Source organism: Phymastichus coffea, unplaced genomic scaffold, assembly GCF_024137745.1.
Source record: "Phymastichus coffea isolate CEN01 unplaced genomic scaffold, Cenicafe_Pcof_1.1 PCOF00055, whole genome shotgun sequence".
NCBI classification, from domain to species: domain Eukaryota; kingdom Metazoa; phylum Arthropoda; class Insecta; order Hymenoptera; family Eulophidae; genus Phymastichus; species Phymastichus coffea.
In genome coordinates, this window is record NW_026706866.1 from 1,233,212 (window position 1) to 1,336,478 (window position 103,267).

Genomic DNA, 103,267 nt, shown 5'->3' on the forward strand with positions numbered 1-103,267 from the left:
TAGTTGTGACTTGTTATGGTAATAGTATTCGACCTTAGACATTAAGTAGCGACGAGAAATCAAATGTCAAGTATTCCTAAACGAGTTGTCGCATTCTCAAAGCCATGGGTACAAATTTGAATGATAATGGGGGCTGTTAATTAGTTTAGTTCGTTGCTGTACGTGATGACGTAAACGAATAAAAATTGAATAGAACCGCTAGTTGACAATAAAAAAAGGAAGAAGAAAAACGAAAGAAAAGAAAAACCGAATGTTGAAAAAAGGCTGACTAGATGGCTATGGGAATTAGTTGAAAGTAATGTATTTTGTCATTGGGCAGTAAGCGATGAAAGGAGAAGCCTGGCTGAAGAAATTGTCGAGCTTTTCAAATTTGAATAAAAGCTGGAAGATCTCGAGGGGCAGCAGAAGAGGAGAAAGTGAGGGATAGAGAAGGGGGCAGACAGGGAGGGGGGATCGGTAGAGCTGGTTACTGGTAGATGTGCAAATGCAGGCGCTTGCGCCCCTTCGCCCTTGTCTCGCGCGCAGAGCAGCAGCGCTATATAAAAGCCGCCACTTGTTGAGCAATATCCATACCTTCACCACATCGCGGCTATCAGCTCGCAAAAAAAAAAAAAAAAAAAAATTTATCCCTGCAAGTCTCGCTGTAGTTGTCGCTTAGCGCTCCTGTCGCGCCATTCCGCGTTTGTCCAGTAGCTGATCTTCGAACAGCGGCGCCAGCTAGAAGTCAAGAGAGAAGGACGGACCAGAGAGGAGCACGGCGAGCGACTTGGTGCTGTGGCCGGTATATCGCGCAGGTAACTTTTTATACTTCGTTTGTGGTCTGCGAGGATAGCGTCGAAAAATAGCAGCTCGGCCGAAGGGTCGACTGGTTTCTTCTCGCTTTCTCGGGATGTCAGTCGGCGTTAATTTGATCGAAGTGACGGTTATCTTTGAATTTTCCGCGAGAAAGAAGCAGCCGAGTTGTCTATTAAGCACGGAATAAAACGAGTAGCTCGTAAAGCCACGGGAAATTACAAAAGTCGGAAGCGGAAGAGAGGCAGAAGGCTGCGCTTTTAATAATATCGACTATGCTTCTGATTTTAGCGCGAAGCTCGCTCGGTCTTTCGCTTTTGATTTTCCTTTCCTTTTTGCGATCTGCGGTCAAGCGCCGTTGCGACATGCCCGATTAAACAACAAAATAACAATTACGCTGCGCGATCGATCGGCCGATAATTGCTCCGAAATAATAATCGCGCGCTTGATCGTGCAATGACGCATGGAGTGGCTCTTCGCGTAATAATCGAGCGCTCGTGCCATTCGCTGTCGCGCCTTCGCGGGTGTTGTCTCGGATCGCTCGATACGGATTTCGGCACGCGCGGGCACGGGCGCCGGGTGAGGACTGGCCCGTCTCGCGCGATCTCGCTCGCGATCCGAGGCGCGATACCGCCGAGCTCGCTCGCCGCCACGTACGACACGCGGGGGGGCCGATCGCATCGGTGCTGCGCGCTCGCGAAGGAAAATCAAGGCCGTGGTGCAATAGGGCGGGGTTCAATCAGTCGCGGCGCGGTGACGAGCGAGGATTCGCGGCATCTGCGAGTATCGAATTTCGATTCGGCATCCGGCGAGAGGCGCTCGCCCGCGAGGCCTGGTGCGTTTGGGCGACAGCGAGCCGAGCGAAGCCGCGAGGGGCAAGTCGACTGCAGGCGGCGAGATGACGCTCGAGCGGCGGCTAGCTTAGCCGGCAAGCTTACGTAAGGATGTGCTCGCTGATAATTAATCTGGGATGACCTATAAATCGCCCGCGCTCGGGAAGTGAAAGTCGAAGTGTTGGCGCGCGCGGCTGCAATGTAGGTGTAGGCCATGACGAGCCTGCGACACTAGCCTAATAAGCTCGGACTCAATGACACGCGATCGATGTGCGGCGGCGACGGCGGCAGCGGCGGCGGCGGCGAATCCCTACAAATCATCGGGGAGGGGGCTAAATTAAATAGCTCGCGACATCCGCAATGAGACTTAAGCTTCGCGCGATCGCAGGTGCAGCAGCCAGCCAGCCAGCCAGCCGTCGCGACGCACGCTCGCACGACGCCGCACGACGCCGCACGACTCCCGCCGATCGATTGGCCGATCGACTTGGCTTAACCCGCTCGCTCCGTTTTGCTAATCAGCGCCAGCTGGGGGACTCATGCGCGTCAAACGCTGCGATCGGAACTTCGAAATTTGGGTCCTGTAAGAGGACGCCGAGGATCCGCAGCGAGTCGAGCAGCGCCGAGTAGTGCCCGGTCCAAGCAGAACTCATCCGGCCCTTGGCTTATTCATTGGATCGTCTCCCGAGGCAGCACTCGCAGCTATGAACATCGATGAGTATCGGAAACACGGTGAGTTGCGAATTCGCCTCGGGGCGCCGCTGCTCCCAAGATTTACTCCCCTCCGGAGGAGTCGAGGCATCCGACGCTTACCCAGTCTCCCTACTAAATTTGCCATTTTCGGCAATGGGTACTGAGCCGCTCGGCAACGTTAGTTTCCAGCCGAGATCAATCGACAGCTCTCTCGGTAGTAAACAGCCATGTATATATATACATACATATAGGTGGAGATAGAGACGTGGAAATGAGCGCCTCCGAATAAACTGCAATCCGAGGGGCCAAGCTGATTTTTACGAGCCTGATATTGGCTTTGCCGCGCGTTCTCTATCGCGCGAACCCTTTAAGCCGACAGTAAACGCCTTTATATCAATTCCAGGCCCGTGTCGAGGCGAGGCTTTACGGCGCTTTATTTGATTGCTAAACTGCAGGCCAGACATCGCTCTCGATGCGTTATTTATCGTGGAATAATTTAGCGAATACAGTTAGTGCGCGCGCAGGCCGCTCGCGATCTCAATTAACTTTCGTGCGATGTGTTTCCCGCCGAGTGTTTGTCGCAGATCGGTCGATTCAGCAGCCGTTATCTGCTTTTAATTAAAAAACTGATAGTTTTGCCGAGTGAGAGAGAGAGATGAAAGTGTGCTGTCGTCCTCGTTTGTTCTTCCATTCATTCTCTTTAAAACGATTTCCGGCGCGGACTTTATCGCTTTCTTCTCGGCGCTGCCTCGCTTCTTTTTCTTTGATTCGAGTCGATCGATAGCACGCCATTTCCCCTGAAAATGAAGAGAGAGAGAGAGAGAGAGAGAGAGTGGCTAAGACGAGTGCGAGCGCAGGCAAGGAGATGGTGGACTACATCGCGGACTATCTGGAAACGATCCGCACTCGGCGTGTCTACCCGGCCGTGTCGCCAGGCTACCTACGGAACATTCTGCCGCAATCGGCGCCCTCCGAGGGCGAGGCCTGGCAGGACATCTTCGAGGACATCGAGAAGTGCATCATGCCCGGGGTCACCCACTGGCAGAGCCCGCACATGCACGCCTACTTCCCGGCGCTCAACTCGCCCGCCAGCCTGCTCGGCGACATGCTGGCCGACGCGATCAACTGCATAGGCTTCACCTGGGTAACTAATCTCGCGCGCGCGCAGCCTCGTCTTACCAGCGCGCTCACGCCCGCGTCGCGCCGCAGGCCTCTAGTCCGGTCTGCACGGAGCTGGAGACCATTGTGATGAACTGGCTGGGCAAGATGATCGGCCTGCCCGACCAGTTTCTGCATCGGGCGACTGGCTCCGGGGGCGGCGTCATCCAGACTACGGCCAGCGAGGCGACCCTCGTGAGTCTCCTGGCCGCCAGGACCAGAGCCATCCGGGACATACAGGAGAACCATCCGGACCTGTTGCCCGCCGAGATCAACGCCAGACTCGTGGCCTACTGCTCCGATCAGGTTCGACTAGCGCGTCCTCCGCTCCACGATAACTCTGCCCGTGTAACTGTGCGCGTGCTCCCTGATTGCAGGCCCACTCCAGCGTCGAGAAGGCTGGCCTCATCGGACTGGTGCGCATGAGATACATCGAATCCGACGAGAATCTCAGCATGAGAGGCGACGTGCTCGCCGAGGCCCTCGATCGCGACCGTGAACTCGGACTCGTGCCCTTTTTCGTAAGTTGACTGTTCGCCTATCATCGTCACGCACCGCTCGTTCGATCGGCTCTCGCGCGTCATGGCGCAGCCAACCGACCGACGTTCATCGAGCATCTCTGATTAGGAATGATGTACACCTATCCAATTCGGCTGATTGCCTCTCGTGGATTCTTTCTTCCGCGCTATGCTTCGAGGACTCGAGTCTCGGGCAAACAATGAGGATCCTGTTGATCCTCTTACGAGACCTCGTTTACTTTAATTATCTTTGGATCGCATTGTTGTTTGCCTCGCTGAAATAAGCCAATCCTTGTGCTTTTAGTTAGCCCCCACGGGAATGTGCTTGGCATAGCCGCATGATCGGCACATCGTGCTACATATAAACGTTTCCCTGCTGCAAGCAAATCAAATTGCTGCAGTGCACAGTAATGATAACAAAAGTGGACCACTGTTTTCATCATTATTGTTTCTTACTGTTCGTACTGACTTGATTGACTTACAGGTCTGCGCCACTCTGGGCACTACGGGCGCTTGCTCGTTTGATAATCTCCGAGAAATTGGTCCGATATGTGAGTAGACTCGACATTACTCTGTTTAACAATCAATCGATCACGCTAATTCCGATGTGATGGATCGCGCCTTGCCCCCGCCCCCTACCTCTCACGATTCTTGGGCATGAAGGCGAAAAGAATGCTCTCTGGTTGCACATCGACGCGGCGTACGCTGGCAGTGCGTTCATATGCCCGGAGTTTCGTCACTGGATGCAAGGAATAGAACACGCTGATTCCTTTGCTTTCAATCCCAGCAAGTGGCTGATGGTTCATTTCGACTGCACCGCGCTATGGTACGATCATCCGGACATTTAATTGTATCGTGCATTCTTAGAGGTGGATGGGTATGTCTGATTAATCGTTGCCGTGCACGCTGCAGGGTGAAGAACAGCCAGACGCTTCACAGAACGTTCAACGTCGATCCCATCTATCTGAAGCACGAGAATTCAGGTAACGGCGATAAGCACGCCAGATCTTATCCATACGAACTTATCGCGCTGAAATGACCAACCGATCGTTTTCTCGTGATGTTGCAGGTCTCGCGATAGACTACATGGTAGGCATGCGCACGGTCTCGCGCGCTAAAGTTAACGGCGACGAGCGCATCTTCGTTACATCCGAACGATTGTTTTTTCTAGCACTGGCAGATCCCGTTGTCCAAGCGATTTCGAGCATTGAAGCTATGGTTCGTCATCAGAAATTACGGCGTGTCCGGCTTGCAGAAGCACATCCGCGAGGTAAGTGCACCGGGCGTCGTCGACTCGTCGTCGCGGTTTCGAGCAACTGCTATCGGCGCTTCTCTCTCCTTTTGCGCAGGGAGTCAGGCTCGCTCAGAAATTCGAAGCCCTGGCGTTGGCCGACCCGCGATTCGAGATCCCAGCAGCTAGGCACCTGGGAATGGTGGTCTTCCGATTGCGCGGCGAAAACTCGCTGACGGAGCGGCTGCTGAAAAAAATGAATTCTCGAGGCCGCGTGCATTGCGTACCCGCGGCGCTCCATGGCAATTACGTCATTCGGTTTACCGTCACGTCCACCAAGTTAGTTCGCCTACCGTGAGAACGTATCGTATCTGGACGTTCGTCGTAGGCTTCCAAACATTATGATTACTCACCGTTTGCGCGATCGTACTAATTCATCTCTCTTCCGATGCTTCTCATTGTTTAGTACCACCAACGAAGACATAATACGTGACTGGGCGGAAATCAAAAGTACCGCCACCGAAATTCTGGGCCCTGGACACACTGCCCCCTCGAGGGCGAAGGTTCCATTGGCAGGTAATTCACGCCAGTTATGTTTCTGTCACGAACCACGTGATCAAATGACTCTCCGCAAATTGCCAAGCAACGAAAGTACTGCCTGACGTGTCTTACTTTTCATCAACACTGACAATTGGATCAATCTTTTATACATATGTACTCGACACTTTCATGCGTCGGTGTGCGACTCGCGCTAAACATACATTGCCTAGCTATCAAGCGTTTTGTGACGTAATAAGCAGCCCATCGGTGAAACGGTAAAGGCCTTCTACAATTTTCAGAAACTCGCGAGAAAAATGAAAATTTCGGCTCGAGCCTCCTGCTGGCCAATTCTCCCATGTCACCGAAAATTGTGAACGGCAGTTTTGCCGCCATATACGACGCGACCGACGTTTTCAACGAGTGCATGAAGACTTTTGGCCAGCTACGCCTGGAGGCTCGGGACAGTCCAGGTACACGTTGCAGCATGCGAGTACCTTTGCGTTCATTCCCGCACATTTATTGTCGATGTTCTTATTGTTTACTTTTCATTCACATATATGTATATAAGTCATTGTGTTGCTATCTGTGAGTGGCGTTGCATGCGAGGCTTCGCGCCTGTGGTCCTTTTGTTTCGATGCTAATTGATTACCTGTTGTGTTCTGACAACTGCAACCTTATGAGCTTCGTAGAAATATGGTCAGATAGAAACAAAACCAAAATTTAAAAAATACGAAAAATATTTGCTTCTCATGACTAGCAATGCGTCGACGAATTAGAGGAATTTTGATGTCCGGAAAACAGTTTTCCTTGGACTCCCGCATGGATTTAGTTCAGGTTAGTTGTTATGAACATATGATAGTTTACGATTTGCAAACTCCATTATGTCAATTCCATCAACATGACCTACTGACAAATTTTATCAGGGGTATGCGTCCTGTGCTCGTCCATTGTCTGAGCCTTGCCCAAATCTATTGCAACTCAAAGAAGACGATGATTCGCTCGGTAAGAGCGAATCCACTCTGAGCATCGATAATTTGGAAGCTACTATGGGTAAGGAATAGTTAAATTCACGACAGGAGCATAATCTAGTTTTCTTCCTTTTTCACTTTTACTCTTCACTGAAAGAGAATCGCGTGCCGATCAAGCTTATACTCATCCAAAATTGAATTTAGGAGATTTTAGCGCAACTCTCGCAGACCACTTAGGTTGCCCTGACAAAGATGAATTAATAATCAACGACAATCTCAAAGGAGCCAATGAAGGCGAAGATTTTATCGAGGATTCGCTGCCCAAAAAGATACCTAGAAGTGAGACCATTGGAGCAATTAGCTGTCTTAACACTATTTATTCAGACAACAATATAACGCTTCTGGATGACGAAGCATTTTCAGATGATACACTTTGTCAAAAGTGCGGTCATTACGTTACACAGCATTAGAAAGTTCGAAAAAAATAAAAAAAATTACATTATTGATTTTAAATGGTATTGCAGCGCAATAACGAAAAAATGAAATATGTTGTTAATCATTGTGTTCGTTACCAGTAAACAGGTTTCCGATTAATTAAAAAAACCAGTTATTTATTTCGGTTGCTAGTTCCGTTAAAACTTGCACAAGTGCAAGAAAACAGTGAGCTAAATTTAGTTAAATAGATGTTGTCGTGCGATTGATAGTACTTGTTAATTGTTTTCTTAGCTACAGTATATCGAGGGATATTTCTTGCTGTAACATTCCAAAATTAATCAAAACATAGATTTACGATGTGCAAGTTTCAGGTAGAAATTGCAAAATTCGATTGTTATATTCTGATAATTTTACATTATCATTTGAATATCAATCTATATTTTAAATTTGACTTGAAATATTTGGATATTAAGCTATTCGTACAAAAAGATATATTGTAATCAATTGAGCAGCTGTTTATTTCGTTTCATTCACGAACATGATCTTATATTTATTGTTCACTAAATGTACTACTGACATTTAAACCGTGTTTTTCTTGACGTAACAATTTTGTGGTGAATCTACATAAAATAAATTAAAAAACAAATGCGAAAAATTATTTACGGCTGTTTTTATTTTTTTCAAACTTTTTATACCATAATGTTCTATAAAACCCATTAAAACTAAAAGAAAATGTTGTCCAATCTTGATTAACAAAAAAAGAAAAAAATTATAAAATATTTACGCACAACCAACGCTAGTTCAAGACGTGATTCCTGCTATGAATACGTAAAGGTATACGTTAACGTATATAATAGTTGAAAATAATTCGCTTGAAATTATTCCCTGGTTGACCAGAAACGGAAAAGTGATTTAAACAAATATAGCTATACCCAGTTCCATAAATTAATTTAGATGCGTTTATATGGGATACGTGCAATTGTTTTTCCCTAATAAGATGCCCGAAAAATGCGGAAAATGAGATTTGGCTTAGGTGGTTTCTTTCTCACGTAATTCGTCAGCCTTGATTCACTCGGGCATTAAAAACCACAGAAAGATAAAACCATTGCGGAATGTACGATTTAACCGCACGCTTGGCGCAAAGCGCGCTCTCGAATTCGCATTTTTCACACGTTGTGTTGACCTTACACGACACAATAATCTACTTTTCCTCACTATTTAGGTAAGGTACTATTTTTTATTTAGTTTCTAATACCTATGAAATAAATTCACAAATTGCAAGGATGTTCAATCGTAATGATTATTTATTGGACTCCAGTTACATAATCTGAACGATAATAATTATCAAGAGCCACTGTTAAACATTTTTATTACAAAACTTGTAGAATATATTTAATAATGCAATTTCATTAATCTGAAACTCATGAAATTTAGATTTTTATCATGCGCAATAAAATGTTTATTTTGCGTTTAAAACAGACGTAATATAAATTCTTTTGATTTCGTAAACTTTTGACTTAAGGTGCGATTATTAACATTTTTACTTTCTTCATTAGTCGACAATTTTATTGGCTTTCTTAAACATGTAAGATTCAAGGCATATTATACGCATTCATCAGTACAGTCAACTTATTTCAGCGCAGCTGAAAATTTATAATTTCAATACTATTCTTCAAACAAATATATTTATTCTATAACATATATCATACGCAACAAATATAAATTTGTGTTAGAAACAATGACTGATTATTATTAAAGAAGTCTGATACTTATTGTAATTGAGCAATCTATAATTATTACGCACTTAAAACTTAAACCATGGCATTGTTGATTATTCTTATGCTTTCAATGTTCATAATACATTCACTTATTTGTAAGATGATAAGAAGCTTCTTGCTGTTAGCTGTCACAGAGATTCAGTCTGGCGACATAACGTGTAGAAAACTTTTTACGATAGTAGTACTTCACATGGCACGTGGATTTTACAGCTGTGAGGCCACACATCTCACTTATAATGCTATTATTATCGAAATATATAAAAAACTTAGATTGTGAAAAGTTTTTTCAATCGATGATTACGACAGCATTGAAAAAATCGTCGAAATTCAAAAAATATTCAGCACAGGCAGAAAAAACTTAAAAGAACTTCTGAATTTAAGACCAAAGTTATTTTTAGTTTGAAGGCATATATGATTTCTTACTCTACTTATAGTAAACTCAAACTAATATATTTTTGCAAAGAATTTTTCAACAAAATTAAATTGTACAAAGAAACAATATGTTTTCAAAAATTATTTCTTGATTTTCTTTCCATGTTTCAAAGTTAAATATATGAACATTTACTGATGAGAGTCATCCCTCAAATGAAAACAAATATAGTACATTCTTCAGAAAAAATTCATAAGAATGGAAATTCTGGTATAATTGTTTTTATTTGAGAGTGCCATATCGTCATTGTGCGTTCCTATTCGATGTTTCCTTAGTCTTTTGGTCTAACTATATTCCTAGATAAGAATACTGGCATCATTCAATGATTTGAACAACGGCGAACAGGTTTGAGTGGTGAGGTGTGGTCTCACAGCCGCGCGTGCTACAATGAACAAATGACACGACACTAGCCGCACGGTCTGCCAAGGAAATATCGCCTTGCCGCAACATTTACTTGGCAGAAGACCTTTCTACAAAAGCCTTTCTGTGAGGACAGGAGCGTTCAGATTGATCTTGAGCAATTGTTGTAGCAGAGCTCAACCTGAAGGCTCACGGAGTGCCGCATTTTCTTTGAACTAACGGAGTGGAAGGTGGGTAAAATATATTTGCACATACTGTTCACAACAATTAATCTGTCAAAATACAATCAATAGACAAAATTTTGTAAAACTGCTCGATTCTATATGTTTTGCATTTAATTCAGATATATTTTGATTGCAAACAGTTTGCTACTTATAAACCACACTATTGATCAAAGGAATACACTAATCTACAATTTCATGCCAACATGCTATTTTATCTACGTTAATGCCACGCGAGACATTCAGCTTGATTTTCTATTATGAATCGGATAGATATAATATTATGATAAATTGCACAATATGTATAATATTGCTATATTTTTACTGTAATTTCTATTCTTTTTTAAAGAAAAGTAATCAAATTAAACAAATATATATTAAATAAAAAAAGAACAACGTTGTTCGATGTAAAAGAGAATCCACGTAATTAATACATGTTATTATATTAATGATCAGTAAAAAGAAAGATGGGATGTTAAACGATTATCGCCAATTATCAAATGTCAGATCTTTTTCACTTATAATTAAACAGTTTCACCAAAGTGTTTTCTATCAATTGTACCGCGCAACAGTACTCCACTGTATTTATGTATTTTTCGAGTTAAAAATTGACAACCCGAGTCGAAAACGAATAAATAATTTGTGCTAATTGTTCGATTATTGTCCTCAAGTATTATATTTGTCTATTTACGAGTGTGCAACGAAAATCACGCGAATGTTTTTGCGATAACATAAATGGCAATGACTCGGCTGTAATTACTATTTTTTTGATTCTACATCATAATCCTTTTGTCTACTTGCATTGGATCTTAAGCTAGGTCGTCTTTGTACGCAAAATGTTGAAGCAGGTCACTTATCGAGATTTATTAAACATAATCGAAATTAGTCTAATGGAATCCCGTCGAGACTCGAAGGTAATAATACTCTGAAGTAAAGCGCGAAATCTACTCTAACAGCAATGAGAGCATTCGAGAATAATTGAAAGCACAATAGGTTGCGAGATAGTAGAGAAGTAACGCGTCGATTGGCTGGATTTCTGGAAAACAAATGACCGGACGAACGAAAGGAGTCCGCGTTGTGAGTATTATCGAGATAGACAAAAGGTTCCGTCAGTTTCATGCGCGGAAGACACTAAAATCATTACAATCTATTTATCACAGTGTTCCGGACGAAAGTTCAGCAAACTTAACGACAACGAGCAGAATGAAAACTTATCTCGACGATTCTCACGTTGGACGGGCCAGCTGTAGCAATTAGACGAGACGGGCGGAGGGGCACGGCATTGCTAGAGAAGGGGGCAAATAAAAGAAGCGGATCAGAGCGAGGTGCAAAGCAAGCCAGGCCATCTGAGGGCGGACTGGGCGAGAAGGCATGCGAACAGGAGGTAGGGAAGAAGGGGACTGGCTGACAGGTGGGAGGATACGCGGTTGCACATATCTTCCTCACAGAAGCACATGTGACCAGTGCCGGTACTTTCCATCATGCACACGTGGTCCACCATGAATAAGTTTATCTGCAGTTGCGACGTGCACGTTCTCCGGACGCTCTCGTAGGCTGTGAAAATATCAATAGTTTGCCGTTACAACGTGACGTCGTCGTGGCCGACTGTGGTCGAATGTCGCACGGTCTTTTGTGTTGTATTGACTGTCGTGTATGCGAGTGACGGTCGATGTCGGTGTCAATTTTGCGACGCCGACTTGTCGATGAAAGACCATTCGCAAAGCTCTCTCTCTCTCTGTCTCTCTCTCTCTCTTCCTTCGACTCCTTCGTCCCGCTTCTGCCGTCTGCGTCGATGCACTCGCGACGACCCAGGGGAATGGCGTTTCATCGACAAATAACCGAATGGCAGTGTCCGATGGCCTTTCGTTTTGGATAATGCTGTTCTCGAGTTCCGACCGAGGACGCTAGTGGAGTGCGTCGCGCGGTCTGCTCACTTACGTGATTTGGCGTTCCGAACCATTTTGACGCAGCACCCGTTGCAGGTCATGAGCGGCGGCTGGTCCCTCGGCAGTGCGGTGTAGTTGAACGGGTCTTTGCATCGCAAATCCGTCCAGGAGTCGCATTCGTAGCAATAGACAGACCTCGCTGTCGAACACAAGGCAAACGCTCGCTGTAGTTATTAAATTGATCAATCCCGTGTAATCTGCCTGGACAAGCTCGACCAGTCTAAGCTATTGCTATCGTACGTTCAACAAAACTTTCCGATTCCGAAGCAGGCCACGCGGCAAGTCCTCGTTTCGGAGGAACCTTAAGCAGACGGTTACTTGGACATGACGGTACAAACATGCACGCTTCACGTCGAGCAAAGTCTGGTTATGGGATTCGCGGCTTATCGAGCGTTTCTACACAAAGCACTAATTACTCACTCTGGCATTCGGCATAGCAGACACCGATTACTGCGGTAAGCACCGTTGCCACTGGAAAAAAGCATCGTTACATTCGACGACCTTCAATTTCGAAAAATCTACTGAGCATATCACTGAAGCAAAGTGGATAAGCAAGCATTTGATACACTAATAGATCATCATGATTATTATTATATGTATGTCAAATTTACTATGAACAATATAAAATTGGCAACTAATTAATCCTAAATGCCTCCTGTCGGGCTACGAACAATTAAGAAAATATCGACCAAGTTAAAATTAGAAAAGAAAATCAATTACTCGTTCTTACTTTTATAACCATTCAGCTATAATAATTGAGATAATATTGTCGAACTTACCGTTGCAATAAAGTACTCGATTCAATTATAATAAACGCAACTCAATATTTATTTAGCATTAACAGAAATGAATTGACTATTATTATGACTGAAGTTGCACGATATATTGCATCATTGATCAGATAAATTTGCACGTACGTCAGATGTGTTACGTTCCAGGCGCGAAATTCGTACAAGCGACTTCATGCCACGTCCGCTCCGTTCAGACCATTTTTCAGCCGCAGTTGAATTTGGTACGATGCTCTTTTGCGCAGTGCAGTGCATCTTTGGAAATGTATGCACGTCTTTTGAATTTGAAGTTGCATTATAGACACATTTAGTGGTCGTGTTTTCCAGTTTTCTCATTTTTCGTGAAAAATTAATTCATCAAAACCGTCTTTGTGCGTATAGCTCACCGATTTAACTGTGTGTAAAAATGATTTGTATCATGCGGACGAGCTACGAAATCGCTCATATAAAGCCTGGCGCTAATGTAATAAGTATCCATCATAAGGTAGATGTCTACGAAATGGCTCTGTCGTGTCAATTAAAGGAATCAATCCTCCTATATTTTGCTTTTAAAGGATAATTATGGCTATGAAAGAATTGTAAAAACGGAAGGATCAAACGAGCACAGGCGGAAAGCACAAAAATCCTTTAGACAAAGTGTGGCTAGCACATGTACATGTCAGTTGTATTATCGAGAATTGACATTGAAAAAGCAAATGGAAGCAAGCTATCGTTACTCACCCACAGCGATACGATAAGGCGCCATTGTTTTTAATATTTATGACTCAGGTGAACTTTCACCTTCTCAGTTTAATCATATTGGTAAACTTTCTCCGGTGTTTGTACAGCTCTTGTGATCTACTTGAACAAAGTTTGTAGATTAACAATAAGTTTGCCGTATAACAAATCAGAATGTACGTTAATATTATACATCATTTAAGTACTCTAAATCAATTTCTTAGAAGACAAAATCATTTGGGAAGTTCCCAATTAATTCCCAAAGAGTGCCAAACTAGAAACAAGACCTTGTCATATTTAATTCATACAAGGAGTAAACCTGCATCATTCGTATAACAATATTATATCGATCAGAATAATTCCAAGCACGCGATAAAGCTTGTCCACGTGCCAGGCTGCCGGTACATGGAAGTGAGTTTAATTATTTGCTTGATTGCGAACAAGAGCAATGAAAAATATGGTCCAATTGAAAAGTTATGAGGACGGTGTACACGGAAAACGCGTAGAGTGTGAATTCTCTCAACGATACCCATACTTACCTTGTAGTAGCTGTCGTTAGTAATCAAGATTAACATTTTTGTAGTGGGCTTGGCGAGGTCCTTTTGCCAGCGAGATTACCAACATTGTAAAATTCTAGATTCTCTTGACTTTCCCTGATGAAAAAAACGATCGTTTGGTCATTGATTGTATATATACGAAAAAATTTAACTATGATAAATAAGCTAAATAAATAAGCTAAACGGAGTAGCAGATTACGTACATAGGCCGGGACGATATTGACAAGCCCACAGCACGTGTTTTACAACCGAGGCAAAGCCGAGGTGATATGGGCTTGTCTCTTTCCCGGCCGTCGTGCGTATACTATTCTTTTGCCCAGCGAGGCCGAAATTAGCATGATACCGGCTGAGCCACGGCCGAGAACACGCTACTTTCGGGCCGCTGGGCAAAAAGGATAATCGAAATCAAGAATATTATGTAAGGTTGGTGGGCCCGGCATATAGGACTGTGACTACGCTTGGATTTCGCAGTGGCGAGCGCAAAAGTAGCACGGCGCGTGGCATCGTGTCTTTACTGTTAAGCAATCAAAGTTTCGTACTCTCGCGTTGTCGCAGAAACAGTAATTTTGTTTTACAGCAACCGTTTTTTTTTTTTGCTCTTTTAAGAGCACGCGTCAGAAGTTCCTTGGGGCGTAAATAAGCCAAAGGCCCTCGCAATTACCTTTTTTATTCGCGTGAACTTAATGTGAAAGTATATCGAAAATTAACAATGGATCACGAGTAACATTGCAATAACTTTTTTACGGGTTTGAATTTGCCTCTAAGTGGGCTCTAAGAGAGATAATTTGACGCTTGTCCACAACGAATTTTGTTACTCCAATTATTGAAATAATTTCAAAATTAATGTTTATTCATGATTGTAAGATCGTTATGAAACACGAAATATCTGATGGTATTGAAAATATAAGAAATTATGAGTGGTTTAAAAACGAGAGAAAACGCTTTTCTCCAGAATAGCTCGACATCAGTTCGTATACAACCGAAAAAAAGAAAGTTGCTGTCAAGCGAATGCAAGCCAAACGGCAGTTCACTTGTCGCGCATAGCAATGTCACATGGGTCCATCTAGCTGATCGTGCAACGGTCAAAGACTACAATCGAATTCTAAAAGTGATTCGGAAAGCTGCAGTTAGACATGCGTGCGAAAAGAGAAGGTTCACCTGCAGTGGGCGATTCGAACGGTGTAGTGCGGATGCGGAATGTGCGCGCAGATGAATCCGGACCAGAGCGTAAACAGCTGGCTGCAGCGAGCACGTGCGGTGAAGCTGAGGGTCAGAAGAGAAAACAATGAGAGCTCGATGACGGAGGGCGGTCGGACAAAGAGCGCAGCGCCGAGCGAGGGCAGGAGAGCCGACCGATCGACGCACATCGAGCGGAGAATGGAGAGACGCGAGAGTGTGTCTTGGCTCGGCCAAGAAGAAGGGAAGGCGAGTCCACGCAGGCGAGGTGGGCGACCAGTTCCGACTGCAACCAGCACACACCTGCACACACTGCGCTCCGCTGATGCGCGCGCCCGCAGCGGAGCCGCCGCCGCGCTTCCACCCGGGATCAATAGATGCTGCTGCAGCGACCCAGCGCCACGGTGCAGTCGACCTCCTTCTCGCCCGCCTGCCCGTGCACCAAGGCTCGCGCGCTTCTTCCCTCGACCCTCGCGTGATGGCCTGCACCGTCGGCCCGTCGCGATCCCGCGGACGAACGATCGTCCCAATAGTCCAGCTAACGGTATTGGTTCGGAAGACGAGCAGCGGCCAGAGTTCATTCGTTCGAGGCGGCTGGCCTCCTCTACGTCGCGCACCCTCGCAGCTGCGCGCATTTAGTGGCCAGTTGGCAAACCTCTGGCGCTTTCTCGAATCGATAATCATCGACAATAAACTGGCCGGATATTCGCGCGCAGCGTTATTCGATGTTGGTATGTGTACAATTTGGTTTAAGTGCCGCTTCTCAAGTTTCCGCACATACCAACCGACAACGTACTTATCGACGCCCAATACACCTAATATACTTCATTCGCACCTGGAGATTTTCAAATTACTATTAAATATGCTTAACCTGGAATTTCGCTATTTCCGTTTAGGCAGCCATTTCGAAATGAGTGACGATTAATGGGCATAGGATTTTTCTATAAATGCAGAGTTCGTCGGCAATCGTGCGCGCGCGAGAAGGAGAAGCGAAGCTTGACTGCTTGACACGAAAGTGCCGATTCACTGAGTAGCGCGTGACATATTTAGTGATTTCTCGACTCCGAAATTGAACCAATTAACAAATGGCATGCCCGCTTTTATCTTGTTTATTGATTTCTGTGAAGCTATTTGTAGTTTCCGACACTTTCCTATATCAACTAAACGATGAATGGACCTTATTTCTCGTAAGACTCAATTCTTTCAGTGCAATTGATAGATATCTTAATTTAGAGATACGCGAATAATACAATGTCCTGACAGCTCTTGTTCCGTGCAAGTAACATATAACGCAAAATTTAGCGCACGAACAACCATGCAACTTACCATTGCGCGAGTAGAATAGTATGTTATTCCGATGAGTGCACGCTCATCGGAGTCATGACGGAGCAAAATCTAATTCAGCGTGTTATATTGATATTTTGGTAGAGGGGAGGGAGGGGAGGGGGGGATCGGATCTCGAGACGCACTGTAATAACTGACTGGCAGCTGTTGTCATTGACAGTGTCGTTCCTGTCGCCGAGCGATATCCCGTTGAACGTTTTTCCGCGGGCTTGTCCCCGACAGATCATCAGCTCGGCTGAGACATCTACCGCGATTTTTTTTTAATATTTGGATTTTAATTATCCTTGTGTGCTCTTTTTAAAGACTATATTTCGTTTTTTTTTGCTCTTTTTTTTAATTTTCGTTAGCTTTATATTGCGCTACATTAATGTTTGTTGTGGCTGCAGAGTTTTTCGACAGTGTGACAGCATATATACACATTTATACGTAGTTATAGATGTACGTAAGCACACTGTTATTAGCAATTGTCTGGCGGTAGTAACTTAGCCAGTTTATTCGATCAAGCTTTTTCGTTGAACACTCTCCTGTAGGCGGCCGTCCAATAATCTACGTTTTAAGGTTAGGCTTATCATTATTATGTTTTGTGGTATGTGCACTCATATGCAGATTTGCAATATATGTAAGCATCAGAGCGTACTTACCTTCACGTTATCTGTAAGTTTGTAAACACGTGCTTATTAATTTTCTACAACATAGTTAGTTTTACAATTAACAATAATCTGTGATAAGAAATGCAAGCATCCATGACTTATATACATATATTTGTTCTGTATATAGGAGCCAGTGCGCACTGCAATTATCTTGAAGTGCGCAGTTATTTAAAATTAAACTCATTTTGCAATGTCTTTTCATTTATAACTTTAGTTTTGCCAACAACACACGAGAAAGTAGATATATCTTCTTATGTAAACAGTTAGTAGCAGATGAAACAAAACAAATCGACTTAAAAATTTGAATTGGTTCTTGCAAAAATTACACACACACACACACACACATATATATATATATATATATATATATATATACATTTGCAAAAAATTTATTATGTAATATTTGTCGCTATCAGTCATTCTATTGAATAATTGTTGAAATAAAAATGACGACGTCAGTACACAGACACACACACACGCGCGCGCGCGCACGCACACTCATACGTATGTGTATCGTATAATTTAAATGAATATGGTAGCGATAATAATTGTATAATACACTTTTGCTAATGAAACAGAAAATTTACATTGAATATTTTTTTTCCTTTCACTTAATTATTCAAACATGAATGTACTGTTTTGCATTCATATTTTGAGCATTTATGCATTTAGTTTTGTGAAAATTGGAACAAAGAGTGGATAAAGTAACGTGCTGTAATCACCGTCTGATAACCTGTTTCTGTACGATACAAATTTTTATACATGCATACTTTAAAAAAGAAAATTTTTTTTTCATTACAGTTGAGAAGCTACCCACGAGCTATTTAAAACGAGAATTTATTCCGACAAAAAGCCCATAGGAATTTAATTTTGTGTCCATAAAAAAATTACATAATGGCAATATTTATACGCCGAGTATTGCAGGCAGGAATGAAAATTGAAAACACGAGCATGAAAAATCCAAAATTGCATTCCCGATTTTCAAGTGCAGTTCAAAGGAAAGTTATTGAAGGAACAAACGGAGAAAAAATATTACGATCTCCTTATGGCGCAATAATTACATATCCAGAAATGTCGATATCAGAGTATGTCTGGGCGACGTTAGATAATTACTCGAATATGGATGCTGCGGTACGTAAAATTTGAAGTGCAAAGTTTATCCTTTGGTATCAGACGTTATTTTAATTTTTGCAAATACTTTATTTTCAAAACGCGGACGCTCTAAATCATATTGTCTCTCTTCCAGCGAACAAAACAGTTTACATCAAAATTTTTATGAAATCGATCGCGCGAGTGTTCATTCGAAAAAGTCGATACGCAGCTTTCAAATGGGTCCACGTATGTCGAAATAAATCGGTAATTATCAACAATAGTGTCCGTTTGCACTTTGGCCGACGTTACAGGATACACCTGTTACGTCGTTAACGCTTGCTCCCAATTTGGGAATGACTTGCAAAACAAAGCCTGACGAGCCTATTTTTTCATATGCGCGTTTCATTTTATCGGCATTCGCTCGTGACGATTTATCAGAGAATTTCAAGATTTGATACTGTTATCAATGTATATTAAGATTGTTCAATGAAAACGTAAAGAAAGGCTTACATTGCGATTATAAATTTAATATTATTCAGACTTTTTTATTGACGAAAACAAAAGTAAAAAAAAATAGAAACAAACTAAATAATTTTCCATTACTGCGCTAAGTAGTGCGCCGATGAACATTTAATTTGTGCTTTGATTACAAATAAAAAGAATAAAATTGAATGAAAATTGTACCAGGTGTGCGGAGTGACCGGTAGAAAATATACTTATGGACAGGTAAGAGATGGCGCAAATAATGTTGCGAGAAGTTTGCTCAACATGGGCGTACAAGCAGGCGAGGTGGTTGCCGTGGCGCTGCCTAATTTACCGGAAAGTCCAATCGCTTTTTTGGGCTGCATTGAGGCAGGCATTATAGTGACAACGGTCAATCACATGTATACGGCAGGTGAGAGTGCACATCGCGATCGGCTTTTCTTGTTCGCGCGTCTTGAATTAAAAACAATCTCATGCTCATTCGTCCCGCGGACTATTATTACGATGTCGCGAATTTATTCGAGATCCGCACCAGCCGAAAATAGTCGAGCAGTAAGCATTGACCAGGGCAGAGACACAATTCAGGATAACAATCCTTCGTAAAAGTTTAATGCTTCGCCAATCGATCGTTCGGGATGAGGCAACGAAGCGAGTGATAAATCACGTTTCACTTGATCGAGATGCATGTTTAATTATAGACGAGATTCTGAGACAACTCGTGTCGTCTGGAGCGAAGGCTATAATCACCGCGGCCGAGATAGCATCGACTGTGATGTCAGCAGCAAGCAAACATAAGCCAGACATGAAAGTAATTGTTGTCGACGACTCCACAAAACCGTTGCCGGAAGGTGTCATTCCTTTCGCGGTAAGACTGTTTCGTTAGGATTGTTTTCTTATTTGCCGCGTTATACCCGCCGTCGCATTGGCGATCTTACGATAGATCGGTTGGTTTAGGATCTAATAGCTAAAGGGGAAAGCCTTCCTCCGGTACCTGAGCGCCAATGGAGTCCAGACGATGTCGCAGTTTTGCCTTACTCCAGCGGTACTACTGGACTTCCCAAGGGTGTTATGCTGACGCACCGTAACCTGGTTTCCAATGTGGAAATGATTAAGCAAACGGGAAACGAACTGTTTACCCCTGCTCACGGTATGACTGTTTTTTTTCGGCTATCTTTACCAAGTGTTTCCTGAAGAAACAGTAGCGAAAATACCACGCACGGGATCAAAGTACAAATATTGTCTGTTGCATTATCTCGGCGATAGCGAATTTGTTTAGTCGCCGATGGTTGCGCGAGCGTGGAATTGATTGATCTTGAGCAGTATTTATCTGCGCTAACTTGGCTGCTTGACAAGTATGCTGATAGAATTCATGAATCAACAGGTTCTTACCAGGAAAACATTCCGGTTGTATTGCCTTTGTACCACATATATGGCATGTCTACTATCATGCTGGCGAGAATGTCGATTGGTAGCAAACTTATTACATTGCCAAAGTTCACTCCAGAATCTTGCGTTAAGGTTTTGGACGAGCACAAGGTAACTTGGCCGATTTCTAGCTGCGCGAAATGATGCCCATCGCAAACTCAATGACGGCCTTATTGCAGGTGACATCGCTGGTATTAGTACCGCCGATGGTCATGTTTTTATCAATAACAAAGTTAACACAATCGAAATATTTGGACAACGTCAGTAACATCATCAGCGGAGCAGCTCCTCTTTCTGAAACTGACGTTGAAAAATTCTACAACAAGTACAAAGTCGATCGCAATAAAGTGAAATTCTGCCAAGGTGAGCGTTGTATTAGGTCGAATGTTAAGCCGAGCAGGAAGTGACGCTTGGAAAGCCGCTGCAAACGTCACTGGTAGAAGCACTTGCAGAAAAGTTTGAAGCAGCAACGCCGATGTCGAAATTCCAGGCTACGGGCTGACCGAGTGCTCGCCAGTTGCTCTGTTCGAAACGACCGGTACCAAATACTCGAGCATTGGGAAACCCGTGAAAGGCTGCGACGTGAGGCTGGTCGATCCAGTGACGCGCAAGGACGTTGATGGACCCGGCTGTACTGGCGAAATATGGATCCGAGGGCCGCATGTCATGAAAGGATATTTAAATAATCAAAAAGCCACCGACGAAACGATAATCAACGGCTGGCTTCTTACCGGCGACATTGCTTACTACGACGACAACTTGGATTTCTACGTTACCGACAGACTCAAAGAACTGATTAAAGTTAAAGGTTTTCAAGTGAGTATTTCACGCAACTGATGCTGCTTTACCTCGTATGTCGACGCATGTCGAGCAATGATAATTTCACAAACAGGTGTCTGCGATTATATTCTGAAATCATTTAAGGTAGCACCTGCGGAGCTCGAAGCTCTACTGAGGACTCATCCAGATGTAGAAGAGGCCGGCGTTATCGGAATCCCGGACGAAAGGTACGGAGAGGTTCCCAGGGCGTTTGTCGTATTGAAGAATGCGGCCAAGCTCCAACCCGAAGATTTGCAAAACTTTGTGAAAGGGAAAGTCACCGAGTTCAAAGAATTGCGAGGCACGTATTACCGCATAGTCAGTGATGATATTGCAGCCAAATACAAATATTTATTATCATTTTAGGTGGAGTCAAATTCATCGACAGTCTCCCGAAAAATCCATCTGGCAAAATTTTGCGTGCCCAGCTAAAGAAGAACTACTGCTAATACTCATTGTCCAGATCTTCTGTGTGACAGTATTTTACGTTGAAGATCCGTTTTGTTTATGTATGATTAGGAAAAATTCGATGTGATCCTAGCGATTGAATTGTCTATTGGCCAAACTAGATCATACCATAGTATTATTTAGCCGCCAGTTACTTACACATTTTTGATAAGCTATATATTTCTCTCTCTCTCTCTCTCTCTGTTTATGCAAATAATATTTAATATCTACGTTCACGTACGTCACTTTTAAAATCGGTCGCTTGGAAAATGAACTATTTTTAATATAATTATTGTCGCAATTTGAATAAAAAACTATTGGTTACAACGTTACCGTTAGCATTAACGTTTCTCAGTAGATTTTCAGAGTTGTATTTTGGTATTGTTATAATATTCAAGAGTTTGATTATTCCAAATTATTATGTGATCCTGAAGCGTAGTGATCGCGTTATAGACGCTAATATCTCAAGCTCAACAGTGAATCTTTATGTATCATTGACTTTATTCTTCAGGCAATTGTGAAAGTGGTACCGTGGTATACTTATATTGATATTTTCTGGATATATCATGTGTTTGGCGAATGAGTGCAAAGAACATTATGATGTGTTATGATTATTTTATATTAGAACTGAAAACACTTGAGAGATACGTTTGAATATTTTATTGTCTTTGGCCCACAAACGTTATGACCGTCGTTGCGCATGCTTCAATAAGTGTTCTACTGAAATGGGCGCGAATCGCAAAAACGAAAAAATTATGTGGCTAATGTGATGAATAATAATTTGATGGACGAGTTGTTTTTGTCGACGCGGGTAGTCGTAGACGCCTAGCTGACGCGACACTCGGACGCCGCCGGGCAACCTCGAGTTCTGCTGTTTGTGCGCGTAGCCAAAGTCAATATCACAGGGAAATTAATAGAAAATGCAAAAAAATAATAATAAAACAAAAAAAATCGTAGCATTTGGATGAACCGATGAGAGTTGATCGGCTGATTGACGACGAGAGCTGAATAATTGCGAGCGCTGTCTATCGTGGACAAAGAAACAGGAAGGAGACCATAAGAAAGAGTTGGCTGAGTGGTGGCTCGATATCCGAGTGCGTGATACGCGATCGCCAGAGTCGAATCTCGGCTGCGTGGTGCAGCTACAAGGGGCCCCTTTTCGCGCGCTCGAGCCGACGGCTAGCGCCACCCCCGCCCGCCCGCAAGCGACGCCAGCTACAGCGGCAGCCCCCTACACACCCACGCGCACTGGCTGCCGCCAGTCTCAGTCGTCCGCGCACCCTCTGACGGAGAGGGTGGCTTGCTCTCGTCGTTGGACCTGCTGCTGCCGCGCCGCTGATGCTGCCACTGGCACTGCAACTGCAATAGGCCAAGCGCTCTATCGCTGCCGCGGCCGGGATATCAGCTGCTGCCACTGCGATCTTTCAGTTGCAGCTCTGCTCAGGTTAGTCACCTTTGTTGATCGATGCACACGAATCCTCCCAGCAATGACTGCCTACTCAGTCGTTGGTTCGTTCGTACGTTCGTTTTTCCGAATCGGCAATGGCCAGCCCGAAAGAAAACAAGCCCATCTCGTTTTTCGCGGTCCGCTGACTGCTGCAAGTTTGCACGCGGGAATGTTTTGCAATCCCAATTAACCTCTTGCCCTACTCCGCTTCCCCCGTCAGCTTCTGCACTTTCTTTCCACCTATTGTTTTTCGTATGGAACAATCGACGACGTGCTTAAATGGCTTGGAGTTCCATCCGTGCTGCTAACAGTTATAATCGTGCAAATTGAAATTCATGGCGTACGTGACGTATGGGGTACAATGCACATCCAAGGAAAGGCAGTTCTGGCGGAAAGAAAAGCGAACGAGTGCGTGACGATGAGCTCTGATTGATGTGTAGGCAAAGGTATCTCGCGCGTAAATAACGGGAAACGGGCAAGGGTGGCCGAGCGAGCGGATCGGCAGTACTGAGGCGAGGCGAAAAAAAGAGACAAAAATGGTCGAGCCTTTGAAATCGATCAAAGCGCACGAATCGGCTTTGTGGCGAAAATCGGATAATCGCGCGCGATCTCGCCGCCACTAGCAGCGAGCGGATGCGTCGAAAGGGCGCAGCGAGCGGATAATTTGCATACGTTTCTCGCGGCTGCGAATCGAATTGGACGCGAGCTCGCAACTCGCCTGGGCCGCGGTCGGAGTGGTAGTCTGCTACGAGACCTTTGAGCTCCGTCTGCAGCCACGGCCGGAGCGAGAGCCGAGGCGAGCGTTGCCGCGTATCGAGCGCCGGGGAGCAGCGCGCTCGATGTCGATTTGCCTCGGTTGGCAATCGGCCTCGCGAGCCCGTCCTGGCGCTGGGGGTCCGTTCAACGACGTTGCTCGCTCGAGCGGTGGCTGTGCGGCCGCGCTGGTGGCGCTGACACGCAGCTACGTAGCGGGAGACCGCTCGCCGCTCGGTCTCTGGAAGGCGCGCGGGAAAGCGCGGCCAAATTGATTGCTTCCGTAGTGGACGATGAAAGTGCGATATCGATCGGGCAGGGCAGACGACCACCAGCAGGCTGCACATGGAGAAGTATATTATTAATAGCTGGCTTAGTCTCAGTCGGCTTGATTGTTTACGTAGGGGGGCGTCAGGTAAAAATAAAAGCCGCGCTGGGGGCGACAGACGAGAGCCGCTCGATACTCGCTCTGAATAATCGCTCGCTGTACGTGGCAAGCTCGCGAGGAAACCGAGACGCTGCATGCCTCGCCGAGCTCGCAGCGCGCAGAGTCGTTTGCCGGGGACTTGCGGCACAGACGGATCAGTCGTGGAGGCGAAGCAGCTAATTAGGATGCCCGCGCGTCAGTCGGAAAGCGAGCAGCTGCCGCAGCTAAGTCAAAGTGAGCACATTCGCGCGGCACATACGAGCGCACCGTGCTGTGGTTGCCCCCGACCATCGCAAGCTCGTCTCCCCGTGCTTTCGATCTTGCTCTCCTTCTTGCGGCCGCACATATGCAGCTGCCTGCATAATGCCGACGAGCATTCCTTATTACAGTTTAAGAGAGAGAGAGAAAGAGAGAGAAATAGGGAGGATCGCGCATCGGCCGCATCGGTGCTATATCGTCGGCACCGACTGTGTTTGCTATGGTTTTATCGTCGGACTTTCGAGCTCGTTGCTGTCTTTTTTCCGCCTGCTCCTTGTCCTCCTCGTCGACGCGCCGCCCGTAATTCATGCCAATTTATTTGGGATTCGTTTGGCTTTGCTGGCTCTTCGCTGCCGGTCTGCTTTGAAAGGCTGATGGGCTGCGATTGCAATTCATTCTGACGCTCGCGAATAGTATTACTTTTCACGACGATATGCAAATTCTGCTCGCAGTCGCATACTCCATGAATTCACGTTGCGACTCTTGTCTATACCGTCACTAAGCTGCAGTGCTTTCGACTGTTGTTCCGTTCATGCGAGAAGTGAAGCAATCATTTTTATTCTCGGAGCGCAGCGATTCGCTGCCCGGCAACTCCGAAATTCAACTAAAGTCTTAACTTGATTTGTTCGCTCGTGCACAGGTCGGCAATTCTCTCTCTCTCTGCTTGCCTTTTCCCGTCCACGAAAAACTCGTACTTTAGCTTTCCCATTGGCGACATCAGCAGCAGCGGCAGGTAAAATTGGCGAAGCAGTCCGAAAAAAAGGCAGTCGAGTGGAGCAGTGCCGACTGGCAACTGCGGGTCCTGCTTGCGTTTAATTGGCTTCCGAGAGGCCAGCGATAAAAAGCTCCAGCAGTGAAATCGCCAACGATTTTCCATCGGAGCGGTCGCACGCGTGCACGCGAGCAGGCCGGAGCTGGTCGTAGCGAGTCGCGCGGGTGTGGTCTTTTGAATTTGCGTCCGGCGGCTCGCGAGGTCTGCCTTGCCGACAAATCGCCGCGTGTAGAGCTTCCGCCGACGGCGGCAATGAGTTCGATCCGTCGAATTCGAACGAGCAAGGTCGAGAGCGAGCTGCAGTCGCGCGTCGTTGGCCCGCCAAAAGCGAGGGGCCGAGGCTGAAACCGGCAAGGCCCCCGAACGGACGCACGGCAGCGCACTCGACTTTCTTCTGCCGTGGCTCGATGCGCGGCCCTATGAATGTTTATTCGCGTGGCGAGCCATATAGCCACGTAACAGCAGATGGCCATGCTCGACTGCTCTAGACCCACTGCCACGTTGCTGCTCAAAGGGATTAAAAGCTCTTCGGTCTGGCTGTTCGGCCATCAAATGGTAATTTGCGGCTTATACGGCTGCAACGTAGCCCTTCGCCATCCGCCCGCGGCTATAGCTGTGCGCGTTTATGTGCATGCTCCGTATAAGCCAGCCGCACGGCGGAGCACCGAGCCAAGGCTTTGTCAATGCGCACGATCGCGGCCTTCGTTTCCTCTTCTCTCTCGCCTTACTTCTTCCTCCTCGACGTCGCGGTCGCGACAGCGCGACGTTGTTGTAACGCTCTCGTCGCCTTTTCCTTTTTCTCGCAGCAGCTTTACGTAACGTACGTTCTGCGTGCCGCGCCGCTCGAGATTCGTAGGCTGCTCGATCAAGCTCTCGTCAAGTGCTCGAAGCGGGAATATACTTATGATCGTGCAGCCTTCACATTCGTATCTTCGAGCTTCATCCACGCGGGTAATGCTCATTGCCCTAACTCTTCGATTCTCGTGATCTGTTTTCAGGAGAAATCCCAGGAAAATCTTGACATTTTGCAAATTACTGTAACGAACGCAAATTGTTTTCCAGTGCAAAACCTACTTTGGAAAAATTTCATTACAACTTATAATGGATAACGGAAGTCATGAAAGTGAAAGTTTGCTTCGTTGCTAGTCGAAACGGTGGATTTTCCGTTCAAGCAGTTTTCTCATTGTGCCTACATTGTCAATATTCAAAGCTATCGAGCCAAATAAATAATGCAGAGAAATGCAGAATAAACGAAGAGAGTGTTGAATGTTCCTCGGCGATTGCGAATTTGGATCGAGGGGTCGTCGGCTAGAGCATTAAAAAAGGAAAGAAGCTTGCGCTGGCAGCCGCAAAAGTACCTAAGCATTCGAGGTGCATTCATTAAAACTTGTGATCGCAAATTTTCTTGATAATGCCGCGAGGTATAAACCAGCAGAGGAGATAAAGACAGCTTACAGGTTTAAGCCTCGAAGGGCCGGGATATAGAAGTTTTTTATCTTCCATCTTCCTCCGCAAATAATTCAAATGTCGGCTTACATTCCCGAACAAATTACTTTGCAGGTGTCATTTAATCGTCTTTGTGAATATTCAAGCGTTGGCAGGCAGTGCAGACGCCGACGTTTTTCTAATTTTCTCGGGGGAAAGCTATAAATTCGTCCGAGGATCAAGTGGACGACGCGTTCGACGTAGGAAAAACCTGGTCGCGGCGGCGCAGCGCGCTCGGGACCGCTGTGGCCGCGCGGTTGGCGCGGGAATCGATTACAGCGACTACGTTGAAATTAGCATCCCGACTCGACTGAAGACTCGCGGGCAGCTGGCGAGGTGGCAATCGCAACAGCTTTGCCGTGAATCGACAGCGAGACAGGCGTAACGCGCGGGCACCCGAGACAACTCGAGCGCCGGCGTATCGAGTCGTCGAGGTACGAGCGGTCCGCTCGGCGTAATCAGCCAGCGAAAGCCCACGTCCAGCGAGCTCGCGGGAGGCAGCGAGTTTTCAGAGTCGCAATTAATTAGCCGCTCGCTCGTTGCTCGACAGATCGAGCACGGGACTTTCCTCGGGGCCGAGGCTTAGCAGCTGCTCGATCGGGCGGCGCTCGGTTGGCTTTTCCGTCGGCGCAATCAGCTAATGGATCGCAGCGGCGCGCGCGCCAATTGTGCCGGTGCAAATGGCCATATTCACGATCGCTGCATAATGCGCGCCCGTTTATTCGTCGACAGGAAAGGAGAAGCAAACAAGAGCGGAGCGCGGGCGTCGCTGCGCCAAGAGAGGGGCGCGCATTGTACGCGTGCACAGCCGGCTCCTCTAGTTTTTCGCCGAAGAGCGGACGATTGTGTGCTGCCTCATTGAGAGCTCCGAGAGAGAGAGAGAGAGAGAAAGAGAGCGAGAGGCAAAAGGAAAAGGAAAAAAACAGTCATTTGTCGATGCCAGGCCGGGCGGCTGCAGTCAGCGCGCGCCGACAATCGAGCAGCGACGAGTGCGCATTAGTACAAGCGCGCTCGCTGAAAGCGCCGCGCCTTAACAAAGCGCTAACGAGCAAGCGGCCGCCGAGTTTCGCGTACATCGGACGGGCTCGACGCCCCCGAGGCGATCGGCGCCGCTGCGACGAGGCGGTCCGCGCCCTGGTGCGCGTCAGCCAGTTGGCTCGGGCGGCCAGGCGGCCAACTTTCTCTTCGGGGCGCGCAGTCGACTCGGTCACGCGCGCCAATTTTTTTCTTCCCAGTTCCGGTGATCGCTCCGACCGTACGTGGCACTCCCAAGCGTCAACCGGTCTTCCGCATTATTGTAAGTCCGCCTCGCTCGCAGCTGTTTACCGGGCCCCCCTCGGGGCTGGGTAGTTGCGCGCGTTGGGTTCCTCGCGCTATGGCCGCGATGTCGGCTGCCACTGTTCGGCCAACTAGTAAACTCGTCCGCGGAACGGCTCTTCTCGAGCGGCGGCGCATCTGCGCGTAACAGTTCGCAACTGCACTCGCAGGCCGCGGCGCAATTTTCGGGGCGAAATGCACACGTACGCGTGATTGTCCGGGCACCGGTCGGAAACACGGGCGCGCACCGTGGGTCCAGCTCGCTCCTACCATCGATCAACCGAGCTACGAGCTCAAGTTTTTGTTCCTGCCGTGGAATCTGGATTGGGGATTATCGGCTGTTTGTAAACATGCTGGGCAAATGGCTCTAGTCTGAAACTTCCATGACGGGGTTAGGCTCGCGAGGCTAATAGCAGTTCACTGTTTACGTGATCGACAGAGCAGGCGCCTCTCCTGAAAAAGAAGACTCGGAAAAGGGCAAACAAAAATGATTGGTATTTGCATTTCGCCGTGCGCGCGACTCTGGTTAGCAAACCCGATTCCAGCCGCGCCACTATAGCTGCTGGGCGAGAATCGTTTTGCAGATTCCCGCGTGCACCCGACCAATCGGGCGTGAAATATTTGGGAGCGCCGGCCGCAATGAAACGCGAATGGCGCCAAGTTCGCACGAGACGAGCGAAAGAAGACGGAGGAAGGTGGCTGGTTGGCCGGCGCAAGTTTGGCCTGCTGCCCTCGCTCTCGGGAAAGTAGGCGTAGCGCAGTCGGCGAAGACGGACGACGGAGAGTCGCGCGGCGCAGCGGATCTTCTGCCGGCGACTCGAAAGCAATCCATCAAGCCGGCCAACTTTGCTCAAAGGCCGCGGCCGACATCCTCGCGCCGGCTACGCAGCCGGGACGGCGCACGTGCACGCGCGGCAATGTCGAGGAGCCCGCGAACGCCGCCGGCAGCTTGCGAGGGGCGAGGAGGAGGCCGAGGGGGACGAGAACATTGGCGCGGTCGTGGTCGAGCCCCGGGGACGTGCGATGCCGTGTGGGGCCATTGTGCGAGTCTACGTTCGCGCACTACTGCCGACACACTGTACACACGAGCATCGGTGACTGCAACGTTACTCGTATCTCGTACCGCGCGTTATTGCCTCACGAGCAATCTGCGTGCTGTACGTCGTGCAGCTCGCCGAGACAGTTCGAGCGCGCAGCCGCTCTGCCGTGAAAATTCTCCGCTTTTTTATGCCACGGGCAATAATCGAGTCGCGACGCGGCATTTTCCAGACAAACGGCGCGATGATAAGTGTCGCGAGCGTTTTTTGCGCGTCGTTGACGGATTTTCGGAGGTCTACGGCCGCAGTCGGCGCAGTGGTGCGCGACCAAACAAAGCCTCGAAGGACGATGAGGCAGAGCTTGGTCGTCGAGCTGCTCGGCATCTCTTATCGCCAGCCCCGGATCCAATGAATTTTTCAACTCGCAACCCTGCCCCCGGTAACGTCGATTCACGCTGCTCGCCCGTTACTCAATGATTTACATGATTTGGTCTAAATGATTTAGCACGGCCGCCGGCAGCTTTATTGGGAGCTCGCTGCTTCCGGGCTTTCGTTCGGGCTCACGGCTGCGATTGATCGCCGATCGCACACGGCCGCGCAGCCGACAGTTCCAGTAGCTGCAGCTCGCCGCGACGCAGCAGAGCGTTCGAGGATGAAGAAGGTCAACGCGCAAAGTTAGCGGTCGGTGATTCGCGGAGACCTCTTCGGCGAGCCGGCTATTCGAGTGCCGCTGCGTCTCGCGGGGCGTGATCTCCAAAAACCGCGGTGTCGCTACTGCGAGTGCGAAATCGCTCGCAGCCGGCCGCGCTCCCTACATCAGAGTGGTATGCGCGCACTGCTCGTACCGCGAAAGTTTCGGCCTGCCCCGCTAGTTTATGGCCTTCCAATTAAATCTAATTAGCTATCAGAGTCGCAATTTATCCATCGGATCGATCGATGCCCCGCGTAGCCGGGTACGCGGGCGGCTATTGTCGAGTGGCAGTTTTCCGCTTGCAGCTCTGCCACCTGCACGAGTCGACTTTGCAAAGTAGCAAATATAATCAATCTTGGAGATTAATCGTGGCAGCTGGCGTGCGCTCGGCACTGCCGCGCGTCGCATTAAAAGCGGGCGAAAAATTGCGGCTATCCGTCGGCCGGCGATCATCGTAAATTGGCGGCGACACCAGCGCGGCAACAGGCGAAAGTCGCGCGTCCGCAAATCAGGCGGATTTGCGGCGCCGCGGCCAGGACGAGGTGTGTGCGTTCGCGGGCTCGAAGCGGGCTTCGTTGTGGAGCGCACAGGTGCGGCGGTGCTCGCCGCTCGCGGCGACGAGCAGCGTAAGACGCTCGCGGTCGCGCGACTGGCGCCAACTGTCGCCGCGAGAACGCGGCGCGGCGGCGACGGTCGATCGCAAGCGGACGCAAAGATCCGTGCTGCGTTGCGGGCGAATCGGCGGCCGCTGCGTTCGTTGCGTCGCGGTGAGTTTGGCGCGGCCCGTAGGCGCTTACCACGAGGACAATACAGCCGCCTGGCGAGCGCAGTCGGCGCCGGGGCTTCGCCGTCATGGCGAATGTCGCGCTGCGGCTGTCAGTCGTTCCATCATTTCCGTGCGCGCCTCGCCATGTCCACTCGCGCGAGAATCCCTGCCTCCATTGTTTATTCCCTTCGCTCTCTCTCTCTCTCGAACGACGCGCTCGCGGAGTCCGTTTTTTCCGCCTTGCCGCGGCTGACTTTGATCCCGTCGAAATACGGGATTCCGGCAGGCTTCCCGCGGGATTCCCGCGAGCCCGAGCGGCGAGGCGACGGATGCGCAAGCTCGCGCGTGCGTCGCGCGAGCCGTTTCGTGCTCGATCGAGCGCGCGCCGCGATTATGACGGCTAACGAGCTAATTAACTGGCCGCTGCTCGCGCGGACTCGTCGAACGAACGCAAGCTGCAGCCAATTATTAGTGTCGCGGGTCGACGGAGAGCCACGGCCGAGCGATCGCGCGTTACCGCGGCTGCACGACGGCCGTATCTCCGGCGCAGAGTCGCGCGCCCGCGGCAGCTCGTAAAGGCCTTTACGAGCCCCGTCGGAGCCGGGCGCTGATATTGCGCTCCGGTTTTTTAATCGTAGGCCCGGCCGCAGGCCTCGCGACGCGCGCGGCGGAGAGCCAGCCACGGAGCGATAATCCTCACGGCCGGTCGTCGCCGGCGCTGATCGAGCCACGCCTCGCGCCATTGTCTGCTCGGCGCCTCGCTCTTCACCCCCTCGCACTCGTCGCTTCCGGCCCCGACGATGCTCGATCGCCTCTGCGGTCAGCGACAATTAGCGCCCGCGACCCGATGACCTCTACGCGCGACACTCGCGGCTGGCTCCGTTCGATCTCTCAGTTCCGACGACTCGATCAAATGGACCCATCCGTACGGGATCGGCCTCTCCGCGCTTTGCCGCGTCGAGGCAGCCTCGCAGTCGATCGATCAGCGCGATGAGAAACGAAGGAGGCGGCTCCCGAGGCGCATAAAAACCGTTCGATCCGATCGGCTCGGAAAACACGCGAAGCTCCTCTCGACGACGGGCCAGCGCAGCCGCGCGATTGCCAACCACACGGCTCTCGATCCCGAACGGAATCTCGTTGAAAGAGCGAAGTCAAGGAATAAGCAGATGCTGCGCAAGCTCCGACTTTTCTCACGGGCAGCTCAAGGCGTTGCTCCCTCTCGTCTCCGTGTAATCTTCTCGCAGCCGAAGCAGTCTGTTTCTTTGGCGCTACTTTGGCGGAGAGCCGGCGTGGAAAAAGTCGACGAGCGACGTTTGCCGAGCTAATGAGAAATTCTCTTTGTTGCAGAAAAGAGAATAATAAGGCCTTTCAGCCGGGAATAGCCGGGCTTTCAAACCGGCGGGACTTTAAGAAGGATCGAGCGCTAGTGCTTTTCCATAATTTTTCTGCAATCAGTATTACCGGGCACCTTATCGGCTTTCAGCCCGGAGGAGAGGCTCAGGGGTTGGACAAGGCGCGCTCCCTCCGATTGTCGCGTTTCGTGGGCGTTCGCTCGTGGGACGCGTCCGGACACTTGGAGCTCTCGCCGAACGGGTCCCGGTCGCACCGCGGCACTTGACGCTGGGACGTCCAGTTCGACGGTGGGTCGGCTCTCGTCCTCGTGACGAACGCCCGAAGGAAGACAAGTCCGGTGTGCTTTCCGGGACAAAGGAGTCGCCGTGAGGCACGCGAGATATTTCAATGGTCGCAGCGTGCATATTTCAATGGTCTTCCGGCAAACTCTCTTGGCGGCCCGTCTTTAGCCCCCTTTTGACGGGCGGAGAAGAGCCGGCACCTCGATTCATCACTGTTTTTGCCTTGCCGGAGTCGATTTTCTTCGGGACTGTGGCTCTCGACGCGCGGAATATCTCGGCTACGCGGCAATAGCTCTGTGCGGAACTTGTTCGCTCGCGGAGGGACGAGATTTTGTAGCGCACCTCTAACTGCATTTACCACCGAAGCTGCGCGCTCCTCCTCTTTTACATAACACGAACGCTCCGCGACGCGAACGGCTTCCTTCCTGATGACCCTTGCAAGACACGCTGTAAAGCCACGATCGCCCATCGAGCTGACATTCCTTATTTCAAATAGCAAGTTACCTCGAGCCGAACGATACCATCGTCAATCGAAATATCACGCGTAAAAAAGTTGGCGCACCTGTTCGTTTGGCCTTCAAGCACTTCCGCATACCATTTCTCAAACTCGTCAAAGTACCCGAGTGCATAATCGATCAGCACGCGCAGGCGTTTGTTTCGATACTTTTTAGTGGCATACTAGGCTCCAACGGCCGTAAAACGTCGCTGTAAGCTCATGCGAAGGCACGGCACTCCCCGCTTTCGCTTCCCTCGAGTTGGTTAGACTCGCGGATTTTCCAGTGGATTAGACGAGCGAAAGCGTTCGAGCCGTCGGATGTTGAGAAACGAAGCTTCATCCAACTGCAGCTTCCAAATCCGCTTTTACGGAGTGCGGCGCGGCCTTCAATTACAATTGGTTTCTCAGTTTGCCGCTCGGCGGCCATTGAAGGATACGAATGAGAGGCGACCGCGCCGATCGCCGCGCCGAAGCGATCGCCACTCGGCTGACTGGATTTTTCGACTCGCTGCAAGAGTCGCAGGCGCTCGAGTTCAATGGGGCGAATCAGCGACGGAGCCCAAACAAACGCAATTAGTTTGGGGGAGAGCGCGGACACAAAGCCGCGCGCCGAGACGAACGTGCCGAGCACGCGTAATTCGTTTGGCGAAGTTGTTGTCTGGCTGGTCGCTCGTCAAGCCCAGCGCATAGCGGCGCGCGCGCGCGCGCGCGCACGGCTGATATCGCGTCTGGCGCCGTGCTCTCTGCTCGTAAGCAGCGAGCGCTCGATCGAATTGTCGCGCGCTCGCCGAGCGGACGAGCGGGATGGGGAGGACTGGCGGCGCTTAATTGCAGCAATCGAGGCGAGCGCTAAAAACTCGAGTATTCGGCTTGACGTCGCGTTAGCCGTATAAAGTCGATTAAGAAAAAGTTGGGGCGCGACGCGGCCGAGCTCGCTCGAGCCAACTCCGCGGGCGAAATAGCGGCCAAAGTTTAATAAAATCATGAAAGTCGGGCGCTTCGCGCGGGCCGCGCGCGCACAGCAAAGAGGAGCGCCGACGAGGCCGGGGCCGAGTCGGAACTGGCGCAGCGCGCGTTTTAGCGCGAATCAACAGACGATCTAAGCTGGCCGTCCAAAGCCCTTTGGCCTGGGTTATTACTCGGGGGATAGAGCTGACCCCGTTGCCGGGAGCCTTCGCTGCAAAACTACAAATCGACTGGGGGACTGGCGCGGCCACGTTCGCAGATAAGGCTCGCCGACTTTGAATCTCCGTTCGGCAGCGTGCCGCGCGCGGGAAATTGCTTTTCCTGGCGTAACACCTCCACGGCAGTCTGCGCGCGTCGGCTATTTATTTCCATCCATCGACTCGGCTTGGCTGGAGCGCCAGGCCAGCGCTCGTGCTCTCGCTGCTCTCGGGCTTCAACATTGCCGACGTCGATGACTCTCGCCGCGTAAGTTCATTATGCCGCGTGTTTCAGTTAGTCGTCCGGTGCGGCCGGAAGTATATATTGTAGTAGCTGCGCGTTTGCTCTTGTCGCGTACGCTAATGATCATTAAAGAACTGCCAGAGAGCACTCGAGTTGATGAGAGAACTGCCGCCGCGCCGAGCATTGCGAAGCCGCCCGTCGAAAAAAATGTCACTTGTTTCTCGTCAAGTGCGCGCTCGCGATGCACCTCTGTCAATTCTCGGATTTCCGTTGTTTCTCTCTCCCTCTCTCTCTCCCCCTCTCTCTCTCTCTCTCTTTTACGCTATATCCGCTTCTACCTTTTTTTCGCCTTCGAATTTCGAAAATTGCAGCTGCGAGCCAAGCTTTAAAGCACACTTCAACTAACGAAGCTTGTGGTTTGAAAATTTCCACTTGGAGTAGATCTGAGCTGTAATTAACTAGACCCCTGGAATAATTTAACGTTCTCGGCTCAGCTGTCTAATAAGGAAAGGAGAACGAAAAGAACCTGGGTAAACATATTCTCATTACTCATTTCTATTTCGATCGTTCCAACGATCGAGTTGCTCTAAAAAGAAGCGTGGCTCTCGCCACGTCACTCCAAGGTGGCTGCTGATTTAAATAAAAAAGAAATTACCAGTCAAGCACTAATCTGGTCGAGCTTTGAGTGGGAAAAGCGAGGCTCGCTGAAAAGTCAAGTGTGTACCAATTAGTTGAAGCAGAAAAAAAGAGGGTGCTAGCGGGCTTCGAAAAGGCAGCTCGAATAATAAACGAGTCATCGCCGGTAGTAGTGCGTTACAATGCAATGGCATCGATTGGCCAGCCTTGAAAGAATATTATCGTTTTAGGAAGAGGGAAGAAAGAGTGCTTTCAAGGTGCACTATTATGGGAAGATTTCGTTTTGCTTGAGGCAAGCATAGATACAGCGGAACATACTGATAAAGAAGATTACAGCTTACAATTTATATTATACGATCAATAGAAAGGACAATCAATAGGAATGTCAGAAAATATCGAAATGCGGCAAATGCACAGTTACAGCTACTCTCCGACATCTCGAGTGCTTACGGACATTTTCTCTTGAAAGGTCTAACGGTAAGAGCACGGATACCATTCTAGAGCCTAATGGTTTTAGAAACTAGCGAGTAGAAATTTAAACCCAGTTCGGCGACGTCGCCAACAATTTGAGGTGATGCTACTACGAGCAAAGGTTCGACCGCTGCACGGTTTGTGACGCCATACGTTAGCTTACGAGTGACGGGAGCGTCACAGTGTTTGCGAATACAATGGCTAAGAAAGCTTGCAGAATGCCCGACTCGAACATCGGATAACGCAGCAGTCACTGCTGGATGCCTTCCAATCCGTTGATTAGATATCGGCTGCGAGGGCGAGACGAGGGAAGTTAGTGGGTTTGTCGGGCGAAGGGAAGGAGCGGCGAGGGGAGGACGCGGTGACACGTTTTTCCGCAGGCGACGCTATGTAAACAGCGTACGGAGCGACGAGAGCCGAGAAACGGGAGCTGGAAAGAGCGAGGGGAGTGGGGCAAGTAGGCGAGGAGTTTGCCCCTGACGACAAGTGGCAAATGCGTCTGACGCACGTATTCGCGCCATCGACACTGGCATGTGGCGCAGATGGTGCGCGGCTCGAAGCGGCTAGTGCTCGCCCTCCTGCCCCCAAGCAAGAGTTGGCGGTCCAACTCTTGCTTGGGGGAAACTTGATTGATCGACCTGGCGCTAGCTGCTTCCGCACTGCTATCCCCTGCCGCAGGCTGGGACGCGGCTTCCGTACGTACGTATTGTTCTGGCTGACACTGGCGCCCACTGTCGCTTCGCGCGCGCGCGCGCGCGCCGCGGGCTTTCTCTCTGCAACTCGGCGGCGAACGTGCTGCTCCGATCGCCGGACGAGGCTCGGCTGTTTTCCGTGGTACGCGACGGTGCGAGCCTCTCCAAGCGAGACACGCGTGCTAAATTAGGCGCGAGCATCCCCGTGAAAATAGCGCGTTCGGGGCTGTAATCCAGCTCGAGCGCGTTGCTGCGGGCGCGGGCGGCGCATTGGCGTTTGTCACCATTTGGAGGCTAGCGACGCTTTCAATTATTAGCCGTGCCTGTCCACGGGCGCCAACGGGCTTCGTACTTTAATTCCATTTGCAAGGCCGAAAGCTGATTGAATGGCCCCGCTGCGTGGGCTAACTGCTACTGTCCGCGGCTGCGTCCATAGTCCGCCGTAACGATGCCTCGCTGGTTTGATTTAGTCGCGCCTTCGGCTCCCAGTATAACCGGCGTTCTGGCAAAGCGCAACGATGCGGCGATCACCTAGCCGAGCCTGGTTCACTCGGGAATCTCGTCTTTGTCGGCCTCGCTGGCGACTCGAGCTAATTATCAGCGCCGGCGCCTCGCCGCACTCGCGCACCTCTCGGCTCGACGCTACTGCCTCGCCCTGCCAACTACTTCTGCTATCAGCTCGCGCAGCCGACATCTCCAAAGCCAAATCCCTTGCATTCGTTTGGTTCTCTTGGCAGCGCCTTTCAGCCTCGGCGCTCGAGCGCCTCCCCTTCAAAGCCAAACTCTTCGCAGGTGTATTCGTCGTTACCGGTGAAAAAGCCCGCGAAGAAAGATCAGCGTAGCCGCGCGTTCGTTACGCGCTCGCTTGCGCGTGTCAGCCAGCGCGGAGATTATCGCGGAGAGAGGCAGCAGCTCGGGGACTTGAAGAACCGCGGCTTGTGAATAAAAGGCAAAAGTCGCGAGTGCAGCTGGATGGAAATTTCGCTCGACGGGACGCCTCCCGCGAAACGAGTTCGAGCATACGAATAATTAAATTCGTACGGGCGCTTGGGCGCGCCGTTCGCGCGGCCGCACTCGGACACTCCTTGGAGGCGGCCGGGCCGATCCCCGCGTCCCTGCGAGACGCGTGCACGCCAAAGTTTTGCGCGCGCGCTGCGGCGTCACGGCAATTTCGCAGCGGTCCGTTCGAGTCGTCGCGATTGCTCCGGCACTGGAGAGCCGGCTCTTGTAAAATTTCGCCCCGAAGAAGCGAGGAAGAGCCGGTGCGCAGGCAAGCGTTAATTCGAGCCTCCGAGCTGTGATTTTGCCTGGGCTGCTGGCTGCGCGACGCGCAGAGAGAAAGCCAGCGTAAATTCCATTTCCTGCGGGACGACACAGTTTCTGCTCTTCGCCGCTCCTCTTTCGCTCGTGTAATATGACGTAATTTTCTCGAGTCGCCCTGGCCTCCAGATTTACTGCTGGCTTCGGCCTGCCCTTTACTCGAGCACGCACACGCGCGCGCACTTACGACTGTTCAGTCCAGACTCAAGGCTGCTTTGCCGGCCGTCCTTTTCATTTGTACCCGGTTGTTTGCTCCAATTGATTGTTAAAGCTGCAGTGCGCTTCGCTTTATAAGTGAGAGGGAGAAAAAGCAGAAGAGAAATTGCCGGCGTACTGGCCAGGCGCCGCTGATAAGACAGAGAGGAAGGAGAGAAAGGAGAGCGAATAATGGGAGCAAAGAAACTTGCAACGAGGATTTTTCGAGATCGTCGCCCCGAGAAAAATGAAGGCATTTTCGCGAGTAGCGAACCTTTCTGCATTTCTCTGATCTACTTTTACGATATTTATTTCTCCAGAGAGTGAGAGAGAGAGGAAGATAGCGAGAGAGAGAGAGAGAGAGAGAGAGAGAGACAGGCAGACAGAAAGAGAGTCGGTGGTTTTTCCCACGCTTTTGCGCTATGCGGCGTGCCGTCGCAGCGAGTTCGCTCGCACAGTTCCTTTTTCTTGCTTTTCCAATTCCAATAAGCTGGAGCCCTCGGCCCGCCGCCCGTGGAACTCATTTTTCTTTAATCCGATTTTACGAGTACTACTTTGGCTCGCGAAAAATATGGTAGCGAGTCCGCAGAGTTACGATGCCCCCCCCCCCCCCCCCCCAGCTGATTCGATTGGCGGGCCGTTGGCGTTTTGCGCGCGGACAAACTACGCGAAGGAGGCTACCACGCGCGACAAATGGCTGCATTACTCGGGTCGTGACTCGTCGAAAAAGCAGCTCGCGGCAAGGTGATCGCGTTCGAGCGACTCGTCAAAGCAATTTCCTGGCAGAAAGTCAATTGGCCGAGGCGTACGTGCGCCGGCAGTGCTGTGCGCATGATAATAGAGGCTCGAGCCGTGCGCGCGCGCGCGCGCGCACGCGGCCAATTTGCGGGCGCCCGTGTGCTTATACAAGAAGCGTCGCTCAAGTTTAAGCCGCCAGAAAGTTGGCCCGCGCACGGCAATTTTGCTAATAGTTGCGGCTGCCAAAGCCACATCGCCCCATCCCTCGTCGCGCGCTCCGGCGCGCTGTCCCATCCGTGCAGTTTCGAGTGTGCGCGCAATCGTTTGCTTCGCGACCACCGTTCGATCGGATCTCAGGCACATCGAGGCGAGGCGAGTATAGGCACGCGCGCAGCCTGCGTTGCGAGCGAAGCGGATGCGGACGAAACCGCGGAATTCGATCGAGGTCATAGCCAAGTGAAGCCGTCCGAATGAACGTTTTTCTTGCTCCGCACGATGACGCGTGCCAATAGCCAGACAGCACCGGCTGATCCGAGCAGACACGTCCGACTCGTTGGCTTTTTTTCTGGCCGTTACAGCAGCTCACAATCACGGACGAGGCCGTGCCTCGTTGGCTTTTCTAGTCAAATAATTAAGCCTCTCTGCCTTACCGCCGTTTACCTCGCGCCGCGCTCCGGCGACTTCGATCAAGGTCGCTTCGTCCTTTTCCATCGCGTTGTATTGTCTCTCTTTCGCTCTTTTTAAAGCCAAGTCAAAGTGCGCTTTCCCAATCTCTCGCTTCTCCCCGATGCTAATGAGAAGCCTGCTGCTGATCGATTTGCTGCTCGGTTGGCTATTCGACGCCTCTAATCTTATCTTCTCTGCCTTGCTCATTCTTGACAAGTCCATCGTGCGTCGCTTATTCGGTACATTTTAACCGAAACGACGACACCGGCGTAGTCGAACACACGATCACACGTAAATTTCGGGCTCGCATAATGCTTTTCCCAGCGGCTCTCTGCAACACTGCTCGCGCGATCGCGGCGACAGATTTCCATCCGCGCGTAGACACGAAACTGGCGTCATGGTAAACTCGCAGCGCTGTATCTGGTTTGTCGAGCGACACTTTTTGGGGCGTAAAAATGAATGGCCAGAGAGCGTTAGTATCGACTGACAAATTGCGCGCATTCGTCGCAGCTGGCCGTATACAGGCAGCAGCCGCGCGGCCGTAAAGTTTCTTTAGCTCTCGGAGGGCAGCGTCGATATCGGTTTAGCCGTTGATGCAAAAGAGAGCGGAAAATCCATACGCATATAATCCGGGGGTGCGGCGCGCGAAAGTACGGCCTCAAGTTCATCTGGACTTCATTTGTTGGGCGAGGAACGGAATGAACGGGACGCGAGCCTGGGCAGCGAGCGAAAATGAGCGGCCGGGCAAAGTTGTCAGCGGCCGCGGCCCCCTGCGCTCCGATCCAATAAGGCGCTCTTGACCGGCCGGGAAAAAAGCAATAAGCCGCCCGGCCGCGTAATCGTCCGATAATGGCTGCGCCAAGGCGCGGTGGGAATGCCGATCCTCGTGTTTGCCTCACTGTGTCCGTGAACAAGTGAAAAATTGCCAATAAGCCATTAGTCTCCCTAATGATCTATTCCAAGTGGCGCTGCTCCATATTTTTGCTCCCCTTTCGGACGAGGCCTGACCGCGTGCCTCCCTCTCGGCGCGACTGACCGGCGGCGAATCGGGGCGACGGCGTGTAGGCGGTCCGGGATCCGGCTAAAAAGTTGAGCGCGACAGCGCGCGGCCTCATCCCTGACAGCCGTCCCGTGAACGGTCAGAGGGGCGCAGAGCTTCCCGAAGACTGGCGCGAAGCTGCGCCAAGCACGCGGAAGGAGAGAGCGAACTGGCGCCCGGGCGTCAATCGCCGGCCTGCGTATCGCCAGCAGGCAACGGCGGGGAGCGAGCTCGCACAGTCGCGCCGGCGCTTCGGTAATGAGAAAAGAGAAATGAAGGGAGAGATAAAGAGTAATGGAAGCGAGCGCGCTATATATAGGCACATAAGCAATATCGCTCCTTAGCCGGCCGACTTTTTGTTTCGCAGAGACTGCCCTCTGGCGCCGCCTGCCATCTCTCTCTATCTTCGCTTCTCGCCTGCCCTTCTCTCGGCATTCGCGCCAGCCACATTTCCTTTTTCAGACCATAAACTTGGCAGTATTAGGTCAGTTTCCCGCGCCCGGAGAGCAAGTGGCTGCGAATTTATCGCGCGAGCCGGATGAAAAAAGTTTCAGCTCCGCGGGCGCGCGGCTCGCTGCCGGCACTGGCGCGCGCGCTCGATACAAGCGACGTGCGGGCAGCTCGCGACCCTGTCGATGGACGCCGGTGCGTTTTGCGCGCCGAGAGCGCCGCGGCCCCGAATTCAGGTCGAGGCACTTTTCCGTGTACAGCGCGGCAACGCGGCCAGCCGACGGGACGATCGCGTGAGTGTCGTTGCTCGTCTACGGCAGTCGAATGCCAATTAGCGAGGCGATCGATGTACAGCGATCGGTCGAAATGCAAAAGGCCCATTGTTTTTCGCCGTTGGCATTCGAGCACTTATCGCGAGGCCTTTTCATTATTCGCGCGCCCAAGATCAATTTGCGTCAGCTTTATTATTGGAATTTATCGAGCTTGTACTGTTAGAGGCGCGAAGCCGCGGGGATTGTTAAAAATGAATTTTCCGCAGATGAAAAATTCAGATCCAATCTGGCTGAGCGAAAAGGGCATTGATACGTTCGGCGCGTGAGACTAATCCTTTGATTAATATTTTCAAAGCCGCTGGATCGTGAGCTCGCGTGGAGATACATGTTCTCCTTTTTATACAACGAAGGGGGAGGGGGCCGAGAGAAAAGTTTCAATTGGCATTTCATTGTTGTTAAAAGCCAATGAAGGCGGTCGCGGTACGACGTAGCGTCTGATTGACGACTGCCAGTGCGACACCGGATGCGGGCGGCGCGTTCCCGAGCCGGGACGCTGCTTTCCTCTGGAAGACAGATGTCGTCGTAATGGTGCACTCAAGCTTGAGCTCTCGCGGGCCAAAAATGTCAAAGCTTCTGTCTGGAGCCGTCGGTGCGGTTGGCTTTGCAGAATCACGCAATACACGTTAGCGCCCGATCAAGTTTATGTTCGAGCACGTTTCCATTTCCAGCGGCTCGGCTCGGTAATCAAAGTGAGTTTCATCGCGGCACTAATGAGAAGATGAAAAGCACGGGAATTCCGCGGATTTCGTTTGAAGTAATCGTAAGAAGGAGCAGGGGGACTAGCTGGGGAGGAGAGCGCTGGTCGGCTCAAGCTCTACATTAGAGATTAAAAACTAATTGAAAGTAGAGGCTTTTTACTGCAAATATTATTAGGCGGAGAGTGGGAACGGGGCTTTTCCGAAATTAGCTCGGCAGCTCGCGCTCGCAATTATCTCTGCACTCGAGCTCGCGGAACGGAGCTTTTAGCCGAGCTTTTAACAATGCGGAGAAAAAAAAAACCAAAAATGAAATGATTAAAATTGAGGCGCCACCCGGCCAGCTGGCAGTATTGAGCCGCGCGCCGCGCGCCGCGCAGCCGTCAGTCGCGCGCGTCATTCCGACGCTCGCTCTTGATTTTCGCGAACAACAGGACGCTCTCTATTATCTGCACGCCCGCTCGTTGATCGCTGCCGCGCGCATAATCTCGCGAGAGCTCGCCCGCGTTTATCCATTCGAGCCTCGTAAAAGCAGCGAAGCCGTAAGTCTTATTCCGCGACGTGCCAATCCCAGTGGATACGGCCCGGCGCGCCTTGTTCGATCTTCCGTTTCGTCGATATATCGCAGCAGCCGCTCTTGCCAACGGATTGAAAAAGGCGCTTTGCCAGAGCGCTGCTCGTAAACAAAATCCGGCTCGCGCATGCACGCGCACGGGCGCGGGTAAAGCAGCCGTTACGTTATCGATCAGAGGGCTCGGACTCTTTGTTACTGGGCTCCAAGTCAGCCCTCGAACGAATCGCTTTACTATCAAACGATCGGACCCAATGGCTAATATTTCATTGCGCCACTGCAAAATCAATGCGGCAGAGCGAGCTGGCCGATCGCTAGGTTTGTTTCGCGCCCGCTCGAGTGAGCAACACGGTAACTCCAATTATCGGTGAAAATGTAGAATCGAAATCATCGCGAGTGGCCCAAGAGTGCCGGTAGAGCCTGCCTCAAAGCCAAACGGACAAAAGGATTATTCCATTGCAATTGATTAGTGGAGTCGTGACGAACAAATAATATGAGAGGAAATAGGAATCCGGAGAGAGAGCGAGAGAGAGAGAGAGAGAGAGGGAGTAGAGCTCGCAAAAGTGGAAATTAGGTCTTAGCGGAGCGAGCTAGAGTGAAATCGAGGGAGAGCTTTGGGTGGATCTCTCGGCGCGCATTGGTCGGCAGCGTTGCATAAGCGATGCTCGAAACCGCGGGGGACTGATAAGAGATACATACGCGCCGATCCACGTGCGCTCTTCCATGTAATTAGCTATCGCTCCTGCGGGACAGCCGATAGTCGAACTTCCTCACTCTCTCTCTCTCTCTCTCTCTCTCTCTCTCTCTCTCTCTCTCTCTCTCTCTGCCCACTGATAAATAAATCATGGAGCGCGGCTATTGCCCAATTCTTTTTTAATGAGCGTCAAGCCTATCGCGATCGCTCAGCTGCATCCTATCCCACCGCTCGACATTCCATTTCGAATCCCCCATTATTCCCTCGTTATTCCGTGGCCATCTCTTGAAAAAGCTACGGCTCAACTTGCAATAACGTTTCTGTTCTCTTTTCCGAATTATCTCACCGCAAGCGCCTGGCTCGAACGTATCTTCAAAATTACCTCGAAAGCCATCTCTCGCTTCTCTCGCCCGAGAGCGCTGCGGAGCCGCGACGCAACGGCTGTTAACGAACTCATTTTCCAACCAGGCGAAGAGTCGCTTTCGTGGTCGCGGCGAACGCGCGTCAATTCTACCATGCAAAGCCGCTGCGACGTCGCGAGCGTGTAGCCGTGTGGCTTAGGCGCAATCAGCTACCGCGCGATCCGCGCGAGCTGCGACATTTTATTCAGCGCACGAGTCGAGTAGAGCGACCGAGGAGGCGCGCCAGCTCCGTCGGTTCCTCGCTCGCGCCGGCCGACGATCCGCCGGGGAGGCTCGGACGCCGCGCGAAAGAGGGAAACTCGATCGCGGCTTTGCGCTGGCATTATCGACGAATATTCGGCCACGGCTTGCGTCTCTTTCGCGATGCGGAGGCTGCTAATTGGTAGCGCTGCGGCCTGGCGCGCGAGGCGAACGAACCAGCAAGTTGCCGCGTCGATCGACAATGTCACATTGCGAGCCAGCACTGGAATGATCAATAATATCGCCGAGCTGCCTGTCGCGGCGGGGCGACTGTCCGATTCGAGTGGAGCTGCGAGGGGCAAGGAAGAAAAAGAGCGGCAAACGCACCAACGGATAAACAACCGCTGGAGTTTACGGGCAGTTTCGTTGGCTCGGTACGGGCCGAGTGCGATGAATCCGTAACTCCGCTCTCGCCGGCGCGAGCAGCCTCCGATCGATAGAGCAAATAATCAAAGAGCAGAGGCGTCTGATAACACGCCCGAAGACGCCCGGGCGATTCGGCGGCAGTAATAGGCGTCGCGTGCAGCCGCCTGCCGAGGTTCGGCCACTGCGAGCCGAATCGTCCCGAAGCGGCGCGCATCCGATTGATCAGTGTGTATTCTGCTTCAGGTCGCTCGCGCGAGCCGCCAGGCCGGGGAGGCAGGACGAAGCGGCGACGGAGGAGCAGGAGGCCGAGCTACAGCGGGAGGAAGCAGCGTGCCATGTGAACGATCAAGGGGCCGGCAGGGGAGGCACCGAGGGGCCTGCCGCCCGAGCAGATCCGTCGAAATCACGAACACGTGGCGAGACGTGAAGCGGGGTGAGTTCCGCGTCGCCGAAAATTGGTGCCGCGCGCGCGCCCACGACTGGCTCGGCGACTGGCGACTCTCCGGCGCGACCCGGACGCGTCCGGCATTCCGCTGCGCTGTGCAGTCGCCGCGCTCCGTACGTGGCTCGAAATTCAAGCGCATCCCGGAATTTGTTTGAAGCCCGAGTTGCCGCTGCCGCGACTGGCAATTCTTGAGGTCGCGCCAGCGCGACCCCCGAGTAATCCCAGCGCGGGCCGAGCCGCAGCTGCGGTGCTACATCGACTGCGCAACTCGCTTGTCTTTTTCGCTCGCGTGCGCCGCCAAATCCCGACGGCTATAAGAACCAAGCGAGCGGCGCGCGCCAGCCCCAGACCGGCACCAAGTAGAAACACTCGATTTCGGTCAGACGCGTTCGAGTCGCATTTTCAGTGGGCATTAATCTAAAGCGGTCGCGCAAAACCGGCGAGGCCGCTGCAATAAAATTCAAAGACTTTCGCGAGAAACGCGGTATTTTGCGGCGGCGCCGGCTCCCTTGCGCCAAGTCGAGACCGTCAATTGAAAATAGCGCCGAGGCAGAGCGGAGCACCGCGCGTATAAAGGTAAAAGTGTGAACGGCGCGCTTCCAAGTGGTCCTATAGACTCGGTCGCTCGGGGGAAAAAGGAGCGAGAGAGCAAGCGGCAGGATCTTTCGGTTGGCGAGCCCGCGGGATGACAAATGGCGAATGCAGCTTTTATGCAGAACAGCAAAATTAATATTTGCGGCTAGATTTCGACGGGCTCGAGCTGCACTTCGCTGAGCTCTTTCATCCACGTCGGCCGCAGTAATCTGTCAGCGCGCGCGACTTATAAAACCCGAACGGAGAATCGCACTACAAAGCGCAGTAGTATATAGCCGATCGAGTTCAAACGAAGCGGATCGAGCGACCGACGGAGAGCGCTCAAAGCGAACGAGAGGCCGCCAGAGCTGCAAGACTTGGGGAAAGTTTTTGGACTCGGCGAAAAGCCAGTCAATCCAATATAGCCGGGCCTGAGCAAGGCGGCTTTTCCACTTGCCACATCAAATCGACCTCGAAGCCCATCGCGGAACGTGAATTTCTTCAATGGCTTAATAGTCGCCACGCTCTGGCCCCTCCGTGCCCGACAGCTCGCGAGTCTCGTCCGCCACTGCGCGAGACGCGTAATTTTTAGCTCGTCGCTCGAGCTCAGCTGTCGTCGTCAAATATGTAGCGGCGCAGCGTGACAAATAAAAGAATCGGCCAGACGACGGCGCGCCGCTTCAGCGACGTCTCGCAGCCGTCCGCCACCCCGAAAATCGCACATCCCGAAATAATAGCAGCAGGTGAATTGCCGCCACGGCCCAGGCTGCGCCGCTGAATCACGACCGCTCTGCAAAAATAAGGCGCGTACGTGCGAGCGCGCGGCCAGCGGGCACGCGGGCGCCGGGCTTTGCATTATTTCGCGCTGCAGCCTCTTTGAAAATTTAATTAAAACATACCCGTTGCGCGTGACACGCCAACTAGTCCTCCGCTTCGCCTGCAGTAGTCGAACGATCGCCCCCCCCCCCCCCCCCACTCCCGCGCGCGTGCTTTCGGCAAACATTTGGCAAAAAAGAGGCCACCGGCGCGCGACGCTCCCCCCGCCCCCTCCGTCCCTCGGCCCCTTTTGTCTAACACGTTTTTCCAGATCTGCAGCGGGGATAAAGTCTCGTCTAATCGTTTTGCACTCTTTTTTTCTTTTTTAATTTGTGAAAAATTAAGCTGCTCGGCGCGCGGCTCTTGCTTCCGTTTTTCGCGCGCGCACTAGTGCGCCAAATGACACTTGAGCGTCGGAGAACCGGGATCGGTTGGGAATAAGCTGCGTTATTTCCAGGCAAACAAATGTACGTTTTCCTCTTTTCGGACGAAATGAACAATGCCATTTCTATCGGAGTCGAAATGATTGCACGTGGATGCGTTTACAAAAGCGCGATCGCCGGGAGGGACAATGTACAAAGAGGAGCGTTCACGAGCGATATGCGCGTATTATTTCGGCTGATAAGTCGCTGCGACAAATGCAGCCCGGAACGGGGACGAGCGAGCGAGCGCGCGGGCATCAAAAAATCATGACCACGCAAAGCTGCAGAGCGCGCCGCGAATGAACAACGGAAGAGCTAGCCGGGAGACAAAGACAGACGCACACCCCGACTGAAAGAAGTAAAAGTAGCGCGCACAATTCAATCGACTGCAGCGCGCCGCCCGAGCGGACTTGCGCGCGCGCGCGCGCGCGTCAGTCAACGAACAGAGGAAACGAGCACCGTGCGATATCGCTTGAAAGCGACGTAGTCGCCGCAGCTGAAAGGAACGAAGAGAGCAGACTCGTCAGAATGAAATTTGCCGGTAGCGAATGTTAACATCAACAGCGGGGAGAGAGCAAGAGATAGAGAGAGAGAGAGAGACAGAGCGAAAGGGTAAAAGGTCGTCTGCGACCATACGCGAGCATAAATATGTATGCGGGCACTGCCCGCGGCGCAAAAACCATCGGCAAATCTCCAAACGGCAAAAAAAAAAAAAATGCTTCGCAACGTCTCCGGCGCGGACGTACACGTAGATCGTTACGGGCAGCTTTCCATCATTATTCCGGGCAGTTCGTGCCATTGAACGCGCGGCCCATTTTACTCCGCGACTCGAGTGCCCTCCTCGCTGCCCTTGGCGCGCCGTGGCCCGGCGAAATTGTTCGCGAGGCCGCATTAAAAACAAGCGCTCGTCGCTAAGTAGCGTCGCGTCGCTCATTGTCATCCGAACATTGTCGTGGGATACAATAAAAGCCTGCTACAAAGGATAACTTTGTAGCGCGACACAATAAGGCTGCGCGCGTGTCGACAGAGGCTGAGTCGAGTGGGATGACGGCGATAACGCGAGGAATTAATAAACGTCGGTGTTTATTCATTGCAACCAAGATTGCATATCGGCCGATACAGTAGAATAAAACTTGCTTGATAGCTGGTAGAGATTAGCTGATAGCGATAGCGAGAGAGAGAGAGAGAGGCGATGAGCGCACGACGTCGCGTGCTGCGGCGACGCGCGACAATAGCTGCATAAATCAGATTCGACTCGATTGAGCTGATTGATCAAGGCTGCATGTTAATCGTAATTACACTCTTACTTTTGAGGCGAATAGTGCTGCGGAGTCTATCTACGTCGTCATCTCCGCTGATTACCGATTGTTTCGAGCGCGCGTAAGACTCGCAAATGGTAATTGCGCCGGCAGCCTATGTTTTTGCAATAATCGCGTCGCGCCAGTTCGGGGGTATCGTTGGCGAGCCGACGACCAGTAATTGCAACTATAGAATGCGCATCCGGAGGATCCGCCGCGCGTAATAAGAGATAACCGACTGTTGCAGCGCTGAGCCTGCTGTGCGTTAAGACATCGACGAGCAGCGCCGCAGCCATGCTAGAAGCGCCTCCAGGCAGCCGCGAGGACCTCGTCGAGGCCGCCAGGACGCCCTGCACACCTTCCGGTGCGTATCTCACAATGTCTGCCGTAATCCTCGCTGTGCAGTCGCTGAGCGCGCAGCTCGCCTCGAACGCCGGCTGTCTATTCTCCGGCGACGTGGCTCCAGTTAGGACTAACGCCCGCGATCTCTTCGCTTGGCCCAAAGCAGCTTTCCTTTAGTTTATCGCGAAAGCGTGGAACGGAGCCGGCTTGCTGCTTTAGTCCACCTCGACTCAAGTCTCTTTTTTCTCAACTTTCGCCGCTCGCAAAGTCAGCTCAAAGTCTACTGAAAGTCCCCTCCCCGTCTCGCCCGCGTCCTCTCCCTCTCCCCCACCCCCCCTCTCTCTCACGAACCTTTTCTACTTCATTCTGCTTCCGACCAGAGTAAATAAACAAAGTGCCGCTGCTGCTCCTGAAGCCGAGTACACACTCCCGGGAGAGCTTGCAGCGATCTGAGCGACGAAACCGTCGCTCGGTTATTTTTGCAATGATACAAGTGAGCTGAGCAGATGGCCGGAGCTAGTAAGACTTTGAAAGAAAGCGAACTCACGCCGGATCTTTTCTCGCGGCCGCGGCGCGATTGTCCTCGGCAGATGAGCCTCGCAGCTAAAGGAAATCCCACCGCTTGATCTGCGCACGTGCAGCTGTCTCTCGGGTCCGCGCGAGGAATAATTTACAGCGCGTATCGCTTCGCTCGCTATCTGTGCAGGGTCGGCGATTCAGCTGCTGAGCCCAGCCCAGCCGGCAAGGTGGTATATGGCTATTTTTTACGTCTTGTAATTAAATTATGGCCTCGGCTTTATCTAAGCCGCGGCCTTTTCTTCTCGACAACGAGGACGACGGTGGCGGTGGCGGCGGCGTCGGCGGCGGCGGCGGTGACGACGACGACGACGGTAGAAGGCTAATGAAATTTTCTCGTAAGGGAAAGACTTATTCGCAGTCCTCTCGCTGGAGGCTAAATTTAACGCAGCCATCGCCGCCTGAAGCGAAGGCTCGGTTCTGTGTTGTCTCTTCCGGCCTTTCCGTGGAAGCGATGCATGTATTTCAGACGCTTTAAAAATAGTCGTACTCTTTGTTTTCGCTCGCTTTACCCTCTGTATTTTTATGTGCTCGTCTTTCCCCATCGATACGACCTGCCGTGCGTCGAAACAGTATAGTGAGGCTACCGACGTTGCGGTTATCATTGCTCATTGGACAATCGATGATGCGTAGCACGTCCACTCAGACCCTTGCATTTTCTTGCTTCACCATTAGAAATCGCTTTTGTTCCAAGAGCCCTAAGCAGCGTTAATTGATCAATCTGACGTTATTCATTCCGCGGATGTTCTCGCTGAGAGTAGAAATCAACAGGTAATCGGCGTCCGCGTTGAGTACTACTTGAACGTTGACGGACAGCTGCCACAGACATCGGAAGCTTTTCTTCGCTCGCATAGGTATATTGTATTGGGGAAAGAGCTGCAGTCGAGAAATATTCGAGAGCGGCAGACGGCGAGAGAAACGGCGTGCGAATATGCAAGCGACCTTTATTTACGGATGCCGCGCGCGGGCGCATACGCATTAATGAGTTGGCTAATGAAAATCGGAATGAAAATTGAAACGCGAGCGGGCTGTTAATCAGAGCCTCGTTAAACAAAGCAATGTTTGCGCGGGGGCCGCTCGGCATGCGCAATTGAAGCCGAGCTGCAGGATTTCAAAGAAAAATATCGTAGCTCCTAAGGCGCAGCGCCGGCGACGCTCGCCTCACCCTCGCGCTTCTCGCGGAGCTCGTTCGCGCGATAAAATCGCCGCGAAACAATATAAAATCAATCGGTTACGCGAGCGAGAAACGCGTGCGCGGCGACGATGGATTCTCGCTCCGGCGAGGCGCAAATTTGGCGAGAAATTGAATATCACGGGCCCTCGCAGTACATTATGTCTAAGCGCTCGGCGTCGGAATTGTGCGCTGACGTCATGCGCAGTTATGTGGGGCAAAGCACGGCCGGGAGGAGCAGAGGCGCGCGAGCAGAGGGCAGGGAACGAGCGTAGCGTCGACGAAAGGCGTCGCATCGACGCTCGACGACGCGCCTCTCGCAAAGAAATAATAATCGGCTGGGCTGGGGCGGAGGCGCGGAGATGGGCGAGCGTCGCGCGAGAGAGAAAGGGACCAAAAGGCGGAAGCGTCGCCGCGGCATCGATCCGCGCGTCGGCCACGCTCGACGAACGAGGCAGAGAGAGAGAGAGAGAGAGAGAGAAAGAAGGAGATAGAGAGAGCACAACGCCGCAGCCACGTGGCACGCGCGGATCGCCGATGAGCGATGCAGCTTTTTGCCTCTTTGCCCCGCGCGCTGGACCCTCTCCGGAACATCAATTAATCCGACGCGCGGACTGCAGCGCAACGAGGTTTATCCGCTCTCGTTTCCTATAAGTAACGGAAGCGACGGACTCCCCTTGTCTTGCCAACGTAGCGCGGTCGGCAGCTATCTCTCTCTCTCTCTCTCTCTCCCGCTCTCGTCGCCAAACTGTGTGACTGGTGGCTCGTAGCCTGCGGGCCTTTCTCTCTTTCTTTTTTGTCCACGCCTCTAAATAATAGTCGGACCTCCGACATCGTGATTTTTGCTTCGTCACTGCTGTCCTCCTTTCCTCTTGGCTTCGCTCGCGCAATTGTGATCCAGTGTGGACGAAAATCCCGAGACAGTAAACAAAAAATCTCATATCGGCAAAGAGTCTTCATTGTCTGGATAAGCAGCAGCTGTTAATTGGCCGATCAATTAGCAGTTGCTCAACGATTGCCGACCGTGAGAAATCCGTCATTAGATGCAAATAATCCATGCACTGGTAGTTGGGATCGAGAGGTGTGTCACAGAAAATGAAGAGTCAAGTTGAAAATCTTAAATATTAATTTATTCGAATCATACATCAGCGGCAGCAGCGACAGCAGCGGCAGCAGCAGCGATTTCATCCTGTAATTGCAATTGCACAAGCCATTTTTCATTCGAAACCTCGAACTCAAACGTACCGTCGACTATCTCACTTGGAAAGTATAATAAAAGATCATCGGCGGGCTGGATTTCCGAATAAAGGACTTGCGATATTAGGCAGCCGCGCGCAACGATAGTGATCTTGACGGTGCGCGATAATAGGCTGTTAACTGAATGACTATTATGCAAATGGAAGCTATCTTACAATTACGGAGTAGCCGTACGATATTTCGCTTCTTCAAAGCTCCCCTCCGAGTCAGCGGGTGACAGCTGTTGTCCACGGCGGTTGGCGGACACAAGGATTTGAGATGCGAGTGCGGCGTCATTAGGCCGACGAGAAAGCAGCGCGGACGCGAGCCGCGCGTAACGAGGCGCGCTTTGTCACGGGAAGCACGGCCGGGCAGCGCGCACTCAGCGACAAAGTCGAAGGCTGTTTGCGCGGCAGCGCGGAGAGAGGTGGGGGGGAGGGGGAGGCGTCCGCCGAGGGATGCGCGGCCGGCAGTCCGCCGAGGGATCAGAGCCGCCTGCCGGCGAGCACGGCCGTCTGGTGCAGAGGGCCTATCCGCTCGGACATGAGCTTGCCGTCGTAGCAGCGCTGCTGGTCGTAGCGCAGGCTGTGCAGCCACTCGAAGCCGAACTGCTCGGCGAGCGCCTGGCTGTAGTTGGAGGTGAACACCGCGTAGGCGATCTCCGGCGGCGGTAGCCGCCTCTCGACGGCCAGCTTGCGCGCGAGCTCCAGGCTCGAGCGCATCAGCGAGCGGCCGACCCCGTAGCGCCGGTACCTCGAGTCCACGCCTATGTAGAACACCTCCAGGGCCGTGGTCACGCCGTAGTGCTCGAACACGTCCACGCTCGACTCCAGCTGCCATCGCAATCGCACAAATCACAATCGTCCCTCGGCCGCTTTGCCTTTCTCGTTTACCAGATAGATCGCTTACCGGAGCAAATATTAGGACTGCGCGTCGACGCGGCGCGAGCAGTTGCTTGAGCGCGGGCAAATAAACCGATAGCCCCGGAAAAAGGAAGAAAGAGGTGGCTCTATCGTTGACAAAACGTAGCGTAATAGGCGACCGGTAAACGCAATTCCGTCGGGTAAACACGTCGCGCGCGTACCGGCCGAACAGTCCGAGCTGCAGCCGCGACGATTGGCGGCCGAAAATCCGGCGGGAGAATAATCGCCCGAGGATCGCGCGCGCGAGGCAAACAGAAAAATTAGCCGACGATAGTTGTATCCGGCAGCGGCGCGGGGGCGCGCGCGCGAGCCAATTAGCCGCGCGTCGGGACGTCGTCGCTCTTGGGGGAGGGACGGCTCGTGGCGCAGAGAGCATGGACGGAATACACGGCACCGGAGAAAACGCAAGAGCGTTACGTGTCGCGCGACGTTCGGCGCCGCGCGGAAACCTTAGATCGCGCTGCGCTTTTCCGAGGCTTGATCCCGCGCGATAGCCGCCGCCGCCGCCGAGCCAGTTCATTGTAATTGGCCGCGCGCGCGCGTGTTCGTGTGTCTGCGAAAGAGAGCGGCAGCGCATGCATCGAGGTCTTGCATCAGAGCCAGCCGCTATCCGATTAGCGTATCGAATGTTTTGCATTTTTTTCGTCAGTCGACTCGACAGCCTTTGCAACTCCGACGTCGCGACGTCGTGAGAAGGTGCGCGACTATGCCTCCGCGAGGGAACGGCCGTTGCAGCTGAAAATAAGCTCGCGGCGCTCGATCGGATCCGAAGGCAGCTGCGCCGGAACGCGCGCGCTCTATCTCGCATTGTCATGTAGATAGATCGTGCGCGCGCCGGAGAGTGCGAGTGTGAGCGAGCCGCTGACGGCATCGATAACCAATCGGCAGATCTCGCGCGTAAAAAGTGTCAAGGATACGGATATGGAGCCGCGTGCCGATTAATCATATTACGGCTCTCGGACGTATTCATGGGCTGCTACCTTCTTCGGTTCCATTCGAAGACTGCCAAGTTCGCTTGATCTGAGGCTGCGCGCGCGGGGACAAAACGGAGACAGCCACAGCGAAATAGCGACGCCACGCGACTCGGTGATATTGACCTCGTGTCCCAGTTTGCACCTGCTCTAATCAAGGATCATCGCGGCGCCATTGTAATGAGTGATTAGCGCGAACGTGCGCGCGTTTATCGCGAAACCTCTGACTTAATTAGCGGCTTTATAGCGCCGTCGAGATTGTTTCCGCCTTCCAACTTTCAATGCAGATTGACTTTGATCTCGGCGGCCGACAGCTATAATGCCAGCTATCGCGATATCGTCGCCTTCTTTCACCGCTGTACTTCAATGCTTGGAATCGTGACGGCCATCCGAAAGCCCTGATTTTGCGTCTGAGTCGACGATGGCAGCGAGCCTTCTCCACACAATGCCCGCTCGAGACAATGAAACGAACCCACTCGGCAGAATCGAATAAGGTGATTATTACGGCGCGAACCGTGACGAGCTAATCCAGTCGGATGTATGTACGAGCCGCACCGTACGCTTTGACATTGCGAAGACATTAGCCCCATTCTTTCTTTCAAGTGTCAAAGTACACGGACGCACGCTATTTCCACTTTTGCGTGCGAATCCCGACGGCGAGTCGGCGCGGCCGAACAGACACGCGGGCGGTGCCTCGCTAGCTTTACGCGCGGGCTTCGCTGTCGATTCAAGCGCGAGTTGATAACCGCATCGGCGACGCTTGGCGACGCGCTCTCGAAAGGCCCGCCTCCGTTCGCAAAGACGCGTTACCTTGAAGATGAACCGCATGAGGTCAAGGGTGGCCGGGTGCTTCATGTTCTCCTCGACGTTTTCCTCCAGTGGCGCTGCACTGTCGCGCTCGGCTTTGGTCTGCAACAGTTGATAAAGGGAGCTTACGCAATCGTCGGGCTAGCGCTAATCTTTCGGCCGACGAGTCGGTGCGGCGGGCCGCTGCAGTCCGAGCGGAGGAGTGCGACAGCGAGCTCGGGGCCGGCGCCAAAGTGATTTTAGCGGTAGCGCGCGGCTCGGGCTGGGGCGGAGCGCGGCAGGCAAGAGCAGAGAAGAGCAGAGAAGAGCAGGGAAACCGCGAAAATAGCAGCGCGCTTGTTTAAGGCCGGCTCTGTTTGCCGAAGCGAGTGGAGCGGCAGGCGCCCCGCCGAGAATGGCAAACAGTCGGCCGAGAGCGCCGAGCGCGACTCACGTGCAGCTTGTTGAAGCAGACGCCGACGAGCTGGCCGGAGCTGGTGTCGAAGGCGCCGAGGCTGAGGCCGTCGTCGAGGATGCTGCCGAGGAGGCTGGCGAAGCCGTCGTGATCGGTGCCGCCGGGGATGTCGGCGATGCCGAAGCCGATGGTCAGGCACTCCTGGAAGGACGACTCGATCTGCAGGTTGGTCGCCTCCTCGACGTGCTCCCGCCCGAGGATCTCGTAGGCGATCAGCCCGGCCTCCTCGCGCTTGGACATGCTGCTGCTGATTTCGGGGTTGGCGGCCAACTGACCGGCCAACGGAGCGCTCGCTCGTCTCCCGACTGCCGCCCGAGCTTTTCAATCTGCGTAAAAGGCCGAGAGAGCGAGCCCCACTTCGCTATTATCAGTTCTATTAGCCGGCTCTCTCTCTCTCTCTCTCGCTCTCTCTCTCCCCCGGGTCCGCACGCGCCCCGCTCTTCGTCGTGCTGGCGCGCGCGCGCGCCGCCGCCGCGGCTTCGCGCCGCTGGCTCCCGCCGATAGCCGCACGTGCTGCCGCTTCTTATCATTTGCCGCTCACCACTGATCTCATCGCAGCCACTGCTAATATAATCCTCGTTCTCGTCTCTCGCTTCTAGCCGGTAGATCCGCTCGGCAGCCAACACTCTCATCCGATCGATCGATTCAATCGCCCGATACGGCTCTCCCAGTATATTCCAAGCTACATTTTCTAGGCTGCGTCGAAGGCGAACTACATTTTTTCATTTCTTCGGCTTTTTTGCTCTCGTTCGCTATTGTTGTGGCGGTAATAAGCGCCACATTAATAAATCATCCTTCTGCTCGCCGCTTGAAAAGTCGTTAAATAACGCAGGACTTTTCGCGACGGCGTTCGATCTGTATCAAGATAGCGATGATCTATTCGAGTAGCAATGTCACGCGACCCGTTGCTCGCTAGATGCTTGTGCGAAGGCAACGGAACGGTCTGATCCGACCGATAAGCCTGGGACGGAGAAACAGTCGAATGCGGAGGAAACACTCGGCGGCGTCGTGTCGCGCCCTCTGCCCCGATGTCGCTGCAGCTGGCCGCGAGTGTACTCCTCGGGTGTCTCTCGTCGGCCGAGAGCTCGCAAGCACTCGGACGCATTGACCCGACGCCACGGCGAACGAGTATTCGCAGTGCGCCGGGCAGTCGCGCTGTGCTCGAGTAACGCCCAGCCCGCGTCCTCCCCCGCGGCCGTGCCAGTTCCATTAAAGCCGTGCCGCAGTTATACGAGCGCGCGCATAGGGCTTGGGTTTTTATGCCGCGGCCGAGCGGAGTCGGGCCGCGCGTTCCGCCGCCTGCGGGGTGTTCGGGCTCGTTGCTAAATTCGATTACTGGCTTCGATACACCGGCGAGCTCTTTGCAGCTGTCAGAGCGGCGCCGCGAGACTTGCGTTTCCACGCTAATTTATCGACGCAATTATCCGCGCGGATAATGCCTGCGACGGCGCGCCCGATACACAGCCGGCGCGTAGTTTTTCATGCGCAATCGCGCAGGCTGCGCCCGCTCGCTCGCCCTCCCACCTTCGCCGGCCGTTTAGCCGCGGCTATTTTATTGCCACGCGATCGCAGCCTTGTCGCGCCGGCGTTTACGGCGTTCGGGGCTTGTCGCGAGCGACGCCGGCAGGCCGTGCGCTCGAGCGACCGACAAATTAACTGGCCGTTCGCCGCGGCGACGCCTCGCAGCCGTGGCGCGCGACTCTCACGGCTCGGGCCGCCCGCGTGCCTCGCGTAACCCTGCAAATCAGCCGCGCCGGGCGAAATTGCCAGCCGCCCCCCGTCTCGCCCCGCGGCTGTCTATACCCATCGGCACGTCCATTATACCAGGGTAAACTACGCGAAAGGCGCGTCCCGATCGTCAAACTGTGCTCGGCTGCTCGCGCTCGTCGTGGCTTCCCGCGCTCGGGGCGCCGAGCTATTTCATTAGAGCGCGCGCGCGTGCGCGACGCCGGAGAAAGAAGACAATTGAAAAAGGAAAAGAAGCGGATAGGCGCTCGGCTTTAATTCCCGCTTAATTCCTCGGAAGAGCGGAACAGCGGATTTTTCTATTCCATTAGAATTTCATGAAGGGAAAAGAGCTGCGGGCTAACGTGGCTTGTAAGCCTAATAGCTGGAATTCGGAAGGGGACATTTATAGATTGCGCGGCTGCCGTTTGGCGCAGTGTTTTGTTTGCCGCGCGTTGGCGGCGAAGACTAATGCGGCGTAACTAATGTCCTCTTGCTCTTCCGCGAGAGAGCAAACTTTTTGCCACCCCCTCGCCCCCTTCCGTCGCTCTCTCTCTCTCTCTCTCTCTCTTTTCTTTATTTTTGTTGGCCTTGTTTCAATAAAACAGGCGAGCTTGGGCGTCGAATGCGGCTAATAAATTGTGCAGAGCCTCCGGAATTGCGCGCGATCACGCCAAGCTTAAAGAACAGAGGCGACAGGGAGGCCTCCAGCTTGCAAAAAAGTTCTTAAGCTTCTGGCGCTTTGAATAATGTAACTGGAAAAGTTCATTATTTACCGAAAGGCAAACAAGCGCAGCTGCGATAAAGGCGAGCAAGCTCGAATGGCCAAGCTGTACTTTTCATAATTAACTTTTAATAAGACCCGGGGCTCTCCCTCGCTTTTGCTTTCGGGCTCTCTCTTTTTCCGTTTCCTCAATCTTCATTTCATTAGTAGGCCATGAAACGGTCATAGGGCTTAAGCATCGCTGGAAAGTTTTGCACTCAGGCGAGTGTACTCCTCGACGAGTCCCGGCTTGAAAAGCCCCGCATCTGTAATTAGCGCGCGAAAAGTATTGTCCGGCGCGCGCGCGCGCGCGCGCAGAGGCAGACGCTGCGTTGACCTGACCGTTCTCAACGGCCGGTATTGTCCGTGCGCGCCGCGTTAATACCTGTATAATACATCGCGCGCGGCCCATTCAGAGGTACTCGCCGGGACGACGGCAGACGACTGCAGCGAGCTTTTCGCTCTCGACTGCGCGTGTACCTTGCGTAGCCAATTAAACCCGATGCTCGCCGTTCCAGCTGAAAGAATAACAATGAAGCGGGGAGTTTTCGTTGGACGTCGAGCCACGCGCCAGACTGGGCCGTGGATTATTTACAGTTTCCAAACTGACATAGTGCGCGCCTCCGTTTCGCTTCCTGCCTCTCTCTCTCTCTCTCCCCCTCTCTGTGTGCTCGTGCGCGCTTATCGAAAGAACACTCGACCTACGTAGCAGCTGGAATGTAGTCCTCGGTATACGCAATTGATGGGGAAGCTCAAATGTTTAATGCCGCAGCCAATGCGGAAGTGGACGCGAGTCGAGAGAGCGAGAAGACATCCTGGTCTCAAGGCTCATTTTTCAGTCGAGGTCTTCCTGTCCGCGGCCTACTGTCGGCTTTGCTTGATTTATCGATCAAATAAATACTCGCGAGGTAGGTACTCGTCTCGGTGGACGTACCGTGCCGCGAGCAGCTATTCACGTGTCACACCGAGAAACAACGACAAAAGTCCCTTTCTCGAGCTCGCGTCCAAATTATCGCGTCCGCTTCGGCTGTCAGCAACAATGGTGCATTGTGGCAGTAGTTTTCAACAGCAGCATGCTGAAAAGAACAGCAGCTTTCCCAACTCGGTCGCGCTGCCGAGCAACCTGCGCATGATCCTGGAAACCCAATTCTTCGATCCTCGAGAGAGAGCCGTGCGAGTTTGAATTTCGACTGCTGCGCCACGACCGTATCGCAAAAGCTGAGTTGGACGATGGAAACTGGATAGGGGCTGCTGCGCGCGCGCGCGCACTTCGAGTACATCGATATGCGCGTGTTTCCGACATCGATACGCCGCTAATTCGCAGGCGCCTCCAGACGGATAGCCGTTACGTTACGCGCGCGAGTGCTCGCAATGGAAGTGCAGCGCAGCGCGCGCCGCGAGCGCGATAAGCGCAGCGAATTGCCCAGTGAGCTGCGTTATCGCGCTCGTTCGGGGCGAGCTGCAGCCCGGCTCCACGGTCGAGCGGCAAAGGGGGGGACCGACCGGCGGAGCCCTCGGCGGTGAGCGAGCGAACGGCGCGTCAGCGGCAGCGCGTCGACGCTGGAAACATCGGCTCGGTAAACGGCGCGGGCGCAGCTGCGACTGACGCGTCGGGCCCACAAATTGATTCGCGCGTCGACGGGCGCGGAGGCAAGCGCGCTAACGACCGAGGCTCGCTCGCAATTTCCACGCGACCGTACGGCGAGCGCGACGTCGGCCGGCCTCGAGGGCTCGAGAGCGCGGCCCTGGCCCGCCGATGGGATTCCGAACGCCAGCGGGAGCCAGCGGCGAGCGCCCGACTCGCCCGCATCGGCCTCGAGCGCGAGCCGCGGCAAACGCGCCGCGCCGACCGCACCGCGCGGACAAATTCGTTGGCCGTTTCCGCTCCACTGCGCAGCTCACGCGGCGACTCGCGGCTGCAGCCGACCGGAAACTCACTCGTCCCGTTCGCGCTCGGGTTCCGCCCTCTCGTTAAATCTGCCTCGGCCTCGGCCTCGCCGCCCCGGAGCGCCAGCGCCGAGGACGAACAACGAGGCGAATTGCCGCCGACATTGCTGACCCGGCGCTATCGCCGTGGCCGCGCTGCTTCAGCTTCCCGCGTCCCATTTCGTCGCTTTAAAGATCGTTGCGAGTCGAGCATCGACGGTTATTATGCAATCTTGGCGCGCTCGAGGAATCAGCGGCAAATCTCGAACGGTCCTCCGGGCGTTCGTCTAGAACGGAATTTCCGAGCGGGAGGCTGCGAATTCCGCCGGGCTCTCGACTCTTTCGCTCGGTCGGCGGCGTTCCGCGACCCGCGAATATATTGCAGTTGATAGGCCCAGCACATCGGGAAGCCAACTTTTTGGCAACGTTTCTGTCTAAATGACGCTAGTTGCGCGTTCACTGGATTTATCACGCTTTTTTGCCCGCGTAGCAGAACCGAGGTTGTTGCGCGCTCAGCATCCCTTTCGATGTTCGCGTGCACGTGTGCTCTTTCGATCGCCAATTGACGTATCACTTGGGCGCTACTGGCTCGGCTGGGAGATCGATCTGCTCGCCTGTTGGTTGATTTCATCTCCTTTTGCCCTTTTTGCTCCCGCGGCGATGGTTCTTTTATCAGAAATTCAGTAACGCTCGGGCGGTTCGTTTCGTTTTGTACGCAAGCGCAAAGCAAGAACGCAGACTCGCCGCCGCGTCTCGGCGTGCTCGGCTTTTCCATGATTTGATTTTTCCATTGAGCGGTGTCGACCGCTCAAAGTAACGCCGGCCGCGAGCGTAAACAGGATTTTTCGAAAAGCGTATCCGAGCGATATGGAAAGTTGGAGCTGCATAGGGAGAGGAGAAAGAGCCGCGAGCGCGTGGTCCTGCGGACGCGACGCTTTTCAAGCGACTACTCGGTCCGTGGACGAAGGGACGCGCAGACCGCACTTCGTGGATGATCCAGGGGCATTCGGAACGACTGCTTAGGCTATAGGTGCCCGCGTCATTTGCTTACTGCTCCCCTCGCCCTTTTACAGCTGATGTATGCCATGCTCATGGCTGATAAAGCTGTGAATTTTACAGGCAATATCGCGATACGGCCTGCGCGCTACTGCCACCATTTTTTATAAGTTTTTTACGTTTACCGCGCGAACTATAACCAATAACGGTCTCTTTCACGAGCGGCCCCACGAAATCTCTCGTCGCACATACATTCTATTAAATATCATTGTTCTCTGTTGCAGAACTCGACACGATGCTCTACGGCTACACCAACAGCATCTACGTGTTGGATCACACCCCGGAGTCCTTGCCGGTAAGCGAGCACAAGAGCAGCGTAGGAACTGTGACTCGGCAGCCGAGCGAGATGCGAAGAAAGAGACGCCGCGACGTGGCGCGCGTCGCAAGCTCGATCAGCGCTGGGTCCAGGGTCCAGGGTCCAGGCGCGGACGCCGCTCGGCCGTCATCGCGAAAATTCCCCGCGGCTCAACGCTTTTTCGCCTCTCCACCTATGAGAAATTGATATGCAGCTGGCGCGAGAGATTGCGCCGCTAAGTGCCATTCATCACGAGCTCACTGATGATGAAGACGTTATCCCGCTCCGTAAATTTCGCTCTCCTCCCCCTCCTCCATTTTTTTTAAGGGCACTATCAATCTCTCTTTACGCGTGCTCGAGAGAGTATTTCTTTGAAGCGGCTTTCCGCCGGGCTACCTGCTGAGAGTCAATCTATGGAAGCCAATTTCCCGGAAAAATAAAACGTCCGAGAATTCCGTTACGATAATAAATAAAGCGGTCAAGCTGCCTAGAATAGCGCACCTTTCGACGAGGCACCTAAAATTCGCGCGCGTTCACTTAATTAGGCTCATTAGAGGCCGCGGACCAACAGCGCGGCAGTGAAAGCCACCGTGCTTATTGTCATTTGGAATCCGCGATTGATTGCCGGCCGATCGGGGCCACGCCAACGCCTGCGTCTGCCGTGATCGCGTCGTTGCGACGGCCGGCATCAATCAGCTGTTTCGCTCGACCGCGGCTCCACTCGCATGCCCATTTTTGCGTGCACCTTGCTCTTTCGAGTGAGCTGCGTGCGCGCGCTCTTCGCTATTGATTTTCCCGAGCCGCCGCCGTCGCCGCCGTTGCCGCCGCCGCCGCCGCATGCAGCGACACTATCCTATTGCGTTCATTTGTAAATTCGAGCGTCAACGCCGGCCCGTCACGGCCCTCGAGAGCTTGCGGAGCTCGCGTTCGCGGCGTTCGGCACGCTGTAATCAACGAAGCTACTTCGGAGCTCGCCGTGTCGGCGTCTGTCGGGGATAACGCGGCAGCGGTGGAACAAGATTTATAAGGGCAATATCGAGAGACGCCAGCGCGCCCGTAACTGTCGCGTATAATCGAAATCAGTCAGCGCGGCTTCTGACGAGCTTTTATGATCATATTTTTTCCATTTTTTTTTATTTTAACGAGCGCGTTATTACGGCGAGCGCGAACGCCCGATACCCCCTCGGAGAGTAGCACCAGAGCTTTTTCCAATATTTACATTTCCGTTTCCGGCCAGGCGAAAAATGTTGGCTATTACGCCCGACGTACCCAATACGAGTATGCGTGTGCAGTCACAATTAAGTCGCGCGTATGTCGCGAAGACAAGCGCTGACGACGCTCTATTATTATAATTATTTTTCGCCGTGGTTGGAAGCACCATCACCATCAGTCATTCAACGTATACCCCTCGGCAGTGGTCATTGAAACGGAGAATGTATAGACTGTCCTGGGGATCGATGGAGTTGCCCTATAACTGTGAATCCATCGACGGTCATATATACGAGGATTGGCTGACAACGCAAGTCGAGGGGAAACGAGAGAGAGAGAGAGAGAGAGAGAGAGAGAGGGCTGAAAGTTTTAAGGATGCTAAGCGAGGATTGTTCAGCGCTGGGAGTATAAGGCTCGAGCTGAATTGATGCGACCTCAAGGCTTGGCTTGGCTTCTCCGATCCCCCAAGGAGTCGTTGGCGCACAGCTGTCTAGTCGAGTCGCTGCTCGCCGCCTACGCGCACAGCTAGCGAACTGCTCGGCGGCAGCCGGGTCTTTTCAATTTACGCCTCGACCCTGCAGCCCTTGCCGATAACGGATACATACGTACAACCGTCGCCATGTTTATCCGTCGCTATCCCAGTGATCTCGATAGAGCTGCTCCCTGGGCAATTCGGACGCTGCGACCGGCGAAAATAAACGAGCAAGAGCCGTGGTACGATGCAGCATGGCTCTGCTGGTAAATAGATAAGGGGCTGCTCGGAGGAACGCTCGAGGATGCGCAACGCGCGGCCGCCCGCCTCGATCGGCCGTGCGACGCGGACGGACCGCTCGGAGAAAAGTGGGTCCTCCGTCCGGAGCTCTGCAGCGGCGATGATCGATGACGGCGGTTCAGACGGCGCAGAGCTGGTGGACGGGCCGTTGGTCCCTATTGTACGAACGCGCTGCTCGCTCGATATATTTAGCTCGGGGAACGGTCGGTCGGTTCGCCGAGGGGACGCCTCGGCGCGATCACGAGAGCTCGGCAGCGGCGTGGCGGGCTATCTCGCGGGCTTTACGAGCTCGAGCGCTTAGCTCGCGATCGCACCGGACGGGACGGACGGCGCAACGACGACGAGCGCCATTGTCCGCTCGTCGGCCCCGAGACGTTACGAGTGCGCTCGCGAGACGTACAAAGCGTCCGCGCGCGGACGAGGTTGCGCCCGAGGCGCCGCGTGGCGCTCCAGCGAGGCGCGCCAGCCGAAGAGTTCCCCGCTCGCCCGCTCGCCCGATTCGATCTATTCCATTTAGTCGCGCTCGGCTCCCGCCGCGGAGCTCCGTTTCTTTGTCTGCGCGGCGCGATATTCCGTTCCATTCGTCTGCCTCTCTCGATACGCCGGAATCAAGCTTACTCGGTCGATGAAACGCGAATTTAGCGTACGCGCGCGGGGCAAGCGGAGAAGCGCGGGCAAGGCGGGCAAGTGAAAGCCAAAGATAAGCCCGGGTATTCTTTCCTCTGCCCACTCCCTTTTCTCGCACTTTCTCGCGTGCGCACGCCGGACTTTCCTCGTTAAAGGAATAATGGCTTTCAAAGCGAGGAGTTTGCCCGTGAAGGAGCCGAGGGGAGGCGCCGCTTGTAAAGCTCCTGCGCGACTTGCCGAGGAAATTCGCCACGGGAACCTGCGCCTCGAATGAAAAATTGGCCGCCGCCGCCGCCGCCGCCGCCGCCGCCGTGGCGCGGCTCCGCTTCGGCAGATCGATCGCCCGCGGCTGCAGATTCGAGCAAACTTTGAAGGCGGCCGCGCCTGTTGCAGGACATGGACATGCTGCAGTTGTTCGCGTCGCCGGCGGGTCGGGCGCTGGTGAGCAGGTCGGCCACTCGGGAGGAGCGGCAGCAGCAGCAGCAGCAGCAGCAACAACAGCAGCAGCAGCAGCAGCAGCAGCGCTCCTCGACGTCCACCTCGTCGTTGGGCAGAGAGCTGGTTTCGGGCCTAGCCTCGGGAGTGGCCTCGTCGCCGTCCTCCTTCTCGTCCACGTCCACGTCGTCGTCCTCCTCGTCCGCGTGCGCGTCCAACTCGGCGACGAGCAACAGGCGGCCTGGCACGGTGAGCGCCCCGACCTCGCCACCCAGCCGACAGCGCAAGTCCAGTACCGAGCTCTACAAAGAGGCCATTGAGATCCTCGGACTGACCTGCACCCTCAGCGACAGCTGCCGCTGCATCGACTGCCAGGTACTTGGCCACTTGCACCATTCGCAACTTACATTGTTCCGTTTCGGTCGCGCAAGTTTCGCTCTTGTATCGCCGCTCCGATCAATTCGATAGATTGAGTTTGGCCAAGTGCTAATTGAATTTACCTTTGCAACCAAATGTTCATCGATCGGGCTTCTTCGCCCATATCAATCACGTAATGATGTACGCGCACATGTATGTATCGCCGTCGTCCCAGCACTGCAGTTCTGATTAATTAATGCAGAGCCATCCGTCGCGAAGAATTTGTCGGATGAATAAGCAGATTAAATATCGAGCCCAGGCGCGAGGACGCGGCAACTTATGCCTGCGCGTATATTTTGCTGATCAGATCGCGCATTCGAATTCTGACGTTCCGTTAACAAGCCCGCCTTCCCCCAGTGTGGAGCTTGATCTATTTTTAACGTGATGCGGAGTTTCCGCTATCAAAAGCAGCGAATAAAACGACTAATTTGCTTTGATCGCAGAGTAACTACTTCGACTACGATGACGATTACGGCGAGGTGAGAACGGAATTGGCAGCTGGAACGCCAATACTGCTGGACCACGCGCTGACGCATCCGCTGGCCTGTTCCATTCAGTAGCAACTGATTTAAGCGCGGACACGTCTCGCCACGCCACGGCAGAAATTGCAATTTCTGCCTCAGTCGGACGGCGTCGCCGCAAATACCTTTCTTCCAATTTCACTTCATTGTTTGAGTTGCCATCGCACTGCTTAACATCATTATTCTTTACATCGACACCTTGTATGACAGTTTTACAGCGCTGTCGTTTAACTCATAACAAACTCTAGAGCAGTTCATCTTTAAAGTGCTGTATACTTGAGAGATACGTGAGCTCTCGAAGCAATCTGATTTGTCCAACTTTTTACGTTCATTCTTTTGCATCGACATTTCAGTTTGATTAATCCATTGACGGACATCGCGGCGGCAATTCTAGGCTATACGGAATGTTCAAGTAAATAAAAAGAAAGTGACAAATAGAACATAATGACAAATAGAAAATAAGAAAGTTCGTGAAAGAAAAATAGTTGTATTGGTACGAAAACGATTTTAGTAAAGAATTATTAAAGGTCATCTGGCGCGATTTTACGACGTTGCTTTAGCGAATCGATTTGTAATCGAAGAAAGTGTCGAAAATTGTTGATTGAGTTGCATGTGACAGCATCCCTTGCGCACAGTAACGCATAAGCAACAAGTATCATCAATAATGCATGATGTTTGATCAAGAATGATGATTATCGATTCATCATCGGTTACATAACATTCGTCTTCGAGCACGATAATATTTATCTATCAATGTACCAGTATCGAAAACATTATGTGTTCAGTACTATAACTTTCCAATAGACATCTTGGCTCTACATATATTTTCCACTCACAAGCCACGTTGATTTTGTATTTTCTTTGATTTCGATGTTATTGCGACAGTGTCAGCGAATTTCATTGATCGCTACCGCTATGAGATAACTGAAAACAAAATAACGAACTTATTGGCCTCAGCCATTTCTGCTAATCATTCGATCGATTTTAATGCCGGCATATATAATTGCAAAGTATTTTTTAACATCAATGTTTTATTATAGATATACATTGACGCGTGATTTACTGAGAGATTTTATGAACAAAGAAAAAGAAAAAAAAGACAAAAAAAAACAGAAAAATAAAAGACAAAAAAACTTGCATGAATGAAGCTTAAGTGCCAAACGCTATCTACATATAACCAAACCTTGATCAAACAATGGAAGTATCTACTTAATAACTATGTATGCATAATAATGTACTTGCCAAATATCAAGTGTTATCGTGTGTACATAATCTAAGAGACTGTGAACTTTGGCACTTGAAGAACCCTCTACAACTAGATGTCGATAATATTTCTACAATGTAAACGCGATACTAAGGGTAAAATACAGCTGCTTGTATAGTTTCGTAAACTCGTTTCGTCGTTGAAGGGTGTTATTTTAAAGACAGCATCACGACTTTATCGAATCTTTGTTTTCGGATGATTACTTGACTATGAGAATTGTGAATCGGTGAAAAACCAGCTGTACGTTTACTTTTCAACGGATACAACAATCTAAAGTAAAATAGCAGAAAGTAAGGCGTATAGCCTAATCCAGAGATACTCGATCTCGTTTGCTAATAGTGTGGAAATTTCATGAAAATCATTCATTTATCTGTGAAGCTGTCGATCGAAACGTCAATCACAAGAGCTATTGAAACTCTAAACGTCAAGTTTATCGTTTGCGTTTCTTAGTTAGTTATTTGTTATTGCTTTTTACAAAGATCATCATGTACTGCATCGTATACTAATCAATTATCAGAATAATAGTTTTGAATTTTAGATACGTAGTATAGTTGAATATTCTCAATTGAAGATAAAATGCGCTATATTGTTGTTAAACGTGTGTGAAGGTAATTGAAAACAATTTTGAAAAAATCATTAATATAGATTATTGACTAAAAATCTTTGACAATGATCATTTATTAAACGTTGATAACATGAAATTTGATATATAATCTGCGAATCTTTGGACCTTTGACATTAAGTTTGCCTTACTGTGAATCGGTCGAGCTGTACATTTATTTGTATTATATAGATATGATTTCCGCTGCTTCTCGAAGAAAGTAATGATAGCCATGGAAAGCGGGATAATGGATGTCAATACCATCGCATTGTAGATCGAGCGTGGCGATTGTTTCAAAACTTGCTCGAACTGTGGAGTATCTTTCTATAATAATATATGATGAAAATTTAACTCTATGCCACAATGACTCGTACAAATTTCTTTCATCAAGATTTGTATATAAACTTTTTAATAAGCATTTTATATTTGTAAAGGATATACGTGTATTGTTTATGATAAAACTTGACAAAGCCTTTTCTCGTTAGGCATTTTTCCTACTTGTAATTTTTGTTTTGCTGTATCCAAATATCATTTTAATAAATATTGAATCGACAAGCTATATACACCATCGACTTTCATTCGCTTCACCGCCCAAGTTCAATGGAAACCAGTCATTATTACGAAATCAACAGCTTGTGTTATTTATTTCCCGTGCGAATCGGCAAGCGAGCGTTGGCGCCGCGGACCAGCCTATCTATTTATTGCAATTACGCTGCAATTAACGGAACGCCGTTGGCTCGAATGTTGTTTCGAGAGAGCGCGTCAACGTTTGGTAAATATTTTAATGGGGTACAATATGGCGCTGCTGGTTTTAGTGAAATCGATTTTGACAAAGGGTGCCATCTGCAGTGGTCAGCCGCTCCCTTCGTCGAATCGCTCGAATCGTCGCTGTCCCTCTGCCGCGTGGCCGCGTACGGCGCGGCGGGCTCGCGCCGAGCTCCCTACCTTGCCAACGCGCGCTCGCGGCGAGCGTTGTGCCTGCCGTGGGCTACGAAGCAGTCGTCGGCAATGCCACGCGCGCGCAGCCTCATGCGAATAGAGTCGCGCCCGCGCGGCAATGGTTTTACCGAGCGCCGACAGCGATGCGTAGAATTGAAGGAGCGAGGAAAGCCAGCGACCTCGCTGGCACGGAGCAACGAGGCAAGCGAGATTTTCACAGGCGGGGAGGGCGGGAAGAGCTGCGGCGACGAGGCAGGGCGCAAGTACATAAAAAGAGATGACGAAGGGTAAGTGGAGGGTAAGTGTTATCGAGTTACAAGATCCGGAGTCCGTTTGAATACGATATCAGGCCCGATGCTGATAGACAGTTAAAGAAGCGTCGGATGCAGGGCAGCTCTGTAAATGTATACGTGTACATCGCTGTCGCCAAGATGCGATTATCCCAAGTCTCCTGTAGGCGGCTTCATCGGATCGGTCGCCTGGACTCGGCGAGCGTTTTAGCGTGCCTGCGACGTGCTCGTCGATGCGCGGAATACTTAAACTGCGCGTCCCAAGCGGCATGCGAAGCAGCGGCGGCGGCGGCAGCAGCAGCATAAAGTATTCCCTCTCTACTCGCAAATGTCTCGCTTTTCCGTTCTTTTTTTTCTTCTTCTTCATCTTCGTTTTTTCTTTTTTGCTTTTTTTCTTTTTTTCTTTTTTTTTTCTTCGCTGCCTCTGCGCAGCCTCTCTTTGCGAAAACTGGCCGGATCGAGCTGGCGAGGAGGCGGAAAAGTGAGTTACGGCGACGTCTTCGCGGCCGCCAGCTCGGCCTCGAGCGCGGGGCACGAGCCGCCTGCTCGCGCTCGCGGCAATTAACGGATCGACGCGCCCGCGCGACAAACGGCGCGGCGGCCGATCGAAGCGACGACTGCTCGGCACGCCAGAGACGATATGGCGTTCGGCGCAAATTGCGTATCAATGCTTAATGAAGATCCTCCGGAGCGGGCGTGCACAAGCTGCGGCCCTCAAAGGACACACTACGCTAGACTCGATCGCAGAAAGAACGGGGGAGAAGTTCTTGAACTGTGCGCTCATCAATGATGCAGCTAAAGGAGATATATGGGCGCGATCCTCTGGGGTCGATTTCGAGAAAAGTGGAGAGAGAGAGAGAGAGGACACGCAGCGAATAATCACTTTCGGCCGACCGATACCTGTCGATTCGCGCGGCCCGATCATTTATTTACAAGGCTATAATGAATCGAGCCTCCCGGGGACGTCGTCATCGCCTCGAGCACGCTCGATGTCGCGCGCGCGGCCTCGCATAATATCGCTATAAGGCCAACGCGCGCGCCTACCCGCGCCTACGCGCAAATTGAATTTTCTCTTTTCCCGTTCTTTCCTGCTACTCCCGTTGTCTCTGCGCGCCTCGCGCGAACCTCATTTTTTGGTCGATTACGGGACGCTTGTCCAAGACTGAGCGATTGCATTGGCACGTGCCACAAGCCTTTAACCCGGCGCGCGCCTAAGAATGCCATTTGTTTTGTTCGTTGTCTTGGCCGCTATTTGTTAGCGCCAGCCTGACGCGCGCTGTCTTATTAGAGGACTCGCCTTGACAAATCGCCCCTTTTTTAAAGGACTCCGCGCGAGCCTCTCATTCGGCTCTTTGACAAATGCCCTCGGCGAGCCAGACCCTGCGCGAGCTCCAATCGAATTCTCGATGAACACCGCGCGCCTCGCGACATCCGAGAGCTTCGTACTCGATCCGGGGAGGCAATTCCAATTTTTTTTTTTTTTTTTTCTTTTTTTCGCGGCGCGATTATTGGCGCGCGCGGCGCTGCCGAAAATTTACATGCGTATATAACTCTGAACAAACAAACTGGCAGCGGAGTGGAAAAAAGAGAGAGAGAGAGAGAGAGAGAGAGAGAGAGAGAGAGAGAGCCGCGTAAAATTTATTTCCGGCTTTGCCGCGACTTAATTGACTTAAACCGGCGAAAATTATTCCGTCGTATAACTTTGAAAGGCCAGGCGCGCCGTATACGCATACACGTTTCTCCGGAAAATTTTTTGTGCGCCCGCATTTGGCAAGTTATTCGCGGGTCTCGCGCAACCGCGCGGCGGAGAACGATGGGAAAAATATGAAAATTTGCCTTTTTATTTGGCTTGACTCTCCAGAAAAAAAAAAAAAAACGGAGAAGAAGAAAGCAGCAAGCAGCAGAGCTCCTGCGTCAAACGGCTTTGAGCAGGCGAGAAAGTATGGTCGGTTGACGCGCGTACTTGCATTCGGCCGAGCCCTTTCATCGGACGGTTAAGGACGGTTGACGGGTAATCCTCCGCATCTAAAATTCCATTAAGCGTGCGAGGCCGGGAAAAAGAGCGACTAGTCCGGGCCGACGGGGAGGGGGGTCGGGGTAATTGGAAAAATGACATTTTTCGCGCGCGTGATCCCGGGACTTTGGCGATTTCGCGCGCTCTCACAAAGTGGGATTTCGCAATGAGGCTTTGGCATGCAGCGCCGTGCTTGTTTGTTGCTCGCGGCCGTTGGCCGGTCGGCAGCGTGACATTAGCGGATTAAAAAGAGTGCGCGCGGCCGCGCGAGACGCAGCTCTCCCAATAAAATTCAATGCCAATTAACGGACAACTGGTCCGCTCGTGCCTCCGGTGGTTCGCGCTGGCACGGCGAACGCGACTGCACGTATAGCCTACGGCAGGCGACGAATATCCGAGTGCCTAGCGAGTCGCTTGGCTTCAACTTGGCACGCTACGAGCGTCGCGGGGGTTATCTCTGTGGAATGGCCGCGAGCTGCGCCAGCGAGAGAGCCGTAAATAATACGAAAAGGAGTCCGCGCGGATCCCAAGAGCGAGCTACACGCGCGTATGCATCGCTTATGCCGACGAGCCAAGTGCATATACGTATATGTATACGCGTGCTGGCTTCGAACGACTGCGCAGAGACCGCGTCAGTTTTGGCTTTACAGCCGCCTGCTTCTTCGCTGTATATAAGAGCGCGGATCACTTAGGCGCTCGAGAATGAAAAAAACATTGCCAGTCGCGTCGACCCGGCTGGAAGGATCTGCTTGCGCTCGCGCGCACGTGCGAAAGGGTAGCGCTGGGCCTGGCGCGCGCACAAGCCGACGGTCGAGTTGCGCCGCCGCAGCCTGCCGACGTGCCGCCTGAGAGTTGTCGCCGCTTCGCCTCCGCCGTCGACGTACCATTCGTCACGGCCAATGTTTTTTCAGCGGTATCAGGTCGCCTCGGGCGTGCGCGCCCCTCCTCGGGCGAGTCGCTTGCGCGCGGACATCGGCATAATGACGCGAGCGTGAATCATGAGATCGCTCGTCGCTATTTAATATAGGCTGCTCTACATTAGCGCGCAGGCTGCTCGAGAGCCATTATGCCGCTATCGGTTCTCTCTGTCTCTCAGTTTCTCTGCGCGCCAGCAATCTGTTAATCAAGGCGCCTGCGCCTCAACGACGAGGGCATCCCCAGCCAGCTCTAGCCCTCGCCTCAATTAATCTTGCCCAGAATGCAATAACTGTCCAATCTGCCGGCGCGGCGCGGGCGGCTGGGCTGCGTCACGTCGCCTCCTTCTCTCCGGCCCAGCCCGACGTTCTTGCTCGCCGTCTCTCCCGGCCGCGAGCCGAAGCGTCGGGCAGCCGCCACGTATTCACCGCGCGGCGAGGCATCCGCGGTGTCCGCCGACAGATTTCGGGGCTCGGCGCCGACCGATCGCGCGCGCCGATTCGGCCGCGGGGCCAGCGACGGCCGAACGATAAATTCAGGGCGGAGGCCGAAAAAATCATCGGGGATGGATTTAAACGGAGAGACGTTAAACGCGCCGGGGCGACCCCCCTCCCTCGTGTTCCCCCGCCGCCGCAGCAGCCGCCGCCGCCGTGGTCGTCACGCGCTCGAGTGCGCGTACGTGCAGCGGAAACGAAAGCTCCGGAGAGGGGGAGACAACAGCGCGCTCCGAGGACACCAAACATATTGGACCTTTGAGAGCGGGACAGTTTGCTTAATTGCCGCGGTGCCAATTTTTGTTATTGCCCAGAAGTGGAGCAGACCGCCCGCGCCGTTCGCCCGCGCGCTCTTACGATCGCAGGTGCCGTTTCGATCCGCCGGCTCTCCTTTGCTTTCGCTTGCTCCTCTTACGACTAAATTGTTATTCGGCTACATGCTCAAATGCAAACTCCAGATTTACAAATAGTAACAGCGTTTATTCATAATCATTATAATAATCATAATATTAATCAAATAATCGTCAAGATAATAATGAGAGAATAATAGTAATAATAATGACAATAATAATGAGAGTAATAATATATGTTTATGTATAATGTCGATAGCGAGGTCTAATTACAATAATTACATTACAGTCCAAGTTACAACAATGAGAACTCGGCTAGCGACACGTCTAGGGAAAACTGAACGAATCTCCGTGCTCGGAGAATGTCGCGGATGAGCTTATTATATCCTAGCTTTAGTCTATCTATTTATAATGTATCGTTAATTATTATTTAAGTGTTGCTGAAACCTTGATTCGTTGCTCGCTATTCCTTCCGCATCAGCTTCGTCCTCTTTGACTCTTTCTACCTTTAATCTATTTCCAAGTAATATATACACATATATGTGTATGCATATTTATAAATATATATATGTATATATTTCACGGACTACAATTACGTATTTACAAGTGAGTTTTGGTCGCAGGCTCGAGTTGGCGCAACTTCGATCGTACATTGTACGCATGGCGGCTGAACGCGTCGCTCGATCTCGCGCGCGTGTCTCTTAAGTACTAAATAACAATGAACGATGAATGAAAGAGTGCTTGGTTGTTCATGAGCAGCTTCACGCGGAAACGAAAGATGCCGATCCGACGAGGGCGCGAGTCCGACCGTGCATCGATTGCACTGTAAAGGAAGCAATATTCGACGTAATTTGACTATCTCTTTCTCTTCGTCCTGCTCGACCAACGAAGATCACGCATCCCCGCGTGGTGCGCGTGGCCGTGGGTGCGTGTGCGTTTCGGTGTGTATGTACAGTGTGCGCTGCTGAGGTGTGCGGTTAATTTGACAAATTGACGATATCGTTTAGGTGAGGTGGAGAACAAACAATGCTGTACAGCAGCACGAGGCGAAGCGGCTGAGCGAACGCGTCCCTGTGCCGGTGGACGACGCCTAGTGGATGATCGGCGGTTGGGCGGCGGACCCGGCGGCCGGCAGCGGATTCATGCCGGAGCGGTGGTGGGCGCCGGCGCTGAGGTCGGCGTGCTGGGTCTCGCGGTGGCGGCGCAGGTCGACCTTGCGCTGAAACGCCCGGCCGCACAGCTCGCAGGCGAACGGCTTGAAGCCCGTGTGCTTGCGCGAGTGCGTAATCAGGTTGCTGCTCTGCGAGAAGGCCTTGCCGCACACCTGGCACTTGTGCGGCTTTTCACCTGCGAATTCAAGCAAAAAAGACCGATCAGTCGCTGCGCAATTAGCCTACAATCCACGACTGACTCGAGCTACGTTCGGCGATATTTTTCGCGAGAGCGCTGTCCCCCATCGCGCCATCATCGCCGCTCGCTCATCCCTTTCCCCGCAGCAGTCTAATAAATCGCTGAAATCGATCGGCCGCTACTAAAAGACTAACCCCTCTGGAGGGCATCTCCTTCTCTCGCCTCTCTTTTGCTCGCGTAGCTGCCGTCGAATCAGTCTGTCTGTCTCTCTCTCTCTCTCTCTCTCTCTCTCTCTCTCGCAAGCTCCGGCATCCGGGATTCGGGGCACGCCCGGTCAAGATTTCCTCCCGAGCGAGAATCTCAGCCACCCCCGCCACGTGAACCCGAGTGCGCGCGCGAAAGAGAGAGAGAGAGAGAGCGAGGAAGAGCGCGAGCGAGCGAGAGACAAGAGCGAGGACGCTCTGATTGGCGGCCGGGGGCGGCTCCAACCCCTCGTTACCATAGCTACCCCAGCAGAGAGAAAGCGCGAGCGAGAGCGCCCTCTCGGCCTCGAAGCAGCAGCAGCGGCGGCAGCAGCGCCCGATAGAAAGCTGCCGTCGCCAAACTGCGCTGCGGAGGATGCGCTCGGTTTTAATGGACTCGTCGTTCATTTGCCAAAAGCTCGACGAACGAGGCCATTGGTGGACAGACGTGGAGCACGGAAATCGGGAAAGAGGCCGCGGATGCAGGTGATACACTTGCAGCGTGCAGGAGGCCGTAGTGGAATTTCGATCGACCGGTCGCCGGCCGCGGTGGGGGGTGGGGTGCTGCGGCGAGAGCAGATGCAGAAAGCTCGCCGACGATCTTCGCCGTGAGAACGAGAGGAGAGGAAGTCTCTCTCTCTCTCTCTCTCTCCGGGGAATTTACGGGCTCGTAAAAATCAAGAAGCACCGGCCGGGCTTGGCAGAGCTTGGCCCTCTCCGTCTTTATCTTCGCGCAGTCCGTTCACGTTGTCTGCTGCGCACTGCCGAGCGAACAACGCACGCTACCTACACATTTCCACCTACACGGCTGCTCGAACCCGCGATTTTTATCGGTTTCCGCTTTCTTCCATTGCCGCGCGCGCAGTTAGGATTTGGGGCGGTAAAAAGCTTTCGAAATTGGAAATTACGCAGCGACCGCGCGACCCGGCCGCAACTGTTCTCGCGAAGCAGCGGCCTGTGCAGCGCCACAATATAAAAGGAGCGAAAAAATGCCGTCGCGTCGAAAGTAGCATAAAAAGTTTTCCCTTCCTCCCGCGTTCTCTCGCTCGCTCTCTCTCTCTCTCTCTCTCTCTCCGCCGGCGCTCGTTGGGAAAGCGATCAAAGTGCCGTCTCGGAAAAATTGTCTTCCGCTTTCAATGCCGAGAGGAGGAAATAAACAGCACTGGAGGACCCTCAAGATTCGCCCTCAAGATTGAGGACGGTCTCGCGGGGTGGGCGGCAGCTTGTAATGGCGCCTTAAGTCGCTCGCAGCGGCTCTCATTGCGGCTCCCTTTGACAAGCGCGCGTGCGAGCAGCGCCGGCGCTGCAGAGATTAGCATATTCATCGAGAATTTATGGCGAATAAGCGGCGGCTTAATTATGACGGAGTGCCGAGAAACGGAGAGGGCCGCCGAGAGATGACGGAGCCCGAGGCTATTGCGGTCGTTGCCGGCTTCCCCGATGCTCGAACTCGCGCCGGATCTGATTATTCGATGAGATACGGACAGAGAGCCGTAGCCGGTTGGACGGTCGTGGCTGCAAATGAGAAGCGCGACGCTGGGCGGATGGCGCTCCGCGTAAAGGTAAATAGCAGCGCAGCCCAGCGTACGTCGCCAGCCAGCGCCAGCCGAGAGGTGGAGAGAGATCGGCAGAAGAGAAGAGGCACGGAGAGTGGGAGAAGTAGGCTGATGCGTAAGACGATGGCGGCAGGAAGCATTGATTTCCTCTCGTCTCGGCATCGAGCGCGACTGCGGCGAGGCGCGGCGCGGTGCGCGGCCGTCAGACCTCCAATCCAAATCCCCGTGAGAGGAGCCAAGACGAGTTTCTTTCTCCCTGGCACATCTCATATTTCACTCGGAGGACAGCCTGGATTTTCCAGGAGCCGCTTCTGCGCCTGGATTACCGCCAGCGATATCAATCAGACCCGGCCCGGGGATTCCGCGGCGACGCGCGGTTCTCCCCCTGGCCGCGCTCTCCGACGGATCACTCGCTCGACGAAAAATCACCTGGATCGCCCTGCTGAATAAAACATGGGCTTGCCGAGCTCGATCCAGACCGAGGTCTCGATGGAGTCGTCTGCTTCGACACGCGACCTCCTCTGCCGGGTGTACCTTTCTAGAGCGCGCCGCGTAATCAAAGCCAGCGAGCGAGCGAAAAAGAAAAGTCGAGACGCCTTGCGCCCCTTGCCCCAGACGAAAAAAGAGGCGAGAAATCGCGAGAGCGGCGACGAAGCAAATCGATGCTGCCGTCGCAGAGGATGAGACGGAGGAACGCCGCTCTCCAACGCAATTTGCAGCTTTTGGCGTGGGAACACCGCAAAATTCCCAGGACCGTCCGGCCACGCCCGTGTTCGTACACGTGTAGCCACGAGTCGACGCATCCCAAGCGAGCCCCGCTGCTGCTGTCAATGGTAAATAACTAAAGCTCCTCCGAGACCGTGTAGACCCAGCAAAGCAGGCGCGATGACGCGCGAGCGCGACAAACGAACTTTCGCCGATGATTGCGTGGACACGCCTGCCCGCACCTACGCCGTCCCTGGCGCCGAGCTCTGTTGTCGGTTTTCGAGCTTTTTTCAATCCACTGCCCCCTGACCAAATCTGGGGCGAATCTGCATATGTCGCGCCGGCGTGGCGATTCCGACAAAAAAAAAGAAAGGAAAAAAAAGAAAAAAAACAAACAGAAAATAGAAAATGAAAGGAAAAACACGGAACTCTGCCGTGGTCGGCAGCGTCGCGCGCAAGGTTGACCCCTGCTACTTGCCCGTCACCAGCAAGTCATTTGCGAACTGTAGTCTCGAGTTTCGTCGTCACGGCGTCGGGGCGCGAGTATACGTATATATGCTTGCGCGTGATATCCCGACTGGATTAGCATTGAACCTGGTGTTACGGGGGCCTGAGAGCTTGCGCCGCGCGTCTTCGCGTCAGCGCGGGCATTAAACATGCAAATGCCAAGAGTCGAGGAAAGGATCCGCGGCGCGCACAGCTCGCTGCGGTCGAGTTTCCTGGGAGTGCGCGGCCTCTAAACGGTATCCTCATCCTCGAGCGCCGAGGCGCGGACAGCTTGGCGCGCTTACGACGAGCAAATCCGTTTAAGTTCTCTGGACAATAGGGAATATTAAAAGTAGGACGCGAATGTAGATTGGTAATGAGTGATCGAGGGCCCATCGTACAATTAAATAGCCCCTCCTCGAATCCGATTCGACTAGAGAGAGAGAGAGAGAGAGAGAGAGAGAGCGAGAGAGAGAGCGAGCGCACAAGAGGATTACTATCCCGCATTCCCGGGACGACGGCGCTTTCCTTGCCGCAGCGCACTAAGGAGCTAACAGACTTAGCGGCTCGAGTATCGCCTTTCTCCCGCGCCAAACAGACAATGAGCCTGAGTCACATTAAGGAATCAGCTTTCCCAGGGCTGACGCTGCTTCTGCTGCTGCTGCTGCTGCTGCAGCCACGCTCGCGCAATCCAACGAAACTCGCGCCATTTTATTTTTCTTCGATGATTCCGACGATAACAATAGGCACCAGGCACGAGCCGCTGCCCTTTGGGTCTGTCGTCCGTTCGTCGATTGACAAAAATATTTGGGCAAGCAGATCAAAGTTAACTGACTAGGTCGTCGGTCGAGGAATCAAAACTCGAACGCGAGCGTTCACACGAGTCATACAAAGCAATGAAGCCTCGCGATAAAGACATCATAATAAGAGCCAGTCGAGTGTTTTGTGGCGTAAAGTGTGGCGCGTACGCATGCGGGCCGCGCAATAGTTTTCGGAGAGCGATGGATCAAGCGATGCGTGTACAACAAGTGTTGGCTGTCGAAAAGTTTACAGGCGAGCAGCGAGCGACCGAAGGGATGACGCTCGGCGCGACGCCTGCCTGGCAGCTTTTGGGGCGCCAAGTCAGCCGGAAACCTCTAATAGCTTTCGGAGCGCGGCCGCAGACGCGCGTACGGATGCCCCCGCTCTCGCTGCTAATTTCATAAGCATAGCCTGCCGCAGCTCATTGTCTCGCTTGATTTTCACTTTGACACGCGAGCACACGCACACCTCGTTTCAGCGGCTCGCCAATTTGAGCTTGGCGGCGTCGCGCCTTGCGGACCGAAACGAGCGTCAGCGGGATGGAGGAAGATCACTACGGGGCTCGCGAGGCCGAGCACTGCGGAATCTCCGACCTCGGTAATAACACGCCAATCAAAACGTAATTTCGGCGATCGACATTGGATTTCGGTAGAGTTAGCAGGGTTAAAAAAACAGAGAGGGTCCCTGGCAAAGTGCCAGGCCAGTTGGCCGGTCCACGTGCTTATATACTTTCCGGCACGAGCACTCGTCACGGCTCGCTACTGGACAGGTTGCAGTGTTTATTGTGAAAACAGTCGGGCCAGCTTCGGCCATTTGACGGATACACACGCGGGCGGGATGATGCGTGTGCCGCGCGCATCATCGAGCCATTGTTCGACCCGCCCGCACTTTTCTTACGGAAAGTCAGCGCGACGTCGAGTCCGAAGGTGCGATAAAAAGCAATCACCGAGAGAGAATCTTCCGATCGCTTTCTCCGATCGCGAACTCGCGAATCGCTGTCGCAGCGGAGCTCGGCTCGGATTAGCGAAAGCCTCGCTGTAGCGTCGGGCGATGATCCGAATGGGGTAGCGATCGGCGCGAAATCCCTTATAAAAGCCGAGAGGAAACGGAGAGGAGCGAGAGAGGGAGAGATTTCGGCCCGGTGTTTTTTTAGCGACGGCTGGCGCTCGCGTGCGTGCGTCGCGCAGGTTGCACTTGACTCGGGCTATAGCAGTAAGCCCGAAAACTGCGGTGCGCGCGCGCGAGAGAGAGAGAGAGACCGAGAGACAGAGAGCTGGCACGAGCAATATTTGCACAGCTCTTATTCTCGGGCGTCCCCCGGTGTTGCTGGCGCCAGTTAGCGCGCGTGTGTCGAGCGCTCTCGCGCTACCCACCTACCTAATAATGATTTTACGTTACGCCACGCCACGCTCCCCCGGGAATCCGACTCTGCCGCACCCTTATTGCACATGGCCCACTCACTTTCTCTCTTTCTCTTTCGCTGTGCTCTTTTTTTGTCTCTCTCTCTCTCTTTCTCTCTCTCTCTTTGTTTTGCACGCGTCTGCCTGCTTAGATTGACTTTGACCTGCTGCTCCTTTTTCCCCGGCTGTATGGCCGCTTGCGTCTATTTTGCGGCCGCGCTTTCGATGCCGCGCGCAACGTCCACGGAATATCATGCGAATCCGCGCGCTTTGCGGCAGTATTTGGACGAGAAGAGGGGCGGAGAGAGAGAGAGAGAGAGCAGCTGGCGTAATTAAAGAGACGAAAGAGCGGAAAAGCAGGCAAGAGGCGAGCAGATAAAGCGCGAATGGCCCTCGAGGCGGAAAAAGGTACAATGGCAGCTCGTAGACACACTGGGCAGCGCTGAATTTTTCATCGGGCTGAATAATGAATTAAATGTTCCGTAGCGAGTAGCGACCCTCGGCGTATTATATGCTTTCCCGGCTAGCGCAGTGTACGTGGCCCGTGGGTTGTTAACGACCGGCCAGCAACTCTTGTGAGCAGCTTTGTATCTCTTTCGCGGAGAGCGGCCGAGACGTCTGCAGAGAGCGAGGAGGCCGAGTAGGGACGACAAGGTGATAATTTGATAAGACATCGGGAGTCTAGGGTTGCCATGGAGACGATACGTAAGCTCTCTCAACTCTCGGTCGCCTCTCTCTCTCTCTCTCTCTCTCTCTCTCTCTCTCTCTCTCTCTCTCTTTCTCGAGTCCCTGAGTCTCGGCTCCACCTACCTACTGCACGGAACAGTCGGACGGAAAGAGGGATAGAGTACTCTGAAATCTATCCTCGCCAAGTCATCCTCTTCCATCAAGTTTCCAAGTCGAGACAGGCCGAGAGTCAAGTAGCAGTTGTCGGACTGGCCTCGCCATTCTTTGTTTGCCTGGCCTCTCGGTTCGCGGGAGCAATCGCAACTTACTACATCAGCGTGGCTAATCCCGACAACAAACTGGCCACTCGGCTCCAGCGGCTCAGGCGCACGAAAGTTAATCGGAGCGCTCAGTCGATTCCCACAGACAATTTGTCGGCAGTGAAAATCTATTTTCGGATCAGGAGCGCAATGGTCAGGGCAGCGGCGGTGGCGGCGGCTCGAGGGGGGGAAGAGCAGCCTCGGACGTATACGCTCAAGGGGAAAAAGACAGCGCGACGCGCGGAGCGAAGCGCCCCAAAAGACATTACGATTATTACGTCGAGGGGCAGGGGGGAGGACAGCAATCTCTCCTGCCAGTGGCGCTGCACATCTCCATATGCACATGTCGGGACGGGATTAAGTTATTCGGGGCAGCACGCCTCGGATATACACTCGACGATCCTCGATTGTTAATGCTCCGCTCATAATTGATACCCGCGCGAATGCGCATCCACTTGAGCTTTATCGGACTGGCTACGTCGCGCCGCGGGGCGAACAACTGTCGGATTTGGCAGCTAATTACCGGCGCCACGGCGAGGTTACCTGTGTGGATGTAGGTGTGCTTCTTCATGTCGCTCTTCTGGTGGAAGCGCTTGCCGCAGAACTGGCAGGGGTAGGGCCGCGTGTCCGAGTGGATGAGCAGGTGGGTGCTGAGGGTGCTGGAGCGCTTGAAGGCCTTGCCGCACTGCTTGCACTCGAAGACCTTCTCCGCCGAGTGGACGGCCCGGTGCTGCGTGAGGCTGATCTCGTGGCCGAAGGTCTTGTTGCAGAGCTCGCAGGCGAAGGGCCGCTTGCCGTTGTGCGAGCGGCGCGCGTGCACCTGTCGGCAAGCCTTCCATTCGACTTAGATGCCCCGCAGCGCAGGCCCGCGTCGGGCTCGCCGCCGCGCGCTCGTTACCTCGAGGCCGTGCGGCGTGCTGAAGATCTTGTCGCACTTGACGCAGCTGTAGACGTCGCCGAGGGGGTGCTGGTGGTGCAGGCCGTGGGGCCCGTGGGCGGCGTGGCCCGCGTGGGCGGCGTGGCTCGCGTGGAGCCCGGGGTGGGCGCCCGCCGCCACGGCCGCCGCCGCCGTCGCCGGGTGGACGACCCGCAGCAGCGGGTGCAGGTGCTGGCCCAGCAGGTGGTGCGGCAGCAGCTGCGGCTGCAGGTAGCTCAGCGGGTGGTGCGGGTGCGGCGGCAGCACCACGCCGCCGCCGGGCAGGTGCAACGGCGGGTAGAGCATGGCGCCGTTGTTGCTCTGCGAGTGGGCCGAGGGCGGGTCGGGCCTCAGCAAGGCGCTCACGCTGAACGAGTCGCCCGACCTGCAACCGAAGCGACCGGCCCTCGTATCCATCCTCGCCTTCGACCGCGGGGCCTCGCGCACTCACCGCTTGGCCGGGTTGGACGAGAGCGCGCCGCCGCGGGTGAGGCCCGCCGGCGACGGCGGCGAGGTCGACCTCGGCGTGCTCGAGCCGGCGTCCTCGTCGCCCACCTCCTCGACGTCCACGTCCACCTCCTCGTCGTCGTCGACGTCCACCTCCGTGTCCTGCTGGTCGGTCCTCGGCGAGTCCGGGCAGGGCGAGTGCGAGGGCGACCTGCGCGGCGATCTCGACACGGGCGAGCCCACCAGTCGACCCACGCCGAAGGACAGTCGCTCTGCGGACAGAATCGGCCAGCCGCCGCTCGTTAGGCGTCGCCGTCAGCGCGGGCGAAGAGGGGCGCGGGCGAGGGGTAGCGCAGCCTTCGCTAACGAGAACTTCACGGGGCCGAGGAGCGAAGAAGGAGAGCCGCGGAGGAAAATGGAGCTGTGCCCGGGCGTCCGCGGAATCTCAAGCGGAGATACAGCGGCGTACACGGGGCAGAGCTTTCCCCGCGCGGCAACGGACGCGGCAGCCGAGGCGAAATGAGATTTGAGTCACGTAGCGTACGTCTTTCTCGGCGAGCGAGCTGTAACGCTAACGAGGCGCGGGAGAACGTGTGCGATCGTCAAAAGCGCGCCGCCCCGGCCCGGCGCTGGCTTTCGGCTCACGAGCTGCTGCTGCTGCTGCTGCTGCTGCTGCTGCTTGATAAACGCGCGGCCGCGCGACGTCGGAATCCGCGATTTCGACGAGGTGCAATCGCGCAAAGTGGCGCGCCCGGCGAACAGCGCGCGCCGCTGCCCGTCGCCTCTCTCGCATCGCCGTATGATCGATCGGTCCCGGCAAGTGGCGCGCAACTTAATGGGCGGTTCGGGTGCAATATGATACGCGCGCAGCCTAGATTTCTATGAGGCTACGGCGCTCGTGATTTACGACTGCGGCCCGGGCTGCAGCCGATTGCTTAATAATAATTCGCGCGGCCGGCTGCCAATGGGACGCGCTCCCTCGCTCGATTGCGCTGCCATTCTTCGACTCGCGCGCCCCGTGTATATTATATTTATAATCCGTCGGCGCGACAGCTCGGCACGTGCCGACTAATCGCGTTTAAAACACCAGCTGAAAGAGTATTCTCGCTCCTTTCTTCTGCCTTTGTGTCCCTTCTTTTCTCTGCGGCACACGCTCATTCCACGCCGCCCCCGCCCGCGACAATATCATATCGAGTAATAGTCGTTCTCGGCACGGCCGCGCACAAGTGTATAATGCGATTAAACCGTGAAACTGCTCATCTCGGTTATTCATTGGCGTAGTGTTTGTGACAAGGTCAGCTTTGTCGCGTTCATCCAGTGGATTTGTGCGGAGAACTAACTGAAAGCGTTGCAGGGAGCAAGACGAGCAGACGTGTTCTCAAGCTGAAAAAGGAAAAAGTGGAAGGATCCGCAGTGCACTTAATTTAGTTATGCATTACGGTGGCGCATGATCTGCAATTCTCATCGGACGGCGACGGCTGCGGCGGCTGCGACGGCGGCGCACCAGTAGAAGACGAAAAAAAGTGCCTGGGAAAGGGGAGCCAAGACGCGAATGAGAAAAGGAAAGCAGAGCAGAAGAGCAGCGCGAGTGCGAACTCGGTAGACAGATGGGCGTCGTAAAAAGCTGCACCGGCACTGAAGGCAAATTCTGTGAAGCTCTCGCGCACGAGATGCGAGTAAAGTGCGACAAAAACGAGAGAGAGAGAGAGAGAGAGAGAGAGAGAGAGAGAGGCAGTGGAAGAGGACAGAGAGGAGCAGGGAGAAGCGAGGAGGGAAAGAAAAAGCAAAGTTCGCACGACGCGGACGAGCAATCAAATTAATTGCGCAACGAGCCGCGCGAGGGTTTCTCGGTTGACGCTCGTTCATCAGTTTTCAGCGAAATTCTAAATAACTTTGAGATATTAATCTCGAGCCGGCCGCCGGAGTGGGCCGAGAGGTGATTAGTCAAACAAAACGCCGGGCAATTGACGAGGGAAGCAGCATTTAATCAGTCACGAGAGATAGTTATTTGGACGGAAAAAGTGATTAACCCGAATAACCAGCTGACATTAGGCTTAACATTTTGGCCTTTGATGAGTTCTTTTTGCTTGGCAATGAGCGGCTGTGTACACTTGTGAATTGTCGGCGTTTCATTAGGTTAATTGGTCGACGAGTATCCGTGCTACAAGAGTCGGAGCTTTGGCGCACATTGATATAATATACTAGTGACACGCGCCGCGCAGGTTAATCCGTAAGTGAGGCTTTTTTCCCCGACACGCCTATCTGCGTTCGGCCGCGCTAGACTAAATCACCTTTATTGTGCAGGCAGCTGTCATTATCATTTTCCATTTTCCAGGGATAACATACTTTTACGTGTAATGGATATTAAACTGGATTGCGTTTTCGCGTCGCGTGACCCTCTCCCTCCCAGCCCAACGATCGCGACGCGGTGACAAGTGGAAAAAGACACGGCACCAGCATCTCCTCTCGTGAATCCGACGTACACGGGGCATTTCTGGTTGTTCCCGTGATTGAGCGTCGAGCGTCTTGTCGAGGCATAAGGGCTCGCGGATTCGGCCCCGAGAGGACAGAGAGAAAGAGAGAGAGGAATACGATCGAGGAAAAACGGCGCGACGCGAGCGAGCGCGCGCGGGATTAATAAAGGAAGGCCGGGTGGCCGCGGCGGGTTGAACGCGCGCGCGCGCGCGCGGGAGGGGGTCAAAGACGACAATTAGATCGAGTTAACGGGCCAACTTTAATCTTCTGTCGTCCGTCAGTCGTTTACTGCGTGGTGATCTGCCGCTATTAAAGCCGTTATACACTTGCGCTTCCGAGGACTCGAGCGACCCTTCCGCCCGAGCGATCGCCAGCTTTTGCCAACGAGACGAGCGCATAGGCGGGATTTTATTCGTGGCGCGGCCATGCCCGACTCTTCTTTTCTTCCCGGCTCCGCGCCGCGCCGTCTCGCGTCTGTTTGTACTCGTTTAGAGATGATTGCATCGAGTTTGCGCTCGCGAAGTGGATTCGATTAGGAGCGACGTTGTCTTCTCTGAATTCCTCCGGATTCCGCTTTTTCGCGGATTCCCATTGAATGCGCTCTTGGCGATCGTTCGCGCGTCCGACCGCGGCGCAAATTGACTCGCTTCAAATATTTGAGTTGGCCGGACGAGCGAGGAGCTCGCCTTGATTGCGCGCGCGCGCGCGGGCGGCGCTGATTTGCGGCGCGCCGAACGGCCGTACTGATCGAATGAGCGGACGCCTAATGAGGAAACCGTCGGGATTAAGAAAAGAAAAGCTGTCGCGCCAATTCGCAGACGAGCGCGCAGCGACAAAGGAGCCGCCGCGCGGCGCGTCCCGGCGCGGACGGGAGGAGCAGCCCGCGCGCGGCAAGGTGGGGCGGCAGCGTTTAGACCCAATCGAGAGAGAAAGAGCGCCGCTGCCGCTGCCGCTCTGCGGCCCAATTGATCGCAATAAAAAGCAGTCTGTGCGTATCCGGACTACTGATAGCCGCGGGCGCACGAGCGACTGCAGCCAACCGCCCACGCACGCTCAATCGGTCTTTCGCCTACTTACAAAGCCACGGCGCGGCGCGGGGAGCGGGCGCGTACGACGGCCAAAGTTCGGTGAAATATTGGACGGAGTTGAGCCCTCTTACCTGGATCTGATTTCGGGAAGGCTGGCACGTTCGTGACCTCGTTCGCGCCGCCGAAGGGTGCCCACAGTCGCGGGAACACCAGCCGCACCTCGCAGCCTGCAAAACAAGCCGCTTCGTCAGACAGTCGTCGTCGCTTGCGACCGATGGCCAGCGGCGCGCCTCGCCGCGCTCTCCTCGTCCTCGTTCGGGAGGACTGCAGGAGTCGGCCCTTCGCTCAATCTGGCGGAACGTAGTCTCTCGATCTCGCCATGAATTACGTATTCCGCGGACGTACCGCGGACCTACCCTCCGGCTCTCGTCGCCGAGAACATCTTCATTAGAAAGACAGAGGGAGGCTCCATTTATCAGAGCCCACCTCCCGAGGCACTAACTTGTTCCTTGTGCTGACTTTTTCTTCCCTCGTTCTCTCGCCGACGCGTAAACGTACGGCGTAAGCGGCTCGAACGCCGACTGATTCACAAACAAAAGAAAAAAAAAAAAGAACCGAGTTACGTGCTTGATCAAACAGGAGGATTGGGAAAAGTTAGGCCGCCGCGGCCGCGATCAGTCCGTCGGGGCGTGCCGACCGCGGGAAAACGAAAAATCTTTAATCCAGGCCAATAGGATAGATAAGCTTCAACAGATTAGAGCCGCGCCATAAAGTTATCTCACCGCAGGATTATCGGAAATAAATCATGCTTCCCCGTGCCGACTAGCCGCGGCGTGCGAGCTGATAACAGAGCAGACGTCGATTTTCCAACGGCCCTCGTCGGCCGCGTCGCCTTTCCGATGCGGCAGCTCGCGCATGCCCGCAGAGCGCACGCTCGCGAGACGTCCTCGGGCCTCCAGCGAAGCCACCTTTCCGCTTCCCGGCGAGCGATGGCTCGCGCGCGGCAGGATCGACCGCGGAGCAGCATGCAAATGACCGCGGTCTCGGCCTGCGACTCGGCGAGCGCGGCGTTCGCGGAGGTGTCGCTGCCGAGCGACCGACTATCTGTCCTGATTTTGCCGCGGCACTCGATAATCTCGGCATAATCTCAGATCTTATCCTGTGAATCATATAATCTCTGTAACTCCTCTTGCAGCCAAGTCAATATCAACTTTATTGCAAACCTTGCTCGCTGGCTTGTGCGCGCGCGATAGCTAGATTTTTATTCGGCCGTCGCGAGCTGAAAAAGTGCCTCGCGAGCGCACACTAGGATGCGGCCTTATCGATCGATCGGCGCTCCGGTCGCAGATATAGGTACGCGCGGCCGCGATAACGCGCGCGGCAAATATTAAGTTTAATAGGCTTTAATTAATAGCTGCGGCTACAGTGCGCGGCCCCGAGTGCAGAACGAAACGTTCAATAATACTCGCGGCTGATTGCAGCAAAAAGAACGAGATTGTTGAGCGCAAAGCGAGGCAATCACTCAAGTTAAATCGACGCCCACAGAGAGAATGAGCAGCGAACAAAGGATGACTGGCTGCGTGTAGCTGCGCGCCGGAGAATTATTCAGTAGTGGATCAGCAGCAGCAGCAGCAGCAGCAGCAGCAGCAGCAGCAGGCTATCAGCGGGCTTTGGCGAGTCGATTAGCCCGAGCCATTAGTATAGACAGCCGTCTAATGCCGTGTCCTCTCGCTCTCTCTCTCTCTCACCTGTTGACGCTCTCACGCGACACTCGCACCCGCCTGGCCGTCCTCCGGCGCTCCGCGCTGCACGCAACAAGCTGCTAATAGCCGATAGCTGCTAGTAGCCACGCAAATTGCACTGCGCGACTTGGAGTTCGAGCGGCGCTCGCGGCGATTCTTCGGCCCGCCCACCGGCCAGGCTGCCTCTTGCCGCGGGCACCCGCTCGTGAGGATTAATTGCCCGTGATCCGTTGATCGCGCGCCGAGCGCCGATAATGGGCTATCGCGCCGAAATTACAGCACTCGAGCCGACCGCGTCAGCGATCCGTCGGGCGCGTGTTTGCGCTCGCGAGCCAGGTATTAATTATCTGCACCCTCGCGCACGCAGGTACCCCCATCGGCGCGCGTGCAGGTGCAGTCTCCCGATGCAGGGGGCGTAATGGCCGGGTGAGTAATGGACAGGCGGATGACAAAGGCGAAGCGCGCCCGAATTCCCGCGCCGCATTTGCTATTCCTTTTTCGGCCGCGGCCGCGCGCGCGCGCGCGAGATAGCGCCCGCTCGCCGACGCAGTCGAGTGCCAATTGCAGGTTTCACTTCGGCCGCGTCGCTGCTCCCCCGATCGGGACCGCGGCCGACGCGACCGGGACACGCCGGGGATGGCCTCACCTTCGTCGACGGACAGCCTGCTCGTGTCCTGCGCGTTGTCGTTGTTGTTGACGTTGCTGGTGTTGTTGTTGGCCTCGGGGGCGCCGTGCGGCTGTCCGGCGGGCTGGTGCACCTGGACCGGCTGCTTGGGCTTGACGAGGCGGAAGGCCGAGGCCTCGGCGACGCCTCGCCGGGAAAAGTCGAGGGGGCCCACCCCGGCGGGCGAGTGCTGCTGCTGCACCTCCATCATCGCGTCACGGCCTGCGGCGGACGAGCCGGCGGAACCAGCACCAGCACAACAACAATAACCACCACCAGGCGAGTCCTACTGGGCACTGACGAGCGGCGCCGCCAACGGAATCACGGGCTCGCGTGGACTGCAATCTCGACGGCTGCAAGTAGCTGCCATGAAGGCAGCGCGAGATGCGACGGCGAGGCGACTCGTCGTTGTGTGCAAGCTGACTGTCGCTCGGTTTTTAATGCGCTCGGCCAGTCTGCTTCGACGTCTCCCGGCGGCAGCAGACGACAGAGAGACGGAGCCGCGCGGCGGCGCCGGGATTTCAGCGGCGAGAGCGCGCTCGGCCGAGGCCCCGCCTACCCGCAGCCAGCGGGGAACGCCCCCTCTGCCTCTCGCGCCGTTCTTCGGCGCTCGCTCGCTCGGCTCCGACTGCACACCCCCGCGCTGCCCTTCTCGCGACGGCGCCGAGCGCGCGCGCGCGCCTCGCACAGGCCTGCCGGGCGTCGCGCAGCCGCCTGCGCTCCCCCGCGAGGATCCGCTGCGCCCGCGGCGTCCATTCGGCTTTTCGGGGCCGCGCGGACGCGCCGCTCCGCACTTCGCGGCTCTGATTCGCTCTCGTTCGCTGCCCCGGCGCTCGTCGGCTCCTTCGCCGCCGCGCGGAAACTGATTCGGCGGGCGCCGGCTCGCGCGTCGTCCACGGCCGATTGCCAGCGAGGCAGCGCGAACAAAGCGCCCGATCCGCTCTTTCGCCATGAAGCACTTCCGAGCGAAAGGCTGCGCGCGCGAGCTATCTCCGCAGCTTTGGGATTAACCGATAACGCGGCAAGATTTTGCGCGCCAAATGTTTCCGATCGTTGCGACACCTTCTCCCACTTTCTCGAGCCTCGGCAACGCCAGTGCCGCTCTCCCAGTCTCCGACGCTCCAGTCCCGGACGGATAACGTGCGCAATAGTCTAAAATGCTACGACCAAGCGCTGGACGTTAACAATGATGAATCGGCGTCATAGTATCAAGAGAGCGCATACTTATCGTTCAATCATAATCTCGACGCGAAAATGCCGCCTGCGCCGCGTTTATTATTGCTGGGCTGCATTCAAACGTGTCGATTCATCGTTCGCGCCGCAAATCCTTTGATAAGTGCGCGCTCGCCGCGAGCCTCGGCCGATTGCATTTCTCTTTGTCCTTGCTCGCGACCGCTTTGCGTACGAGGCCTTGATCAATTACGATATTTTGACCCAGGCGATTTTCCACGCGCGAGACGCTGCCGCTCGGGCGCTCGCGTCGTGACGCTCAGGTCCACGACGAAAGAAATACGTCTCTGCGAAGCGAAGTTCGAGCGATAAGGTAATTGCGTCGAATAATGTACATTAGCGGGATGAAGTTTGGCTGGCAATCAACAGCTGTCAATCTTCGCGTGGCATGGGTTAATATTCTTCTTCCTTTCTTCCTTTTTTCTTCTTTCTTTATTGCCGTCGAGAGCCGAATTTCATTTGCCGCGGCTCGGGGCGCGCGAAAAGCGACATCAATCATATTCGCTCATTCTTCCGCGGTACTATTCCCCATCCGAGTTTTTCGAGCACTCGGGGCTCAAGGCCTCCTTGCCTCGCTGGAAAATGTATAGCGCGCCCCACGATCTATGCGCGACCGCAGCAGCTACGCCCAACGAAATTGACTCGTAACCACGTATACGCACGGACAATGTCGGTACGCGTTTGCGTCCGAAATGCTTCTCAAATATACCCAATATAATGCAGTTCCGATGGCACGCAACGAGCAAATAGACCTAGAGATCCGATCGGATCATTTCCATCTTTGTTTACCGGGGTTTGAACGGGACGTGATTTACAGAGCCGCGCGGATATCGCTTAATCCGCGGACACACAAAAGGACGTACGAGACGGATACACGCGCGCGGCTCCGAGGCACAGTCAATATTTCCCAACGACGGCTTCTCTTCATGTTTCCAGATTATCGCCGAGAAAAATTCTTATCCCGCGTTATCTGATTCCCGATCGCGTCGGGTATCACACCATCAATAAACGTCGTCGAGCCGCGCGCTCCGCTCTCCGCCCGAGAGAAGCCCGAGAGAAGCCCGAGAGAAGCCGCGCTCGGCCGGCCGGCGAAGCGATCAGCGAACGAGTCGAGGAATTGGGCTCGGCCGCAAGCTCGCGAAAATTGGCGCGCAATCCAATTATTGCGCCACGAACCGAATGCCAGATCCGCGGGCGGCGGGAGGAAATCCAAGGAGCGCGCGTATCGCGTCGGCCGTATCAATCATCCGAGGCATTAATGACGCATTTCGCGGGCCTTGATCCACTGACGCGCTTGTTTTGATGGCCCGCTCTTCCTTGCATTGTAATCGCGACTGCAGCCGTTATCGCTAATGCGTTCGCAAGCGCTGGATTATGGGCGCGCGAGTCATCGCACTCGCGCGAGCGGATCGTGCGATAACCTCGAGCGAAGAAAAAAAAATCACGTATACGAATTTGGCGCGCGTGGTCGCGTATTTTTAGAGGCGGATCGATGCCGTGCAGCGAGAGCACCGCTCGCGCTCCCGCTCGGTGCTTCGACGGCCGCGAGCGGCAAAAAGGAGATTGCCGATTGATCTAAGAAAAGACCCGATGGACGGGGGAAGAAACAAGTGGTTCGGCGCCGCCCGAGCCATCAGCATCAATGAGCAACATCGCCGCGATGACGATGACGGCGGCCAACAGCCTCGTGCCGCTGATCAGGTGGAACGAGATGAAAGCTCGGGAGCACAAAACACACAGGCGTCCGGCCCACGCGACACGAGGCACGGCCGTTTCCTCATTTCTAATACGCGGCTCTCTTTTCTCCATCAGTGCTCGAGTCGTTTCAAGCCCGCCGCCGCCGCCGCCGCCGCCGCCGCATCGCGTCGTGAGTCAGCCCGGCCGAATCAAGGAGCGAGTTGCGGCTAGTGATTGTCTTTTGGGCAATTGGCCGCGCGACTTCGCGGCACGCGCTCGATGCGCGGCATCTGCGGGTGCCGCGGATATCAAGCTGTTTACACACGTATATTGGCTTACGCGTCGGCCGTCGTAATTGCTGATCGAGCACAGATGCCGACATGCGGGCGAGGATCGTTTGACTTTTCTGTCTTTTTTTACGCTTATCTCCGATCTCGTTACGAGCGGATCCGCGCGGGCTGCTCGCGGGCGTGCCGCCTATTTTCGGAAACGTCCGTAACTGGCGCTAATTGCCGATTATAGCGTCCACTTTTCGGATGGCGCGGTGATCGTGCGTTTTAGAGCGATTTCGCCTGCATCGTTGTATTCCTTCGAGCGAATTCGTCATCGAGACGACTCGCGTAATAAAGCGAGATCCACGAGCTGATTACGGGGAGATTGTTTTTTCCGGTGACAACGACATTGCGCGCCCAGTGCCAATGAACTTGGCTGCGCGTGCAATGCGCTTCGCCGAAATCCTATCTGACGGCTGCGGCAAATCGCGGCCGAGGCCGACGATCGAGTCGATCGGCCTTAATCCCGTAGGCGGCGCGCGGATCCTACGCCGGCATGCGGCAAGCGCATCGATTCCACAGACGAAGCCGACTGAACGGGACGTCAGGCAGGCGCTCGCGAGTCCAGCCAGTGCAAGCCGACCGATCTGGGTTTCGGGGCAGCGCCTGGGGTCGGTCGATCGACGAATGCACGGCTCGCGACGAGGACGAGGTGCAGCGAGCTCGCGGCAATCAAAAGGAGAGACCGCGAGAGACGCATAGGAAAAGGGGTGCGGGGCGCGTATTTGCGGAGGCTTCATCGGCGAAGCATTAACGCGCGAGACAAACGAGCGTGTCCGAGTCCGTGCTCGCACGTGGACTCGAGAATACGTGCAGTGTAGACGCGGGTATACAAAGTATAGTCTACATATGGCTCGGGGGGAGGCGGGCAGGCAAGTCGGCGCAATGCGGAAGGGGCAGGAGTTGGGCGCGCGCGCGTGTAATCCCCCGTAATATTGCGCCTGGGCATATGCGCCGCCACACTTGGCCCTGCGGCCTGACATTTAGGGCCGATATTCATTAGCCCCAGCCATCCGGATCTCGACTGCGGATCGACTGCGCGGTCGCTGTGTATATATGCCCTCGTAATAAGCGCCAGCGCACCGGCCCGGTCTGTTTGCCTTGTCGCCGCACTTTCACGCCTCGCGCGCGTTACGTTGCTTTCCCTGGCTCTCCCCGCTCGTTCCTCGGATACGCGCTCGCCTCCGCGCCGCTCAGCCGCCTCTGCGTCCTCCGCTCCGCGGCCGGAGCAGCCTCGGAGCGAGCGCGACTGCGCGCAAGTGGCTCGCTCGTCGTCGATCATTCGCGCGCAATTGGACGATAGGAAGCGAATCGACGTGGGTGGAATCGAGGCGAACTGGCCTCGACGCCGAGGAAGGAGGGCAGCGGGAGCGAGAGACGAGCGGAGAGCTAACTGGCATTTAGCAATTTGGAGCGTGTTTCGGGCACGTGTTCGGGTGCCGGCTGGCCAGCACTGGGTAAATGCGGGGGAGGGGGAGCGGGGGTCACGTCACGGCTCCCGACGTGGCGAACGACCGAGGCTACGCGATGGAGGCATATCCGGTCGTGCCTTCTGATTGACTTGGCGCCAAGCCGCGGCCCTGGCGGTGGCGTAGGCGCTCCTCCGAATTACGCGGCGAGATCGTTCGCGCGCGCACGGGGTGCCGCTTGCCGGCTGGCGCTCGGCCCGCATGGGCGCCCACTCGAAACAATTTCAGCGGCGACGCGCGAATCCCGCGCGACTCCCGCGCGGCGCGCCGCTGGCCGCCGACTATCGCTCTCGTCGCGCTCTTTTCCGGCCAATTTCTCATTTGAATCTCGCGTCGTTGCCGAGCGAATCGACGCACGACGCGCAGTTGCGCGCGCGCACCCGTCGGGCCTTTGATACGCTGGCACAGCCGAATTATCAATTCAAATGAGCCGCCGCCGCCGCCGCCGTCGCCGCCGCTGCTGCTACTCGACTGCTCGGCAAAACTGCGCTCGCGTTTGATCCGCTCGCTCGTCTACGGCCCCGCGGGCGCTACGTTTGGTCGCTCGGTCGAGCTTTCTCCTTCCACGACGCGCGCGGCCTTTTTATCATTCCTCGGCTTCTCGGCGATCGATTATCGTGTCAGCGCGGCGGCGGCGGCGGTGGATCACTGGCGGCCTCGGAGAAAAACCCATCGGCAAATCCAGCGACTAGGCTATGCCCACCGCGACCGATAAGACTCGTTCGCAACGCGAGAGGGCCAGCGTCGCCTTCGCCCGCTGCCCCGGGAACAATCTCGGCCCTCGGCTGTGCGCGGCAGTAATGTCTCGTTGGCCCAGCTCGACGCACCTGAGCCGCTAAAAGCTTTGGCCTTTCGCTTACGCCGGCAACGTACAGCCCCCGGTCCTGATTCGCTTTTATATATTACGTCCGCGTAGTCTGCAGCGCGCCCGAGGCATTGCTTGATTTTTCAGAAGGAAAATCAAATTGGCCGAGTGGAGAGGCGCTCCTAGGAGCGGAGAGCGCGGACCGAGCGAGCTGGCAGCCGCTGGCCGCGCGATCGACGACCAATCAACGAACGGCCGAGCGGTCGTTCGAAGACAAACTTCCTCGGAGCGCATATTAATAGTCTACTGCCGCCCGGCCCTCAATCACGACGCGCTCGAGTGACTCATGCGACTCTCCGCGCGCGCTCGGCGCAATACTGTGCTGATGCGCGACGCGAGCGACCTATTGGATTAGATTGCGACGCATCCACGGCAAAAACGACAGGAATATAAATAAAAATCCTGGCCGGCTTTGAATTGCGCGTAGACTGGGAAGGAAAAAAAAAGAGCGGCGACGCTGGCGCGGCCGCGCGAGTCGACTCGCCCACATTTACCGAGCAATCAAGCCGAATCATTAACCCCTGGAAGTTCGAGCGGCGTGGATGCGCGCGCGCGCGCGCGCGCGTGTGTTTTTGTATGTAAGCATGCATATGAGCTAAGCGAGGTAAAGCGAGGAGCGCGCGTGGACAGGAAGTCCAGCTAATCAGGGGTAGTGAGTGGCAAACAGGGGCGCGGTTGCGCTCGCTCGCGCGGAAAGGAATCCGAGGGGATTCCTGGCGAAACATTACCTGCTCATACGCCCGCACGCCAGCCTAATTAATTTATCTAATCAAGCAGGCTTATGCATACGGGAAAAGAGAGAGAGAGAGAGAGAGAGAGAGAGAGAGCGGTACGAGGTCGAGTTGCCGCTATTTGCATGCTCTTTTTTTCTACTGCTTGCATTTTCGTTAATGAAAATTTTCCGACCACCGCCGCTTCGCCGTCTCTCTCTCCCTCTCGCCGCTTCATTTCTTTTTATTGCCGAGAATCACGGAGCACTCTGACGTTCTCTGGCCATCTGATAAATTTGATTTGTGACTGTGCGGGATTGTCTCGCGGGTCTTGATTGAAAACTCGTGGTATGAACAATCAAAATAGCTCGAGTAGCGTGAGATTCCAACACGGCATCGATAAACGAATTTGGTAGCGCTGCTGCCTCCGCGGACGCGTCCCCAATGAAAGCCGTGCCGAAAGAGCACTCGGCGCGGCGTTGCTGCGTGCGGCGCGCGGAGAAAGACAAGGCAAGGCGCTTTAGAACTCGGTACGCTCGGCTTTTTCCCAAGAGTGGCTCGCGCTCGCGTAGGACATTCGGGCCCTTTATTTGATTCGGCTCAATTAAGAGGCACGCAATTCCAAATCAGCTGCAGTCCATACGCGAGCCAGTACAACGTTTCAATATAATAAAGGCTATTTGCTTTCGGCCTGAATTGTGAGCTTCGATCGAAAAGCGAGCTCGTGATTTACGAGTGCCGCGTCTGGTCGGTCAATGGGGCTCAGCGCGAGCCGATCAGTTGCGAAACAACGACGGAAGGCGGCCGCGAAGCGAGTCGCAAGAGGGAAAAAAAAGGCAGACTGAAGGAGGGCCGGGGATAATAATAAGCCTGGTAATTCGGCACTTGAGGAAAAAGTGCCGTGACGGCAATGTCTCCCCGAGGCTCGCTCGCTCTTCCTCGTCTTCTTCGGATAGGCAATTAAAAAGCACTAGCCTCCGAGTGAGCAAGAAGGGCGACGCTCTGATTACAAGCCGCGACTCCGCAGCTCGACTCTTAATGTCAGGCTGCGCCTTACCCTCGCGACTATCATTTGCCGCGGTATTTGCATAATTCGCCGCCGCTTGTCGCCGCGGATCGGCGGCCGATCGCCTCTCGACTCGGCCTTACGCGGAGGCGCGAGGCCGTTAATCAGCGCGCGACGCTGCCTCGCGGCCGAAAATAAAATCGTCGCGCGAAATCTTACGTAAGCCGGCGGAGTTCGCATGCTTTCGCCGACGGGATTGCGCGGTACGAGCGAGCGACCGAGCGACCGAGCGACAAGGGATACACATGCGAAGCGCTCAACGAGCAAGTAAAAACGTCGGCGGAGTTGTGCTAATTTGGACGCGGAATTGCCAGAACAAACGGAACTGCATGCGCGCATCCCGTCCAGATGTTTCGTAAATGAATCCCCGCGCTGCAGTGAGAAACGCTACACCATCTCGCACGCCCTCCTTCTTTTCGTTTTTTCTTTTCGTCCGTTTTTGCTTTTGTTCTTCTTCGCTTCGTCGCTCTCCTCGGCGCTTTGCGTCACAACGCGGAGTAGACGCTGCTCGGTGATTGGATCTTCGGCGCAGGATTTGCGCAGGCGGACAAAGAGACGGCATCTGTCGATAAAGCGGAGGCGGCGGCGGCGGCGGTCAGTAGCGGGGCCGCGGACGTGAGCGCGCGCGAGTGTGCGTCAATTAGGCAGCCGTAGGGGCTACGAAACGGCTGGTCAGTTGGCGCGCGCGGCTAAACGGCAACACGTAAACGCGCTGTTTTCCTAATGCGGCGAAACCACGCCGGTTATTAAGCGAGGCCGCGCCAACGAGACACCAGGGACTGGGAGTGTATCTATGGACGCGTATGCGTGTCCGTGTGCGCGCCCGCGAAAGGATTGATATTGCTCGTGGGCGATGTTTGTCTGCTGGCGGGCGCGCGGATGGAGAACGATCTCCGGCGATGCGCACTTGTTACCGGCGCATCGGGATGATCCAATTATCGGGGCCATGCTGTTGATCACCGACTGCCCTCCGCTGTCTCCCCCGCGCGATAGCTCCGCCACTTCGTCTCGGGACTGAAATCGAGAAACGGTCGAGAGCCGCCGGGCCGTCGGTCGCGCCGGTGGCTCCGTTCCGCTCGGCAAACCCACGCGGCCGTCCATCGAGAACCGCCGGGCTCTCGTTCGTTCGCGCGAGCGAGCGCGCAAGCTTATCTATACATGTAAATCACGCGCGGGCAGTACGATCAATTAGGGCCTCAGCTAATTAGAGTCATAGGCCGCTCGAGCCGGTCAGATTTTCGAGCAATTGTGGGCGTGTTTCCGCCTCGGGGGAGCGACGCGCCCGCTCTCTCGCTCTCTTGCGCGAAATCCCCAGGAGACGAGCGTGACTTTTCACGCAGCTTGTCACTCGCGACGCCGGCCTTCGTCTCGCTCGCTCGCTCTCTCGGCACACACGAGCTACATATATCTTTGGACGAACTGCCTGCCGACACGCCAACCTATACATACTTGCGCGCACCAATTCGATTCAATTCTCTTTTTTACAGTCTCTCTCCCCAGCTGCTTGCACAGCCTTCGAGTGATCCGTTTTGCCTCCCCCGAGTGCAATACGTTCTCGGATGATTTTGCTCTCTTTTCCAGGCGCAGCGCACATAGACGCTGATTATTACTTGATGTTTGATACGGACTTTTTTTTCTTCCCCCCCAATCCCTCTCCGTCGCACCGTCGCGACGCACCACAGCGGCGGCAGCGGAATTTCGATGTAATTTCTAGCTTTGAGCCGATGATTACTGGACCCCCCACTCCTTCCGGCTCTCGATGACTGTTACGTGGCGGTGATCATGGAATTATTCGGAAACGCGAAGCCAATTCGATTAAACTTACAGAAAGCTCTCTGTATACTTTATCATTCGGATAAAAACTGTAATTTAGCGTGGCGTGTATTGCTTGGTCGGTTGCGCGAGGACAGCTAATTAAATTATACGTCAATCATGCGCGTGTATGGAAAGCGCGCTGTCGTATAGTTTTGAAATAAATTAGAAAAGAAAAAAATGTCACGATGACAACGGCGAAGCGAGAGCTTATTACTCGAATTGCCGCGTTATTGCGGGATATCTTGATAAAGCTCCGAAACGGAAACTAATTAGGCGGATGAAAATAAGCGAAAGGCGGCGGGTCGAAGCCAATCGAGCAGGGACGTCGCGATCTCGCGGGCTGGAAATGCGTCTAGCTCGAGGCGGAGTTGGAGCTCGGGCTGGGAGGCGATGAATTGCGCCACACGCGAGACTCCGCGAAGAATTGGAAATGGCGAGCTTTGATTTATCTCCCCGTCGCACGCGAGCCGCGAGCGCGGCGCCGCAGATGAAATTTCAATGATATACCCATACCGGCGGCGCTCTCGCGAAAGGAGGCTAGACGTAGGCGCGCCGCGGCGCCGCGCCGGGGGAGCTCGCGATGAAAATGGGATTGAAAACCGCCGGGCTAATTCTCCCCGGCCGCGATTCGCGCGCGCAACTGTGAGTGCGCCGCGCCGAATCAGCCGAGGTCCTCGGCCCGCTAATCGCTTTGGCCTTGTTGTTCCCTCCTCCCCTCCCCATCCGGCGCCCCGATTATTCGGTCTCTTTCCGAGAGACCACTGCCGGACTGCTTTTAGCTCCATTTTTGCAGGACGCCCGCGAAGTTTATGGCCAGAAGGAGACAGGGCCAAGTCAGGGGGGCCGCCATTCGAATGAATGTTTAATCTCGCCCGGCCGTGTTCCAGCCAGCGCACTCCCGGCTTCCTCTTCCTCTTCGCCCAAAGCCATCGTCAATTTGCCTCCCCCGGCCCACCTTCTGCCCCCTTGCCTCTCGAGCCCTCCTCCCGAGCTTTTCTCGAGCGTTTTGAGGAGCGTTATATTCAACTTTACTCTCTCGCTGGCTGGCTGCGAGCGCTTGCGGTAGTCTGTATACCTACGAGTACAACGCGGTGTATTCGGAAAAGGGGGGCACTGAAGAGGGTCGTGGCAGCTCGCAGTCAAGTGAAAAACCAATTGAGTCTCCGCGCGCACTTTTCAAAGCATGTCTGGCGAATCAGAGTGAGCTGAACTAAAAACAGCGTATTAATGCGAGAGCGTACGTTCGACCATTGGACGTTGCAGGTCGATATTGCGTTGCAGTAGCAGCTGAGCATAGATACGGCAAGAATAGAGCAAAAGGGAATCGTAGAAGCGAAAAGAGGAAAATGGCGAAGGAAGGATGAGAGAGCGAGAGAGCGAGAGAGCGAGAGAGGGAGAAGCCATTTAAGCTCTGCATTGCAAATTCCAGCCCCTTTTTGCGGAGGTCGGGCAGCAGCCGGAGCGCAGGCTGCAGGACTACGGTTATTTTAACGAAATATCTTTAAACGGGGCAGAGAGCGAGAGAGCTTTGGCCGGAGGGTGAGCGAGCTGAACTGCCAGATGAAAGGATACCTAGTTACGGAATGAGGGCTCATCCACGTTTAAGGGATTACCGAGCTGCCATTATTCAAATGTATGCTAAATGCAGAGGATGCACGATAGCTTATCAAGCGGTCCTTGCCGCAGCTCATCTACCACTACTGCCTCCCATCTCGTCTTTCCCGATCGGCTTTCGCGTTGTAATCGCGACTGCTCGAATCAGCCGGCGATCGCTCGCGACCGCGTGGGCGAGAAAGCCGCCGCTCACCCACCCACTCGCTGCCCCACCGATTCCAGATACAAAGACACTCGCGCGCCGCGCGAAATTAGATCAGCGATCAAGCCCCGGCGTGTACACGATTTAATGAGCGATGACCTCACGCGCAGGCGAATTCTCACGTCAATCGGCCGCCGAGCCGCTGCGCTGGCGCGCCAAGTGGCGCGAATTGCCGGCAATTGTTTCCGAAATCCCGCGCAACGGCGCAGCGCTCGCGTCGTCCACGGCTGCACTGCCGTTAGCGCGGAGCCCGTAGCTCACGGCGCTGCCAGCTGCCCACAGCGACGCGCTCGCGAGAAATTGAATCGTTGCCTCGAAAGTAGATCGCCCGCGACAGTCCGACGATCAACGCGAGCGCTTTGAGCAGCGCGCGCCTCGAGTGAATCTCGCGGAGATCAAATGATGCGCTGTAAATCAGGCGAGGCGGCGAGACGCCTCCGCGATCCTCGCGTCGTCTTGCAAATCACGAGCCTCGCTCGCCGGCGTCGGCTCGGCTTTTAATCGACTGCCGCGACGCGGAAAAGTTGGACGAGGCGCCAATGGCTGGCTTCCGGCGAGCGCGCGGGTTACGTAGGAGAGCTGGCGGACGGTTAACGGCAGCGAGTACTGGTTGGCGCAATTGAAATCCGGGGAAGGCCAGCGGAAGGGGGAGGGCAGCGCGGACGCGCAAAAAGTGAAAAGCGAGGCTGGGCTGCGCTGCGATCTCGCGGGCTGCCGGCTGAGAACGAGCGAGCCGCGATGATGTGTGAATCACTCGCGACAATTACGGCAATTACAAGCCCGAGCGCTGGAGCGAGGAGGCTTGAGACAGAGCCGAGCGAGAGTCCACATTCCCACGACCTCGCGTCTCTCGCGCGCCTTCTCTCCCTCGCGCGTTCATTCAGCGCACTCACACGCGCATCGCCTCGTTCGCAAATCTTGACGCGCGGCCGCCTTCGCGATCGCGCCTACTAGCGCCGTCTCGCCTCGGCTTCCTTGCTCATTCATGCGCTCGCCCGTTGTTGTCGTCTCGTCGTCCCCTTTCTGACCGTGCTTCGCGCCGCGGCTGAGTCAACGTCCGAAAATAAATCAGAGGCTAATTGCTCGGGCTCGTCTTTTTTCAAAAACGAGCAGCATCCGCGAGCGCGAACGGCTCGGCCGTCGGACGACGACCACGGCGACGGCGACGGCGACGGCGACGCGTACAGGCCTGCAAGCCACACGCGCATTTAGCAGCCGAGAATCGATACGCGCGCATCGGCTCTGCAGGCGAGCCGCAGCCCAGCAGCAGCAGTAGCAGCAGCAGCGGCAGCGGAGCCCCTTCGGCAATTGAAAGGAAGAAAACGGGGGGAAGACGGAGCGAGCGGGCTTTGTGCGGGTCCCCGTGGGGGATTGACATTTGACACCTATGCGCGACCAGCCCCAAGCGCGTTCGCTCGCCGATTGCCTGATTACGATCTCGCTAATCCGAGGTGGGCTTTGCCGGGGCCGGGGCAGCCGACGCGGCGTGATTGCCCGCGCCGCGATCGCCGGCGCGCGGTTCCGCGCCGTCCTCGCGGGGCGAGCGTCGGCGGCCGCGCCGAGGATGCAAATGGCGCTGCGCGCGCGGGCTCTCTCGGCCGGCTTGCCGCGGGACTCGGCCGCAACTCCAAAGAGCATTACGGCGGATTACGAGAGAAAGATCGCGGGGGGTAAAGTGACACCGCGCTCGCGCGAGCGCGGCCGAGTCTTGACAAAACATCGGGGGCTCGGCGGGCTTCTGTAAATATTGTTACTGGCCGGGGCCGCCGGCAATTTCGGCGGCCATATGTCGAGCGCGCGCGCCGGCCTTTTCGCCGATCCGGCTGGCGCGCGCGAGGCGCGTACGTGACCCGGCGCGTACTCCCGGGGCGCCGCCACGACTCGCAGCCGGCTGCCGCGCGCCGCGTCTCGATTGAGATTAGCGCAAGCACGGGCAATTTGCATGGGCGATGTTCTCGGGCGGCGGCCGGGAGAACAAGAAATCTTTGATCTGCACCGAGTGCCGGGGAGCGCGGGCGCGCGCGCAAAAAAGGAGCAAGGCTGCGCCGCCGGACGACCCTAGGCGGCGCGGCCAACCGGTTAAACTCTTATACATATGCTAAAGCGCCGACGTCGAGCAAAAAGAAATCTCCAATAGGAGCGGGGGCGGAGCCGAATTAGCATCGCTTTCAAGTCGGCCCACGCTAATCTCGGTGGATCGGCAAATTGGTGCTGAGCGACGCCTAATCAATGCCGGCCAAGCGCTCGCCCGGCCGTCGGACTGACGCATCCGGAAAATCGCGGGGCAACGATAATACCAAATGGGCGGCTCGGCCAGTTGCGGCGCACGTGCGCGCGTGGCGGTCGACGGAGACTAATTTCGTGCGTCCGCTCGGCAGCGCTGTGCCTGCACCGCTGCCGGCACTTTGCCAATTCAGGGTAATTCGCCGCCGCCGCCGCCGCCGCCGCGGTCGCCGTTTTTCCATCGACCGCGCGTCGCTTTGACCTTTGCGTGACGCGGCCTGGCCGCTGCACTCGCGCGGATTGCAGTCTGTTGACTGTTTGATTTCAGCTCGCGGCGCGCATTAATGCCCACTCGGAGGCGACCGACGGCCTTCACCCCTTTTCGTCAGCTGCAACTCGGCCGGCTCCGAGTGAAAAATCGTCCGTCCCTCGCGTCCGTCGCAGCTCCGTTGCCGCGGTGTCGGCAGTGGCAGGGTCCGGGAGGGGGGTAATTTATTAGTCGTAAATAAAAAGGGGCCCGCGCGACAATGGCCCGGCAATGATGGAGACGTAAGCGGCGAAACAAGTGCCAAATCGGCTGCTGCCACTGCATTCATGGTGTCGCCCGAGCGCGCCCCGGCGAAAATCAATTAGTCGCGCGCACGGCGTTTATCGCCGCGTCATATCGGAAAATCGGCGTGGCGGCTCCGGCCGACGCGCGCGATAAAGGCTGCACTCGAGTCGAGCGGGGGCTCCGTGCTCGAAAACTGATTTTTCTAGCGACCCCCCACGCACGTGTTTGCCTTTCGCCGCAGAGACAGAGACAGAGAGAGAGAGAGTGCGCAGCCGGGGATTTGCAGCGCGGGATCGGCCGATTAGCCGCTCGATCACCGGAAATGTTTTGCCTAACAATCGCGTCCGCACTGGCGCGTACGCTGGCGTGAAAAAGTGAAACTCGGAGGAGGGAAATCCGCGTGGATAATTGTGACGACTGATAACATTGGTGGAGGCGAAAGGAGCGAGAGAGAGAGAGAGAGAGAGAGAGAGAGAGAGAGAGAGAAATGAGAAAGTTGTCGGAGCGAAAGAGGCCCCCGAACAATAGCCACTGTTGGCAGCTTGATCCTCGTTGAGTAATGTCGAAATCTGGGGCGTTCCCAGTGGCCGGCGTGTAGATTCTGCAGCGCCGATCGTTATTGCGACGAAGCGACGAAGGCAGGGGGGAGGGAGCATTGTTTTTCCGCGGCGAAATGACACGTGGGTAATCGAGATGGATAAGAGCTTGCGGCGGGTACGGGCAATTCACATTCAAGAGCGCGAGCCCGCTCGACAGTTGCCGCGAGTAAGCAAGGGGGTGGCGGGGGCGGGATGGAGAAGCGGCGGCAAATCCAATTCGAAGAAGTCTCGAACGGAAAATCCCTCGGCGCGGAGCAGTCCTTTCCGGCTGCGGCGCTCTCCGCGCGGAACTGCAAGTTGTTGGGAAAAATGGCCGAGCCGGCAGCGGGGAGTGGGTAATGGGGAGGGTGTGATAATTTAACATGCAGAGTGGAGTGTATTTGAATTTTATTGGCGAGAGCTGGAGGAAGCTGTCACCTTCGACGACGCGACCGAGGCGGAGTCTGCTCTTATACTCGTCGTCTCTTGGCTCGCGAAGGACACCTAAAAAGTGGGCGCGCGAGAGGAGGGTCCGATCCCACTTGGCCTCTCTCTCACTCTCTCGCTGCTCCCCCTAGGGGACACTTTGCCGCGATATTGCTCGACGTGCTCCAATATCTCGTCCATATGAGCCGCTCCGCGGCCATGAATAAACTATCGGCGACTTTGAATATCCGAAAGAGCCGCTCGCTATCGCGATCCGGTTTCCATTGGCATGCGATCCAACTTGTCGTCCGTGTCCGAATTTTTACTATCCCCGTGCAGCCACCGCCGCCGCCGCCGCAGGATTACCTCCTCGCTTTTATACATACGCTCTCTCGAATTATGCCGGCTCTCCGGCATATTGGCTGCCACTTTTATCGCCCGTCCATATCTGCGTATTTCCCCATTCGAATCCTATCAATTTCGCCTCGCGTCGCCGCCGCGCGTATCAGAGACAGGAGCAAAAAATAGAAAGACTCGCATGAGTCAGGCGAAAGGCGCCGCGTCGGAATGGCGTAACGAGCGTAAATCGAGGAGCTCGATTAATTTCTCACTCGCGTCAAAATGATAAAATCAAGCAGTCGGGATAATGAGAAGCGTCGAGTTGCCAGCTATTCATCGTCCCGGAGGGTGGGTTATTAATATTCACGGCTGCTCTTGCCGCGAGTGACAAATACCGCGAGAGAGAATGAGAGTGAGAGCGAAAGCGCGCGCGAATCCCCAAGACTCTGCAATTAACGCTAATCTCTCGGCCTCGCTGTTTCCTGCTGCCGCCGCCGGCGCCGCTGCTTGCGCGCTGCCGCCTCTCCCGATTTGCAAAATATCCATTTTGCTCCTGTTGCAATAACGCAAATTGATTAAGCGCCAGCCGAGCGAGTAATTAAAAAAGAGACCGAGCGAGGGAAGGAGTTTTCGAGGGCCATTACGGAGATGAGAGTGTTTCCGGCGTGGAATCGCGCTCGGATACGTAGAATATACTGGCGTTCGAGAGAACGAGCGGCCAGCCGACCGCGAATATTCCTGATTAAACGCAAAAAAAAAGGCCATCGCGCGCGAGGCCAGAGAGGGCCTCGCTGATTCTCGAGGACGAGGCTCGCTTCTGTGGCCATAAAACCCATTGGCGATCGAGGTTGACGGTCATCGATGACGCGAACGCGCATTCAGGTCCGCACAATGCGCGCAAACTGCCATTCGGAAAATACCGCAGCGCGAACGCGCGGTCCATTGTCGAGCGCGCGCGGGCGAACGAAGCGCGAGAACGATTAGGAAGAGCTTCTCGCCTGCCCCCCTAGGCGCCCGGACAAAAGGGCGTGATAATCGGCGCGGCCGAAACAATGCTGCTCGGCAGTCGTCAGCCCCGCGGTGATGTATGGAGCCGTGCGCCCGGAGCCACGTGCTCCTCGACGCCGAGCCCGCCTCGCGCGCTTTCCCGGATTATATTGGGGCTGGCGGAGGAATGCAGCCCCGCATTCCACCCCACTTGCAATTCAGCCAGCCGCGAGACGCTTCCGACTGTAGGATTCTCGAAAAGCCGACGCCACGGCGCGCGAGCACGTTCGCTTTGCGAGCGGACGCTGCCGCCTGACCAAACCAATCCCACACCACTCGGATCGCTTTCCAGTCGTTTTTTTCCCTCCCACCCCCGGCGCGCTTCGTCGCTGCTCGCGCAACTGCCCAATAAGTGATCCCTGCACAATTCGACGCCGTTAAGTGGCCAGCGATCGACAAGGCAGTTTCCCTTTCGAACGACGCTCGACAACGGTGCCGAAGGTTGCTTTGTTCGTTGCTGCACAATCGAACGCTCGCCAAGTGCTGTGCGTCTGACGCGCGCTTATAGTGCGGGCTCCGCAGCTCAGCTGTGGAGTTGCCCGAGAGCGACAGCGGCGTGCTGCGATCGGGCGCGATGACATCGAAAAGTATTCGTCGGCGCTTTCGCTTGATTGTCTTGTTAACGCTCGCCGTACTGCCGGAGCATGGTGCACAGGCCTATCGACCGGTCGCGCTCATTCACGGCGTCCTCACGGGCAGCGACAGCATGGAGATGATCTCCAATCGAATACAAGACGTGAGTTGCTTCGCTTCGCCTTTGTTCGAGTTCCCAGCTTGCTTGTCAATTCCATCTGTGCTTTTCCCCTCCGCCTTTGTTGTCAACGCTCTATCTGCCGATCGATCGCGCCAATACTGTATTTTTAAAAATACAGATAACAGATCCCGGCAACTCGAGCTCTCGACGCTCAGATTGTAAGCTGCTAGACTATTGCGTTATCTAAATAGAAACGTTTAAGCGAATGCAAATAGCAAGTTCTGCTTGAATGAAAAGTGAAAATGAAAACAAAAAATGGATTAACGCTCTCTCGACAGATGCACCCAGGAACTGACACGTACAACACCGTAAGATTCAAAGGCTGGAGCAGTTTGGAGCCGATGTGGCGTCAAGTGGAGGAGATCGGCAACGACATCATAGCGATAGGTGCGACCTACCCGGAAGGCATTAATTTGATCGGTTACAGCCAAGGTGGACTTTTGGCTAGGGCCATACTGCAGAGATTTCCCGAGCACAACGTCAAGAATTTCATCTCGCTGAGCTCGCCTCAAGCCGGCCAGTATGGAAGTACGTCTTTTGCTGAATTTTTCCCTCGCTGTACTTATCGACCGTTTCGTAGGATAATATTTTATCGTATTCTTTCTCAGCGAAATTCTTGCACTTGATATTCCCGAACTTGGTTTGCGAAACGGCTTACGAGCTGTTTTATTCGAGAGTCGGACAGCACACCAGCGTGGGAAATTATTGGAATGATCCTCATCATCAAGTAAGTACAGATGCTCGATCTCGCTGTCGTAATCATCTCGATTTCTACTAATTCTATCAATACCTTGCAGGAGTTGTATTACAATTACAGCAGATTTTTGCCATTCATCAATAATGAAAAAGTCACCTCGAATACCACGTCTTTCAAGGAGGGCTTAACTAAACTTGACAAAATGGTACTCATTGGGGGACCCGACGACGGTGTCATCACCCCCTGGCAATCTAGTCATTTTGGTTACTACGATAAAAACGAGACAGTTGTCGAATTACGCGATCGAGTCGAGTATAAGAACGACTTGATTGGCTTGAAGACGCTCGACAAGCGAAACAAGCTTGTTATTCATACGGTGCCAGGAATCCCGCATTTTATGTGGCATCAGAACATGACCATAGTCGATCAATACATCTTGCCGTATCTAGATTAATAGTTGTCAATTTTAATAGAGATACGAGAGGCGCACAAAATGGACAAAAATCACAGTGATATTCGTTTCAACAAAGACTGCCGCGCTCTGTTTGGCCTGATTTTTAGCGTGCAAAGAATTTATTTCAGCACTCTATATTTTTTATACTGCGCGTGTATAGCAATATCAATCATTTTAATGACCATCAAATCTACACATGTAATCGTTCACAAATCATTACAATTTTATTTCTAATTAATAAATTCAATGAATTTTAAGGCCCCTCCGCACATATCTATAGATATATAAATAATGGTTACTTTACGTTTCTTATTTTAGCCTCAAATATGAATCACAATGCCGGGATAATAGCAAAA

At 53.9% G+C, this 103,267-nt stretch overlaps 7 protein-coding genes across 13 annotated transcripts; 4 read left to right on the forward strand and 3 right to left on the reverse strand.

Annotated features, from left to right (window-relative positions):
• Positions 1-661: 661 nt before the first annotated feature.
• On the forward strand, positions 662-7,811 carry LOC131666025 (histidine decarboxylase). The gene is made up of 16 exons (XM_058938352.1): positions 662-794; positions 2,014-2,354; positions 3,173-3,459; positions 3,525-3,779; positions 3,851-3,994; positions 4,476-4,542; positions 4,655-4,817; positions 4,904-4,974; positions 5,061-5,080; positions 5,163-5,261; positions 5,341-5,561; positions 5,689-5,798; positions 6,062-6,232; positions 6,520-6,596; positions 6,686-6,812; positions 6,935-7,811. The coding sequence occupies exons 2-16, from the start codon at positions 2,327-2,329 to the stop codon at positions 7,198-7,200; spliced, it is 2,106 nt and encodes a 701-aa protein (XP_058794335.1). The 5' UTR covers positions 662-794; positions 2,014-2,326; the 3' UTR covers positions 7,201-7,811.
• Positions 7,812-10,836: 3,025 nt separating this feature from the next.
• LOC131665981 (protein quiver) lies at positions 10,837-15,443 on the reverse strand. Its single transcript, XM_058938284.1, is given in 8 exon segments — positions 10,837-10,903; positions 11,378-11,456; positions 11,893-12,039; positions 12,321-12,371; positions 13,409-13,525; positions 13,945-14,058; positions 15,121-15,225; positions 15,328-15,443. Coding segments are annotated over 5 exon segments (369 nt in total). The 5' UTR covers positions 13,434-13,525; positions 13,945-14,058; positions 15,121-15,225; positions 15,328-15,443.
• Positions 15,444-15,827: 384 nt separating this feature from the next.
• Positions 15,828-22,048, forward strand: LOC131666038 (uncharacterized). 4 transcript variants are annotated; one of them, XM_058938371.1, is made up of 10 exons: positions 15,828-15,869; positions 17,934-18,263; positions 18,912-19,119; positions 19,406-19,572; positions 19,662-19,854; positions 20,089-20,243; positions 20,312-20,495; positions 20,623-20,948; positions 21,057-21,252; positions 21,318-22,048. In XM_058938371.1, exons 2-10 carry the CDS (start codon positions 18,027-18,029, stop codon positions 21,398-21,400), a joined length of 1,749 nt encoding a protein of 582 aa, XP_058794354.1. In that variant the 5' UTR covers positions 15,828-15,869; positions 17,934-18,026; the 3' UTR covers positions 21,401-22,048. The 4 variants fall into 4 exon arrangements, with proteins under 4 accessions (XP_058794354.1, XP_058794353.1, XP_058794352.1 ...); XM_058938370.1 differs by lacking the exon at positions 15,828-15,869 and adding an exon at positions 16,660-17,136; XM_058938369.1 differs by lacking the exon at positions 15,828-15,869 and adding an exon at positions 16,660-17,040.
• A 251-nt stretch (positions 22,049-22,299) lies between these two features.
• Positions 22,300-65,609, forward strand: LOC131665892 (T-box protein H15-like). Of its 2 annotated transcripts, XM_058938116.1 has the most exons (6): positions 22,465-22,842; positions 43,659-43,848; positions 47,217-47,333; positions 59,144-59,214; positions 62,216-62,632; positions 63,118-65,609. In XM_058938116.1, exons 3-6 carry the CDS (start codon positions 47,264-47,266, stop codon positions 63,232-63,234), a joined length of 675 nt encoding a protein of 224 aa, XP_058794099.1. In that variant the 5' UTR covers positions 22,465-22,842; positions 43,659-43,848; positions 47,217-47,263; the 3' UTR covers positions 63,235-65,609. The 2 variants fall into 2 exon arrangements, with proteins under 2 accessions (XP_058794100.1, XP_058794099.1); XM_058938117.1 differs by lacking the exon at positions 47,217-47,333 and having other exon boundaries at positions 22,300-22,842.
• Positions 50,254-53,784, reverse strand: LOC131665890 (uncharacterized). 2 transcript variants are annotated; one of them, XM_058938115.1, is made up of 3 exons: positions 53,425-53,784; positions 52,999-53,090; positions 50,254-51,127 (listed from the first exon to the last, which is right to left on the reverse strand). In XM_058938115.1, exons 1-3 carry the CDS (start codon positions 53,687-53,689, stop codon positions 50,780-50,782), a joined length of 705 nt encoding a protein of 234 aa, XP_058794098.1. In that variant the 5' UTR covers positions 53,690-53,784; the 3' UTR covers positions 50,254-50,779. The 2 variants fall into 2 exon arrangements, with proteins under 2 accessions (XP_058794098.1, XP_058794097.1); XM_058938114.1 differs by having other exon boundaries at positions 52,999-53,097; positions 53,429-53,779.
• A 4,586-nt stretch (positions 65,610-70,195) lies between the features above and the next one.
• LOC131665889 (zinc finger protein 316-like) lies at positions 70,196-85,443 on the reverse strand. Of its 2 annotated transcripts, none has more exons than XM_058938113.1 (6): positions 84,843-85,443; positions 82,586-82,681; positions 78,956-79,223; positions 78,487-78,889; positions 78,132-78,408; positions 70,196-71,409 (listed from the first exon to the last, which is right to left on the reverse strand). In XM_058938113.1, exons 1-6 carry the CDS (start codon positions 85,069-85,071, stop codon positions 71,153-71,155), a joined length of 1,530 nt encoding a protein of 509 aa, XP_058794096.1. In that variant the 5' UTR covers positions 85,072-85,443; the 3' UTR covers positions 70,196-71,152. The 2 variants fall into 2 exon arrangements, with proteins under 2 accessions (XP_058794096.1, XP_058794095.1); XM_058938112.1 differs by having other exon boundaries at positions 78,132-78,420.
• A 16,047-nt stretch (positions 85,444-101,490) lies between these two features.
• LOC131665863 (lysosomal thioesterase PPT2 homolog) lies at positions 101,491-102,923 on the forward strand. The gene is made up of 4 exons (XM_058938054.1): positions 101,491-101,742; positions 102,039-102,288; positions 102,369-102,487; positions 102,558-102,923. The coding sequence occupies exons 1-4, from the start codon at positions 101,581-101,583 to the stop codon at positions 102,909-102,911; spliced, it is 885 nt and encodes a 294-aa protein (XP_058794037.1). The 5' UTR covers positions 101,491-101,580; the 3' UTR covers positions 102,912-102,923.
• The last annotated feature ends 344 nt before the right edge of the window (positions 102,924-103,267 follow it).

What these genes read in the sequence shown, in the direction of transcription:
- LOC131666025 (XM_058938352.1), top strand. Translation starts at nt 2,327, where the DNA reads ATGAACATCGATGAGTATCGGAAACACG. An exon ending in TTCGACTGCACCGCGCTATG is followed by an intron (nt 4,818 to 4,903) that starts GTACGATCATCC and finishes TGCACGCTGCAG; the next exon opens with GGTGAAGAACAGCCAGACGC. An exon ending in TAATTTGGAAGCTACTATGG is followed by an intron (nt 6,813 to 6,934) that starts GTAAGGAATAGT and finishes AATTGAATTTAG; the next exon opens with GAGATTTTAGCGCAACTCTC.
- LOC131666038 (XM_058938371.1), top strand. Translation starts at nt 18,027, where the DNA reads ATGGCAATATTTATACGCCGAGTATTGCAGGCAGGAATGAAAATTGAA. An exon ending in ACTCGAATATGGATGCTGCG is followed by an intron (nt 18,264 to 18,911) that starts GTACGTAAAATT and finishes AAATTGTACCAG; the next exon opens with GTGTGCGGAGTGACCGGTAG. An exon ending in ACTGTTTACCCCTGCTCACG is followed by an intron (nt 19,855 to 20,088) that starts GTATGACTGTTT and finishes ATGAATCAACAG; the next exon opens with GTTCTTACCAGGAAAACATT.
- LOC131665889 (XM_058938112.1), bottom strand. Translation starts at nt 85,071, where the DNA reads ATGATGGAGGTGCAGCAGCAGCACTCGCCCGCCGGGGTGGGCCCCCTC. An exon ending in GCACGCCGCACGGCCTCGAG is followed by an intron (nt 78,421 to 78,486) that starts GTAACGAGCGCG and finishes GTCGAATGGAAG; the next exon opens with GCTTGCCGACAGGTGCACGC. An exon ending in GCACACCTACATCCACACAG is followed by an intron (nt 71,410 to 78,131) that starts GTAACCTCGCCG and finishes TTGAATTCGCAG; the next exon opens with GTGAAAAGCCGCACAAGTGC.
- LOC131665892 (XM_058938116.1), top strand. Translation starts at nt 47,264, where the DNA reads ATGCTAGAAGCGCCTCCAGGCAGCCGCGAGGACCTCGTCGAGGCCGCC. An exon ending in GACGCCCTGCACACCTTCCG is followed by an intron (nt 47,334 to 59,143) that starts GTGCGTATCTCA and finishes TCTCTGTTGCAG; the next exon opens with AACTCGACACGATGCTCTAC. An exon ending in GCCGCTGCATCGACTGCCAG is followed by an intron (nt 62,633 to 63,117) that starts GTACTTGGCCAC and finishes CTTTGATCGCAG; the next exon opens with AGTAACTACTTCGACTACGA.
- LOC131665863 (XM_058938054.1), top strand. Translation starts at nt 101,581, where the DNA reads ATGACATCGAAAAGTATTCGTCGGCGCTTTCGCTTGATTGTCTTGTTA. An exon ending in TCTCCAATCGAATACAAGAC is followed by an intron (nt 101,743 to 102,038) that starts GTGAGTTGCTTC and finishes CTCTCTCGACAG; the next exon opens with ATGCACCCAGGAACTGACAC. An exon ending in GGAATGATCCTCATCATCAA is followed by an intron (nt 102,488 to 102,557) that starts GTAAGTACAGAT and finishes AATACCTTGCAG; the next exon opens with GAGTTGTATTACAATTACAG.
- LOC131665890 (XM_058938114.1), bottom strand. Translation starts at nt 53,689, where the DNA reads ATGTCCAAGCGCGAGGAGGCCGGGCTGATCGCCTACGAGATCCTCGGG. An exon ending in TCTGCTTCAACAAGCTGCAC is followed by an intron (nt 53,098 to 53,428) that starts GTGAGTCGCGCT and finishes CAACTGTTGCAG; the next exon opens with ACCAAAGCCGAGCGCGACAG. An exon ending in TCATGCGGTTCATCTTCAAG is followed by an intron (nt 51,128 to 52,998) that starts GTAACGCGTCTT and finishes TTGCGATGGCAG; the next exon opens with CTGGAGTCGAGCGTGGACGT.